Source organism: Botryllus schlosseri, unplaced genomic scaffold (genome assembly GCF_051294905.1).
Source record: "Botryllus schlosseri isolate E-star unplaced genomic scaffold, Bs_hap1 Bs17a, whole genome shotgun sequence".
NCBI classification, from domain to species: domain Eukaryota; kingdom Metazoa; phylum Chordata; class Ascidiacea; order Stolidobranchia; family Styelidae; genus Botryllus; species Botryllus schlosseri.
Window position 1 is genome coordinate 1,326,332 of NW_027648626.1, and position 121,896 is coordinate 1,448,227.

Genomic DNA, 121,896 nt, shown 5'->3' on the forward strand with positions numbered 1-121,896 from the left:
TTTTATAAATGGAATTTGACTACACCCATTGTTACTCAGCTAAACGTTTTTGATTCACCTCCATTATGTCATGTACTGTTGAGCGAGGCATATCTTTTGTCATTGGAGCGTAAATCTTCAAACATCACCCTCTCATGACACAAGGCACTGTTTTCTGCCCCCTGAAGTGCCGGGTGTAGAGTTACCTTTTTATTCTCTCGGAAAGGTGTTTATGTTTGAATACGCCTGACGGGATTTTTTAACCCTTTTAGGATACGCGGGACTTCTTTGTGGCAATGATATCAATGAATGCGAAAGCGGACCTTGCACAAACGGGTGGCATCTTGTGTTGATGACGTTAACGGGTACGCTTGCAACATTGCTTCAGGTGTGTGCATTTTCTCTTGTTTATCGGAAATGTGGTGGAGTATTTCTCCGCGATTGCATGCTTGGTAACTTTACGAGTGTCTTCTGCGTTGAAAGTGTGACTTTTTGGTGGGAATAATATAGCCAACTGCACATATTGGAATTTTGAGTCGATACTGACACCAATATCACATAGTTTCGACGATAAAACCTACATTTTTCCCAGTATGTAGAAGTGACGTATTAAAGCTAGAATTTCTAATTACTGGCCGTAATTCAAGAGCTCTATCCAATAAATACACCTATCAATTGACATTGTTGCAGGCATCTGAATGTGGCATATTTTAAGTATAACTTGAAATTATCGCCACGGTATTCATTTAAGAAATAGCCTATTTTCCATATAAACTCCTATTTAAAGACTGACAAAACTGACATCTAAATTTAACTTAGCTCAACAAGAACTTTCAATTCCTGGCAGCCATTTTTCAAATATGCCATGCCATGTATAATCCTAGTTATAAACTGATTAATCCAAAAGTTTTGTCGGCTTATTTCAGGTGAAACTTCTAATTATTGGCAGTCATTTAAGAAGTATATCCCACAAAACTCGTAACTGATATTTTTGTAGACATCAAAATATGACATACGGTATTTTAACGTCTTATTAGTGACAGTCACTTGCGAGCTATATTCCACACAGCACCTAATTTTCCGACTGTTAAATTACATTTTAGCAGCTATAAAAATGTGCCATATTCTAGCGCTATAATTCCTAATTAATGGCAGTCATTTGCGAAATATATACCTTAGCCTAAACTTTTATTCATAGACATTCATTTGAAGATTATATGATTTATATCTCATATAAAATCCTATTTGTAAACCGGTACAATAATACTACAGCTGAGTAAGAAACTAGTACTTTCGGCCCAACAGGCATACACTGCAATCAGGAAATACAGGTTTCCAAGCAATTTTACTACAAATTAAACGACTATAGTACGAAAAGGCTACATGAATTCAACGGTATAACGGTACATGATGTCACTTTGAACTGATGTAAGAGGTATGACATCATCGGACAGCCCAATAAATATCTGCCAAAGAGTCAACTGGACATCAATGTTTGTAAGAAGACAGCACAACCGGTTCACTGGTATATTTGGCAGACTTCAAGATATCAGTAATTGCTGGCCATGATTTTTCTTTCTCTTCATCGCAGGATAAATTAAAGTGGATTAAAACGCCACCCTGTAGCTTATAATTTCGCGATAAGCTATATAAATTTAACCTAATGCTCCACTTGTAACATCATAGACTCCTGACTTCCTCGCGATGCAGATGCGACCGCGATGTTTTATAGGCTCAGCGCGAGCTGCAAATTTAGAGCAGGGTGCGCAGATGCGTTGAAAACGGAACAGTCTATTTTTTCACCATATGTTTTTTCTTAATTTAGCAGCGCTCAAACGTCATCCGGTGTGGTGCAACGTAGCGTGTGGAATCAGAGTAGTTTCGCTAAGTTACGGAAGCTTCGGGGCTGCTTTTTATGACGTTTCAGGATATGTGATAGATAACTGGGGACAACTCATTTGAACTATTACAGCGCGTCACTGATGGTTGCCTATAGTTTTTAGCAGCATTTTTGACATAATACATGCTGGCTAATGAGCAGATGTTAAGTTGAATTTTTTAGTCAATAATTTCATCTATACGTTATCATAGATGTGTGCCTTTGTCGATACAGAAATGCTCGTTTCAAGTTATCAACGGACACTAGACAGCTGCAAATAGCAATCAGTGATTCTCCACATAATTTACGCAATATATTTACAACGTCGCGATCCATATATAACTTCTTTGCTCCAAGTAATTGTGTAGTTAACCTGTACAATTACATACCGTCAATTTCTATTTCTGTCTCTCTGTATTCAGTTAATTACCTTAATGCTCATAACTTCACTTCTATTGTCCGAAACTCGCGGAGCTTGACTCCATTCCTTGCTCGTTTGTAGCTTTTCGCCTCGACTTATTAGCGCGCGGTCTAGTATTTATATCGTATCCAAAGCGATCAGTTTCATCCGCGGTTGTTCAGTTAGATAGTGTTTAATTGAAATTGACGTTTCTGCTCGAAAACTGGTACGAATATTCCAGTGAATCGCGACATAGCTGTGGCTTATTAACGCGAAATGACGAGAAACCTCAACCGATTCTACTAGCAAGCTATTGATGCCAAACTTTATTGTCCAACCAACGCACCTCGCTTTGTAATTTAAACAAATTTGACACTTTTCAATTCGCAACTAACTTGTAAGCCTGTAGCAAGAGACATAATAATACACAGACATCCACATTAATTCTTCGAAAACAGCAGAAGTCAATTGTGGTTAAATTCTTAGCAGGAAACAACGCAGTGTCTATTACATCCGCCTACCCTCAATACTTCATTCTGGCCTCAAGAATTGTCAGTCACAGACTTTGAACTGTCAAGGCATAGCCTACCTCCAATTTACATTTCTCAACTATTATTGTAAATATAAATATCAGGTGCGCCGAAGAGCATCCACTGTAACCGAACGCAGATCATTAATCCCTCTGAAAACGACGAATCCAACGTAACGCGCAGTCGACCATTTTGTACTGCCCGAGAATGCATCAAGTAAGCAGATCATCTAACCACGTTACCGGAATAAAATAGCCATTTAAAAAAATAAAATCATTGATGCCGGTGGCACTTTTGTAACATATATATAATCAAACCACTGTAGATTTAGTATTTGATCGAGATGTTCCCCGCTGCCAACGATGTGTATAATATTCGGCGCCGTGGCAGCGGGTTTTCAATATGAACCACTGACTACCAAGAACGGGATTCCTGCAGATGGATACCTCGGAGATTACCGCGAATTCACACGTTACCGAAATTAGATCACATAATATTATTATCCCTAGTAAATATAAATATAGAGTATTAGGAAGCAAGGGATTCAGTTAAGCAGTGAGCACTTTCTCTTGTAATGACATACATACCAGTATTTCACAGAAAGGGTTCCGTCGAGTTCCTAAGAGCTTAACCATCCAGCTCTGATCATAAAACTTACCGCCATTTACGGGTTATTCCGAGCATAGCTGGCTCCTCAAACAGATGACAGTTTCCAAATAATAATTTGCATTGTTCTATGTACCTGCAAAAAACGGCGTTTCTCAGTTTTAAAACAAGAATTGCTGCAGACGCTCGTGCCCTTCAGGAAGTTTGAAGTTCTGACACGATTGGGATATCCGTATTTTCGGCCGGTCGAATTCGTGTTATGGCAAATCTATAGCGTTTACATTACTGGTAAACGGACGCATCTTCATACCACTATATCCAGACGCAGTGCGGTTAATTCAAACTGCCCTACCTTATCAATACTGAAAACTGGAATGTTTTGGGTGCCATTGGTAACTTCTCAGCCAAGATCTGCGTCTCACGACACTACGTATTTTTGCTGTGACATCTTAACCTTAACGCACGCAACACAGACAACAATCTATTTCCCAATCCCGCTCCTGAAATTTCTAGCGTAGTAATCAATTGACTACCGAAACAATTGTTTACCGGATAACCGACTAATAACTTTTACATCACCATCAAATTAAGCTTCAATGATGAAACTCATTTGATCGTAAAGTCATTGCGACACACAACGTATCTACTAGCTCCTCTTACGTCAGTTATTCTATCATATGGAGTGTGAAAGTCATCGAGACCGCGCGCGTGGCGTAGGCATCGTAAATTCAAAATGGGGGCGTCGTTTTCCGAACGACTGGCGTGCGAACACATGCCGATGACAACCTTATAGAAAGATGACAGCTAACGACAGGCTTTGGGAACGTTACGCGCCCGAGAATGCGATAGATTAGCATGCAGTGACACGCGTCGGCAATATTATAGATGCAGGACTCGAAGGCTTATCTGCAATGTTGAATGCGTAGACTGCATCGGCTATATTTAGGCGAAAAGTCTGCACTTTTGATTCGACATAACAATCACACCTGGTCATAGATAAGCACTTTATATAGGATAGGTATACCCCATTCTTAACAGAGTCGGGGCATATAGTGTTACTGTGGGGCAACTACAGTAAGGACGGAAAGCAGTTAAAGAACAAAGGCAAAATCTTTTCCCGGCAGCACGATTGCTGGTAGCGTCATACTTAGGCTTACCATATTTTGGGAATCTAACAAGAGGACACTTTTTCAGAACTTTGAGACAGGCAAAACCGGATAAGAATTCTCAAAAACCGGTGAATTTTTACCCACTTTGTGATCGGTTGACTAAAAAAAGGTCATCTTTCCGCTCAGATCTCAAAATACCGTTTTTCGCTCCGAAATACCCTCCGGAGCGTCACTTCTGTACTAATTTACGGCATATCACTCGCAATTTGCCCTACATCTGACCAAAATTTTCAAGAAAGAGGACAAAATCTCAAAAAAGAGGACAAAAGGCCGTCCTACGAGGACACTTTCAAAAAAGTCAAAAAAGAGGACATATCCTCTTAAAAGAGGACGTACGGTAAGCCTAGATTAGCAATTATGTTGCCGTTTCATGCTATGAAGCGACAACAAATCTGCGAATGTAGCATCACTCGCCCATGAATCACGTGATGAGCAGCTATCCGTAGGTTAGTTAGTTTACATCACTGAGCTCAGTGGTCTAGCCCCATCTGGCGACGAGATATCAACACTACTACGAATACACATTGTTTCGAACAAAGCCGGAATTAAAATAATGAATAAACCAATAAATATATGCAAATGTTATGAACTCCGTTGCAATCAAAATTTACACATCCTAATCGCGGCTTGAACTGTGAGTGGCACTATAGAGTATGACTGGAGTGACGACTCGATTGTTCTCCCATTGTTAGCCGGCAGAATGGTCACGGTCAGATGGCTGCACCCAAAACAGGATAGCTCAGTGCTTGTTTCAATGGCGTTCAAGGCGATTGGTCTGTATTTCTTGAAGTTGCGGCGGACTTAGTTAGACAGTTCAACATTTAGGTAGCGGTGGCGAGTCGTTATGACTAGTGAATATTACCGTGTAGCCTATGTTACATTTCTCACGAGATTGATGTGATATTGTGGCTTTGATCATTTATAGACTTTGCTACGTATATAAATATAATGACAGAAGGTATAATATAGAATATCTGGTTCGTGTGCAGCGGCTATTGTGAGATGAATTCATGGAAAGGACGACAGAAGAATACTACAAAGTGAACAAGTGGAAAGATCTTGAACTATATCTATATGCAGTTCACAATATCTTTGATTGAAAATATGTCCTAGATATTAACTGCAGAAATTCGAGTACGAATATAACAAATAATATCGCAACAGTCTTGTGGTCTTGTATGCCTGTGCGATTGTCTAATAACCGCAGAAACTTTAGTATGACTAGAACCAGGGCTTTGTGTAATGTTAATGTTCTGCTTGATCTCGATTCACAATAGTCAGCTCAGAGCTTACTCCTAGGAAGTATGCAAAATCGCACTTGAATGGAACTCGTTGTCTACTAGAATACCCTGAAATTCGCGTGGAAGATCTCGACATTTGTAGAAAGCCAATGCACTACGTCAAGTTTCGACTAACACATTGGTTTCTTTTTTTAGGTAGGGAATATCAATGTGGATAGGCAACATTTGCCACAGAGAGAAAAAACTACAATACTAACACGGGTCCATCTACTTCGTGAATGTCGGCAATGTCGGCGCAATGTCTACTAACACTACCAGAAAATACATTCGCTGCATCTTTTCCTGGTCACGGGTTCCTGGCAGACTTTTGTCCAAGGATTTTGATCACCATAAGCATATGTTGTATTGGCACCTATCCCTCTCTTTATAGCCTTACGCTGGCATAAAGGCATTTACTGGGTAACTGACTTGGCTAATATCTGGATTCCTGCTGCATCTCATCAAAGACCACTGTTAAAAGGCAATCATTAATTCAGGTCAACATTCTTGAATAATATTAATGAATGTCAACTGAAGTTACCAAAGATACAAATGCTGCTTCCAGAATATCTTGTGTTAAGACTCTGAAAGATACTGGTTCCATAACACCATTCAAAAGCCAAATTGCTAGCTTGACCATGTTCTTGGTCCATATTTGTATGGAACTCTGAACTTGGTGTTCACTTTTGGCCTTCTTGAAATTGGATGTAAATTTCACCTACTTGTTACTAGTGGTAACTAGAGTGGAACCACATAGTCGGGTGGTTATAATGGGGCCCATGAACATGGATGTATTTCCTGCCAAAAATCTCAACATTCGTAACAGATATGCTGGAAAATATAAGAATATTTCAATCTCAAAATTGCTTCGTGGGCCGGATGAATTCGTGTGGCGGGCCGGAGGCGGCCCGCGGGTCGTATCTTTGAAACCCCTGCTTTACATTATAGTAAACCCCACAGTGATAGCAGTAGCAATTGTCAAATTGGTAAAGAAATATCATGGCTTATACAATTCCAACAATAACAGGTAAAGAAATACCATGGCTTATACAATTCCAACAATAACAAAAAAGCGAAGACTTTCAACAGCATCATCATTGAAACAAGAGATTTGAAAGTATAGAAAATGGTGCTAAAAGAGCATATTGTTCATTATTTTAAGCTATCTCGCTAACATTTGGAAGACTTTTTTTGCTTCTCGTGCAATGCAAACTTCGCAAAATTGTGAGAACAGATGTTATTCAAGTGTTTCTTTGCCTTGTCCATGACATCCTCAACCTCATTTGGCTCTGAACCAAATTGAAGTGATACAGTGTAAATCAATTCGTTATAGAATGGATCGCATTGAATTGCCTCAAGTACCCTGAAAAAATTCATCTTTTTCAGGGGTTTGGTAATTTCTTTACTGTGGATAACATAAAAGCGGAGAACTATGCCATGAAACTGTTCAGACAGGCTCTTCAATCCACCCTCTTTCTTCTACATCACTTTAATGAGGTTTCCCGATGGCGCTGCAGTTGTTACTTGTTAGGCATGTGGCAATTGCTTCGTTGGCTTGCTTAGAAATGGCTCCCAAAAGCATTCCACCAATATATTGAAGTATGTCTAAAAACACATCAAAGTTTTTCCATAGAAAGGCCAAGTATAGGCAAAATACTCACCAGATTCCTTGCTGTTGACTCCAATGTCTGTGATTGGATGCTGCTCTTTACTCTGCCAGTCATCCCCAAATGCCAAAGTGACGCGGCCGAATGAGCCATGACACCGACTACTATGCGTGACTAATTATCATCTAATTCTGGCGAAAAATATAACAGAGGCTACACGGTATTATTCACTAGTCATAACGACTCGCCGCCGCTACCTAAATGTTCAACTGTTTAACTAAATCCGACGCAACTTCAAGAAATACACGGCGAATCGCCTTGAACGCCATTGAAACAAGCACTGAACGATCCTGTTTTGGGTGCAGCCATCTGACCGTGACCATTCTGCCGGCTAACAATGGGAGAACAATCGAGTCGTCACTCCAGTCATACTCTATAGGACTATAGCAGTGATGAGCGGACTGCAATATTTTTCGGTCCAAGTCCGATCCTGAAAATTTTCAATTCAGTCCTAGTCCATCCTGATCCAAAAATATTTTCAAAATTTACTGTCCAAGTCCAGTCCTGAAAATTTTCAATTCAGTCCAACTCCATCCTGATCCAAAAATATTTGCCAGATTTTCAGTCCAACTACATCCTGATCCAAAAAAATTTCAAAATCTAATGTCCAATTCTACAACTGAAAAAACAGGACATGTTAGGGCCGTTATAAACACTGCACACCCAATTCGATTCAATTCCAGCTTGTAGAAGCGAAGTTATAACAACACGAGAATTTTCAATATACTACAGCAGTGGTTCTCAACCTTTTTGGCTTCGCGGACCCCTTTTGACCGTCACGGACCCTCGCGGACCCCCTCAAGTTTTAGTTCAATTTTAGCTCTATTATGGCGCAACCTTCATATCTGTCTTGTGCAAATATGAACTGTAGGCTTGCGATAAACAGTAAAATAATGATTTTTATTGAAAATAACATCATACTATTTATGTAGAAATTGGTAGACTTTTATTTTTTCAAAGCTAATTTTGCTGCTGTATTTCTTGAAGTACGTGGTCGTGTCTTGAAAATCAACGTCTTCGTTTTGATATGTGATACGAGTAGTGCCGAAAACCATTTCCGCAAAGATAGATGGAGGCTAATGCAATATTAACGCACAGCGCTTCCGACGATACTTTTGGTGTGATCGTAACATTTTTGGCGCTAAAATGAAGAAACATATATTTTATGAACATATCACGTCCAGCATCTAGCGCAGCGACGGGCAACATGCGGACCGCGGGCCGGATTGAGCCCGCGACGGCATTTTGATCGGCCCGCAGAGAGTTTCTACCGTCAACGTGAAATCTTAATCAAAAAGTATAGACGAATTTTATACGCCAAATAATGGAACCAAGTATTCCAACCTGAGAAAGACTGTCATGATACGACTTGTTTTGTTCGGGTTTACATATATATTTACGAGCAAACATTTTCGACCATAAACAATTGAACATTAACAAGACAAGGTTGCATACCAATATAATTGGTGATATGAATTTCAGGGTTGGAGCGTAATGCTTTGATAGCCACGAAACACTCATTGTTCATCAAAAAACCAGCCTTGTGGATATAGGGCATCCGCAATAAAAATGAGACAAATCTGATAGCCGAGCTTTAAGAGCAGGTATATCATTGTCCGATTTATGACGAGTGTCAGCCGAAAATATTCGGGTTCATTTCAATATGAATATACAATTCAATTGTATATTGAAGTTCTGTACCTCCAAGAAGCTGTTCAAATAGTGGTTAATGTAGGACTATATCACAGGATAAAATGGATTTCGTGGCGAGGTTTCAATCCCTGCATTGGGACAAATTAGGGAAATACTTCGGAAATTTTTATTTCAAACGACTGTACGTACACTAATTTGATGAGACTGACAACATCATATCGAGAAGGTTCGCAGACATTACGAAGTCACCCTGATTGACGTTATACTATCTCTATATTTTTATTTTTTTCACAAACCCCAGCAACAAAACGTCTCCAAACAGCAATATGTTTGTATCAGCAGGTTAATGGAAAATTGGCAATGAAAATGAATTTCCACTCTACGATAGTTCATGTCAGACAATTTATTATGATGACATGAGTCATGAGGTTTTCGCAGTTGTGGTGCGAAACTGCCTCATGCTTTCTCAAATTAAAAAATAAAATAAAAATTAGGTTATCAACCATTTTAAATATTTAGAGGTCTCGCGGACCCCCTGAAATTGCTTCGCGGACCCCCGGTTGAGAACCGCTGTACTACAGTATACACATTTTGGAACTAATGCATTGTCTACCAACATTACCCGTTCATGGTGATCACCTATGTTACTCAGTCTTTTCATACGTCATCCTTTTTCTTTTATTTTTCTCTCGAATTGCCATTCCATGACTCAACTATTTTCTAGTTACAAGGTTTCACTTTTTTCAGTTTACTCCAATTATGCACAATTCGTGCTACATTTGCTATCTATTATATACGTGACTCAGCTGATTTCTAGTTACGAGGTTTCACTTTTTTTCAGTTTACGCCAATTATGCACAATTCGTGCTACATTTGCTATCTATTATATACGTGACTCAGCTGATTTCTAGTTACGAGGTTTCACTTTTTTCAGTTTACGCCAATTATGCACAATTCGTGCTACATTTGCTATCTATTATATACGTCGCAGTGCCTTTCCTATTTTTCTGTGTTACATATCATACTTACCATTACTCAGCTTATATTTAGTTAGTTACGAGGTTTCAGTTTTTCCATTTACGCCCAGTTCACTTGAAACCTATTACAAACAATGCGTCGCCGGGATTATTTTTGTACGCCTGATACCTATCACAGATTTACTTAACGATTTACCACAATTATAACATCACACTTCACTAAAATTCCTATACAAACTAAATACATCTTGTATTTACAAGTAAATTTTAAGAATCAATTCTGTTACCTTACAATTCTGTAATTCTCCGTTGTGTTCCGTAGTACTCTTATCGCCATCCCTTGCTCTGCTCCGTTTCGTCTCCTCGTGTTCCTCGTGCGACTTAAGGTTCTACGTCGACGACACTTTATATAACTTACCCATATCACAGTCAACAGAGCAATCAACCCTGTTACCGCCATTATTACAGCCACTGGTTCCAGTGTAAGTATCAGTTTCGCACCTTCCATAATCGTCCTATCGGTCAAAGATAAGCCTCCTACCTTATATCCGTCTTCCATCCTCACCATTTTGTGTAGCCGTCAAATTTGTGGTTGTCTTTCCCGCGGTGGTTCTTGATAGTCTGGGATATTCAGGTGCGGACGTTTCGAGCCCTTGGTTTTTCTGCCCAGTCTATAGCGATGCGTCATCCATCGTTGACGTCAAGATAGTAGTCATTAGTTCGACACTCTTCGTGGATGAGTCGTCGTTGTTGTCACCTGATAAATACAAAATGAATGTTTCGGTACTTGCCTTATGGTTGTGATCCGGATCTTGGTAGTCCGTTCCGATGCCAATCCCGCCGTCATCCGTGGAGTCCTGAAGAGCGTCCGTAGTGGTAACTGGAAGTACACGCGTTGCCCTAGGTGCTTCACCGCTGGTTTGCATCGTTTTCTCGGGTTGGTTACGTGCGCGAGTTTGCAACTGCTGCCTCCCATGAGCAGCAGTCACAGTTTGTATTCTTTTACATGCATCGGTTGCGATCGTGTAACTTACACCAGCGTCGTTTCCATCCGCCATACCAGAGCTATGGGTAGTAGGTGTTTCAGCGTTGTAGTGCACGAATCATGGGCTTTCGCCGCTGGAGTTATCCACGTCTAACTGTAGTAAGCGATCATGTACACGTCTTGGGAAGGGGGTTTTCTTGTTACCATCGAGTGCGGCTCGCCTTGTCTTGTAGTCATTCATTCGTTTTCTCAGGAACAACAAAAATAGCCAATTTTCATTCGGCAAAACCTTGTTCAATAATACCAAAATCAGTTATTATCTATTGCTTCCTTTAGTGCCTTCGCCTGACCCTCCCGCGTCAGTTTATAAGGGCCAGAAACGAAAGGCTTGGTCGAGGGGTTCTTACGTTCGATGTCGCATTGGTATTTCATGGATTGGGGGGCGCTGAGGTGGCCCCGCAGGTCATCAAGTTCGGAAGTAAACTGGATCATAAACGGCTGTCAAGACTCCTTCAGGAATGGCGATATTTTCTAGGCTATAGTCAAAAGTCAGGAGTTTTGTATGACAGTTTCGCCAGTGCTACCGATTGTGCACAGATACTTTTGAGTTCCGTCTTCACGCTGGGACTGGTGTCTTGTTGTAAGGTCACATAGTAATTGGGCCAGTTATTGGCCCAATGCGAATCTCGTGATGAACGGGGTTTTGGTGTTGGTGGAGAGAGGGCGAGGTTCTTCGTTTTCAGCGGGGATTCCCGACCTATTCAATCTGACCTCTGATCTCGGCGTGTGCCCACGCCTACTGTCACGCCGGCGGACTCGGTCGCCGCCGGGGGCCCGTTTCTGGGGAGACGTGCATCTTAAAATCCCCAGACTCCTTGCCGGACATGACCGGGCGTGTATCCGGTTGACCGACAATAGCTGCTTCGTTTGAACCTTTTGGTAAATTACTCATAACTGTGGCTGTCGTCATGCATCTTTGGGTCGAATTGTTACAGTTATTCGGACAAGTGCATCCACGAGAGCTTTCAGGACCAGTTTTCTCGTGCAGGTCCTTATTTACGTCAGCCGGGATTCCGCGCTCGACGTCTTCATTATTGGTGCCGTCAGGGATTCCTGACTCGACACATCTTTAGTTAGTGCCAACAGTGCTAACTGACCCGACACTTTCTCGACTAGTGCCAGCAGGGGCTACCTGACCCAACACTAGGGATTTCCCATATTTTTTGACGTTTTGGGAAAGAAGGTAAGACAGTTGCCGTCGTAAGATCGGCGTATTTATGATTGGTGCCAGCAGGGATTCCTGACTCGACACATTTCGCGCCAGTGGTGATTACCATCTCGACACTTGCGCCAGCGGCCTGCGGCGACACAGACAACGTGCCGGCTCGACGCTTATTTGATTTGCAGCTTCCATCAACCCATCATCGGTTACAGTGTCGCGAAGACTGCTTCCGACTTTGGTTCCGTCCCCTTGATCACACGAGATCCAGTCATGAAGCGTTACTAAAGACAACTCTTCGTTTGCATTAGGCGGAGATTCAAATTCAGTCGCTATGTTTGGTAATTGTTGTACCTGATCAATCCATTTTAGAACTACTATATCGAGAGGTCTCCTTTCTCGATCGTAAACGGAGCCGATAGTCCGTCGAAATTGATTATTACTAAGGAGTCAACGTGGGAGGAGTCACCCATATCACGTAGTTTTATGTCTATAGGTTGTCGCTCCTCCCAGCTTGGCGGGTATTTGGTTTCGACAACGTTTTTCAATCTGAGGACGCTTCCCGTGCCGGCGCAGAATTTCGTACCAGTTGTGACCCTTCGACGATCTTTTCTTTTCATAGATTGGCGTTCGCAGATAGTAAGGAGGTAATCGATGTGTTCGTCTTCAGACTCTCCCCCATCCACTGAAATTGCCAAGAAATGACGCTGAGCCCCGGAAGACCAGTTGGTGCCTCCATTTGATTATAGTGTAGCTTCATGGCGCTTGCCATGCAAGTATTCCACACTTGGTTCGATTTACTTCACAGAGCTCAACCCCATCTCCTGGCTTTTCCACATTTTTCCACACCCCTTATACAACCCGGTTTTGTCGACGTTGATTATAACATTGGTTGTAGATAGATTGATCGAACGAAGCAGTGACCTTGGAAGGTCCAGCGGCTCAAATTATTCATACAATAGACAAGCCCCTTGGCTTAATTCAACCAACATACTCCAATAATTATCATGCAGACAGCAATGAAGTATCTATGCAAAACTCGGTTAAGTTGGCACACGGAACATACGTCAATCACAACACGAGTCAAGATTTAACCTATTCATATTCATGCACGATTAATAACAGTTCAATACTCCAAGGTGTGTTTACACCATAAATATGACGGTATTTCCTGTCGACAATATACATGCATATAATACACAAGAAATATGCCAAACGATGCCACAAAAAAAACAATACCACACAGAGTTCAAGTTGACCAATTTGCCGACCTCCTTGTTTATAAGAGTTCCCCAATCTTCCAGATGCAGATATCAAACCGCAATTAGTCCAGGAACCGACCCCTTGTTTGAGTCGTTAGGATCATCAAGTAGCCTACTTGCGTGCTGTCGATTCGGAGATTGGGCATTCCAAGTCCAACAGAACGCGGGGTTTGTTGAGGGTTCGTTGTAACGATATTCCGAATGCAATACCTCTATGTTCTTGGCTCTTTCCATCTTTAGCTCATCGGCTTTATGGAGCGATTCCAGCAAATTTAATCGAGCTTCTTCATTTATGTATACATTGCAATTTCGGTTAGCAGTCGCTCCCATTTCATCGCACTGCTTTATTTCTGTATACTTTGCAACTGCAGCAAGCAGCCGTTCCAATCAATAACATGTCAAGATTTTTCAGAGGGACATCGGAACATCACCCTTCAATCTCAAAAGACGTCAAAGCCTTCCGCAATGCCTCCGTCAATGTCCGGTTTTCTCGATATAGTCTGCTACTGGATGCTTCGTTTGGGGCTCTGTTTCAGATTGGCGAATTTACACTGGCATAGAGTCACAAGTTCGCCGAAACTATAGCGGACGCACCGATGTCGTCTTTATATGCAATAATTGGATACTACAACTGAGTGTACAATTCATGTGGACATCATACAAGGCATAGATATGCATACATATATCAGTCATACTTCGGCTCACTGTAAAAGCTCGCATACATGAAAAAATGGTGGCGCCATATTTGGTTAAGCAAACTGATGGTATAGCTAACACTTAACATGCATACGACACAGTCCCAGATAAGCACAAAATGATACCATCTCACTTATAATAGTCATATGTGAACCAATATCCTACTTGTAATCATGCTATATTCCTTAATTTCCAGTATTGGTGTGCTTAAGCTTTTTTATTCATTCGTATATATCGTGCTTTATAGGCAATAGACTATAGGCTTATCGCGAATTTCGAACTCACATATGCTCCAATGCCTTACCCCAAGAGGTCTTTAAATACCCATGTTTCTATTGTCCTATGGTCCATTACACATCAAATTTCCAAACTTTTGTCCCGTTGGGGTGAAGGGTCCTGACACTAGTATAGGGGCGGGGTCAGTTATGACGCCTTATTAATACCTACAGTTGTAGTACTCGCTATTAAATTACTGCAGTAACAACCAACTATTCTCATATTAAATGTTCATAACTTGTACCTATATTTAAGACATGTTAGCGTCATCTTAAAGCAATATGATGGTAAATGTCAAAGATTAGGTAAATGCAGTACTTGAACAATATAAGAAAGATAGGCGTCACGTTGCAATAATACGTCATAGTAAACCCTCCCATGAAAATACCCTTTTGCAGATTCATTTTTGCCAATACCGTAAACTTCATAGTTCATACACGTCATGATTGCAATACGACAAAATGCCGCTCGTCAGGCGCATTCACTTCGTAAAGTGAATACGCGGACAAAGCGGGTTTTAGGCTAGTGTCATATTCCATCATCGACACATCAGTTTCGAAAAACGAATGTGTGGATAAGTTCAACCATGGGTTACTTTTCTAAGGTCTTTATATTAGCAGTACTGGCCTGAAGTATTCCTAATGTTATAGGCCTATTAATTCCGGTTATATAATATTTCTGTATTTATTGTAGTTGGTGCCTAAAACGTTTTGGAAAGTCTGTCGATATCTTGGTCTAAAGACCAAGGTATCGATCCATTATTTTAGTAGCCCTAATCGTTTTGGAAAGTATATCGGTCTTCTCCAGGGTCTACCACCGATGGTACCGATCTATAGTACAATAGTAGCCCTAAACTTTTGTAATCTATGTCGGTCTTCTCCAAGGCTACCACCGAGGTACCGATCTAGCAATTTGACATCTGCTGACATTGTGGTTGGCGACTAGATAGTCGGCAACTATACTGGCGCTTCAGCGCTACGACGTAAAATCGAAACAAGGCCCAATATGTGTGACAACACAAAATGGGCATAGTCGCCAACGAACTGACTCGCTGCTCCATGACCATTTACAGCGACTCCACAGGGGCATTGACGTCCTGATCATAATGGTATTGAGTGTATTGACCTTGCCGGAATAGTAGCGCTTGTGACGTTCAGATATAGGTAAATATATTTTCAGTTTGAGTCAGACCCGGACAACTAGAAAATTTTCAGCTTTTCCTAATTAGATGAGATTTAGAGCTATACAGCTTTTCCAAATTATGTTAAAATTAGAATTAGAGCTACGCAGCTTTATCCAAATTAGATTAGAATTAGATTACTTGCATTTCGTTCTAATTCAGTGAAATTAGACAACTAGAATTATTTAGTTGTGCAAGCCTGGTTCACTAAAACCACTAAACAAGAATGCTCTAAAATGCTGACAAAACCATGGAATGTACAAAGGCACCCGCCTTATTGTCGGCATGAATATGCTCAGAGAACGGCACATATTTATTGACGCACTGCGATACTACACATTTACAACGCCGCAACATACCCTACGGAAACTTTATCGCTGCTAGTGATTATTTGTCATCCTCACTAACTCTTGGTCCTAGTTCGGCCCATGTAAGCTTACACGAAATAATAGGGCGTTTTTCGGCATATTCAAATCTTGTCTGGAGTCAGGCTCACTTTCAACTAGACACTTTCATCTCGCCAAATCTGTCGCAGCCAATTACTTACGCGACAGGATAGTTAGTACGACTGCTCTGGATCGCAGTTTCGTGGTGTTTTGAAATGATGAAAATATTATTAAAACTGATTGACTAAACGCGGCATAAGCACTCGTCATTTCCTGCTTTTATATCTCTGGACATTAGTATCTCTGGACTTTAATTCAACTATACTAACTGTCCTACTCGAATTTTCGCGTAAATGAATTACATGCTTTTCGTATTGATTATTCGAGCGGGTTTCTGCAGATATGGATCAATACCGTTAAGCATGATCCGTTTTGAATACTATCGATAAAACGTATTAATATAGTGTAGCCTTCTTTGTTTCATCCATGGCGACTAGGACTATATACCGCGCATGTTTGAGAACAAACGGCAATATTCGCGAAGGATTTCATATGTCATCACCCGTTCGAATTACACAGATTATGTCTGAAAGCGAGAGGTGGTCAGTAACAAAGTACTTCTACTTTTTGGGATTACTCAAGTAGTTTACCTCTACTTCCGGCACTTATTCAAGTAGATCTGATTTCCTCTACTTCTACTTCTACTTCGTAATATTGTGTGATCTACTTACTTACTTTTCGCTATTTCCAGTTTGTCAAGTAGAAGTAGTCTAATCCCCAATACGAACGATAACTTGAGGAATTCCGCGGCTGTTTTCATGGAGTACCAACATTTAATATTCATAAAGTCAAGCAAAGCCCAGAAATTTTATTGCGCTTCGCGCATAGTAGTGAAGGAGTGACAAATATGTTTTCATGAAAGTATCAGTGAATGTAATTTACGTACCGGATTGCTTGGTTCCTCTCACACCGCATTGTCGCCCATATCAAATATTTCATCACAGTAAATAAGATCCACCACAACATTTGAAACTACCGTTTCGCAATCTAGCAATCACCTATCATATCGTAATCTAGCAGCCCATTAAGTGTCTTGATAATCTGAAAACTCCAGCTTTTTTGAACGTTACACCTGTTTTAGCAGATGACCTTTTAAGCTTTGTAGACAAAATACAGGAATTATATTCTCTGCTTTTTAGAAGTGGTATTTGTATTTCATTTTAATTAACGTATAATAATAACGCAAAGTGATGTAACCGTATCCGATACATTTTCTACGTATTGCTCTTCGCCTAAACTTGTGGCCTTATAATATGGGGTAGGGCGCCATCTCATGATATTCTCTAAAAACGGGGTGTTCCAGTAAACAAAAGATAAGTATCGCATTTTCATATCAGTACTATAATTTGCATCCCATGATGCGAAACAATACTTATTATGTTGAAAATTGATACCTCCTGGGATGCATCAATACGAATCAAACTCCCTGCACGTGCCGCATAGCTCAATTTGCAGCTTTTGACAGTCCATGCGAACGAATTGAGGCTGTTCTCAAAACTACTTACTTACTTGAGTAGATATAAAGTCAGTTAATTCTACTTCTACTTCAAGTAGTTTTAGGTGGCTTATTGAAGAAGTACTTCTACTTGTACTTGAGTAGATTTTCCGTCGCTACTTCTACTTCTACTTGAGTAGCTTTCTTGACTACTTCCTACACCTCTGCTGATATCATCCATTAGTCAAATTTTCTCTTTGCGGTGCAAGAACCAGGCGACTTGACGCGCACTATACTTCACGCGCGTATACAGCCGACCAAACCTCCAACCTTCTAGGACTGCAACTACGTTTAGCGCTGCCACACGAAATATTTCTTAAAGGTACTCAACTTCGTGCTGTGATCTTTGCCGTATAGACTCGGTGCAAGAATGTCCGCCTTGCTCCTGTGTTCTTTCTAAGCTTCAATTCCTTCTGCTCCGTGTTGCGAGTCCAGATCGGACTGAATAGACTTGTGATGTGCGGCTGATTATATGCATTTCTGATTCAAAAAATAAAATAGGACTTCCATCACTTAACAGTTGGTAATTAATTTTGGACCTAGCTCGTGACAAGTTATTCTCTCTTTATCTATTATGAATCATAGTTCGTGGACCCACCGTGCCCATTGAACAATTGTTTTTTGGCTTCATCAGCCACCAAAATGGCATGACTGCGTGCACGAGTTGATCTCCCTCATCATCATAAATGACCCATTATCACGACTTCGTGCGCGGGCAGAAATGACTAAGTGTCACGACTCGCGCTCGTCTCCTTATTTATACCGTTTCAGGTACGTGACAACGGGAGGACACAGATAATACTGCGCGAATGATCGGGTTCTTATTGTATCTCCCTTATAAAGATGAAATCATAATTCACATTTTCCTACGCGCTATGTTAAGCAATCCTGACAACGCATGCTCACAATCGCCAGCACACGGCGTTTTTTTCACCCGCGTGAATGAAGATTCAAATTGAGTGTGAATTTAGGATCACGTACAATTGTCGTTTTTTCTAACGTGAGTTTATCGAACTAATTTCAACAGTAATCCCAAATGTCATGTATTACCGTATGTATTGAGAAAAAACGCAACTACATGTCGCATTACTTTGGTAAATTAAAAGTCGGCTGCACGCCGTGATATTAAATTTGCCGCAACGATAGTTCTTCGCATCTCATTCGAGTTACCATATGGCATCCATTATGAAATTTGACTCCTTATAACTTCCTGAATTTGCACCGCACACCAAGATTTAACGGTTATTCATTCTCTCAGGCCAGGTTAAAACTGTACTTGCCGCAGCCCGCCAACTATACAGCCGGCGAGTTCATATTTCGCTCTAATTAAAATGGCCGACACATCATTCCTCTGGTCATTTTTGGTTGTTTCTAGCAATTATCCTCGGTACACGTATACCGCATTAATACCTTCAAGTTCAGATCCTTCTACACTACATTTCCACCATTTTCTTTACGCTTATACGTCAAATTTAGGTGGTATTAAATTTATTTGTTCCATATAAGTTCAAATAAACTTCAATAAATCATATGCTTCGTCATATACACTTCTTTCATAACCATTCTCTCGAATTTCAAACAGTGTTCTCCGTGTAAAGTAGGTATTAAATATGTAGGCCGATATTGTATTGATCCTGACTTCATACTTCGTGTTATCATTAACAGGTCCATAATCATAATGACACAACGACTATATTTTGTTGTTGAATTTATTAATTACGATAACCCGGCAGCTTTCGTACCAGAGACATGGGTTGTGGGAAAAAAGAGGTGCTTCTGGCCGCCCGCAAAATTGTCAAGCAAAGTTAACAACCTGCTGAAAAATTTTACGGATCCTAAAGAGACCTGGCCATCATACGCGATCAAAATTATAGCCGAAGCTAGTATGTTGTTTTCAAGTTTCGAGTAGGCTAATCTTTACGTTTTTTGTATATTTTCTAGCTTCGTTTGAAGAAGCGGAAAAGAAAAGGGACCGGTCACTGCACCAGACAGATCCAGAGATTTCAGAATCGTGTGATGGACTGCCTGCTAAACGGATGTAAGTAAATCTTTTGTTAATTGAATCGGAAGGCAATGCTTGCTACCATAGGCGCCGACTTACGAGGTGGCGGCCACCTCGTACAAAATGCTCAAACGCCCAAGTGATTTGTGACCAGTAATTAGTAATAAGGCGAATCGATGCGTCCTCGTTAGAGACGTCTTCGATTTCGATACGCGCGTGTGCCAGGCGCGTAGACACGGGGGTTTTATGGGTCGAACTTTCCCATTTGAAAAGCGAAACCACGTCATGTTGAAATGATCATTCTAACTCTATAATTCGGTTGCAATTCAATAATTGTGTAATCAGTGATTTGTAATCAGGATTTGCGAGAAACGTGTTGTCAATTAGCGAGAAGAATCTGTGATGATCTTCCGCTGAGATGGTCGCGAAATGGGGTCCTTCATTCTCGTGCGCGTGGCAATCGTCGCTAGCCTGATTTATCGCGTCTCGATCAAGCCTGGTTCAGCAGGCTTCAACAATAGCATCTGCCTTAGGCCCAGTTTACGCTATATCATCGCTTAACTGCGCAAGTGCATTAGCGGCTTCGGCCTGGTGTGCACGATATCAGCGCTGGCCTAGACAATAGCATCTGCAATAGACCTGGAGTGTAAGATATCATTGCTGGCCTATGGCCTAACTATCGCGCCTCGGGCCTAGCATGATTTGGCCCCTATCTCTGCTGGTTTCGAGACAATGCGGTAAAGTTTACGCTGATTAGTGATTGCTTTATGCCATATTGAGTAGAAAGCGACATCGCAGAAACTGAAAAACTGAATAACATCAAATCGCTGCAAACAGACTTTAACGTGCGAAATTGATTCCCGCTAATATACTTGAACGTAACGACCAGAAGATGTGTATCATGTCCCGAGTTCTGAAAATACGACAAAGGTTTGAAATAGGTGCAATAAAGTTCGGACATTTTGATTTGCGAAAACTGTAGCCGAGACTGCGTAATACGCGCACGTACTTAATTGTTCACCAGAGATAGTGACGCGCTAATTGACAGCACTCCCGGAATCTTTGGCAAGCTTATCATACGCCTAAAATCGCCGGTACGAAGAGATTATATGATCACCATTTACACATGTACTTGACCCTAATTGAATTGATGCTATATTGGTAAATTTGAAAAAAATCCAAATCGCCCTAATTTTTCGACTGGCCACGCGCCTAGCGTGTGCTGAGAAGCACCATCCTAGATCTCCTCTGTCGACCAGGCACCCAAATATACGTTCTGCTTTTTTGAAATCTAAATTATGTGCACCCATATTCATTTTTACAAAACCATTCATGAGCTAGCTAGCTTCATGATAGGTAATCGGAGCGCGAAATTGGAGGGTGTGTTGGTGTACGCCTGCAAATTGGAATTCTGCGCCGATTCGTTTTTCTAACAAGGCTTTGCCAGTGACATTAATCGGAAAATGCAGCAATACAGCTTAAACACCGATATAATGAGAAAACAATTGTCGCGACGAAAGCTACTCAATACGGTGTCACACTCAAAACTGATTCGTGGTGATACTGATTAGAATACACGCTTTCTCATTTGCCATCATCCATATTTCTTGTTATCTACTTGATACATTCGTACTACGAAATTGTCGCACAAAGTCATTTTTCGCTCATCTATTTTGTGAATGTCGCCGGTGCCGACAACTATTTTACTTGAAGGATATTATAGTTATTGCTAGACAGTATTTTCAAAATTTGATTCGTAAATTAGTATGAAGTAAAGTATTTTAGGACAGATATATTGGCACCATGAGAAAAATATGAATTTGGAATCGGTCGAAATTGGTGACGATCTAATTATAGTTCATTTTTTCTACAGTCTTGCTGTATTTTAGGTTTCTCAGTCAAAATGCCTACCAGCATAGACAGACAAAGCAATCAATCGCTCCACTCTCTCGACGACGATGAAATAAACGCTGGGGAGGACGTGCCCGACTGCTTGGATGGCGAATCAGATAAATCTCTCGATGACAGTGAAATTGACATTGGTGAGGATATAGCAACCTCCGTCAAATCCACTCCAAATCACAGTCGCGGTGTGTATGATTTTTATTTCCGCAGTATATAAAAATTAAAACTGTCATTTTTATCTTACAGGCATATCAGCTCAATTGCAAGCCAGCATGGATGTTGCATTGCGAGTCATGGATGCTAGATTGCAAGCTACATTGAAAGCTACATTGAAAGCCACATTGAAAACCATGGGTCATAAAGTCCTTAACGTTCAACAAGATATCAAGCAAATGTCAAAGAGTGTTTACAAAACAGAAAGAAACATGGACTTGATTCTGCCACACTTCAAAGTGTCTCTGCCTACAGAGCTCCCTGCCGCGTTTCCAATTAAAGATGGAGAGGAACTCAAAGAAATGGATCAGCTTGTAAAAAGTGATTCTGGAGCATTTGAACAAATTGTAAAAAATACCCCTGCCAATTAAGGTGCAGGCGCGTACTAATCTGCGCTTTCTTATAGGTGAAGGCTCTTGTCGGTGTTGGTGGAAATACTATTGACGAATTCATACGGCGGACAATGCCAAGACTAATGCAAAATGAATTTGCAAAGAGCTGCAGTGTCTTCGGAAAAAAGGATGACAAAATCCGTCTGAAAGATACAGTGATTTTTAATAGTGTTTTTGGTATGTTGCTCGATAGAATTTGAAGTTTTTTATTCAGTTATGGACTGATTTATCTTGAACAACTACAGTCAAGATGAACTTGGCCACAAAAGAATGCACCGAAAAGGACGTTGAAAGCTCCATGCGAAAATGGCTTCAGAACTGCAGAGATCGTGCCGGCGGTTCAAGGTACGGACAAAAGAAGAGACAAGAGCGCGACAATGCCACAATCTGAAGCATTGGGGTTACCTTCAACCAGAAAAGCGCGGCGTATTCGTAATATCAATCGTTTCATTTAACTGTGAGCACGCAAAGAGTGTTCCGCTTGTATGATAATCCAAGCTACCTCGGCTGTGTGGCTATTGCACTCTGGTCGTTTCTGTGTCAGGATATACCAAGACATTGAAATATTGCCGGAGGTGCTCAAGTAGGAGTTATGCATTACCAAATTTGAAGTGGAAGGAGCAATTTCCAAGACATGTAACAACTATTTCAGGTTGAAGTACAAAATAAAAATTGAGTGGTTTCAGAGAGTATACTTTTTTCAATGGATTCCATACTTAAGCAATTAATCGGGGAGGCTAATTTCGAGATATGTATCTCTGTAGGCTAATTCAAAATGACTAATTTATGCGTCCAGTCCACTATAGATAAAGAGACTTTTTCATGCTGTTGTTTAAACAAACTTATCCTGAAACTACTAGCCACCTTTCAAAATCCTAATTGTAAAGAATAAGTTGTCAGTTTTTCGTAAACTGTTCACAGTGTTCAAGTAGAAGTTGGAGTAGTCTACACCTAGTTGCTTGAGTAAGTAGTGCAAGTAGGCAAAACCTATTGTAGAATTCTGAAAGAGTAGGTAAGTGCAGTCGTGTAATTTCCTTGTCGAGTCATATCTTGATGGAAACCTCTCAAATGTACGCTGTACGAATGTTACATTGAATATATTGGATGGTTTTCTGTAGCCGATGTTGATGCTTATTTATTTGCACGGAGAAATTCCGCGTATCTGCTGTGAAACTAATAACATACGTCTATCGTTATGTTGAATTGTGGAATTTGAAGTTGGCTCGTCTTGTTAGTTTTAATATCTGCCTAGCATAGAACGACATTATCCTTCTATTAGAATGGTCCAAGTGTCAAGTTGAAAAATTTGGGAATGTGTGTGTTGCATTCAAAATTATTCGCACCCAGAAATTCCCTAGGCCTAGAACACAAATTGATAATGAACATCTGCACTGCTGAGGGTAAAGATGAATTGCCCACTACCCATTGCAAACTCTTCACATTCCAAAACTGATCTCGTACCTGCTGCCTCTTCAGATTTTAATTAATGTCATGCCTTGACGTGATCAAGTTTGACTTGCACATTGAGTGACTACGGTAACCGATTTCAATTGATCACTGCTTCGGCGGCGGGCAATGTCTAGATTTTAGAGTATGGACGCTTTGATATAATCTGACTATCGTACTTTTTTTATTGAACGTCCGCATTCAATTCGACGGTCTGAACATGCGATAGCCGGTATTTTATATTGCACAATACAACCATATGTCCCTTTTCACAGAAACCTCACACTGGAAAATTTGTGTGTTGGGTACCGGGGTGTCTCTAACGAATAGCCATAGCCTTCCGCAGTTACACATGCGTCATGCCTAAAAGAAACGACGGAGATCGCGGGGTTTCAGATCGTCTGCAAACACCAACTAACCACTGGACCAAGATGCACATCATTCGTATCAATACCGCTTCTGCTTAACAACGTGGGAATAGGGAGTCGTTTTAACCAAATGGATCGCAAAGTGCATAACGGTTGAAAGCTACAGATCACTCTATATGAGTAAATCAAATTAAAGTTGGGGTCTGACAAAAATTGGCAGAAGCCATTTTCCTCTGGAAGAATTAGGCCTGCCGCAATGTGATTTTCACGAATGGTCCTATTATTGTCTATGGTATCGAGGTCACGCACGCATCACTTCCAGATTTGCGAAATTTCTGGCACGCATTTCTTCGCTGTTGCACATTCTCGACGCGATTAAGCAGTTACCCGGACAACGAATTTTAAAGAGTGGTCAGCTCATAGTGTCCTAAAAGTTTGCACATGGTTGAGAAACGATAATGCGTGTCCACGATACCATAGAGATTTATGAACTGCAAAACGACCACCCGAGAAAACCTATCAGCTGCAGTTTGAATACGGGGGCTTTCAGATCAAAATATAGCTGGTGCCAAAAGATTTTCCACACCTTCAACTTTAATTTGGTACCACATCATATGTAGAGCGTAGTGCTGTTGAATTACACAGCCGTGGACCGTGCGTGTATCACTAACACCATGAGAACAACCATCACGAAGCTGCGATTCAGATACATCGGGCTGTGTTCTAGCAGTAGTAATCAAATATGTATTGTTCAAGCTCCTTCTAGGTATCATTTTGAAGCATTTTCGGTCACTATGGTTTCAGCTACCGAGATTTTGAGACTATATTTCAGTTATTGTTATGTTCGTGTATTTACGTTGGTATCGTTTCACTCTATTTTGTATAGGACTAGTAATTAGCGCCAATCATTATTTCCTCGTGTGCCTTGCGTTGTATTTATACCCTGCTGTTTTCTGTTGTCTCGTGGTCTTTTCATTTAACTGCACTCTGGATCGTGTCGCTGTCATAAAGTCATTCTGCTGTTTAATATACTGATTTCATATTGCAACCTCGTCGCATTGAGTTATTGTTCAACCAAGATCAAGAACATAACAATTGGTGTCAGAAGTGGGATTCGAACCCACGCCTCCAAGAACATAACAGTTATGCCATGTCCTCTAAATATCTGGCTTCACATGTCTGACCTATGAATGTTTTCAGTTTAATAACATCCATGCAACGTGAGTAAGTATTTATTCTTAGCCTTTGTCGAAAAGAGAGTTTATTCTTATTATGTTTCGCAGTTTGCACTTTGTTTTGATTTCAAAAAAACTGTTTTATTATATTTTATCCCGAAAACGATTGTCATTGGGGTTAGAGAATTCTCCAATAATGAGTAATGTCGTTCATGCATCCTTTGTTTGGAGCAAGAGGATTGTCGGCAGACTTTCTTCACTCATTTAATGGCATCGGCGTTTCGTATTTTCCTATAAATACCTTCAAAGGAATCCTAATTTATCAACAGGTGGTATTTGCAGACAATTGCGCCTCGCTATGATTTGCCAGAAACAAGATATTTTCCTGGGTCATAACTTGCGTTGAGATGAGTGCGTCACAGTAGAAACATTTTGAAAGCCTACCTGCACGACTGTATTTGAACAGTCTTCATGGTTATCAGCAACCTTGCTGGGTGAATTGGATTTGTATCCTACGAAAAATTCCCATCTCACTGGGGTAATTACTGTGCGTTAAAATAACATCCGAGCTACCAGATCAGGTACGACTTCCTGGTAGATATTTGAATGAGTAATTTCAACAACCGAGCATTGGTTAAGTTGACTGTGTTTTTTTTAGCAGAAAAGGTGCATCTTGATAGATTATTGAGTTTTCAGTTATAGGCGACATAAGTGGAAATACCTGAAAAAATCCGCAAGGGGGCGATTTGGCGGTCCAGGGGGCGAAAATGACGAAGGGGCGACGGGGGGCCAAAATAGCGAAGGGGGCGATAGGGGGGCGATGTCGCGTCAAAACGGCTGACCTTTTTTTTTAGTCAACTCACCGAAATTTAGTTACAAAACTGTGTCAAATGAGACATCGAGCTTTTTTTAGTCAGCACGCCGATGATTACAGTTTGTATACCCAATTTTCGGTAAACAAAATTTGGGGGGTGATGATCGGTGTTGACCTTGAAAAGGGGGCGATGGGTCGAAAAAGATTGGGGACCACTGCTTTACACCAATGATTCGCAACCGCGGCCCCGGGGTCCGCATTAGCCTTCTTGCGGCCCCAACAAAAATATTGAGAAATCGATTTATGACAAAAAATAAATTATAAAATACTCTTGCTTGGCTTGGAGTCTGGAGTTTTCAATTAGGATTGCAGGAAAATTGTGAGTAGACTGCTAGGATTACGTCACTGCTGTTTCAATGCAATGTGCCCTAACTTTCCAGTTAAACGAGCAGTAGATATAGATATAGGTATTGACAGGACCGTAACTGCCGCACCCCAAGCCCCCCCCCCCAATTGGGGGGAGCGAGCTCGAAGGAGGCCCAATATTATTTAGTGAATTAGCATGAATTATAGAGTATTTTATGAAATGTTTTGCAACTTTTTCGAAAATTATTCGCGCTGTGCGCGATTTCAAGTTTCCAAGTTGGGTGCTCTTCTGACAAGATAAAATACGCAAGATTTATAGAAGTGGGCATATCGGCGTTGGCCATTACCTCGCCACGACGCACGAAGACATATAAAGTTTTACGCCATGTAACATGCGACTCCAAGAAGTGTGCCAGAACGATCGGTAGCGAGAAAACCTTGGCCGAAAAGAACTGCCCTTACGCTAGGGTTACCATATTTTTGTGAAGCAAATTCCGGACACTCTTTAGCGCCCACTAGTGTATTTTAAAATGGGGTGTAGCACATTGTCCGTCATTATGACGTCACACTAGCAAAGCATTGCCCATCGACTGTATAATACACAGGAATGCAGTGGAACTAGTGGAACATAGGTCATGAATTGGGCCATCTGTAATGTGCTATCCGGTGATTGCTACTTGCTAGGGTCTGCAATCGATTTCTTCACGGGCCGGATGAAATCGTCTGGTGGGCTGTGTCTGGCCTGTCGGGATTGTGCTCGACAGCCCTGCTATACTGTTTGGTTGGTGCGGCTATCTGGTAATGTGTTATAATCAGGTCCTAAACGACATTTATCATGTCCCCTTCCACCCAAAAAAAGCACTGATCTTGGGCCCACGGGTCCATGGGTCCACGGGTCGATGTAACTTGTTAGGCACTTAGTATAGGCCTATGCATTTGGCTGTTAAATTTTATCGTCCTCATCAGTAACCAGTTTGTAAAGAAAAACACTGGCGGAACGTGTTAGTGCATGCGGTCCGCGGATCGTACTTTGCCCACCCCTGGTTTATACTGTATATTCACACCCGTATCAGGGGTGGTACACTGGTGGAAATTCACGCTCGTCTTTTCGCTCAGATTGTCGTTTCGATTGTAGCGCCATTTTCCATATTCTATGACCTCGGCAATGGGGAAACTTCGTTTTATCTTTTTCGGAAATGCCTTTTTCTCAACGGTTGACGTGAGCGCATTCTAGTACAGGGATCTTGCCAATGGATTTGGAGCGTGGAATGCATTCCACGGCGGCATGCTTCAAAGCGTCATTAAAATTTGAATTCATTGATTCTACATCAATTTAATTTTACTTGCAACGAGATATAGTTTCTTCAAGTTTATAATAATCGAAACAAACCATAAATACGTAACATTTATGTCATGTACTATAATGTCGATTAATCACCCAACGAAGATACCGATTCTTTTCGGCGTTCTCATTCTCTGGTCAGAGATTCGATGAGATTTCGATGCTTTGGAAACTTTTTCACCAAATCCTCTCTCTTGCTCATTTCGAAATCTTCGTATTCGAACCCTGGCATAACGGTACCGCCAAGAAGGGTTTATCTGCCCTTCTTGGGAAATCGCAATCTCGCGACGTAGTAATCCCCTAAAATGTGAATATAAAAAGTGGAAGCCACAAGTATACGGTGTATAGAAATACCAATGAGTCTGAGACCAGAAAAATATCGGCATTGTGACCTCGCGTAGATGGCAACATTGATCTTTAATTCATTGTTGAGCAACCTTATGATGGTTCACCCGTTAATATAGTTCGTAATGCTGGATAGAAGGGGACCTCATATTTACTGTGACTGTTTTACTGGATATCGGTATGAATAAAAATATAAATTATGAGTATGACACTGACACATTCCTGAGCAGAGAAGACAATGACGTTGCTTGTTTCCGTCAAGTCACTTTGTCGCCATGTCGCGGATAATTTGAAAACTACCGTTTGGCCCCATTACGCTATAGTCATGTATCAGATGTGTATAACTTAGTCAGGTGCGGCATATATTTTATTTTGTTGAAGAAAATCTTGGATTCCCAGAAGACTTGCACACTAGCATGTTGGCTGCTCGGGGTCATCAAAGGTTAAGAAGCACGGATCTAAACATATATACACATTTTATAAAGAGTCCTAGAAATTCAAGTATCTACCACTACCTTGATCTCCATGAAAGCACGAATGTCACCTAGCACCAACAATGGAATAAATATATCAGTATATATCAGCCTTCTTTATATGCACGGTTGCCATACCGTCATTATTTCTAAGATTTGTTCTTATTTTGAAAGGCCATGTCTTTGAAAACTCAATCGTCCATATTTTTAAGAAATGTCCTTATTTTCGACTCGCGTCCTACTTTGTCTTATTTTCAACAACTACAAAACTTCGATTGTTTTCGCCTAGTATCCGTGTTGTATAATTTCTAAATTATGCTTTTGCATCGTGATTTTATGACACCATAAATCAGTGGTTCCCAACCTTTTTCCACCCGCGTACCATTTCGAGGTGTTATGCAGTGCTCGCGTACCACCTACAAGTTACGCGCGCCGCAGACTGTAAAAAATGTTCTCACCATTTATGACGTCATAAGCACGTATTGGACCTATGCGAGGTGTAATAACAAATTCCATTAAACTAGGCATCATCGGTCAGGACTGATGGGATGCATGGAATTGTTTTTCACCACCAGTCACAAGAAGAACATCAACATAATGAATTAACAACAAACAACAAAAGTCAATTTATTTAATGCGATGGCTGCATTTGTTTATTTTCCACTAGCTCAGGGGCGGCCAATCTTTTCGAGCAAAGGGCCACATGAGATTTGCGAACTATTGCGCGGGCCACTTAAATGGTGATGACCATTTTTAGCCACCCGGTAGGAACGAACCGGATTAGGTAATGATGAAAACAAGACTTATATTACTACGCATCAAAATCGATAACAATTATGTCATCAAAAGTCAATGTGCACAGTGCACTCATGAAGTAACCGCGCCAAGCGCGAAAATTATTCAAAGTTAGTGAATGAGTTCGACCAATACCAATGTCACTTGCATATATTGCGGGTCACCTCTGTACACCACTGGACTCACTTTGCAAACACAGGATTACTCGGACATAATAATAGCGACGATTTCGGTGAACATGCGTCTATCATTTTGTGTCAAAGTTTCACCACCGATCATCTTCATCATATTATCTGAGAGTGCAGACGCGAAGTCGGATGTTGGACGGCACGTTCTCTCATAATTGCCAATATAGTCAATTAGGTAGATTGGGCATATTTTTATATTCAGGAAGGGCTACAAGAGCAAGAAATTAGTGACAATAAATCGCGCGAAGTGTCAAGAAAAATACCAAGCCAAATAAATATATCACGAAATATTCTACTTTATGATCATATAGGGAGATCTACGGAAAATGTTGCTGTCCAATGGCTACGTCAATGCGTCGGAACTGGTATTTTAATTCATAAGTCATTGGGGATGAAAATCCTTGCTCGCACTCCCACGTATAAAGGAAAATTAACAGCTTGGGGAATAGCGTGAGAAGCTAGCGTCGAATACGTGGAGGCGATGCTACAAAAAACTCAAAATCAACCCCACCTGAACTAATAACTCCCTTCGGTCGAAAAAAAACAGAATCTAATCGCGTACCACCTGGGAGACCTTCTCGTACCACTAGTGGTACGCGTACCACAGGTTGGGAACCACTGCCATAAATAAAAGGAACTCCCGTGGTGTTGGCTACAGACCACATGATTCGACTTCTAAGTGGTGAGATAGCTATGGCGATAGTGGGTGGTATAGCAGTTTCGGCTGTCCCAAGATATCGCAGCGGACGTCGTATTAGCAGAAAACAGCAGTTCCGGGTTTCTGCTGTTTAGTCTAAATCTAACAAGCTGTGGGGAAGGCAGCATTTATTACGTTGTGAAAAAGGAGCAATACAGTCGACACTTGTGCTATGAAGTAGTAAAGCTATAAATCATTGATAATTTTTTTTAATCATATTGCGCCTATAGTTTAAGGCTAAATTTGAGTTGTAATGAGGAAGCGTAAAAACGTTATTCGTAACGATTATGAGAGAGCATTCAAAGGTATCAAAATAAGCTTGACGGGCGAGTGTTTCGCACATTGCAATATCTGCAATTGTGACATTAACCTGGGAGCCATAGGAAATACTAGGGATGGTGTGAACCTCTGAAAGGTTCAGGTTCGTGTGAACGCGAACCTTTTTGAAAGGATCTGTGTGAACACGAACGTTAACCTCATGACGTCACATGACGTCATATTGCTAAAGTTCCAGTCCTATCTTTTCATGAAGTGATAGGCTTTGTACACGATAGCTAGCGACGACTATGGCCACATAATGCCACAATACTGAAGTACATATTAGCGTTTTAAACGTCGCCAAATTTATCAACCGAGGCAATTAATTATATAATAATCCCATAAATTAAATATCTTCCGACGCTTTACCGACAATTTCGACGAGGACTTGCCAGGGAATATAAGCTTACGACCTAAAAGTCTATAGGCCAGACCGGAAAATGCATTCGGTGTATGATTATTGCTATATGGATATTGAGCTCAATCTCATTTATTGGTCGGGTGAGCATCATTCGCTGACTACATGTCGTGTATTTCGCTCTTGATGTCGTGTGATTGCGGGCTAATATCGCAGCAGAGAGTCACTAAATTTTCACAACCGGAAAGCTGGATATTTCGAGCAAACTTTTGTAACAAAGCAAGTAAAGTTTTTGAGATTGTCAATGGGCAGGGCATGCTCGTTCTGTGTTGATTTTTGATGCTACCAACATACACATAGAGTGGCCCGCAGTTGAAATGCAATAAATTCGAATCAAAGATGTATTAATTAGGTGAAAATTGTAATATATGATAGAGCTTCACAGTGCAGAACCTACCAAGGTTCTGTTGTGAACGTGAACCTCTAGATTTCCGAGGTTCACATACAGAACGCGAACGTGAACCTCACGTTCACACCATCCCTAGGAAATACCGCTCTTTCAACTAGCACAGAGTATTCTAATTTTTCGAATGTCCTTATTTTTGGGTACTTGTCGATGGCAACCCTGTTTACATGCCTACCGATATAGAGTTCCCATTGTCAGCTCATTGTAAATCATAAACGGTCAAATGAAACAAATAGGTTGAGCATAACAGCATGGTATGCAAATTAGGTGTTTTCCCAAATAATGTCAAAATTGTACCCGTTATCTACATTTCCGGTTGTAACTGGCTGTCCCAACGTAGTAGTTTGGCCTGAAAAATCGCTTTTGGCTTAAAAACAGGCAACTTTGTACATATAAAAAACAATATTTTAACGAAATCTGGCTTTATGAAGAATTCCAGTGGTTGCAATACGTATTATGGTGGAAATAATTTTAAAAAATTGTAGTACAACGAGAGATACTTTCCTATATTCTTGGGTAAAAAGTCCTTACTTGCCAAGGACGTTCAACAGCAGCAGTTGTTGGCTTACAACACGCAAGTTGAGCAATGTGCATACACTACTGGTGACGCACCATGTTGCTTCATTCTGACAATGTTGTCTATTACAATTTTTCATCATGCGCTTCTCAATATAAAAATGATATGATATTGCGGTACGTTGACCATTGACCGTTGATGATTCAGTATGAGCAGACAACGCGCCGTTTACAACGGTAGGCCTATAAAGTAGACTACAAGCTGTAAAATATCAAATGATACGTTCACAAACAGTACAACATCTACGATACAAACGAAATAAAGACGTCAAAAAAATTTTGACTTTATGAACAATTTTGACAAATTTTGACCTAACGCTACAATTTTGACAAAATTTTGACAAATTTTGACATGTCAAAAAAAAACCGCCCTAGTCATGACCAGTCCGTGATTGTCGCGCATCTAAAATGTTGTGCCTATAACTGATCGGAAAATCCCAGAAATATTCAGCAGCAAACGAGTCATTGATAAACCGGTAGCCTAAAGAAGTGGAACTATAAGACGGTATAGTCGCGTCGACTTGTCTGGCAAACGGCGAGTGATCTCAATTTCACAGACATTGCTTGAGTGGAATGTGACCACTCGTGGAAATCGTCTAGCCACAGTTAGAATACGGTAACTTTCTGGCAGGGTTGAAACCAAGTCACAAGGCTCCGAGTCACAAGTCAAACTCAACCTCACTTTTATAGTTTTGACTAGAATCAAGTCGCGTCATTTTCAATTTACCTCCTAGTCAAGACCGAGTCCAAGTCACCGAGAAGATGGTCGAGTCCGAGCCATGGTCATGACTCGACTCCGAGTTTAAGTCAATTTGTTGACTGGTTAGTTTCCAGGTAAAGTTTTGGTAAACCCACTTTTTATAACGATGTCTGGTGATATCAATTGTTTCCCACTTATAATATACTAATTTCCTCAGTTTTAACAGTTTCTGGTCGCATTTTCAAGTATCAGTACCAATAGACGTAATCCCAATAGTGTGGTTACTTTACTATTCTTCAAAATTACAATGAAATGTCGGTCTTGGCAATCTGAGTCACGACGTATGTTTCAATTCACTGTCACAGATTCTGACAATAAAGTATTGCACCGGTTGTTAACCAGCAAACGGAATTGTTGTTTCATCTTTAGTCTTGGTAACTGAAACGATTACATTTGTAAAGTATTTTCTGATATCTGCGATACCCAGAGTGATTTGTATCAAGGTGGAATGATTTGTCAATCAAGAACATTTCAGACACGTATAGTTTTACAACTCAATATGTTAATAGCCATGATAGTGAAAAGTTTGTTGCTGTCATAATAACCTTCACCACATCGGCGGGTCTAATTAACACAAATAAATTAGTAATCAAGTCATGATAGACCATTACAAAATCCCATATGTCAAATCGATGTGACAATCCTTATGTTTACATCATGATAATTTTCGATATAACACCTGCGTTCGATTGTAAGAAATGAATTCTCAACTACGACGGCCAGACTTTCAAATCTTGTATACTCAAACATATTAGGTTAATCTCAAGGCGTCTGCATCGAGTAGTAATTACTTTTGTCGTACAAAATCTATCGAGTAATAATTACTTTGTCTTGCAGAATATACCACGTAGTAATTCCTCTATCTTACAGAATAGTAACGAATTTTAAAGTTGAATAAAAGAACTTTGAATCTTTCACGGCTTTTCTAACGTCCACTTACAAATGAATATAACCTTGTTTGTAACACGAGCTTTGGCGTCGCCACTCCTTCATCACGTGGGGCGGGCAACATACGACCGGCGACGAGGTCGTGAGCAGCCCGCAGACAGTTACCGGTCTCACATGATAATGTGGCCATGTCTACATTACATTTGCGAGCAAACCTTTTCGACCATGAACATTAACGAGACAAATCTGCGTTCCAATCCAACGTTGCTAAGGGTTGCTACGTACGACATGCTTCCAGAGTTCAAAGAACGTGTTGACAACTTTGATCTACCACAGATGTCTCATTGACTTCAAAAGCTCCTGAAGTACATTACGGTAATAAATTCATTGGGTGCTTTTTGGTCTCTATGAGTTAAACATGAAGTTCACAATAAATACGAGTTGTTCCTTGTATATAGATCGATAAATACGCGATTAATGTATCCATTCAATAATCCGCCCGCCAAGTAGTTAATTTTCCCATATTCGGCCTGCCGACCAGAGAAGTTGCCCGCCCCTGTGTTAAAGCGAAAGTATGGTTCTGTTAGACATTGTACGACGGCTCGTTGCTACTCGAGAGTTTCGAAATAATGCTCTTCGGGTGTGATAGCAGTCTTGTACTGCATACGCTATGAAGCATATTATACTCAAAACCTCATGTCCACTCGCTTCACGGAGCGACTATCATACTCTACCTATACGATTTCACATTAAATATCTATGTTAATAATAAAATTTGGGGTTGATAATGATAAAGTCATGGATTTCACGACGCTATACCTCAATTAGTACGAATTTTATCTACGCGTCTAAGTCGTTTGATGATTCTAAGTGAGCCGCTGCTGATTTTCGTTCTTTTTGCTCCACGTCGGACTGAATTCGTTATTGATCACTTTTATAACGAAGATTACGTTAGATCCATAGAACTGTAAGCATGGCAAGATCAATGTTGATACTGATGACTGTTTGTCTGCTGACCGTCTTGCTGAGTCAACACGGAGTCGAGTCCAATTGCACGTAAGTGTCGCTACAATATTTTTCCGCTAAGTTGACGCGATTCGACGCCTAGGAATGTAGGGTTGCTTCCGAAATTCAAAGTAGTCAGCGTTTCTAGGCAAGTGGAAGTAGAAGAAATGGCGAAATTCATACTCAAGTATCATTAAAAGTCTCCATTTACATGACAGGCGGGAAAGGAGAGGACGTAATATATTACGTCGTTGATGTGTTTGTGGCGTATGCATATTACGTGCACACGTTCGGTACATATGCATACCATGAGTGCATGATGTGCATATACCGCTGGACAAGGAAGGCATAGATGTAGTCTTGTAAGGCTTGTACCACCCCGCCATGCTACCACGGTAATGCTTAGCGCCAAGAGGGAAAGTCATGGATACCAGTGTTTCTGATCAGGTCTTTTGTCTGACCCGGACGGGGATGAAACTCACGACCAACACTGATCAAGAAGCCAGACGCTTCACCATTACGCTATCTCGTCGGTTGAAGTAGTTGAATTACATTGTTATTGACCAAGTCTGCTTGAGATTGGACAGTGTTTTCAGTCTGAAATGTATTTGCCCACTGTTCTTTTTTTTATTTAAAGAAAAATTTGGCACTTACCACCTGTTGGTCTTTTACACCACGGACAATAATGGCGTAAGTAGAAATGAAAAGCAGTCAATGATGGCGTACGTCTTGGTTAGAAAGACATAATACCGTTAAAAATCGCGTCGCGGGCCACATTTGGCGCAATCTCGGCGACGACGAACTATGTTCGCAAATCAAAATATCGAAGTGATTATATTGGAATCTGCTTTGTATATGACAGCGATTTCAAGTTTCAAGTCAGCCCTTTCTTATCTTTTGATAACTCGAGCCTTGACACACATCTTCTGAACGTTATGTCTTAGCATTAGCGGATATATCAATTAGGCTATAGGCCTACGCCAATTACGGTTTGAGGCGAACCGCGCAGATTCGATGTTATTCAGGTTCAAGATGTCACTCAACTTATTCAACGGTAGAGTTGATGGAGAGGGCAAGTGAATGACGTGTCCACGGCCGCACAAATTTCCTTCTATGGCCGCTGGTTGGCCAGCCCTGGTTTACACGAATGGAAATTTCAAATTAAGTAGGCCTACCTTCCCAAGTGAATAGCAGTGTTGGGATGACTCGAGTCATGACTTGACTCGAGTCAGACTCGAGTCACCTTTTTCGTATGACTTGACTTGACTCGAGTCACTTTGCTAAAATGACTTGATGACTTGACTCGGCGTATCAGAAATGTGGATTGACTCGTGACTCGGAGCAAAATTCACGAGTCAATTTCAAGTCATCAAGTAAAAATCACTTTATCTTGCATATGGTCGGATTGTTCGCCAAACACTTGTGTAATCCATGAGAGCGACCGATCATTCCATGATCGTGCGTCTTACTGAGCTTAAAATATTCTCTCACAAATATATTGACCACAAACGAAGTGATCGAAGCTACAGCTTACGTTGTCGTAAACTAGTAGTAAAGTAATTTAATAGCAAAATAGATATTTCTGTTCTCTGTTCTCACCTTAACCGAACCTCTTGTTTTATTGAAATTGAAATCGAATATAGTTTATATACTCCTCAACCATTGGCACGGACTCGAATTTTATCAATCGATATGTATAAATGTATTGCATCTTATCAATTCGATTCTCTCTTCTCTATCTCGGCTGATAACTATAAACTGAGGCTATGCAATTACTTAAGTAGTTTAACAGTTCTACGTATATGCGAGCGATACAGCCCCTTATTGCATGCATATTTAACTCTAAATTCGTTCATCGGTTCAGAATCAATGACCAGTCAATCTGTTATTCAGACACATAGCGAAATGCAATGACATAATCATGCTTCATACTTCGAAAAGGCAACTTGACTTGATTTATGACTTGACTCGTGACTTGACTTGACTTGACTCGACTTGACTCGAGTCACCTCCAAAAATCGAGTGACTTGACTTGACTCGAGTCACCTTCGAAAATCGATTGACTTGACTTGACTCGAGTCAAAATGTGCAATGACTCGAAATGACTCGTGACTCGAAGGTAGTGACTTGATCCCAACACTGGTGAATAGTATATTGATATTGAAATGAACCCGAATATTTTCAGCTGACACTCGTCATTTTGATAAAAGTCGGCCTCTACCGTCAATCAATCAGGTTTATTATTATTTTCATCGTTTCAAAACATCACAAGACTGCGATACAATGAAAAGTTAGGAAGGTGTCGAAACAACTTGGATTAGCCATTAAGATCAGACACCCACCTTAGCCTAGGCCAGTGGTTCCCAACCTTTTTCATCTCGTGGCTCCCTTGGCCGAAATTTAAGCCAAAATTCCCCCCTTAGGAAAAATCTGCCCGATGAATAAAAAAGGTCATTTTTACCGCACAAACACCTGTTGACTGAGAGAATAAGATGGGCGGTACCGAGTGTTTGTTTCTAGCAGTACTGTGACAACACTTTGTAGACCTCCAAAAGCAATGGTCTTGATCCCAATCAAACAAATTCTGGAAGGCTTGACTCAACAGACCCCCACACTTCCATTTGTGTTTTCGGCTTACCATGCACCAATCGCTAATATAACTGCTGTGAAAATCAGTATTCATAAATTTACTGGTCTCGCGATATTTTGCTCAAGCTTCCATATGCATTTGGCCAATACTATTGGTACTTTCATATATAGCAGGGTTGACCAGACTCGAGTCGAACTCGAGTCACCATTTTCTGATGACTCGACTTGACTAGAGTCATTTTCTCAAAATACGGAAACGACTCGACTCGACTCGAGACAATCTGGGTATTGACTCGACTTGGACTCGAGTCATTGTGCATGACTCGAACCAAGCCATATGATTCCAGACTATAAGACGGCCAAGACCGACATTTCATTGTAATTTCGAAGAACAGTAAAGTGATCACTCTATTGGAATTTCGTCCATTGATCCTGGTATTTGACAATGCGACAAGAAACTGCTCAAAGTGAGGAAAATTAGTATATCATCAATCCAAATCATTCAATATCACCAAACAGTGTTGACTGGAGTGTGACTTGAACTCGGACTCGAGACATAATACCATGACTCGGACTCGACCCTCTGCTCGGTGACTTGGACTCGGACTTGACTCAATGATGAATTGAAAATGACTCGAATTCACTCGAGTCAAAACTATGAAAACCTCGTGATTTGGATACAGCCTTGATATATAACATACAAGTGATCAGATTCGCTGCTGGAGTTCATTGAAATTTAGGACACCCATTACGTTTCGGCAACATTGCACCAAGTTTACCATGTCCTTTTTCGATCGGGTAGCTGTTCACTGAAAATAAAGCAAGGCTAGCGATCTCTTTGACTTGAATCGATGACGTTGGCATATTTTGTCACTGTCTGAAAATGTTGACTTGAAAATATAAGGTAAATACTTTCACTAGAAGCCTTGTGATAGATACGGCACGACATTTGCTCGCTTAGGATATATTTGATTGAGAGGCCGTCGCTGGCCTACAAAATTGTCTTGCCAGCTGCAGCACATCTGAACTAATTTTAAAAAATGGGGGGGGGGGATTTGTATGTGAAAAAGATACTTCAAATAGCATTTGAACATACTTTCAGCAAACAAAACAAACCATAAGGAGCATACGTTAGGATATAACTGGTTGACTACATGACAGTTCGGACATGAACAATTTAGGAAATCCAATTCTAAAGTGAAATTCCTCCCTAAAAATTGCAAAATTCCCCCCAAGGGGGGAATTCCTCCCCGGTTGGGAACCACTGCACTAGACGAAGGCTACTCTGGCTACTACGAATAAAATGCACCGCACGAAAATACCTGACAACAGCTATACCGGCCATCCTGAAAATCCTGACCGAAAAGCACTTCGTCAGTCCAACCCCAAACATGTCGGTATCGGGCCTCACACCGCGATAAGCAAAACGTCCGGGGCTTCGCCCGCAGACCCCCAGTTAGATGGATTTTTTCACTAGTACTGTTTAGAGCTCATGTACTGTTCAACTGCAGAGTGTTCATGTAGCCTAACCGGGTTAGTAGCGAAAATATTCGAGCATTCATGACCGAATCGGTCAAAAATATTGGTATTGCACATATATTGCTAAAAATTATTTATCCTCTCAGAATTGTCATATTTTGCGGTAGGGCTGAGTGAAGTGTCGTCTTGGAAGATTTAGGGCACGTAAAATATAATTAAAAATAACATGTTCGGGTGGGCCTGTTGAAATATTTACTTCGTTACATGTCATTATTTCGTGACCTACTGCCTGTTATGTAGTGAATAGATATTGAAATCGCTCAAGCGTATTGAACTAAAAGTCGCACACGATTCCAAATTAGTATTTTTTCACTGCCAAATAATTTTTCTCTGAGGCATCGCATTTGTCTTGTGGGGAACAGATTGTCAAGATGGCGAGATCCAGCGCCAGGCATTTAAGCGCCTATGGTCAATTAGACATATATATATATCGGTTCTCGGTCAACAAAGCTTAATCCTTTTCAGCCCAAGTTTTCTCGATGCCAAATTTTTGGCACCCCTTTCGGAGTCCCATGTCAGTCTGAACTGCATTGTGTGTTGGTGTGTCGTGGCGAGGTAACAGCTGACGTCGAAATGCCTATTTCTTGGAAAAGGGTACCCCTAATAAGCAAGACATTTAGTGGCTCTAAATCGCTCAAGGCGCGAAAAGAATTGAAAAAGTTTCGAAAATATTTCAAAAAGTACTTTTATAAATAATGTTCATTTGCGAAATAATTTTGGGTCCCCTTCAAGCTCGGCACCTCTCCGACTGGGGAGTTTCGGGTGCCCAAGTTAGGTAGCTACCACTCTAAATTCGAATGCGTGGAGAGGAACGCAAATTTACACGCCAAATCCGTTTTTTTTTTCAACTACCACACAACGTGCTGGTGCCGATATGAGCCTGGCTATCCTGTGTTCAGTGGTGGTGTGTTCATGCTGACTGGTGCAGAGTCGAAATTAATACCAGCCATCCATGAATTTTTAGTCAGCTTAGGCTCAAAAATGATTTTATTGCAACGAAAGATGAATACAGAACATTCATTTGCAGACGAAAATGTGTGAATTTCTAGCTTGTACAGTTGAAAAATTCAAGCTTTTCCAAATAGAAATAAGAACTACAGCTACAAAGTTATCATGAATTAGATTCTAATGAGAGCAAAGAAACGTTTCACTAATTGGTGTAGAATTAGAATTATAGTGACACAGTTGTTTTCGCAAATTAGATTCTAATTAGAGAAAAGAAGCATTTCACAAATTGGTCTAGAAATAGAATTATAGCGACACTGTTGCAACCACAAATTACATTTGAATCAGAGCAAAGAAACATTTCACAAATTGGCATAGAATTACAATCCTAGCGACACGGTTGTTTTCACAAATCAGATTCTAATTAGAGCAAAGAAGCATTTCACAAATTGGTCTAGAAATGTGAATTACAATATGATATTGCGGACTTAGCTATTATTCATTCATGTCAATGTAGCACACGAACTTATACAACGAATGCTTATTTGTCACTGAAGCTGAAACTATATGCGTAGGCGAATTTACTTGAGCGAACCGGGTTAAATCCATAAAGACTGAACAATGGAACATTGCCTAAGTCTACCCAAGAAGCCTTAAAGACACGGACAACAATAAAGTGGGCGAAAACACGCATTTTCGGTGGATAATTCAACCCCAAAGAGAATATGTCCTACACGACCTACAGCTGGACACAGCAGAGAAGTTCTCAAGTGCCCATACAATGATCAGTACAGTGATTCGACTGAATTTTTAACAAGAATGCAGACTTGCCGCACCCTTGCCTGCTTAACCAGGCTTCTGACCGACACAGACTTAAAACTTCAACAGTCAAGTTTTGTGGAAGCGGCTAGCGCGGATTGAATCCCAAACTTCATATTTGTCTGAGAAAAGGTGTAATCTTTAACAATTCACCCCAAATGCCAATGCGTGGGGTGTATATCTTATGGTATGTGTGTGTAGGGGTGTATTCGGCTTATTTCCACCAATAGCTTAGGTGTAAATCACAAAATTTAGTACCCAATAGATGTGATGACCCAAAACACACCCTACGCTAGGGTGTGAATTGCGAAAACACACCATTTTCGTTTACAGTGTGCCAGCGTTAATCATATGTTTGCATATGTTTAATTGTTGTATGATAGTCATTCAACCGACAATGTGGCATATAATTTTCGAAGTTAATAATAATAATAATGCTGGAGTCGGAGTCGGGAATCGGGAGTCGGAATCGGAGTCGGAGTCGGTACGTTTAAAGACCCATGGAGTCGGAGTCGGTATATTGAAAATGTGTGGAGTCGGAGCCGGAGTAGGTGGTAAAATTTACCGACTCCACAGCCCTGATTGCCACAGTATGACAGTATGACACTGCCGGAATACTTGGTTACTTCAGCATTAACCTCCCAGTTATTACATAATCGAAATTATATTCATTGGTGTTGGCCGTTATGATATGTGTTTATTGTATTATAAAAATCAAATCCGCGCGATTGGGGTGTGGGCTACTGTAAAACTTGTTTATGGGGTAATAGCGGCACCAAGTAAGAAAGTATAATAGAAACCCGTTTTACACTCTCCTCAATAGCAATGTAGCAGGTCCTCGTCGAAATCGTTCGTAAAGCCACGAAATGTATTGGTTTTAAGGGATTACGATAGCATTCGATTGCTCCAGTCGATATATTTGACGACGTTTAAAAAAAATCTGCATATACTTCAGAACTGTGGCCCGAGTCATCGCTATAGGTATATTTTTAATACTGCACGGAAATGTATAGGTTGGAAATAGCAATTCGACGTCACGTGACGTCATAAGTTTACGCTCAGAGCGAACATTTCAAGAGTTCGCAGTTGCACCATCCCTATAAATATGTCATGCCCGGAACCGTAACTTTGCGGCAAAGACAGCCTTCGAAGCACGTGCTTTGAGAGCTTGCATATGCAAGTCATATTGTGTTGGGCGTCGTGAGAGAGGTAATTGGCTTCAATCCGCATTAGTATTTCTATTTAATATTACACCGCAGTACCATTTAAACCAAGTAAATCTACAACTTTCTGACCAGTAGGCTATAGGCTATACTTACTACTATTCGGCAAGAGAACTCAGAGCGGCCTTTAGCCAGTCGGCTTTTGCGTACAACAGAACTGCAGCATCGATTCCAATGCTAACATCGCTGACATACAAGCTAACATCACAATGGAACCCGCCGTCGCATAATTTCAACGGAGTCACAAACCTCGTCTTATTGTTCAGAACACGTCCTCCATTACGCCTCACCTTCTCTCACCGCGTCGCTAGTCATGTATCGCAAACACAGACACCACGAATATCTTTGTAGAGGAAATGGTATCAAAATGAGCTACGCGACACAAAAAAATAGTAAAGTCAGAACCGGCCTAAGCGTACAAATTCACAGGAGACAACATCAGCAGCAAAGTGCAAAAAACGTACTGTCAGGGGTCACGGCAATAAAGAGCCCGCATTTGCTGCGCCGGCGCGAAAGGTATCGATCACTGTGTACCAGAGTCTCGTTGTACATTTGCTATTACCGCCTCCAACAGCAGGCTTGTTCTTCCGCAAGGGCCGCCTTATACTCCTTGAATTTATCTGAAACACAACGCCGAAATTGCACCAACTGTGGTCAGTTGCGATATTTCGTACTCAAACAGGAGTTGAATTAACGTCATAAAACTTTACCCAGACACAAGTAGAAGTTTAAACTCAAATTTTCATACAGGTAACATCATAAATTTCTGCTCCCCTACACGCAGAAGTCAAAATCAGTAAGTAATCTAGGGCTAGTTTTGTCTCAAAAACTGAGAAGTAGTAAACTAAAATCATAACCACTCGAGTAAGCAGTGCATGTAGGCAAAATCCACCATAATGTTCTAAAAACGCAGAGTGCTTTATTAATGAACGCATCTAGACCGGAATGGGACAACTATAGTTGTCTAATGAAGACTAATTAGCGCGAGATCAAATGTAAATATAATTTGTCAAATGTTTCTTTGCTCTAATTCTGATTCTAGTCTAATTTGCGAAAGGTTTCAGTCCTCTACTTTTATTTCTAATCTAGTTTTCCTGAAAATTCTCCAGAGAACTGTATTGTGCGAGTCGAGCCAAGCCTGGTGAACATACATTTGCTATTCTCTTGCTTGTGGCGAATTCAGAAGTTCTAATCTAATGTTGGAAAAATTGGAGCTATATTTCTAATTCTAATCTAATTTGAAAAATGTAATATATTTCAGTCGAATTTGTAAAAGTGCGTAAAATAAATTGCAAAATTATGATATAATTTTGAATTTTTTTCTAGTTATACAAGTCTACTTTTGTAGTTATACAAGTCTAGACACATGTTTATGTTATCAGCGGAGGCGATCAAAAGCAGTCGTCGTTGTAGTGCCGTAGAGGCAACGCCTACAATTTCTATTCAAGTACAAGTAGGAATAGCGATTTTCAAAGCACGCCAGAACTAGATTTTTTTTATTAATACCGGTTTTAAACAAGAGCTACTGTCGCGCTGATCCCGAAGATACAAATTATAATCCAGTCTGGGCGCTGAAACACTCTCCCGAAATCTCTCTCAAGAAGTCAGAAATCATAGCGCCGCAATAGGTCATTGTTGCGATCATTGTATTGCGACGCTCTGTTGACTGGGATAATGCCGAGTCCCGACTTCAAAGGACAATTTTGGGTAGTCGTGCATTTCCCCGACAAGATTACCATTTACAGTTTCGGAATCAGTGCGACTGCAGCTTTCGTTCAAGACGGTTTTAACAAGTCAAAAATCAGCTCGAATCTACTTAATACAGTAAATGTAGCCTTATAATTAATCATCAGCCTTTCAAGGACCCCCTAAAACTATCCCACGGACCCGCAGTGGTATAAAACAAATCTTGATCAATTTTGCGCAGGGGCGGGCGGCCAGTCTGTTAAGAAGCAGCCGGAAATTATTGACAGTATCCGGTTACCCAACCGTTCGGTTAGTTATATATACTGACACGAGTCACTTCAGCGTCAGTGGCAGCGGGTTGGAATCTGGTCGGGAGCAAATTTTACCTTGTACAGGCGACAGCGTTTCGACGTATTGATCCAACACAAGGTATCGATCCATCGCGTCCTACATCCTTACGACAAAATCTTCGTCGTTGAAATCAACTTCTTCAGTCAGTGCCAGAAGCCACTCAAATTCGTTGACGTTGGTCTGCGCCTGCCAAGATCATTGTGAAACAAATTACTTTACACAAATTACTTTTTGGCAAGAACTGCATTATCGCCAGGCCGTCGTTTTCATGAATGGGTAATATACACAAGGGCTCGGGAACCTTCTTCGACCGGACAACCATACCGGACAGCCATATCAAGTCAATAATTTCAAATGTAACTCGTAATGAGCCATAAATGTCAATTACCTGATACGTCATAATTGAACATTCTTGACGTATTGGTAGCACCAATACGTGGACTTCGTAGTGAGCGCCATATTTTATGTACTCGCATGCGTTGGTGGATACAAACATGATAAAAAAAAAGCAGTACATACATACATAGGAACCGTTATCGATGTTTATGGAATGACTAGATTTTGAATATTTTTACTTCAAAATCAAGCAAGCCGGCGCAGCCATTGCCCCCGTCACCGTGATCGTAATACGACCTAGAACCACCAAAGCAGAGAGAAAAAAATTGTCAAAGGATCGGCGCAGAAGTCGCAGGCTCACAACTCACCCATTCAGAGCCTGCAGTTCGACGTTGAGCTTCCTATTACAGGACCCGACCGGTTCTAGTATTCAGTATTCGGCTAGCAAAACGTTGCGCTACACGCCTTCATTTTAACAGCGGTACTAGAAAGTTACTTACCAATCAATAACATGCATAAGCATAGCTATGCCGTTGTTTTCAATTTGAATTGTGAATGTCACTTCCGAGGCAGTTCATTTCTCGGCGTTGATCAGAAAGTTCCGGCCATCTGTGTATTGTCAAATACCGCCGACACATATCTATCTACAGGGCCTGGCTGCCACATCGACGGTGATAATGTGGTGCGAAGAAATAGGGAAGCGACAAAAAATACAGAAAAAATAAACGCATAACTCCGAACGTCACAAGGCAGCTATCATTCGCGGGGCCCCGATTTCGCCTGGAAAACATGAATTATTATCTGTCAACCTACCACGCTTACGAAATTCTGCAGGCAATCGGCCATTTCCTCCTGCTTGTCTCGTAGCGTTGAGACGGTTTTCGTGATGTGCACCATTTCCCGCGAGACCTCGTTTTGCTGTCGACACAGAATTAACACAAGTTTCAAATGGTTAACGGAGCACAGCGATAAATGCTTGGACTGCGAGCGATTCGAGAGCCATAGTAACATCAGTTTATGTGGCGTTGAAATAGTACAAATAATGTGGAAAGTACTACCTTTTACGTGGCCACTAAGATAAAAATGCTAATAATAAATCGAATAACTGATTATTTGGCGTTCTTTCGACCATACCAGTGGTTCTCAATCTTTTTGTCTTCGCGGACCCCATTTGGACTATCACGAACCCCAACGGACCCCCATAATTCTTCGTTCAAAATTAGCTCAATTATCGTCCAACCGTCATCTGTCTTGTGCAAATATCAACTGTTGGCTGCTGTGAAACAAGCCACAAAATGACTCTTCGTGAAAATAGACTTATATCACTTCGAAGCGATTTTTACAGCTGTTTATTTACTTGAAAATACGCGTCTTCGATTTGATATGAACGATCATGAGTGCCGAAAATATTTCCAAAAAAATTGCCGCTGAGGAATATAATAATACTGCGTGACGCTTGCAAAGACACATTTTCCTGTGATCGCAACTTACATGGGACCATAATTAAGAAACAGAGTTTAAATGAACATAGGACGTCCAGCCTAGTCATTTCTATCATGCATCTCATCTCGAAGATCTTCTGGAATAGTGGTTTTGTATAGCACAGTAGAAAATACATTTCGTGCCGAGGTTTCAACCCCTTCATTGGGAGAGATCAGGGGGAAAATCAGGCGTTTCCATTTCAAACATCCCCAACAAGGTAACGAAACGTTTCTCAACAGCAATATGTTTTTATCAATAGGCTATTGGTGATTTGGCAACGAGTTTGAACTGTAGGATATGTTATCTCTGACTACCATTAATGATGCGAGTTCTGACGTTTTAGCAGTTATGAAACGAAACTGTATGATGATTTCGCGAATTTAATTGCGATTACGATTGACCGGTGATCAATCAGTTTACAAAAAGGTTTCGCGGACCCCATGGAAATGCATCGCGGACCCCCGGTCGAGAACTTCTGGCCATACCATTTCAGTGCAGTCTGTGACAATGCCGTGGGTTGATCATCACTTCACAGACAAATCATTTCGGACAGTCCAGATATGTACACGAAGAAACTAATGCCAGTTTTACACAACTTTAATAACGATAATTTGGCTTGTTTTTCGGCCATACCAGTAGGGGACTACCTATTTCATTGCACTCTGTGACAATGCCGTGGGTTGATCACTACTTCATATGTGTCATTCCCACTAACGTGGTTTGATTTTTGCCTTATGTTTGATATACGCTGCGATATGACCATTCGGGATTCCAGTCTTTCACAGTGGAAAATAGTATTGAAACTGTAATACTAGTTGATAAATTCACTCTTGGTGGATATGCGTGTGTATCATTTCAGTACTCGTAAAAATACGTCTCTCACTAGATTCAGCTTCAAGTAGCCTACTCATTGTGCCTAGCCCTAGTGATTAGATCAGACCTGGGCAAAGTGCGGCCCGCGGGCCAAATGCGGCCCGCGAAGCCATTCTGTGCGGCCCGCGAAAGGTTGCTTGGAATTCAAAACATAAACTTTCTTTTTGAATGACTAAAACCATAGGCTGTATCAAATGAACAGGAAATTCGTTTACTTTAAAGCCTGTTCATTACTATGCCACGATTAAGCTGCCTACGTACCTGCCATGCGTAATCCAGATTCATAATAAAGGCAATGTGGCAACGTACGAGTAGCAATGAAAGTGACAAGAAATCACTATTTCCATATAGTTTAGTTCAAACCTTCCTTGTTGCCATTGTCACAGTACGCATTATACGGTATGTGTTTCAATTTGTGACGTGATATGTTTCCAAATCCCTAATTCGTAAAACAGTCAGTCAGTCAATTAGTGTTCGCGATTACTATATGATTCATCATATCTATCCCCAATAAAAGATTAACGGGCATTCCTAAAAAAGAAAGCTAAAAACTGAAATTCAAAGAAGGTTTAGGTTTAGAATTTAGAGCACTAAATATTCGCATACTGGAGTCAAGGGTAAACCCATCTTTTCAGTTTTTGTCGATCATGTCGCCGAGATTAAGGATTTTAATTAAAGTCGGTCTTAGGACAAAAGCACGAAGCGTTCGGTCAAGGGAGGGCGAAGTTCAGAAAAACTGCAAGCTTCGCTCAACAAAAAGGCTATTTAACCTGCACGCTGCTCGGAAGGCAGCGACCAATAAAATAAGCTTGTTCCCATTGCATATACATTCCAGTGCAGTCGTTCTCGACGTGAAAACATCATACGGGTGGCACGAAGCCGAAGTTCATTGAAAAAATTATTCGTGCTACGCGCGATATATACGCGCAGCTCGTGGTTGTGGCTGTGGGTATTGTCCGACTTTGTTATTTCACAATTCTATCATCAACAGCCATAATCTTACATGCCATCAAACTATCCGTTGGGATTGCTAGCATTCTGGTTGCAATTTTTAATATTTTGTGATAGCATGATAAGAGGGCGCGAAATTGTTTACTATCATAGGGGAAGCGTGCCTAAAAAGTTTGAGAAACACTGTTTTGGAGTCTTGATAGAAGAACATGGATAGGGGTTTAAAGAGAGGTAATATGTATCATGTTTGACATTGTTTCGAATTATGACAGCTAAGAGATATTATTTATTAACCATCACTTTCTCATTACCTAATATCAACAAATTCACTGAACAGCATTTATTACCAATTTAATTTAGAAATAAAATTAAAATACGCTGGAGAACATAGCTAAATTTGTTCACTCGGCCCGCCGGCGTATTTATTTTTTTCATTCGGCCCGCGGAGGAAAATAATTGCCCACCCCTGGATTAGATACACAGTGACCTTTTCCATAGTAATCAAAAGAAGATTCCCTCTTTCGTGTACTTGCTACTTTAATCCAACATCTGTGTCAGAATCATTGTTCAAAGCCCTAGTCACGATATCATATTAGAGATTTTTGAAAAATGCAGCGCCGTCCCACGACACTGTTCGCTGACGCGTTGCAGAATCTCACGTACCTGAACAGAAGCAGCAAAAATAGCTTCGATTGTGTCGTGATGGCCCGGGATCTTGTCGGAGTTGTACTCCTTCACTCTGGAAAGAATAGCACAGGCCAAATCACACGTAAAATGGAGTTTACTTCATATACTGCAACGGGGCTTTGGAATTTTCAGGTTCTAATACTGGTTTATACAGTAACGGTAACCGGTAGTTTGCATGATAAAAATATTATAAATGTAACACATCAAAAACATGACAGTGCATTAATGACGTATTGCATATTCAACTAATGAGATGGTTGATTTTGTTTTTGATCTGATATGTCTCAATTGCTAGTTTCGTAGAGGGGAAGCTGAAGATGAATAAATAGCTTATTGCTGTACTAGTATTTTTATCAGTTCTTATTTCATCTCTTCTGTTATAGTGGAGTAGACTTAGGGATGCCCCCAGGTTGGGAACCACTGGTATTCACGACACTTAAAAAGGTACAGATTTGGCTGTATAAGCGACATATCGGTCGGACCGCAGAGCAGAAGTGGTCAAAGGTAAACATCTTTGGTAATCAAGCACAAGCAGTGATTTTCGAATAGAAAAATTAAGCATTCCAGACTCCCAATGTTGAATACAAAGCTGAATACTGTTGAGTAGAACACCGTGAACTGCGAATTTCACACCTCAATTGCGAAATTTTCAGCATCACGATCGCGAATATCAGCAGATGGCCATTGTCGCAAATGGGTAATTCCTCGTCAAATGAAAGAGAATGTAGGCACCAAGGTCGGCTTATTTGCATATCCACATCGACTTTACATACACACAGAGAATACAATTTATTTTCTAAAATGTTCTCGACAAACAATCATATTCCCATTCACTAGACCACTCAAACACATAGGCTACTTTTTATCGCTACTATCGGCCATCTTATCATGGGTCACAGGTTTCCAATCCGCACCACATCTGCCAAGTCGCTTGTAAAAACGTCCGATGTCTCCGCCGAAGCAATATGTTCAGGTCATCCCACAAGCTACCATATTCCGACGACTTATTGCGTTCGTTCTTGTCATTGACAGGCGCCTCATCGCCGATGGCAACCTCCCGGTAGGTAGAAAGCCACGTATCGCTACGGCTAGGATCGCAGGCAAAAGCGTGCGGTTTCAGGGCGCGTGCACGAGTAAGCATTAGGCCAACGTCCTTTCGATATTCCCTATTGTGACCCCCTCATCCTTATTAACATTCTTTCGGTATGCGAGAGTTGTCGTGTTTCGGTTAACGTGTTTCGGGGTTATTTTGTCAGATGTTCAGATTAGGATTCGATAGCAACGGTGACGGCGACGTTTAATTTAACACAGCGTCGAAGTCCGGGCTTGACGATGAAAATGCTTCGACACTGTCATGTTTAAACGATATACGTACGTGTAAACACCACATTGTTACAATCACCACAAATATAACAGAATCGAAATAACGGTGGGAGCAGAAAATCCACATGCAGTGTCGGAAAACCAATAAATTACAATTGCGTTGTAGCGAAATGACCGTGCGATAGGAACGTCAATACGCCACAAATTTACGATCACGACAACGAAAATCGAAAAGAAATAGCGGCCAGAGGGTGTAGCATCGGCAAAATACACAAGTAACAACGCAAAGTAAATCGAAACGTCGAAACATCAGCATAACAAAAACCATTCTCTCCCACCTGTTTGCATATCTCATTGTATTGAGGGTATGATGAGAGCTGCTCATGGCAGGCGATACCGTCGCTATCATGCAGGTGCGGGAGTTCTCCCCGATAAATGATTCGCGCAGCACTTGTGTCAGTGTGCTGGCCCGAAACGGCAGATGTTCTTGGTTGGTGCTTATCGCCCGTATGCACTCCTGAGAAGGCGAGGAACACAAATTAGCCCAATGAGATATCGGTGGTCGTGCCTCTGGTATAGCAAACCGAAGTCCCTGGATTCTATCGGCGCCATCTATCTCCGAAGCAGAGGTTGTCGGTAAAGAAGTACTTCTGAGTTTCCAACTCACATAAAGTAGTAATTCTATTAGTGCTTACCGTTTTTAGCGAGAAACTGGATCTAGAATATTTTTATACTTGCTTAGAAATCACTGTTTCTACTCGAGTAGGAAATTCCATCACTACTTCTACTCGAGTGCTAACGAGCCGCGAGCGAAAAAAAAAACGGTGCAATCAAGCAAAATTCACTCGAGTGCATTGAAAAAGTAAAGGTATTACGTTACCGACAACTGCCGAGTATTGAAACTATATTGACTATACCCAAATGATGGTAAAAACACCTAACAGACTTACTTTCAATGCCAGCAAGCTCTTGATAATATCGGCTCCTTCCATTCTGGTTTGACGTGAATCGCTCATCGTGTCAGCTCCACGTTCACTACCTGCAAATCCAAGGCGGGATGCGACAGCAAAATTAGTAACAGCAAATCATGCAGCTCAGAAGCGATGATCTAGTCTAGTGGAAGCTAAGAGATCGAGACCAATTTTTGCCGTTTGTACGAGGATGAAAACGAAGCCTAGCGTCAAAATGCTCACTGGGAACTTGCCGTATTGACAATAGGATGCGCTGATAACTTGATATTGGTAATTTATTCACTAAAATCTTTTTAACCGACTCCAATCAGTAGCAAACGTCAGTAATAAGATGAATGAAATTGGAAACGAAGGAAATAGCTTGTCTGCGTGATGTAATGTGCATTTCTGTGCATCGACACGCTCGTTGGCCGTCACAAATATTTTATTGAAGAGTCTAAGCCGCATCTGTTGTTCTGAGCATCGATTTACTTCAGTTTGGACAGCAGTTCCTACAAGCCTCGCAAAAGTAACTAACGCCGCTTGAAGTATACTACCTTCCCCCGCAGTAACAAAATCACAACTCACCTGCTAAATCGACGAGAGAAAATTTGCCGTGTATTTTCCCCTTGGAACGGAGAGCAATTTGAAATACGGCATGTGACCGCGACAAATGCTGATTGGCCGACGTGGCACCAGACGTTCTAAATGACGAGGCTTTACGATGAGAAAAGAGGCAGGCGCACTGTTACTGAATCACACCTGCCGCTTAATTGCATGTACATTGTACAAGCAGCAATTTCAAAGGTCAAAAACAAAGACATATCAAAATGACTTCATGTATAAGAAAAAAAGTAAGATGTGACAAGTAGCCTACTCGGTCAAGTATTTTGTCGAAGGGTCGCTCGTTTTTAGCAGTCCATCGGAGGTGGCCACTTTAGAAATTGCAGGCGCATCTTCGCGACTAACGCAGAATTACAAATGCGGGCAATCCTCGAAAATATATTTAGTTACTGAAGCGGTTCTCAAACTGTAGTGCGTGTGTACAACTAATGGCTAGCTTATGAAGTGGTGAATGTTCGGTGGGTTTAAACGGCTGGCACTGGTGGGTTGTTCCGCAAAATTGTGCTTCAATTCACTGTAAAACACGACCTTAATGGGATGCGAAACAACAAATAATATATCGTTGGATTCAGAATTGCAACGCCTACCAACTACCCCACGAAGCTAGACGAGAGTTGGCCAACCGAGCGTGTGAATAATCAATAAGATAATATAACCTTATTGTAAAAATAAACAAGTTTTAGTTACTTTCTTATAGAGCAGGGGTGGGCAACTTCTCCAGTCGGCGGTCGGATGCAGGAAAATTAAGAACTTGGCAGGCCGGGTTGCTGAATCGATACATTATTCGCCCATTTATCCACATATACAAGGAATAAATCGTATTCAGTGAATGTATTTTACCGAGAGCAATGTAACTTCAAAGCTATTTCTCGCCACTAATGACGAGGACAATGTGGATTTGAGAACAGCATTGTCATACAGGCACCACCATGTCCGCTTCTCTCTGATCAATCACCACACGGTGCAATTATTAATTAGGTTTGCAAGGCGTTCGATAAGCATTAGGGTTTAGTATATAGGTGACGAGACAGCGTGGTTGTTCAACTATGTGGCCTATTATATCTCGATATTGAATTCATGCGGCCTGCAGCCTCCACGAAATTTTGAAAGTGGCCCCGACCCGTTTCGAGTTGGCGACCCCTGGCATAAGCGGTGTCTTACAGAAGCCTAGAAGTATGCCGTGCTACAAGTCGACGGTTACGGGATCAAAAATAAGAAATATTGGCCTGGTGTAAATGACAATTGTAGTCGACAAACACCATGATTACCACAAATGACATGTAAGGGTTGAGTACATCGTAAATGCCGATAATGCAATAGGTCTTCTCGCTTCGACGAATTTACGCGTTAGCTCCACCCTCGCTCGCTGCGCATACATGTGTATATTAGGGTTGTCCAAAATTTGGAAAATCTCAAAAAGTCTCCGTGATTGGGTCTCATTTTATAGATTATTGATAAAAAACAACAATTAGCCTGAAAGAAGCTTACAGGAAAGCCGTTAAGATTTCAACCAAAGCGTTTGAAAGTAGCTGCTCAAGAATGGGCTTGCCACTGACCATAGAACGTCGAGAAGACTAGCAATCAAATAACCACGGCTCTTGATTGGCTAATCGGCTATGCTTCAATGACCACGGCAGCAGCAACTTGCTGATCAGGTGTTCAAGAAGTCTGCTACCGGCGGGGATTCTGAGTGCGCATTGTTAGTAGTTTGGCAGGTGATGATTTAAGATTAATTCAGGACATGTTGAGGTACGAAATGCATGATGAACAAACAACACCTGCTTTACAGAAGCTTTTACAGCATGACTGCTTCATTGTGAAGGAAACGGCTGAAGCCTACATGTCGTGTTTTCATTGAGAGAAAGCAAAGGCGCTTATGCAAGTGTTGAGCGAATTCACCGTTTCAGTACGGATCCACCATCAGTGAATACAAATATATATAGCTTCACAATGACACTTACTTTGTGTGATCTTATTGGATCCAAGTTCTAGTATATAGTGAAGTATTGAAGGTTCTAGGGATCGACTGAATCGGCCGGTTATGCTTGGCAGTTATACTTACAGCAAATTGAATTCACTCATAACAGTTGTCAAATTCCTTAATGATGCTGCAGAAAAGAGGTTTAAGGTAAGCACAGGCTATGCTGGATATGATATCCAAACTATGCTGGATACTATATGCAGCATAGTCTGTGCTTTTCTTTACACCTCTTTTCTGCGGGATCAATAAGGACTTTGACATACCATATCCAGCACAGTCTGTGCGAGTGTGCGTACATTACCACCTCTTTTTCTGCGTTATCATTAAGGACTTTAACAACGCCTACAACTGCATTCAATTTGTTGTAAGCATCTGATAAGGGCCAAGCATAACCGGCTGATTCCGCCTAGCCCTAGAGCATTCAAAACGTCACCTATATACTACAGCTTCAGCCCAATAAGATCACACAACGTATAGTGTCATTGTTAAGCTCTTGACGGTGGATCCGTACTGAAACGGTGAATTCGCTCAACACTTGCATAAGCGCCTTTGCTTTCTCTCGATGAAAACACTACATGTAGGCTTCAGCCGTTTCCTTCACAATGAAGCAGTCATGCTGTAAAAGCTTCTGTGAAGCAGATGTTGTTTGTTCATCATGTATTTCGTACCTCAACATGTCCTGAATTAATCTTAAATCATCACCTGCCAAACTACTAACAATGCGCACTCGGAATCCCCGCCGGTAACAGTCTTCTTGACCACCTGATCAGCAAGCTGGTGCTGCCGTGGTTATTGAAGCATAGCCGATTAGCCAATCAAGAGCCGTGGTTATTTGATTACTAGTCATCTCGCGGTTCTATGGTCAGTGGTACGCCCATTCTTGAGCAGCTACTTTCAAACGCTTTGGCCGAAATCTTAACGGCTTTTCTGTAAGCTTTTTTCAGGCTTATTGTTGTTTTTTATCAATAATCTATAGAATGAGACACAATCACGGAGACTTTTTGAGATTTTCCAAATTTTGGACAACCCTAGTGTATATTTACATACAGTCACTGAAATTGGACGTTTGTAAGCAAGTAGTGGGGAATCTCGGAAGACTGTGGCCGCGGGCCACAGTGTCATGTAAGATGAAAACTGTCCGCGGGCCGGACAAACTTGCCCGACCCTGTTATGGAGTCTACTACGTACGCTTATACCTCGTGCGAATACGTGCGTACTATTCACATCGACAGAGATGTTTTCTTTCAAACGAGCCATGAGGGACCGCTTTTGCAACTAATTCGATCGATACTATCAGAACACTGTAGAGCAGTGCTCTTCAACCGGGGTTGTCGTACACCCCAGTGTTGGGATGACTCGAGTCACTTTTTCGTATGACTTGACTTGACTCGAGTCACTTTGCTAAAATGACTTGACTTGACTTGACTCGGCGTATCAGAAATGTGGATTGACTCGTGACTCGGAGCACAATTCACGAGTCAATTTCAAGTCATCAAGTAATCGGTGTCGATAAAAATCACTATCTTGCATATGTTCAGATTGTTCGCGCAACGCTGGAGTAACCCGTGAGAGCGACCAATCATTCGATCGTGCGTTTTACTGAGCCTCCATTGTTCTTTAACAAATATATTGATCGCAAACGAAGTGATCGAAGCTTACAGCCTACGCTGTCGTAAACTATAGTATAGTAAAGAAATTTAATAGCAAAATGTCTATTTCTGTTCTGCGTTCTTAACTTGACCAAACCTCTTGTTTTGTTGAAATTGAATTCGAAAATAGTTTATATAGTCCTCAACCATTGGCGCAGGGTCGAATTGTATCATATCAATATGCAAAAGGGTAATGTATTGCATCTTATCAATTCGTTTCTTCATTTTGGCTGGTAACTATAAACTGAGGCTGTGCAATTACTTACGTAGTTTATTAGTTCTACTTATATGTGAGCGATACAGCGCCTTAGTTGGGTGTATATTCAACTCTATATTCGTTCATCGGTTCAAAATCAATGACCACTCCATCTGTATTTCAGACAGCTAGCAAAATACAATGACGTATCACGCCTCTTATACCTCGAAAATTCAATTTGACTTGAATTGTGACTTGACTCGTGACTTGACTTGACTTGACTCGACTTGACTCGAGTCACCTCCAAAAATCGACTGACTTGACTTGACTCGAGACACCTTCGAAAATCGATTGACTTGACTTGACTCGAGTCAAAATGTGCAATGACTCGAAATGACTCGTGACTCGAAGGTAGTGACTTGATCCCAACACTGGTACACCCTAGGGCAGAGGTCTCAAACTCAAATGTGCTTGCGGGCCAGTTTTCCAGTTTTGAAGACGCAGCGGGCCGCAGCATTTATAGGGGTATTCTATGTCTTTCCAAGTAGGCCTTATTTTGCGGGAATGAATTGTCCTATTGAAAGTGAGCCGATCCAACAGACTGACAGTGAACACACATCGTCAAAATGGGATTTACTCTTGTATCAATTTAGGCCTGGCACGAATATAATCATCACATTTATAACTATTTGAAAAGAATTGTTGTTGTACTTGATATATATTAATTATAAGATACAGACACCATATGGCGGATAAACGTATGATATCATCATAAAAGCTATCGGGTTATTATTTTTCAGCTACTATGAATAGTTTGAGTTTACAGATTGATAATAGAGACTGATCTGATATCAAAACATTTTTAAGTTGAGCATTGTAATTCCAATCCATGTTACGGGTATACTTCTGATAAGTAGGCTATTAATCTCATGGCCATATATCTTCAAATATAGGAGCAGAAAAAATATAAATATAATATAAATATATTAATGAATGTGTCCTAGTGATTGAAATGTCGGAACGCCGAACGGCCCATTGCTGTTACATCGTTGGAGCGTCCCACTACGGTACTCGATACCTTAAGTTTACGTGGCTTTGATAACATGGTTTAGCGAGCAAAGATGTAACTAACGGATTGCCAATGGTTGCCATAACTACTCGCTTAGTTAGCGAAATACCAAGCTGCGACCTTCTGATCTATTACTCCCCTGATACGCGATTAGTTTGTAGCGTCCATGATTCTAACAAATTCACGGCATTCCGAGTCACTCCAAGTTCACTCTAGTCATTTTCATTTTGCCATCGAGTTAGCCCGAGTCTGAGTAATTTCGGAAAGGTCGCGTCTAAGTCCAACTCACAAATTTCAGTCACGAATCGTCTAAGGGTCACGATTTGTCATCATGAATTGGAAATGTGGCGAAATAGTGAATCATCCACTGCGTGGTAGCGTTTGCAATTGATGTGATAGTGAAGTTTGATGAATAGATCGAGGCTTTCGGAGCAATTTAAGAGGGCATTTTTACTTCATAACACGAAAAGATAGATGTGACACTTATATATTGTCAAATTAATAGAAATCTAAAATGTCGCCGCGGGCCGCACAAAATGCTCTGGCGGGCCGCATGCGGCCCGCGGGCCGCGTGTTTGAGACCTCTGCCCTAGGGTGTACCAGAATTTGCAAAGGGTGTACCACTCGGATGGGGTGTACAGGGGTGTACCAGATCCGAATTACAATGAGCCGATGGCTAGCTATCACAAATGCAGGTTTATGGGCGAGTACAGGTTGACGCACAGGTTAATGAGCAAGGTACGATGTTATCTCAAGTAATACTGTACACCACTTCATTGTGATGTCATAAGCAAATATTTCTCCCAATCATTTAGCCGTCGGCAATAGACCAATGGTTCCGTTTGGTCTTGGAAAGTATGCAGTTAACAAACATGTGTTCAGCTAGTAATTTGTCTTTTAGTGATTTTTGAGGAAACCGCCGCCATAGCTCAGACTTCTTGAATCGGTACTTCCTACCCGACGTTCATAAATACCGCAATGCACATAAATGAAGTGACGTAGCCAGCCAGGGTCGAAACAGCTTCCATGTTGAAATCGAAACCCTTTTGTTTTAAAATGCCAATTTTATGTCCAATATTTCGCCATACATTTGCAATTTAGTATTTTGTTATTAGTGATGCAAATTAGCGACAATAGACTGTGTATAGCGGCATGCGATCTGAGGTTACTGACATCTCTTGGAGCCCATGTGCTACTATTGACTGTGTGTGGTGTGGGGTAGGCCTGATACGCAGTGGGCTGGTGGGCCTGCTATCATCGCTGATCTGAATTACCGCTACTGCAGAAGTAGCTTTACGTACTGTACTCTCCCCCCAATACTGTTACATCTAGGTTGATTATCGTTCGTAATGTCATGCTGTTTTTGGGCTGACACGAAACAAATTCCAATTTGCGTGGCGGGCGGCTTAACTGGCTGCGATACCTGCGAATAGACTCTGTCACCAAATACTATTTGTTTCAAATCCAAACTTTTTGACGGCAATAACTCCGCTTCTACTGGTTGGAATTGAACCAAATTTGAAGAACATCGTTTTTATAGACAACCTAATACTTTGATGGGGTGAACAGAAAAATTTCAAATTTTCCGTTATATATTTTTACATAATAAATAGAAACTCTTCTCCCGTAGCAATGCGGCTACTGGTTGGAATTGAACCAAATTTGGTGTGTAGGCTTAAGTTAGTTAGGTAACCTAACAATTTTATCGAGTAGCCAGTACGATATGAGAAAAAAAGTCATTTTTGAAGACCCCTAATGAACAGGGGTGTACGAGTTTTGAGCAAACGTTAAAAGGGTATACCACGTCGAAAAAGGTTGAAGAGCACTGCTGTAGAACGTTACCCTCTAAGACTGCATGTTTATGGTGCACTTATACTTATTCGCACTAGGTATACGCTGTGAACTCTGTAAGGATGTAACCAATATTCGTTAGATATAATACAGGATTTATTAATTACTGTTGTGCATTGTGCAACCATTTTATTTTGATAATATTGCGTCCCAGTAAATTCAAGTCAATGAAAAACGAAGCTTGTTGAGATTGGATCCCTGGATGAATTTTAACCATGTCGATGCGAAATTATAATCTAGATTACATAAATTATGTATTCATCGTAATTAAACAAGGACTAGAATATTAGCCACAGAGTGTGATTCGTACGAAACGCTTTCCAACGGGTCCACAAAGCCTTGGCCTGTCGAAACTAGACCATATTTCGAAGCCCAGGCAGATCCCATTACCAACATGTCGTTTACCTGCATTTAGAAGCGTCAGAAATGATTTGCAGGGTGCCGTCCATGTCGGTCACATGCTTTTCGGTAAGCCCGACGACTTGAAATTTTTGGTTTTTGTCTTCCAACACTCGAAGCCAAGCTTTCTTCTTCAATAGATCGAATACCTACGGTAAAAGAAATCTTTCAATGCGAGATATAGTAGCAACTGGGTAGGGAAATAACAAAAGAAAAAATAAGTAAACGACAGGTCACACACTATAGGTGATATTAAAACCCGATTTCAGAATTCGTTTCCGATTTGCCTCATAGGCTGTCATATCGAGCTAGTTCAATGGGATTTGAGTCTTTCGATAATGTAATGGGATCGCCGCCTTCAGAGCTGACCTGAGTAATGTACATAAAAGCATTCTTTTAGGACCTTTTTCCGTCATAAAACTGGATGGAGCTCTTTATTACAATGAGCAAGTCAGGACCAGGGGTGCAGGGCAAAGATGCCTTTGCCCTTTCCAATTTTCCGATTTGTAGTTGGTGAAATCTCGCGTCATTGCCGAAAAGTTGTCAACCCTAAATTTTAATCCCAGCTACACCGACGGTCAGGACCAAATGTTCCTTTTGACATTATTTTCCTTAGACATTATTTTCCTTAGAGACTAAGAAGTTTTTTGGCAAATACTTAGCAAGCTTCTCAGTCTCGTAGCGATGAACACAACTTTGGCAATTGACCATTGTCCTCAATCATATCCTACACTCCGACATATCTATCGACGACACGAAAAAAAATTATTGATCCTGACATCCAGTCATATTTCATCATAACAATAAACCATTGTCGCATACAGAGTTGAAAATGGGGGCAAGTCATTTAGAAGCACAAGTCACTTGACAAAACAATGCGCAGAGGAATTGGTAGCGGCACAGTAGTTCTGTGTCCACAAGTTTTTCAAGTCTGGTGGTGGCACTGGAAAATAATGAGAATTCTCGGTAGCGTGTCAAGCGAGCCCGCTTATCAACCTCAGGCTATTGTTTACCGCAAGATTGTCATAACTAGGGCGGTATTATTTCACGCCGAAACACTGCTTTTACCCGACTGAGTTCCACGTTTAGATAAACTACACACTAGGGTTGTTCAAAAATACCACTTTCTCCGGATCCCGAGGATTCACTGATGAAATTGATAGTTTGCATAAAAAACGCTGCACACCAGATTTGGCTCGCATATGACGACGGAGAGCCAATTGAAATTTCTGAATTCATTAAAAAAATTGAATTTTTCAAATTTTACTGTCAACCCCGTGAAAGTGCTGAGCAGTGAACAAAACGATGCAAAACAGATTTGACTCGATTCCAACCAGTAGAAGCGAAGTTATTTCGATTTTCTTTCAAAATTCTGGGATTTTCCACTTCTATGCTATTTTTGCAAATTCAAAACTTTCAACTGCAATAACTTGGCTTCTCCGGGAAAAGTTATTTTTGAGCGACCCTACTACACACACATGTCCCCGGTGTAAATAAACACAAATCTCGTGTAGTTGACATTGCATACTTTGTGGTACGCTGGAAGGGCACGGTGAAAATTTTACCTTTCCGGAATGGATCTCGAAGAAGGCACAATGAACAGTGAGGTTCAGATGTTGATAAGTCGGAGATTTTAAAAGATGAAAGACGTCCTGAGCTGTAAGCACGAAGTAACAAATCGTACTCGTGTCAAAAGCGATGATCGCGTGTAAATGACCCTACCTGCCAGAGCGTATAATCCCCTACTGAAATCTTGCACTTTGCCACAGATAATGTCACCACCCATTGTCTAAATAGCAATTAGGAAGCAGATTAGGTAACTCGTGGGAACTATTTTCAAATATGACGAATTGCGTGTCAAGATCAAGACACATGTGAAACTTCAAATTAATATATCATATCATAGGTCTGTTTGTTGGATGTGTACCAAAAGATTGATAGCACCAGCGATTCAACGTCAACATATCGATTCTTAAGTTTTGCAATTATGCCGCTGATACAACTAATGATATATAGGCTACTTTCGTTATTACGGCGATTGAAACTGTAACCGATGAAATTTCGATGTCGGCAAATTTTGGCAGGGCTCCAGTTTTCAGTAGGAGCATTTACACTCAAAATCGCTACATTTACAATGAAACTCGCACATTACTAGCCAGTCACTGGCCCAAATTGAAGTGTTGGGATGACTCGACTAGAGTCACATTCGAGTCAACTATTACGTGTTACTTGACATGACTCGATTCACTTTGCAAAAATGTAGATTGACTCGTGACTCGGAGCAAAATTTACGAGTCAATTTCAAGTCACCAATCAGTAAATGGTGTCGACAAAATCACTGTATCTTGTGTATGTTCGGATTATTCGCGATACGCCGGTGACACTTGTAAGAGCAACCAGCCATTCACTTATGTCGTAGTAGTAGTAGTAGTAGTAGTAGTAGTAGTAGTAGCAGTAGTAGTAGTAGCAGTAGCAGTAGTAGTAGTAGCAGTAGTAGTAGTAGTAGCAGTAGTAGTAGTAGTAGCAGTAGTAGTAGTAGTAGCAGTAGTAGTAGAGCAGTAGTAGTAGTAGTAGTAGTAGTAGTAGTAGTAGTAGTAGCAGTAGCAGTAGTAGTAGCAGTAGCAGTAGCAGTAGCAGTAGCAGTAGCAGTAGCAGTAGCAGTAGCAATATCTTATGACGTTTGAATCATAACTCCTACTTCTAAGATTGAATTTGAGTTGAATTGTGACTTGACTCCTGACTTGACTTGACTCGACTCGACTCGACTTGACTCGAGTCAACTCCAAAAATCGAGTGACTTGTCGAGTCCTATTCAAAAATCGATTGACTGACTTGACCCGAGTCAAAATCTGCAATGAATCGAGATGACTCGTGATTCGAAGGAAGGGACTCGATCCAAACTGCCAAATTCATGGAATTGCTAGTAAGCACAACACTCCAAGCATTTTCAAAGACAGCTAAGCTGGGCTCAACCAACACTAGTGCTGCTTACATGCGACTTTCCACTACCGGTCTGACCGTACGCAAAACACGTGGCCATGCCACCTCCGAATATACAGTGCACGAGTGGCCTTGCCGTGAATCTGCGAAGACGCGAATACATTTTGAAAGTGGACTCCCAAAAGTCACAAATCGGAAACCATCACCTGTACACGAGTTGATTGGAGAAGGTTTCGTCAAACGAGTAATCGAAACGGAACTTGTGATTCTCCAAATACATCGTCAGATCTACATTCGTCTTAGGTTCACTCACCTGACAAGGTAAATGTTTTTCTCGGCATGTTATAATTAGGAGCGGAGATGCGAGAGCTGCGTTAGAATAGGGGTCAGGGGGAGTTTTGAGGTTATTAAATCACACGTTAAATTGTGAAATGGTCAAGTGTTGCTTTCCATTGTCGCATGCTCGAATTTCGGGCAACAAAATATAGCAGCATTATGAATTGGCATTGAAGAAAAAGTACAAATTCAGTATGAGACGAAACCGACGAAACTGTAATCACCGGCCGCTGAATTGCGGCTTCTGCATTTGAAAACACCATCGCAGAGCGTCACACAGGGCTCACAAACTATCGAATTTGGAGAAGCCTCGGACAATCCTCATCAGTTGAAATTGTAAGGATTGTCAATGCGACCTTTAACGTTCAAATATCTGCAGCGATTCATAGGTAACGATACCAAAGCTCTCCATAATTTAAAGTAAAGAAGAAGTACCAGCAGATTATTTTTGCTCGGAATGGTGATGACGTCGATCTCTTTGCGAGCGGCTTCTTTTTGGTTCAAAGGTCGCTTACGAACGCAAACACAAATTCTCTGGTCGACCACTGGCTCCCCCGGCACCAGCGGATGCATTTCCTGGCTTTCCCTGTGAACATGCCCAGTTGTCTAAATACCCAGGAAGATTAAGCGAGACGGTGTTATATCTTGGCAAAAAGAGAGCCAACTTGTCGGATTTCTGCTATTTAGTCAAAACTTGTAACATTTCTGCTATTTAGTCAAAACAAGACGCATTTTATCGATGGCGATAATCCAACAAAGATGGTCAACTTGAGAGTTGGTCTCGACTTGTCAAGTAACGCTGTAAATGGCAATTACATTTAGTAACAGCAACCTTTTCAAAGATATGTCGAACACTATCTCCAGTGGAAGTAAAAGTGTGCGACTGAAAAGTGCTTCAGTGAGTAATTTCACTTTACACTTTGGGCGTAACATTTTATAGCGAGTTACTGTGATGTAAGGGCTATTGTAATAAATCGTTGGCACTGATAAAAGCGACGTAAACCAATCTCAAAACTAAAGTTGACCTTCAAATCCAAAATAGGTGCCAATACGTACTTGAATTCCTTTACCATAATCGCGAACTCACACAACGGAGCGATGTTATTGTTGCGATTGCAGTCACGCTTCATCTTCTTGCATTGGTTTTCCTCTCGCACGTTCGATATTCTCGATCCTGCAAGCAAGAATTTATGTTTTATCGTAAAAGGTAGTACTACTGATTTCGAGTCGAGCCATAAACCGCAAAGGAACAACAATCAACGCTCCCGTTATTTGTTGTAGGGATGGTGTGAACGTGAGGTTCACGTTCGCATTCTGTGTGTGAACCTCAGAAATTTACAGGTTCACGTTCACAAACGAAAGTTGCTAGGTTGTGCACTGTGAACCTTTTTAATATATTACAATTTTGCCTTCATAATAACACCTTTGGTTGGGATTTATAGCATTTCAAAAGCGGGCCACTCTATTTACGGCACTGGCAGCTTACCAGCATGACCCTGCTGTGAGCTTGACCCGCAATGACACAACATCAAGAGCGAAATACACGACATGCAGTTAGAGAATTATGCTTATACAACCAATCTATGGAATTGATATCGTTGTCTGCTGTAAAAAATTCTAGCAGGTGTACGGGGTCAATCTTGACCTCATATGTTTATTGTATCATAAAACAAGATCGGTACGATTGTGGTGTTGGCTATATAACTTGTTAATGGGGTAATGTCGGTAGCAAGTATAAAAACTGGTTTTACGCTCTGCTAGAAATCAATGCCGCAATACTCGGACGCAGAATACATTGTCCGGTCTGGTCTGGACCGTTAAGGCGTAAGCTTATATTCCCTTGGAAGTCCTCGTCGAAATTGTTGGGATTATTACATTATTTGATTGCCCCAGTTGATACATATGGTGACGTTTAAAACGTCAATATATACTCCAGCTGCGTGTGCATTAATATAGGCCAGGGCCGGGCAACATACGGCCCGCAAAGGGATTTTGTCCGGCCCGCAGACAGTTTCTCGTCTTATATGATGCTGTGGCCCGCGGCCCCAGTCTGCCGAAATTTCGCACTACTTGCTTACTAGGTCAAATTTTAGTGTCTGTATGTTATTATTAGGGCAATTTTTTTTGACCTATAAAACGGAAGATTTTGACCTAAAAATCTAAATTTTGACCTTTTTTGACCTAAAAAAACTGAAATTTGACCAAATTTTGACCTCACGTATGCAAATTAGGTGCTTTCGCATATAATGTTAAACTTGTACTACTTATCTTCATTTCTTGTTGGAACTGTCTGTCATTACAAAGTAGATTGGCCTGAAAAAACGTTTTTGGCTCAAAAACTGACAGATTTTTACATGAAAAACTAGTATTTTAACGAAATCTGGCCCTATGAAGAAATCCAGTAGTTATATAAAAAATTAAAATTTGTTGTAGTACAACGAAAGATCCTTTTCTACATTCTCGGGTAGAAAGTGTCTGTCCTTACTACGTAGCTTGCCAAGAACGGAGAAAGAACGTTCAACAGCAGCATTTGTTGGCTGACAACACTCAAGTTGTGTGCACACTGCTGGTGACAAACCGTGTTGCTTCATTCTGACACTGTACCATGCAATGTCCAAGCAGTCTTGCTTCAGCTAGGATATAGCGGTACGTTGACCATAAAACCATGTCACAATTTGTTTCATTTGACCATTTATGATTCACAATGAGCAGACGATGGTTCGTTTACAACGGTAGGCCTATAAAGTAGGCTACAAGCTGTAAAATATCAAATGATAAGTTCACCGACAGCGCAAAATCTACGATACAAACGAAATGCAGAGGTCAAAAAATGTTTGACTTTGTAAACAATTTTGACAAATTTTGTAAACAATTTTGACAAATTTTGACCTAACGCTACAATTTTGACCTCATTTTGACTTTTTTTGACATGTCAAAAAAAAATTGCCCTAGTTATTATATACGTGTATGCGCAATTGTGCATCATGTGAGAGTAGAGCTTATGAACTTCGTCGAGGCGGGACCCCAATGTCGTTTGTGGTAATCATGGTGTTTGTCGACTACAATGGTCATTTACACCAAGTTGATATTTTTTATATTTGATTCAGTATATGCCGACTTGTAGCACGGCACTCTTCTAGGATTTTGCAAGACACCAGTCATGCCAGGGGTCGCCAACTCAAAACGGGTCGCAGACCACTTTTAAAATTTCGTTGAGGACGCGGGGCACATAAATTCAATATCGAGATCAATCAGTCCACACAGTTGAACACCGACGCTATCTCTTTACCTACTCAACCCTAATGAATTGATATCTTGATAAATTTGGGGTACCGCGGTTACCGAACGCCTTCAAATTTTAATTTAACGATTGCACATAGCACCGCGTGTTAATTGATCAGAGAGAAGCAGACATGGTAGTGACTGCATGGCAATGCTATTCTCAAATCCATATTGTCTTCCTCATGATCGGCGAGAAACGGCTTTGAAGTGACATTGCTGTCGTTAAAATACCTTTGTTAAGTACGATTTTTTCCTTGTATGTGGATAAATGAGCGAATAATGTATCGATTCAGCAATCCGGCCCGCCAAGTACTTAATTTTCTTATATCCGGCCCGCCGGCTGGAGAAGTTGCCCGCTCCTGAACAGGCTATCACTTCACAAAAATGTAGGGTTGGAATTGGCAACATGACGTCACGCGACGTCATGAGGTTCACGTTCGCTTTCGCACAAAACCTTTCAAAAAGGTCCATGTCCACACGAACCTGAACCTTTCAGAGGTTCACCCCATCATTTGACACCATACCTTCGAGTTTACTGCGTTTAGTTTAGGACATTGTACCGGACGCCATATTGCTAGATTGATATCGGCACTAATCGGTGTTTCAACATCATCTTCGACCAGAGGCATTCTCTAGCAAGAGATGCCTTTCGGACTTCTGGAGGTTGTTGTAGTGATGAATATAATCCAGGCAACGTCTCAAGTAGTACTACTTTCAGAAGGTATTTGTAGCATATATTCATCCAGATCCTTCATACGACCAAACTCTCACCGCCAACTCAAAATTCATCTCAGCCATCCATGAAAGACAGAAACAATCTTACGTTTATTCGTGGGTTGGATTCCCGAGTAAAACATGCCACTTTCTTCCTTCACCCTGCTCGGGCCGGGCACCGCCTGGTCCTCCGTTTGCCTGTTCACTGAATTCTAAACGTGCGAAAATATAGATTACCTATTCGAATTGAAAAAAATCGGATCTTTGGGTTTCAAGAATTGACGAGTTACTAAAAGCGACTAGATCAGTGGTTCAGTGGTTCTCAAACCTTTTTTTAGACACATCCCCCTTTAAGAGGCACCCCTTACCGTCTTATTACAAAATGAAACCAGAATGCTGCGAATCCGAAGAAATAGCTCGATGGCATAGGACAGTGATTCCCAAGCGCGGTCCCGAGCGCCGCATGCAGCCCCCAGATGTCCTTCTTGCGGCCCACAAACCGGAGGGAAATCCTGAAATAATGGTAAATTTTTCCCTTTTCGTGGTCGCTTGAATAAAGAAGAAAAAGAGGCTCAACTCCCGGAAAATACAGTTTTTCTTTTGCATCAACAGGCGGTTGACTGAAAAAACTTTGCGGTCCAGTTCCCGAAATAGCCGCCGTAGCGTTCCTACAGTGCTGACTTGATGTATATCAGTCGAATTTGGCCCTATGTGAAACCAAAATCATCCAAAAAAAAAGAAGACATTCGGGCGTCTGAGGACACTTTAAAATAAATCCAAGAAGAGGACGTATGGTAACCCTATGATTACTAGATGTGGAACACCTGACTCACGGTTGAATACGCCGAGATACATTCGGCTTAGCCGGCATGAAGCAGCATAATTGGTACTCCTATAGTGAGGGCCGTAACTGCCGCACCATAAACCCCCCCAATTGAGTGGGCCGAGCTTGAAGAGGGCCCAAAACTGTTTCTCGAATTTGGATAAATTACAAAGTATTTTTGAAAAATTTAGCAACTTTTGCAAAACGTTTTCGCGCTATGTGCGATTTCAATTCGCCCACATATCTTGATTATTGGGTACTCTCCCCCCCCCCCAAAAAAAATACGCAAGATTTACGGAAATGGGTATATCAGCGTTAGCCATGACCGCAACACAACGTACCAAGACATAAAGTTTTAGATCATGTAACATATGACTCCAAGAAGTGTGTCAGAACGATCGGCAGCGACAAAGCCTTGGCCGTAAAGGACTGCTTTTATGCTGACCAAAAACTTCGAAATACAAACAACTCCGTTATATAAACAAATTACATATAGGTTTAATTGTCCATATAGGCGCCCAAATGACTGGCACAGAATGTTCTTGTCTTGGCAATCTGAACCTCACAAGACAAATACCATCCCGTAGAAAGAAAATTCGCAAGACAAATACCATCCCGTGGAAAGAAAATTATATGCCAGTGAAGAAATGCCAATCTGAAATCGTGTGATCTTTCAATATTAGTAGGTTTGGGCATCACGTGAAGAAGTCGTACCTAGGGGTCTGCCCGACCGAAGATGTTTAATTTTAAGGGGTCTGCAGTTTCAATCAAAGACACCTCACTCATCTTTACCGGTAAATCTGATTACGTGGGCAAAGAGGGCAACCATGCAATTCCCGATCTTATTCACCGAGTTCATGAATTATCGCAATATTCGCGCGTCGCGATGTCCCACTAAACAGTACAACTTTTATACCGCGGCAAAAGTGAACAACGTGATGCGGGGTCAGTTAATCACTCTATGGTAGCCCGGGGTCCTGATGAAGTGCTGTTACGTTCCTGTGAACGGGTATAACCCCGGATATGTTTAAATACTATTGAGGGAGCCCTATATACCTTTTCAAACACAGCTCACTCAGCTCTACCGATAAATCACATTACGTTAACAGAGACAGGATGAAAATTGATAGCAATACATGCAATTCTCGATCATATTGACCGATTCAGTCATGAAACCACAGAAATTTCTTGCGCTTCGCGCGTTTAGGCGGGAAAAGCTGATTCACGCAACGGACACCCAATGCAACAGATAAGTAGTGGTAAACAGTGTACTGTACTGAAATTCTAAATTTGGCCCTCACACCGAAAAAGTTTGGGAACCACTGGCATAGCAGGTTATGAGTGTTGCTGAGAGAATTATCAAACATGAAATTAGGACTATACACATAGCAATAACTACGAATTGAAGATAAATCGCGCGTTCAGTTGACCGCAGCTTCGCGCATATTTCAAATGCCTTCATGCTCGACTCAGAATCGACTCATCCGGCCTAAGTACGCGATGTTGCCGAACCCCAATATCGAATGTTTTTTTCTAAGAGGATAAATTTCTGCCTAACCCCGTGCCAATTAGAGACATGATCGAGTTACTATTGACCAGCCTATAGTAATTGTATGACATTCCCGTGTAGGCTTGCATCAGATGGCCAGGCAACTAAGTGCAACAGGGTAAGTTTTTTGAATATGCGACTGGTGGTACTAGGCTTGGGTATTAGTTTCAGGACTACATTTGTTGAAGTATAATTTATTCAACTCGGCGACTTTTCGTGAGCCTCTTATGAAGAGCAAACCACACATTCACATACACAGAGATTTAAATCAAAAATCAAGTGTTGATAAATATACAAATTTGTATAAAATGTATAAATTCGTATTTCATTTCATATCACATCACCTACGAAACCTTATACTGACGAGAGCATTTATTATGAATCGCAACAAACGTTGCATTTCGAACTCTAATTAGGGTACAGGTAAAAGCTAGGGCTGGGCAAAATCGAGTACCTGAGTGATTCGATTCTGAATCACGTAATATGCTTCGAGTCGAGTCGAGTAATCGAGTATCACTCATTATGACGTCATAACATAACGCGATGTGTGAAAGTTTAAATATGTAACTTTTATGCCACCGCAAAGAATATAATGCCTGTTATCCATCACATTAAAGATATTTTGGTATTTTTTCGACCATACAGATTGTATTGCACTTGGTGGCAATGTTGCGGGACGATGCTGACTTCGAAAATCTGCTAGTTCCAGCAACTTCGTAGCTTTGTACTATATGTTTCGTATGCTACGATAGGGCGAATCAGGTTTCAAGGTTGCAACAGTGAAAATTACTGTCGAAACTATAATCCTCTTTGATAAATTAACTTCCAGTGGCGAGTAGCGTATAATTCCAGTACTCGAAAATATCGTCTTTTACTACTCGACTCGAATCATCACAATTAATACTCGATTCAGATTCGAGTACTCGAATCATAATGCCCAGCCCTAGTTAAAAGCATCGGGCACGGAATTAAAAAATATGTTGACAGACCTTATATGTCCACAGCAGGCATGTCATCATTTCGAGTTTGAAGGATTTAGCAGGTTTAGGTTCGCATTCAACGGTAAGGCAAAACTGATCAAACAAGATGGTAAAATCAATTCAAGTGTCCCGATGATAAATAAATCCTAGTTTCTAAGACACGTAGCCTATTTCCCACCACATGACCGAAGCACCAAAATAGTCACTAGAAGCAGGGCACACCATAAGGATTTCACACGATTGGTAGGCTCTGCACTGTGAACCTTTTTCATATATTACAATTTTCACTTCATTATAACATATTTGGTTGAAAATTATTGCATTTCAACTGCGGGTCACTCTATGCATGGCGCTGACAGCATTAAATATCAACACTAAACGAGCATGCACCTTGACAATCTCAAAATTTTATTTTCTTTTTTACAAAAGTTTGCTCGAAATATCCAGCTTTCTGTTTATGAATATTAAGTGACTCTCTGCTGTGAGTTTAACCCGCAATCACACAACGTCACGAGCGAAATACATAGTCAGCGAATGATGCTTATTCAACCAATCGATTAGATTGATATCGTTTTCTGATGCAAAAAAATCATGCAGGCTTACGGGGTCAATCTTGACTTCATGTCTTCAATGCATCATTAAAACCAAATCCTTACGATTGAGGTGTTGTTAATGAGGTAATATTGGTAGCAATCATAGAAACCCGTTTTACACTCAGCTTAATATCAATGTAGCGATACTCAGACGCCGAATACATTGTCCGGTCTGGCCTGGACCGCTAAGGCACGAGCTAATATTCCCTGATAAGTCCTCATCGAAATTGTTGGCAAAGCGACTGAAGAAATCGATTTTACAGGAGTATCATATCCTTCGATTCCCTCAGTTGATACATCTAGGGACGTTTAAAACGCCGACATGTACTTCGGCATTGTGAAATGGTGTGACTCGAGTCGTCGCTAGGTATCGTGTACATTAATATAGGCTATCACTTTATTGAAAGATAGGGTTGGAATTAGCAATATGCCGTCACGTGACGTCATGAGGTTCACGTTCGTGCTCACACAGAACCTTGCAAAAAGGTTCGCGTTCACACGAACCTGAACCTTTCAGAGGTTCACACCATCCCTAGCGACCAGTATGAATTACGGAGCCATGCGCCTATATGAGTAGGATATTATAGCACCTCATATATTTCCACACTAGGTCTACACACACAAAGTTCGAGACCATTCTATACTGTATAGTAAACAAAATATATGCTTGTATGCTAGTCGGCTTAGTAGACGAAACACGTTGCGAACAGTGAATAAGTGATTGCTTCATAGTCCAATAGTCATTAATGGGTGAGAAATGCATATGAATCATATCATTGTCCGAATACATGGAGGTGCTGACGAGTGTTGGAATGACTCGAGTCATGACTTGACTCGAGTCAGACTCGAGTCAGCTTTTTCGTATGACATGACTTGACTCGAGTCACTTTGCAAAAATGACTTGACTTGACATGACTCGGGGCTTTAGAAATCTGCATTGACTCGTGACTCGGAACAAAATTTACGAGTCAATTTCAAGTCACTAAGTAAACAGTGTCCATTAAATCAATGTATCTTGTGTATGTTCGGATTGGTCAAGATACGCCTTTGTCACTTTGTCACTTGTGAAAGCAACCAGTCACTCACTGATTGTCCTCCATTATTAGATCACAATTAATTTGACCACAAACTAAACGATCACAGCTTATGCTGTCGTAGTAGTAGAAGATTAAACTAAATAGCAATGTGTCCATGTTTCTTAGACGGCTCAATGCTTACGTTACGCAGTGCTCAGTTTTGCGAACCCTCCTGCATGATTTAAATCGAACAAATATAAAATATAGTCTTGCGTTTATATTCTTACGGATGTGTTGATGGGTATTGTAGGCTATTATACCAAATTAATTTGTTTCAACTTCTCGGGGCTTCGTATTCGGTCCTATATTTTGGGTGATAATAACTGACTGTAGCATGTAACTGTACAGCTGCTTACGTATTTTGATAGCAGCTCTGCGTGAGCGATGCAAGGTCTTTATGCATGTTTATTTAACTTTAACATTCATTATTTGACTCAAGATAAATGGCCAGTTAATCTGTCTTTCACATACCTAGCAAAATATGATGACTTTGAATCATCACTCATACGTCGAAATTCAATTTGACTAAAATTGTTACTTGACTCGTGACTTGACTTGACTTGACTCGAATTGACTCGAGTCACCTCCAAAAAACGGGTGACTTGACTCGAGTCAAAATATGCAATGACTCGAGATGACTCGTGACTCGAAGGTAGTGACTTGATCCCAACACTGGTGCTGACTACAACAGTGGTAGAATATGGACAATTGCACTTACTTTTACGTTGGCTCTGTTTTCAGACGCATCAACTTGACGAGGTGCAAATTCTCGGTTCAACTCCATCACCATTTGTAATTCGACCTGCACCAGAGTGAATATGAACACAATTACGGAACTTAACTTCATGTAGCCAAAGGTACTTTATGTTATGATACGGAATTCAAACAACCGATTGTCTAATCATTATTTCGTGGAAATATTCCAATGATATGAACATTTTTGCCGCATTAATAATTCAATCCATACACCTTATCTTGCTATGGTTGATACATAATGGAAGCAACAGGGTATGAACCTCCATTTAATGCACTTCGAAAACTTGGCCAACTTGAATTATTTTTGGGGGGGGGTTCAATAAAGAATAATTATGCTCGGGTAGTCTAAATCCCTCTGGTTTGGTTTGGCACATGAAATGGACAACCGAGATGGGTCAGAAACGTTAAAAATATAACCAGCAAAAGCAGCCTAATTCGGATATCGAAATAGAAAAACGTGAAACAGCCTGACGTAAAATGTTTCTATAATCTGTGTAATATGCCATGAATTCGACTTAATATTTAACACGGCAACAAGCACATCCTCTGAAGAGAAAACTTAAGGGTTGGGGGAAATATTCTCAGCACTCTAGTAACATAAAAATCAGGATGGACCATTGATCAATAAAATTCAACAGATGGAGCCCAACCGTTTTTAGCCACCACGCCATTATAATCATAAGTATGGGACTTAGAGCAGGATATACATCAGTTCGAGTTACGTATTTTCGTCATCATCCGGGATTTGGTAATATCAATAATATCAATGATATCAATAATATATTAACATCAATTATATCAATAATATCAATAACAATAATATAAGTGATAGCACCGCATATATTCGCATTAAAATATGGGTGTATTTGAGCGGTTTCCCAGTGACTGGTGACATAGCGAAGGCCAGTTGTCACATCTCACTACAATCAAAACTAGTATTGTTCTAAACTTTTCCTAGCATGAAGTTTTCATCCTATTCAAGTATACGAAAAGTTGGAAATGTCGTAAAAACCGAGTTCGAAATAAAATTCGTTTTAATCTGCACTATCGAGGTGCCTGGACAATGGAAATGCAAAGGAACCACAAGGTTATGGATTCAACTCGTTTGTCCGACGGTTCATGGAAACATGGAATGCTGAACGGCTCGCTGGGATGCCTGGATACAATTGGATTGACCTGACTGGGCCGTAACCGGACATTTCAACAATATATCGCTGTCAGGGCTGGTGTGAACCTCTGCAAGCTTCAGGTTCGTGTGAACGTGAACCTTTTTGAAAGGTTCTGTGTGAACACGAACGTGAACCTCGTGACGTCATATTGCTAATTCCAACCCTTTCTTCCAATGAAGTGATAGCCTAGCGAAGATTCGGCCCACATAATGCCACAATGCTGAAGTACATATCGGCAATTTTAACGTCGCTAAATGTATCAACCGCGGTAATCAAAGGATATAATAATTGCATAAAATCAGTACATTCCGTCGCTTTGCCAACAATTTCGACGAGGACTTACCAAGGAACACAAGCTTACGCCTTAATGGTCTTAGCCAGACCGGACAATGTGTTCGGAGTCTGAGTATTGCTACATTGATATTGAGCAGAGTGTACAACGGGTTTCTATACTAGCTACCGATACCACAAACAACAAGTTATGCAGCAGTAGCACGCACCTTAATCGCACGGATGTTGTTTTTATGATACAGTAAAGATATGAAGTCAAGATTGACCCAGTACGACCGTTCGATTTTTTACATCAGAAGACAATATCAATGTCATTGATTGGTTGGCTATAAGCATCATTCCCTGACTATGTGTATCGATTGCGGGTCAAGCTCACAGCAGAGAGTCACTAAATATTCACAAACGGAAAGCTGGATATTCCGCGAAAATTTTTGCAATAAAGCATGTACAAATTTCAAGGATGTCGAGGTGCATGGTGCATGCTCATTTAGTGTTGATTTTTTTGCTGTCACTGCCAGCACCATGCATGGAGTGGCCCGCAGTTCAAATGCAATAAATTTGAGCCAAAAATCTTATAATGGAGTGAAAATTACAATTTACCAAAAGGTTCACAGTGCAGAGCCTACCAAGGTTCTGTTGTGAACGCGAACCTCTAAATTTACGAGGTTCACACAACGAATGCGAACATGAACCTCGCGTTCACACCATCCCTACTGTCAATGAATGTGAGATATGGGTATCATAGATTTATAGAAACCGAATGAATGCCATGTTGTATTTACTGCAATTAATATGGATTTAGTCAGAACCAGAGGTGGTCAAAGTGGTCAACAAAGCTGCTCAAGTAGAAGTAGATGTAGCGACGAAAAAATATAATCAAGTACGGGAGTAGAAGTACTTCTTCCATAAGCCACCTATAACTACTTGAAGTAGAAGTTGAATGGACCGACTTTAAATCTACTCAAGTAAGTAGTTTCAAAAACTCGTTCGCATGGACCGACAAAAGCTGCATATTGAGCTATGCGCACGGTGTAGAGAGCTTGATTCGTATTGATGCATTCCAGCTCCAGGAGTTTTAAATACACGATAGAAAAAGCATTCTGTCGCATCATGGGGTGAAAATAATGGTATTGATACGAAAATGCAATACTAACCCTTTGTTTACTGGAAGACTCCGTTTTAGAGAATATAATGGCCTGACTCCCTACCCTATATTACAAGGCCTCAAGTCTAGGCAAAGAGCAGTACGGAGAAGTTGTATCGGATACGGTTTCAACACTTTACGCGATTAGTATACGCTAATAGCAAATATTGTGGATCGTAAAAGTTATATTTAGTGCAGACAAAAGAACTGAAAGTAATTAGAACTCAAAGTATGATACGGTACTCGGAATTGAAAGTGAAATATAAATACCACTTTTAAAAAGCGGAAAATATATAATATATTTCATGTCTTTTGTCCATAAAGCTTCCAAGGTGATTCGTTAAAACAGGTGTAACGTTCAAATAGTCGTATTTTCCAGATTAGCAGGACACGTCATGGGCTGCTAGATTACGAAAGGATAATTAATTGCTAGATTGGGAAACGGTAGTTTCAACCGATATGGAGGGCCATATTTACTGTGATGAAATAATTGATATGAGCGATAATCCAGTGTGAGCGGTACCAAGCAATCTGGTACCCAAATTATATTCACTGATACTTTCGTGAAAACATATTCTTCACGCCATAATTACTGTGCGCGAAGCGCAACAAAATTCTGGGCTTTTACTTGACTTTTATGAATATTAAATGTGGGTACTACGTGAAAAGAGCCCCGAGATTCCTCAGACTATCTTTCTTAAACTAATTCTACTTGACAAACTGAAAATATAGCGAGAAGATAGTAAGTATATCCCAAAATATTACGAAGTAGAACTACAGGAAATCAGATCTACTTGCGTAAGTACCAGAAGTAGAGGAAACAACTCGATTACTGCCAAAAAGTAGAAGTACTTTGTTTCTGACCACCTTTTGCAACAATATCAAATATATATTGATCAGGGTTGTAACCAAGTCACAAGGCTCCGAGTCACAAGTCAATCTCACTTTTATAGTTTTGACTCGAGTCAAGGCGAGTCATTTTCAATTCGTCACCGAGTCAAGTCCAAGTCCAAGTCATCGACCAGAGGTTCGAGTCCGAGTCCAAGTCATCGACCAGAGGTTCGAGTCCGAGTCATGGGATAATGACTCGAGTACAAGTCCAAGTCATTGTGTTGACTGCTCAGTCTCCAATTGAAGTCTTGTTAAAACCACTGTTATAAATCTGTTTGGTGATATCAAATGGTTTGCATTGATAATATACTACTGTTCCTGACCTTTAGTAGTATCTGGTCCCATTTTTGAAATGTGGGTTTTGGCCGTCCTAGTCTCGAATCATATGACTTGGTCGAGTCTTGCGTAATGACCCGAGTATGACTCTGATATTGATCACATCAAATGATAAACATATATTACATCAGTAGCAGCTACGGATTTAAATAGCATTCAGGCCTAATCCTGAGCTCATCATTGTGAAACATCTGACAGTACAAGTAAGCGACCATTGGCATTGGCAGTAGAGTAGCAAACGGCAAAGTCGTATTTCTTTCAAAGGATAGCAAGCAGTCACAATCAAACTGGTGGTTTTAAGAGGACTTCGTGAGTTTCGCTTATGAAAAACTTTTATAGAATCTCGCGTAAATATATAATATCAAATGGGAACATTAAATGAAGTTTTCGAAACTACATTTGAGTTGCATACATTTGCCTTAGTCACCATGTTTGATGTTGATGTTTATTTTCAAAGTTTGGCCGGTCCGTATCATATATAGACTATAGCATACAAATTTTACCGGCGCGCGACCTCAGAAAGGTTGACAACCACTGACCTAGACTAAATAATACACTATAATATTTACAGAGATTGATCCTTGATTGAATGAATAACCAATTAGTGTCTAGTCCAATGGGGCCTGCTAACATTTTGTACTTCATACACAGGTCTGAGGGTAGTGAGAGAGAGGTTGCGATCTCTGAGGCAAGGGATAAATCACATAAATAAGGTACCTGTCTAGGGTGTGAAGCAAAGACGACGACACACCTCAGTCGGCCACGTCTCATTAATCAATAAACCTGAACGCTAACCCTAATAGCTCGAGTCACCGATACACACCGACCGAATTTCATCATGTTTTGTATTGCCGGCTGGTGGTCGTGGCAAGAGGGAAACACATTTTGCATGTGGTTTCACGTATGTAACCTAATATTTTACCTCTTCTCTTGTAGTTGGTCCCCTCTCAAACCATTCCACGGTGACATATCCGGGAGGATCCAGCTTCGTGATGACAGCTTTATGAACTTTTCCTGTAGGTACAAATAATTCATTGATACTACTGCACTGCCAAGAGTACAACTATACGATGAGTTCGATTTAATTACCATCACTCCTTCGGAAGTTTATGTTGGCGCCTTTCACCAACTGCCCGTAATCGTATACTTCTTCCCCCGTGCCACTTTGTTGTAGTGTCATTTTAAGCAGTTGGTTAGTATTTTTTTTAATACAAAATAACTGAAGAACAAAAATACACGGTCTTATAAACTCAGGAGGAATGTGAGCAGCACAAAACATCCTAAAGTAATTTTGTCGAATCTGCCATAGAGTTTCTATACAACTGCTCATTCTCAAAATACCGTGACAGTCAAGTACTCCATTTGCCAGCATTAAACGGGACGAGTTTGATTTGGAAATATAATTAACTTTGATGGCGCAAGTGCGCTCCATCTCATAATCTCATCACAGTGCTATCTAACCCATGATCGCTAACAGGGGCCCGTGTAATCGATAAGATCTCGATCAATTTCAACTTCTTCGCGTTTGGTGATGTCCTTATCTGACCTACTGACCATATGCACGCTTCAGTATCCCCAAGACAACTTCAATGCCCGGTCGTTGCCGTTTTCATCGATGCGCGATTCATCACTCTTTTCACTACCAGGTTTCAGCAAATCTTTTACCAATTTCGCTTGTTTGATCGACGTTGTGATATCGACCACTCCACCATACTCGCTTCCATCATGGACCGCGATAGCTTATGCGAAGTTTATTACTAAGATTAAAACATAACTTGCCGCGAGGGCACACCAGCAACACGACAACAAAAAGTTGACCTAACTATTCACCTTTCCATCAGATCTGCCGGCCAGATGTGCACGTCCCTCCACATCGACTCCAATCAACACGTAAGCAATCAATCAACGCTTGAGTATCGCATGTGAGATTGCTTGCTTACGTATCGATAGGAGTCTATGCTGAGGGATGAGAGAGAGAGAGAGAAATAGAGATCTATTTCTTCGTCAACCGGAATAATCAGAATGAGTATGCAAAGAAAAAATACTCATAACAAAGCAAAAAACACACAGTAATAATAGCATGTAACTGGCTCTATAACGGTATAGACGGGTGTCGGCGATTTATGGTCCTTACGATGTTCATGTGAAGACGGAAACTAGAAAATTAGTATCACGTATATAGAATAGATACATACATACACTCATGCTTACTAGTTATGGTGGTTTGTAAAAAAAAAACGAAAATAGAAAACAACGACGAAATGCACAGTGGATGCCTTGATGCAATAGTAAATGGGGAATAACTCCGATAGCGATTAGTACCTATTAGTACTTACTTACTTGCTGAGGAAATAACCTGGGTATTTCAGGCAGCAGTACATACAAATGCAAGTTGATGCTAATGCTCAGGTCATAAAGCGTGATGCAAATAGCGAAACGTTACGAAGGTTTTACATAAAATACCATAGACGTACACACTATACAATGATGAAGATTACAAAATCATTTCCTAACCTTTCAATGAATAAGATGCCATAGAATGTTGCTCACAATTGCATAAATCATCTAATTTGTACAATCCTTCCAGCGATCAATCTTAACGAGTACTCCTTGTTACTTTTCAAGGTTTACAGGCTATTCATGGGGAACACTTCACTTTATATCGAAGGAGTGCCAAAACGTTTACCAGGTATATTTTGAACATATTATTTTCGGACAACCCGGTGTGAAAGATTCAACTATTGAGGAGAGTACGACAGATCACGCCAGGTCGATGTGAACAATACCAACTATGGAGTGATTATCAGTGCATTGTTTTGCCGATTGAATATTGTTTTGTACAATGCCGATTCTCATCATTGATGTGGATTCAACGACCTGACCCGGTAAAAAGTTATATATGTTAGCATTTTAGCAATCAGTGCAATAATAGTTTTCGGTTAGTTCCGATTTTATATTATGAATGTACAATCAATATAGGCCTATTGATATTATGGTTGCCAGTGAACTCGGCCCTTGAAGAATTCGGCCCTAAAATATTACAATATATACTATTTAAAACAGAGGTCTCAAACTCAAATGTACTCGCCGGCCAATTTCCAGTTTTTGATGACGCTGCGGGCCGCAGCATCAATATTAGGGATATTCAATGTATAATTTCCCAGCAGGCCGTATTTGACGGAAGCTTGCGGACAGGCATTCCACAAACATCATGAAAATGTAATTTACTATCGTACTATTCACGCTTGACACGGGAAAATCACCTTTTCAAATATTTAAATAAAATTACTTTGTGCTGGGCATAATTTGTTAAAATAATGAGTTATAGACATCATGTGAGAGGATGCATCATGACATTGTCAAACTGTCGGGTTATAATATTGCAGCTAGTGGACCTTTGACGTGCCACAATTTTATGTAGAATATTTTAAAATCTACTGAAGATTGATTTGATACCAGAGCATTTGAGCGGTGTAACCTAAACCTGGTTTTGATGTAGTCGTGATAAGTATGCTATTGTTACTGGCATTGCCAAAGTCAAATTAAATCCGCATTAGATTTCTCCTTCGATTATTATTGGAACATGTCAATAACAACTTAAACATAATCATTATTAAGCCATAGTAATAGCCTTGTTTCTTAACTTTACCGATCGTATCCCTCGTGCTTCCAATAAGATTTCTCGTAGCCCCTGTTCATTTTCAACACAATTTCTAATGGTGGGGCCTATACATAAATACCCATATCGAAATCAGAAAGCACATTGAAATGAAATTGGTGTTACAGATGTGGAGCGTACTACTTACTTACTCGTCAGTCGTCACCAATTATAACATGGATAAAGAGAACAAACAACACCCAGCAGCATGTTTGGTTTGGTTTGGTTTATTGAACACATACGACAGTGGTGTTTATCGCCTATTAAGGTCATGTACACCACGACAATGATATCAGTAATGTTCAGGGTCTTTGCTTTCGTATTCTTCAGTCTCTCTCTCTTTCATGCATCCGGAGTCGTTCTTTACTGCCGACTTGTCACTGGCGCGGCTCACCATCATACTGGGCTTTTAGAGACACTGCTATAGCAGTGAGGTTAGCGATGAGGAGCCCAGATAAACCTCCGACACATAGAAGTTGGTCCGAACCGAGATTCGAACCACTGCCATTGGTGTCGTGACGCTGGCGCTTAACCAACTGCGCCACTCGCTTCCCCCAGCAGCATGTTGCAACTATACGTTACGGACAATGTTTCCTCTAAGCTGCGCACGTGCGCAAATGGGCAGTGCTGAAACGGTCTCTGCGCACAGAAAATCTACGCTGCGCACAAGAAATTAGAGATGAGGGACCACGCAGACGCGCAGATTCGTGAAAAGATAGAACATTGCCAGGGCCAAATAGTGTTATCACTGAAGTCTGGAACCGAGGTACAAGTGCGCCCTGCAAAGATAACTATTGCGCTCCGTGAAGAAATGAGAATTCACAATCACGTGGGACTCACGGAAGATATTTTTTAGTGTGGCCTCGTACGCGTGAGTGATACTAATATCATTTCAATAGCGCATTATTTTCTGGGCATGGCGAAATAACATGGTTTAACAAAGTAATAAATAACAATGGGCTAGCTCGAAGTTAATTTGCGAGGAACTAACGAATATAGCATTCTCCGCGTGGCATGAGCATTGCGTAAGATTTACTCAGGACCGTAACTTTCGCACCCCAAACCACCCAATTAGAGGGGCCGAGCTCGAAGGGGGTCCAAAATTATTTCGAGAATTATCATAAATCATGGTGTATTTTTTGGAATTTTTCGGGAATTTTTCTTCGCGCTACGCGCGAGTCATTATTGTCAGATATCTGATTATTCGGTACCATTTCCCAACAAAAATTGTGCATGACTTATAAAAATGGGCAGTTGGGCGTCGGCCATTACCGCACCATGACGTGCCAAGACATATGAAGCTAAAGGCTATGTAACATGCGACTCCAAGAAGTGCGCCAGAACGATCAGCAGCGAGAAAACCTTGGGCGAAAAAGACTGCCCCGGTGCTGGCCAAAAACTTCGATATCTACAATTAATACAAATGTCTGTGTAGTTGTCCATGTCCATACTCGCCTAAATGGCAGGTGCCGAATGTTCCTGTCCTGGCGATCCGAGTCCCACAACAAGACAAATGCCATATCGAGGGAACATTATTTTTCAGTTAAGAAATACCAATTGGAAATCGTGTACGTCTTTTACTTTAGTAGTTTGACGATTTCAATATCTTTTGACATAGCAGATAGGGGGTCAGGAAATAGCATCATGTAGCGAAGTCATTATATTAACGGGTACGCCCGAAGATTTTTTATTATTATTTAGAGGGCCAATCTATTCCAACACACCTCACTGGATCAGCTCTACCAGTATATCTGATTATGTGAGCATTATTGATAGCAATATATAGGCAATTCCCGATCATATTGGACAATATGCAATCATGAATTATACAATTTTTTCGCGCTTCGCGTGTTTAGCGACGCTACTACCAATTGGGCACCCAATATAGATGATAAGTACCGAACAAAAAGCCTAGAGCCCTAGGGGGGTCTGCTCGGCGAAGCCCCCAGTAGATAGTTTTATCACCCTGTTGGAGGGTGGTTTCGCACTGTTGTCCGAGGGCCTGCGCTGTGAATTGGCGTGTTTGAGCAGACTCTTGAAAAATTAGAGGGAACATTGGACTCGAGTCATTTGGAGTCAAACTCAAGTCAAGTCACTAGTCAAGTCAAGTTGAAATTTCAAAGTATCAGACATGTTATACTCCTACAGGGGGCGACTGTGTACTAAGGCCTTGCGGCCCCTCGTCGTTATCCTGGTCCGTACCGGATTTTCACTGGTGTGACAAAATAAATGATTCATTGATTGATTCAAAGTCATTACATCTGGCCAACTGTTTTAAATACAGATGAAGTACCCATTTATTCTGAATCGAGGAACGAATAAAGAGTTGGTTATGCGCGGGAAGGCGGCGTATCGCTCACGCATACGTAGATCTGTTCAACTACACCAGTATAGCAGTATAGCTATCAGCCAAAATACAGGTTAACATAGGAAATCGCAGAAAGTTTAAAAATGATATAGTTCTATACTCTACCAGTGTTGGGATCAAGTCACTACCTTCGAGTAACGAGTCATTTCGAGTCATTGCACATTTTGACTCGAGTCAAGTCAAGTCAATCGATTTTCGAAGGTGACTCGAGTCAAGTCAAGTCAGTCGATTTTTGGAGGTGACTCGAGTCAAGTCGAGTCAAGTCAAGTCAAGTCACGAGTCAAGTCACAATTCAAGTCAAATTGAATTTTCGAGGTATAAGAGGCGTGATTACGTCATTGTATTTTGCTAGCTGTCTGAAATACAGATTGAGTGGTCATTGATTTTGAACCGATGAACGAATATAGAGTTGAATATACACCCAACTAAGGCGCTGTATCGCTCACATATAAGTAGAACTAATAAACTACGTAAGTAATTGCACAGCCTCAGTTTATAGTTACCAGCCAAAATAAAGAAACGAATTGATAGGATGCAATACATTACCCTTTTGCATATTGATATGATACAATTCGACCCTGCGCCAATTGTTGAGGACTATGTAAACTATTTTCGAATTCAGAGGTTTGGTCAATAAGTTAAGAACGCAGAACAGGAATAGACATTTTGCTATTAAATTTCTTTACTATACTATAGTTTACGACAGCGTATGCTGTAAGCTTCGATCACTTCGTTTGCGATCAATATATTTGTTAAAGAACAATGGAGGCTCATTAAAACGCACGATCATTGAATGATTGGTCGCTCTCACGGGTTACACCAGCGTTGCGCGAACAATTTGAACATATGCAAGATAGTGATTTTTATCGACACCGATTACTTGATGACTTGAAATTAACTCGTGAATTTTGCTCCGAGTCACGAGTCAATCCACATTTCTGATACGCCGAGTCAAGTCAAGTCAAGTCATTTTAGCAAAGTGACTCGAGGCAAGTCAAGTCATATGAAAAAGTGACTCGAGTCTGACTCGAGTCAAGTCATGACTCGAGTCATCCCAACACTGTACTCTACCTACCTACATATCCGTGATATACAATAAAAACGAATGAGCTATATTAGTTTGATTTAAATAATATACAATAGGGTTGGCTAAGGTGAGCAAGTTCACGAGAACGTAAGCTGTTGTATAAGCTCCGATCACTGCGTTTGCGATCAATTTATTTGTGATAAGCAAGCAGTAAGCAAGCACCTTGACAATCCAAAACATTTTACTTGCTTTCTTACAAAAGTTTGCTCGAAATATCCAGCTTTCCGTTGTTGACTCCCTGTTGTGAGCTTGACGCATAATCATAAAACATCAAGAGCGAAATACAGTACATGTAAGTAGTCAGCGAATGATGCTCACAATAAAATTGATATCGGGGTATGATGTAAAAAAATCTAGCAGGCGTACGTGGCAGTGTTGGGATCAAGTCACCACCTTCGAGTCACGAGTCATTTCGAGTCATTACACATTTTGACTCGAGTCAAGTCAAGTCAATCGAATTTCGATGGTGACTCGAGTCAAGTCAAGTCATTCGATTTTTGGAGGTGACTCGAGTCAAGTCAAGTCAAGTCAAGTCACGAGTCAAGTCACAAATCAAGTCAAGTTGCCTTTTCGAAGTATGAGACATGATTACGTCATTGCATTTTGCTAGCTGTCTGAAATACAGCTTGAGTGGCCATTGATTCTGAAGCGATAAACGAATATAGAGTTAAATATACACGCAAGAAGGCGCGGTATCGCTCACATATACGTAGAACTGAAAAACAGCGCAAGTAATTATATAGCCGCAATTCGAGCCTGCGCCAATGGTTGAGAACTTGAGGAGCATATAGCCTATAGGCGAATTCAATTTCAATAAAACTCAAGGTTTGGCTAAGGTAAGAACAGAGAAAAGAAGTGGACATTTTGCTATTAAATTACTTTACTACTATAGTTTACGACAACATAAGCTGTAAGCTTCGATCACTTCGCTTGTGGTCAATTTGTTAGCGAGAGAACAATGAAGGCTCAGTAAAACATCATCATTTGTAGCTCTCACGGGTTACACCAGCGCTTCGCGAATAATTCAAACACATGGAAGATACAGTGATATTTATCGACACCTATTACTTGATGACTTGAAATTGACTCGTGAATTTTGCTCCGAGTCACGAGTCAATCCACATTTTTGATACGCCGAGTCAAGTCAAGTCAAGTCATTTTAGCAAAGTGACTCGAGTCAAGTCAAGTCATACGAAAAAGGTGACTCGAGTCATCCCAACACTGGTATACGTGGCAATCTTGATTTCATATGCCGTAGGATTTTAGTGTTGGATACTGCTGTTCAACTTGTTAAATGGGTAATATCGGTAGCAAGTACAGAAACCCGTTTCACTCTCTGCTCATTATCAACGTAGAAATACTCAGACGCCTAATACATTGTCCCAGTCTAGCCTAGACCGTTGAGGCGTGACCTTATATTCCCTTGCCAGTGCTCGTCGAAATTGTTGGCAAATCGACGGAAGATTTTGATTTTATGAGAATAATATCAGGGTTGGATCAACTACTATATTTTAATTCAATTACAATTATAATTACAATTACTTCCTTGCATGTTTCAATTACATTACAATTACAATTACTCAATGCTGAAAATATCAAATTACAATTACAATTACTGTTAAACATGTAATAAATTACAATTCTAATTACAATTACATTGGTTCGAATTTACATTTTCACTTTCTCGGAAACTGTTGGATTGCAATTGATGAACATTGGGTCGCGAAAAGTTTCTGGCCCCAGTGAATTTGGTCAAGAGTTAAGATTAGCATAAAATCTCTACAAATGCGTGATCAAGTTTGATGAAGCCTTGGTTGGAAACTTGATTTTTTATTACTATTATTGCAGCAAGCCTGGTCAGATATTAAGAAAAACTTTGACCGTTGTGTAGGAAATGGTTCAGCACAGGTTTCAGAAGAGTTTATTTGCTGTTCATCCATATCTGAAATAAAAATATTTAGTTTAGACCATCACTGGTTCTCTAACTTTTCTAAACACGCCCCCCTTCATGATAGTGAATATTTCATGTCGACCCATTCGTCATAGCCAACAATGAAATCAAAGTTAGCAATCCTTACATATAGTTTGATGGTATGGAAGGTTATGACTGTTGATGAGAGAATTCTCCAATGCAAAATTCAGACTATAAACCGGTTTGTTTGTTTTTGGGGTATTCCTGGAGTTTGTCGACTACTATGGTCATTTACACCAGGCCGATAGTTTTCTTATTTTCAGTAATTGCCGACTTGTAGCACGGCGCACCTCTAGGCATTTGTAAGACACCGCTGACGCGGATGAGGTGGCGAAGAGGAGCCTAGGAAAACCTCCAACACTTGGGTATCGGAATTCAGAAGTCGACCTCGGTCGGACTCGAAACCGCACCCATCGGTGTTGCAGCCGCGGATTATACCACTAAGCTATCTCCCCACATAAAACAGAGGTGAATCGGGCCAAGAGCCTTAAGTGCAGTAGTGCTGCCGGATCTATAAATACACCAGTATGCGGTACATGTCTTTCGGCAATATGTGTGACGTTAGTGTAGGTTGGATAGGTTAATTAGCGATAGAGGTCGTAAAGCGACGCCTCATATATCATTATGCTGTTGTAGAATACACATTTATAATGATATGATACAGGGTTGAATGACTTGACTCGAGCCCAACTCTGATCGCGATTTTTTTGGGTCTCGACTTGACTCTAGTCATATTATGAAATGCGTAAAATCACTCGACTCGTTACGTTTTTACTGCCGATTCAATCACGAAACGCAGAGTCATCCAATGTTGAGTACATAAAATCCGCACCCAACCCTTTGGGGCTATACAGAGTACTGCCGTGTCTTGCAATACCTTACTATCCCGTGACACAGTTGAGCGCTCCAAATGAAAACTCACGGAGCCGCAGCAGCCAAGCTGAGAACCGCTGATATGGAATACGTATATGCTCAATGCTCATGCGCTCAAGAGTCCATGCACTGGCTGGCGATAGTATATTTGGAATATCGTATATTCCATTTACCAACTGCCACAAGGACGTCCCAATTTAATACATAGCCTACTTAAAATGCCACTTATACGCAATCCAATTCATTTTGACTGATATATTGAATATTGGAACCACCACATCGCATCGAGGAACGTGGCTATTAGGATATACATTTGCATCGAAGTCGACATGAATTAGCACCCATCATCATCATCATCATTGGTTTATTAGCAATTTTATCAGTTCAATACACCACAAAAATGCGATACAATGAAAAGGCAGGAAGATGTCGAAGCGACAAGGAGTAGCCTAGTCTATGGAATCTGACACCCACCTTGGCCTAGGCGATGTAAAGAGGAGGCATGCACACTGAATGAAGGTAAAGAAGACAGTATAGAAAAAGAATGCGACAAGAAATAGGGCGGCATGTCATGGGAAGCGAGATCGATAGGTCAGTCGTGGTCCGGTAATCTTGAGGATGGACTGTATTTATTTAGTAGTAATTGCTTGTATTTCGACTTGAATGTGGACATGCTCGTCGACTGTCGGATGGCCGGAGGAATACTGTTCCACACAAAGAGATCATTTTGGATCACTATTCAGGAAATCGAGCATTCAGTCACTAGCTTCGCTCATGCACTGCGGCATTTGGTTTCAAATATAAAAATGGTATTTGGCTATCATCACAATAACTGATTCATTTTCGCGAAGTGCTACTCGACATGTAATTACGCACATAAATCAGTTGAATTCATACAAATTCACCAATATGTGACTCGTACCCACCCCCATCATGCTTGAGCTCGACCTAAAGTCGGAGTGAAACACACCCGTTCGGTAAATACGCTCGTCATGAGCCTATCGTCACGCGTCTATCGCGTAAGGCGATCATACGTAAACTCCGCACGTTAGCCTTGCGACAACCAACCGGTCGTATAATCACAGAGTCCAGTTCGTTCAACCACAGTAGGAGACGATTTATTAGTGGCTCAAAGACTTATTCTATTCCAGCTATCTATGTATCCTTTTCACAATATTGTTAGATCAGGCATATCAGAGGTGGCCACATTTCGGCGTAATCAAGCTGGTTTGCCAAATCAAATGGTCATTTCTAGACTATATCCACTAACGTTTTTTGACTAGACTACTTACTTCGTGCAATTTAAATGTTGTGAAGTAGAAAGTAGTTTAAGGATATGCTTTGAATTTTGTAAAGTAGAAAGTAGTTTTTTTCACTTTTATGAGTGAAATTGTCATGTAAACGGGGTGAAAGAGCAACTGCATCATGGTACGTGAAAATAGTTGAATGTATTTTCGAAAATTGCACCGCTTTGTAATTTCATTGGTGATTTTGTATTATAACGTGAAGTGGCATCCTGGAATAGGAAAATCGGCCACCTCTTATCAGGGCTGTGGAGTCGGAGTCGGAGTCTGGGTAATTTTCGCTTGATGGAGTCGGAGTCGGAGTCGGAGTCGTGAAAACTATAATAGCTGGAGTCGGAGTCGGAGTCGGAGTCGGTGGGAAAATACTGACTGGAGTCGGCGTCGGAGTTTGTGAGAATGACTATGACTTCGACTCCGACTCCGACTCCGACTTCAACTTCTCTATCATGAAAACATTTGCTTTCAAATAATTTTCAACCGAATTTTTATGTACCACCAATCACTGTTATTAATAACCATACAGATCAGGTGCGGCCAGCCCGTGGCACGCAGGCCAAATTTGGCATACGAGACGGTTAGGTGTGGCCTGCGAGGTAATTCTCGAAATTATTTACGACATCAGGTACAATTGCAAGGCCAACCAAAATTTGATTAGCATGACCGCGAAATTTGATTATGACTAAAACAACAGTTCTGATACATTGGCGTATCCAGGGGCCTGCCACATTTATCCCAGATCTGCGTATATGACCATAAAGTAGAATATTTCATAGCAGATTTATTTGACTTGAAATTTTTCTCGGTACTTCGCATGATTCATTGTCACTAGATTTCTTGCATTCAGTATTTGAGCCCCCTTCTGAAAATTATAAATTCATATTATTCACAGAATTGAGGCTAACTATATTCGCAATTAGGAGATAACGTGTCGTCCAACATGCGGCTTCGCTTGTGCACTCGCAGCGAGATCGTTGACAAAACATTTGCACAAAATGATAGGGGCATGTTCACTGATACCGTCGATTTTGCTATGTCCAAACGTCAAATAATCATGTCCTTGCCAAATGAGCTCATAAGTGGTATACAGATGCGACCCCCAATGTATGTTAGCAACATATTTATTGATATAATTCAGTCATTATCTTGCAAAAAAATTTCGCGCTTCGCGCTACCAGGGCCTGTTTGCACACTGCACAGTTGCATGGCATATTATTGTTATCAATTTTAGAGCGTATTAATATAAGTATTGTTTGCAATGTTACCTAATTCGGTTCGCACCTACCGGACGACTAAAAAAAGGTTATCAACATTCCAGTTGCCCGCGCAATGGTTCGTAAATCTCATGTGTCCCTTTGGCCGAAAAAGTTGCCCACCCCTGATATAGATAAAATTATTCATTACTTGCAAATTACAACTCAGTTGCACAGGGAATTTTCGCGATGCAGTCAAAATTGATGCAATTTTTGGAATTATACCATGATACTGTGACAGCGAAAATGCATCGGCTGGTTGTAAAAATGATGTAAATATGATCAAACGATGCTTCCCACTTGACCAAATTAAAAATATTTGTTGTGTAGCGTAGCTGTTTCGGTCGAACAAATGATTAAGAAAGACTGCAAGTCCCAATCCTTGAATACTTGATTAAGTACATGTAGACTAGACATAGGCTATGGTCTTTAACTACTTAACTAAATTCCATTTATGACCAATGTCTGTAAGTAGTAACAGTGCATGTGCGTGGTAATCAGGATAGTGTGCAATGACAAAATTAATAAGTTCAATCTTTTAGTTGCCTACTCATACACAAGAGCTACACTTGGATTTTTTATCTACATTTTTATTATACAGGATTGGATATCTGCCATATTTGAATGATTCATACATTTCAGGATATTAGAGAGTCCATGTTATAAAAATTTGAAAAAGGATATATCAAATCATTCTTTCATGTTAATTGCATAGTGGATAATTCCAGCTGTTTCACAATGAAACAATTTAGCATGCCACCGTTAATCATATGTTTGCATGTGTTTAATGGTTGTATTATAGTCATTCAACCGACAATGTGGCATATAATTTTCGAAGTAAATTGTTAATAGTGCTGGAGTCGGAGTCGGGAGTCGGAGTCGGAGTCGGTACGTTTAAAGACCCAGGAGTCGGAGTCGGAGTCGGATTCGGTACGTTTAAAGACCCAGGAGTCGGAGTCGGAGTCGGAGTCGGTATATTGAAAATGTGTGGAGTCGGAGTCGGAGCCGGAGTCGGTGGTAAAATTTACCGACTCCACAGCCCTGCGCTCTTATCCACCACTAACAGTTTGTGACCCATATACCTACTGTTTGAAACTACTTCGGAACATTTCATATATTGATTTTCCACTTTAAGTTGTTTTGAGTCTTTTAAATTACTACTTCGTCTCGTTGAGTTGAAATTTCCGGCGTTCCCTCAACCATCTCGACACCTGGGATGCCATCTTACTGAATAAGATTTTGAATATAGGTATAGGCTTGAGGATATTTCAAGTCGAAAAGAAATCGTGTACTTCACGCCAACTGTTGTCAGATCGATAATTGCAAATATGCAATTTTCACATCGCATCTTAAATCTAAAGACACGGAACGTATTTGGTGTACTTTTGTGATGCTATTAGCAAATACCTTTCAAACCGATTGTAATTAAAGTGTCTTCACTCTGATGTCAATCGGACGTCGTTGAAACGTAAAATTTGATCCCAATGTTAGTCGAGTTGCCTCCACCTACAAAAATCACGATTTAATCTGTGCCATGTCGTATACATTTTAGCGCGAAATACAATGTGCACGCAACTCCTATATAGCATATATATAATTCTGTCATCAGTCTTTTTCAGATGAAATACCAGACATTATAGTGAGTTGGGAAGGTGTAGAATATGAATATTACGTTCGAGAAGTTTTCATTATACATTGTTCACAAATCGGCATGAATTTCATGAAGTTTTGATAGTCGGCTATAGAGACTTCACAGACTTCACAGTCAACATGGTGATGTCTGAGGCTACTACGGTTGACAGATTGTCCCGGCGATGAAATAAATGCATGGATTATTATCGGATACGTCTCAATTTCACGACCGTCGACTATTTTCCAGTTTAATGCAAAAATATTAAACTAATTTTCGTTCAGGAAAATCTCTCGGCAATTGATACATTTCTATTATTAAACAGTTTCCGAAATTGACAGTATTAGACCGTACCATGCCGCCCGACACGTATTCTGCCCTTGCGGCTGTCGTCAAATCATCCAAATGCACATACGTGTACCTTGGGAATTTCGATTTCTCAAAAGAGAAGTTGGAATGTTTTGGGATGGGATGCAAGGACAACCAAGTTTCAGTGAGTAGAGAAATGTTCTTATCTATGCACGCTTGTCCACGTTTCTACGTAAACGCGCAAGATGCAATCAGTAGCATTTGCGTCCTAAGGGCGAACACATGTTAAAACAGTATAAATATCCTGACTTCCTGGCCACTGAAATTCCATGTCGGTATCGACGCCACATCGTACTAATACGACTAGGTTGGCATTTAAGACGAAAATTAGTTAAATCAAACATATTAAAAACATGGCCGTAGTTTGAAATTTTTTTTTTCAAACCATGAGAGTAGTAAGGGAAAGCAATTTTGGTACCGTCCAATCAGAGAGCGCTACGTCATCCTAATTGCCACGCCCATTTTCATACCCTAAGGGTACATTCATCTGCTGCTTCATCTGTGCCACATCATCAAGCGCCACGCCTATAGTGCCACATCATCCATCAATTGCTATATCATCGCTGCATTGATTGCCGCATCTTGATACTTTTCTCGGATATTGTATTATGTGTATTTAGGACTAATATCATCCATCCATAATTTTTAAACTTGATTTTATGTGTACAAGTTATTGTTTCTGCAGTTTCAACATTTTACGACTTATGATTGCCGCGTCAAAACTTACATTGGTACTTTACTCAGTCTCCTTGAAATAGCATTGTATAGTGTACGAGTTCATTTTATTTCGAAAAAAGAGCATATCAATGATATCATTGATCGTTATTGCGTCGATTCACTAGCTGAAATCCTCCAGATCGGTTGATGTTTCGAGGTACACCGCTTTGCTGCCGTCCGACACTGCGATCCGAGTTCTTGCGTTCGATCTGACCGTTTTGTTTGATGTAGCGATCACTGGCTTGTAGTATATACGATACGAGCGGAAGGTCGGGATTATGAACAACTACGCTAGGCGAATAGATGACGAATTCATCAGCTCGCAGTATAACCGCTACCTGTATAATGTTTGCATGTCGAGTATAAGGGTATTTAACTCGGTGCTAAAATGCCAACGGAATAGCCGCAGGGAGCCGGTTCTCGTTGCTATAATTAAACTGACACCTTCGCCGCAGGTACGTGATCACCGACGTTATAATGACAGGGACAAATTAGCCGCATGAAAGCGAGTCTAATGAATATAACGACAGACAACAAGTTAGTTGAAAAGTAAAACTAATCGTGACCGGGGAAATTAGAGTCGCTGCACCATTTTACAGGCAGTCTCACACACTTTGCTGCATCTGAGCTTCGTACTAATACATGCATAATTTTGGCATGACGAGAATACGGGTAATACGGTCAATTAACGCCGGAGGCAGGTCATTTAAACCTTGTTGCTAGATAATACCGCTTTCGGCTACAAAAAAGTTGCCCTGCAAGAAAAAATAGAAGCCCTATGCAAAAGTCGATATTGCTTTGTGATGATTTTGATGTTGTTCCATACCGATTGAGAAGATAGCACACCTAATTTCGTAACTAACTATAAAATCTCTAGTAACGTAGTAAGACGCATAATGGAATTTACGCAAAATCGGTATTGCTATGCGATAATTTTGATCACTATGTTTTGATAATGACTTGCTTCCGAGAAATAAATAACATTCATTATACGTTAGATGATACTTTTCCTTGATATTCTATCATGTGTATTTAGGACTAATGCGACATCACTATGTTTACGACAGGTCTGATTTGAACACACACTAATTTTGCGTATCACACCACAAACTGCGCAAGCCTTCAAAGTTGATAAGTAAACAAGTATTTGCACTCCATCAGAATACTAAAGTAGCTTTTCGCGTATATATACCTAATACTAATGTGTTTATGATTTCAGATTGCTTCAACTTCATGAAATTTTCAGTATTAAACAGAAATATAGACCTAGATTACTAACTTTTATTCGTAAATAGCTACTTCTACCTTAATTTAATGGATTTATCTGAGATCATTGCTTTACTTAATCTCTCCAAGATGTGCATTATACATGTACGTCACCATCGAGACCCTCTGGCTATAACTATCTGGCAGTATAATTGCAGCAAATACTCAGGCACTAATTTTAAAGTAGCGTAGGTATCTAAATGAGCTCTGAGTCGCTGTTATTTTGAATCTGACCATGGAGTCAACACCACTATTACCTTCGCTCACTGATGAAAAAGATGAAAGTTATTAAAGAAAGCAGTGCTTCAGAGTGGCTCGATATTTCTGAATGCTCCCGCTTGTGGAATGTACAAAGAGTTGGTCCGAGGTCAATTCTGCTCCATTCGAGGCTTCGAAACGTAATTTTGTGATGTCATTAAAAAGATACAAGACTTTTCTATAGGACCCCAGGGGGAGATAATTAATTCATAATATTGTAACCACACTGCGCGAAACGAGTAATAAGCGGGGCTAGAGGGTCTACCCTTAACAGGGAACTTGCATATACATACGAATTTATCCGAATTCGACCATATCCTCGGCTAACATTATAGCCGTGCACAGAACTCATTATTACGTTATTAGCTATTTAAAATGACGCGACATAGGGGAAGTCTCGTGTGTAGAAATTTCGATGTTGCGCAAATCTTGCTTTATGTCTACACGCACCAACAACTCAAGTAGTTATGACACAGGAATGATTCATTAAGTATATCGCAAGCAGACCAAACCTATAATTGAGTACCCCAAAATGTACAAGTACTTCGCTATGTACTCCCTCCACGAAAAAAGTGACTAGGTTTTAGACTACTTTATCGATTTTCAATGTTGCGCAAATACCACAAACTTTGCTTGCTTTCAGAGCTGGCAACTAAATGCAAGACAGACTTTAAGCGCTCCGGGATAAAATGTAATTTTTTTCGCTCTTTTTTATTTTTTCAATAAAATTAGTATTCATTTTACAAAAAACGGCGTGTAAAGATAAAGTACTTGTACATTTCGTAGTGCTCAAGTATAAGTTTTCAAACCATCACCTTAACAAAATTTTCAGAATAGCAACTTTTGAGATATCAACTCTGAATCGACAAACCAATGAACAATATTCAAACATGTTACACCCCCGTGTTTCCATGAAAATAACAAGACATTACACATTCAGTATACTTCACGATTGTTCATAGATACCAAGTATTCGCGTAAACGAGGTGTGTGACATTACATACATCATGGATAACATCATGGCCGGCACTACAAGCATCATGGATTACAAATTCATGTTCTGATTGAAAGTATCTGACAACTGTGAACTAATTCTTCAAGTTTGTTCATTGTGGCGTAACGACCATTTTTACGAATCCATAACTGTATCATTTGATATCGTTGCTCGGTTAAGTTATAGCAATCCATGTATTGACACTCGGCAATTTCATTGTCAGATAGCTCAAGTTTTTCGCGTGCAAACCTATACCAGTTCATCAGGTCAATTCGATCCATTATGACGTATATATCATTAGCAGTAATCTTTGACATATTCAATCTACAGCGTACAGCGAATAATCATGTAATAAATATTATACGTTGTATATTGCCTTGCACTTACTTCAACTGCAATGTTGACGTAATCATATCTCAGTGTTACTGGAACTAAGCAAAGTCGCTCTCGTAATATATAAAGTAATCGCATGTGACGTAATCATGAACATGGTGCAATACGCAATTGAAAGTAATCAACTTACGCAATGACGTATTAAATATCTCAGCGTTACTGGACTGGAACTATGTCATCTCTCACACAACCAAAACCTCTCTCGTATTGGAACCACACCCACATCAGTCAAATACGCGAACCATGCACAACCATATACCCAGACTTTCGTTGAATATTCACGACACCAACAAATCTGTACATCTCCTTTCCCTCGACATCAATGATAGAATGCTCATCCCAATGCGCAGTACGAATGGTGGGTTCATCGGGTGTAAAATCCAAATCAAATGACACCAAGGTCTGCTTTCTCATTTTCAATATTTCCACCACCGCGTCTTGTCTGTGTCTTAGCACTACCGTGTGAGGATGGCGAAATCTATGGGTGCTAACACGGATGGACATGATATTCTTCGATATGATCAACTGAAACCACGAATGTGGTGGGTTAGAGTCTTGTCGTGATGGTCCGTTTCGAAATGCAAGCGGATGAACTAGACCAAAAGTTTCGAAGATGTGTTTTATAATTGCTCTAGGTGTGAAATAGACATCGCACTCTTGCGGGGAAACAACACGAATTCAGTGTTCACACCGCAGAAACACAGCCGCTTGGTTAACATCACAAAACCGCAATTGAGCTCAAGATTGCCATACACGGAATCGCTGTTAACGATGTCTGACTGCGGCGTTTCGACGAGTAACGAATTCTCGTATTTGGTATTGATTGTGACACATAGTCAAAACAGCGACAGTTTTCACAACCCGATACATACATTGAACCAACTGATGTAAGGTGAAACACTACGTTCGCAGCAAAAAAGTTTGCAGGGTATGACCACCACCAACATATAGAGTAGTGAGTGAGTAATTATCCTACATACCCCGATTTTACTATATTCCGAGATCCGGATCACGATTCAAGTCTACCTGAGAATCCGAACCACCCTGTGAAGTTGATATATCAAGTTGTGAACCGTGAAAGGGTTGTAATCTCGGTGAAATAGTGTGCGATACATTTTTCCACAAGTCGAATGCATGTCGCTTCATACTAAGACCATGTCACGGTCAAATATGTGTGTTTTTCTGTCTCCAAGTCAGCTACCCCCACATTGAATGTACAGAGTCGGTGCATGTATGAGACTTCAGAACATGAATTTGTAATCCATGATGCTTGTAGTGCCGACCATGATGTTATCCATGATGTATGTCAGTGGTTCTTAACCTTTTTTCATCCAGCGCCCCCTTTCAAAAATTATCGTGCTCCAGCGCCCCCCTCAACTTCATATTGTAAGGAATGTAATAAAGACAATGAGTAAGAGGGAGGGCCGTAACAGCACTTCGTCAACCCCCCTAAAAACGATTGCCTTGCGCACCCATAGCGTGATAAACCGATCTTCTGAGGGCTTCGCCCCCACGAACCCCATATCGTGATTTTGATGGTCAGCAAAGTTTGTGTGGCCTGGTCGCCCTAGGTACCAAAATTTGCTATAATGCATGGTAATTGCATATTTTCTATAATGCATGGTAATTACATTTATAAGTCGCTATAAACTTTTTATCCTCTCAGCCCACGTAATCAGATTTACCAGTAGCACTGAGTGAGCTGTTGTATAGGAAAATAAGGGGCACGTAATTAGTAATTAAACATATTCGGGCGTTCCCGCAGGTACAATTATTCGTTCCCAGGGCCGTAACAGCACTTCGTCAGCCCCCCTCCCCAAACATAAAACGTTGGTCCTGGGCCCCCATCGGGTGATAAACCAAACTTCCGGGGGACTTCGCTCCCAGACCCCCATTAGGCTGTCCGCTATTTGCTGATAGCCTATTAGGTATCTACATTGGGTGTACATTTACTGAGGGAGCTATTCTCGCCTAGTCGCGAGAAGTGCGAAAAATTTCACTAATTAATGATTGAATTGGTCAATATCATCGGGAATTGCATGTAAATTGAGATCAATTTTTATCCTCTCTCTGCTCACGTAAACACATTTACCGGTAGAGCTGAGTTAGGTGCAATGTTCCCTCTAAGCTGCGCACGTGCGCAGTGCTGACACGATCTCTGCGCACAGAAAATCTACGTTGCGCACAACAAATCCGGAGTTATTACCTTTTTTTAGTCGTTACGCACTGTTGTCCAAGGGTCAGCGCAGTGAGTTCTTGAGTGTGCGCAGACTCATCAAAACTTAAAGCGAACATTGTGAGGTTTCTTGGAAACTGTAGGGCCCGTTACCAATAATTAAACATATTCGGGCAGGCAAACCCGTTGGTATGACCTCGTTGCATGATGTTATTTCGTGACCCCCTGTCTGCAATATCAAAAAATATAGAATCGCTCAACGGGGATATCGCCCAACAGGAATGTCCCTGACGCCCAATCGTACTAAACTAAAAGACGCACACGATTTCAGATTGGTATTTCTTCACTGACATATAATTTTTCCCTGCCAGATGGAATTCGTCTTCTGGGGTTCAGAATGCCAAGACAGGAACATTCGGTGTCAGTCATTTAGGCGCCCATGGACAATTAAACCTATATGTAATTTGAAGGCTATATGTAACGAAGTTTTCGGTGTTAATTTGCTCTGAATACTCATTAAGGATATGTCCTATCACCACATCATCTGCTACGAACCCATTTTTCTCCAGCGCCCCCCATACCGCCCCCCTGAGCCCAGCGCCCCCCATATCGCCCCCTGAGCGTTTCCGCCCCCCTTCAACATCGCCAGCGCCCCCTGGGGGGCGCTGGGGGCAAGGTTAAGAACCACTGATGTATGTAATGTCACACACCTCGTTTACGTGAATACTTGGTATCTATGAACAATCGTGAAGTATACTGGATGTGTAATGTCTTGTTATTTTCATGGAAACATGGGGGTGTAACATGTTTTAATATTGTTCATTGGTTTGTCGATTCAGAGTTGATATCCGGATCCGGGTCCTAGTTTAAGTTTTAGAAAATATGATACCGACATCCCGACATCTTTCGAAAACAAAACCGTGATCAATGCTTAAGAGACCATTTTTCATCGCCATAAGTCATTCTGGACCGCGAAAACGCATTGTACGATATAGATGAAACTTATGCAAATCCTAGGATACTCATTTTCAAAGTAGCTTAGATCTCGAAATAAGCTCTGACTCGCTATTCTCCTCAAAGCATGGAATTATCACGAGTATCACCTTCGGTCACTGAAGAAAAGTATGAAATTATATCCGAAGCATATTCCTTGACCAGGAATTTTATCATGTACGAGCTCGACGGCTCATGCGTTAAGGTAAATACGAAAGCAGAGAGAACCTTACGTCGAGTTGGGTATGAAATGTTCGAGCGACATCGAACTGTCCTAAACGCAGTCTCCAAACGTCTCCGCTATGGTGATGTCGAAGTCAATGAAAAATATAAAGAATATTTACCCGATGAGCGAATGTTCCTGATGATAGCTGATGAAATTTACAAAGATACCAAAGAAAATTGGGGTAGGATTGTCTCCCTTTTTGTGGTCGGTAGCATTCTTGCTCGCAAGAACGAGGATGAACATCACGGGGACCATATAGAAGCTATCATACAGACAGTCGGAAATTACATTGCTAGCAGAAGACTAAAGTGGATTATGAAAAATGGAGGATGGGTAGGTGATTTACATGCTTTGCTTGGGAATTATAAATTATCTTTTAGCATGGATATATAGTGTATCTGCTCTCCAGAGCCCATATCATCTCTCGATGATGAAACTCAGCTTTACCCTCCAATTCGGTTCCCGACACGATAACTTTCCTCCGTACGATCGTTAGGGCTTCTATTTTTGTTGCAGGATGGCTTTGTAGGATTCTTTGATAATACCGCTCTCGACTACAATAAAGTTTGGAAGGGACTCGTGTTTGTCGGAATCGGACTGACATCTATAGCAATGGCATTATCAAGATAATGGATGTTCGTATGTTTTGTCTCATGTAATATTTTAAGAATAAAATTCTTCATCGTTTAATCGCATCCATTTTACTGTAGGATGTATACAGTTTCTTCTGAGAATACTCGAAGGATTGCGCCATATGGAAACCTTCTTTATAATTTTTTCAAATTTCTACAGATAACGCAGTCGAATACCGACTTTTACGCAAATCTGTTTTGCGAGAACATAACAGAGACCTACACATAGTCAATTTTATTTAAATGCATTGCGACGCTGTCACTTGGCTCTTAATTGGGTTGTTTCATCTGAAAGAACTAATTTTGTCTGTTATAATACTTTATTAGACTTGTATGGCGAGGCGTCTGGTATCGAGAAGTGAGATCGCAAGCAATCATTGAGTCAGTCGTGATGTCTGATTGGGAGTGTCGACCTCTTATATCCAGCAAGTGTAATGTACCATATTAGGCCATAAGTATCGTAGGCCCCGCGTGAAGTGTACAAATTTCGATGTTGCGCAAATACCACAAACTTTGCTTGCTTTCAGAGCCGGCAACTAAATGCAAGACAGACTATACGCAAAAGTTGCTATTCTGAAAATTTTGTCAAGGTAATGGTTTGAAAACTTATACTTGAGCACTCGTACTTCTTGAGAATACCCAAGTAGGTTTTTTGCCTAGATGCAGCACATAGTCTCAAGTCCTTACGATATTGGAGTACATCAACTTCATGATAGCTAGAGTATTAAACAGTAATATACCTAGAGTACTAACGTTTTACTTACTCGGAAATGACTACTTCTACCTTATTTTAAAGGATACCTCGTTCGAAGCGAAATTGTATGTGGTTTTGGATAACATCCAAGATGTAGGCTCACTTTGAAGGTTACTTCGTAAAACTCAAATATTGCGCAGTGAGAGTTCGCAAATTCTCGAAGTATTTTTGTTATTTTTATTGCGATAAGTCATTCTGCAGCGCGAAAATGCGTCGTAGGATATAGATGAAACTAGCACCACTCATCAAGACCGCTGAAAACAGTACGTTTCAACATTTAGTAGCAGTAAATTTCTAGTAAAGTACAAGACGTGATGATTTCTGAGTGAGTTAAAAAGTATTGCAGGTATAGTTTAGCTGAAAACCGAATACTCTGAAATAGAAGTAGATGCAGTGTAAATAGTTAATCACTTGATTAAGTTTAGCGCAAGCAGATAAAACCTATACTTGAGTAGTACAAAATGCACGAGTACTTCGCTATCGCCTCCCTGCACGTAATAAGTGCTTTTACCGATACTCGTCGGTTTCAGTTTAGATAGAATTCAGAAACCAAATAATTTCATAATCATAAGCTAATTTAATGAATTTACTCGAATGTACTATGCCGCGCTGATAAGATTAATTATAATATACTTATCATGTTACAGCGATTTTTCTAGCGTAGAAAATCTTTAAAATGTAGTAAGCAGGCCAAATGAAGATATTCGTTGAGTTGAATAAACATAAAAAATACTCTAGACCACTTTATCAGTACTTTACAGTTTCAGTTTCAGATAAAATTTGTCCCTTTCACCTATAATTACAACTCCTCGCTATCTAAACATGTTTAGAATATATTATTTGCGATGATACGAACCCCTGAAGTACTCAAGTAGCTTTTCGTAGGATATAGATGAAACTGACAACACTCACCAAGACCGCTGGTCCACTGAAAAAAGTACATTGTAGCAGTAAAGTCCTACTAAAGTACAAGAAGTAATCATTTCCCAGTTAGTTGAAAAGTAAGTATTGAAGGTATAGTTTGCTGGAAAAAGCGAAAAACTCTGAAATCGAAGTAGATGCAGTGTAAATAGGTAATCACTTCATTAAGTATAGCGCAAGCAGGCCAAACCTATACTTGAGTAGGCCTACTGCAACATGTACAAGTACTTCGCTATGTTCTCCCTCCACGTAAAAAGTGACTAGGTTTTAGACTACTTTATCGGTACTCGACAGTTTTAGATAAAATTTGGTAAGACTTTAAATTTTAAAGTAGTTTGAGCTTACGATTGTATCACCTTAACAAGTAACATTATCAGACATGAAAATGATACTATCACCTAATATAGAAGTTAACACGCGTCAATGTACTTCGGAATTCACGAGAAATTGCTTACTAAGAGAAGTATATTCTTGTATACACAATACTGAAGAGAATCTTTAAAATGTAGTAAGCAGGACGATGGGTATTCGTTTAGTTGTATAGTCATAAAAAACATTCCCGCGCGCGCTCTTAAACAAAACACTTCCTAACCCTACCACCTAATACTAAGGCGCGCGGGAATGTTTTTTATGCCTATACAACTAAACGAATACCCATCGGCCTGCTTACTACATTTTAAAGATTCTCTTCAGTATTGTGTATACAAGAATATACTTCTCTTAGTAAGCAATTTCTCGTGAATTCCGAAGTACATTGACGCGTGTTAACTTCTATATTAGGTGATAGTATCATTTTCATGTCTGATAATGTTACTTGTTAAGGTGATACAATCGTAAGCTCAAACTACTTTAAAATTTAAAGTCTTACCAAATTTTATCTAAAACTGTCGAGTACCGATAAAGTAGTCTAAAACCTAGTCACTTTTTACGTGGAGGGAGAACATAGCGAAGTACTTGTACATGTTGCAGTAGGCCTACTCAAGTATAGGTTTGGCCTGCTTGCGCTATACTTAATGAAGTGATTACCTATTTACACTGCATCTACTTCGATTTCAGAGTTTTTCGCTTTTTCCAGCAAACTATACCTTCAAAACTTACTTTTCAACTAACTGGGAAATGATTACTTCTTGTACTTTAGTAGGACTTTACTGCTACAATGTACTTTTTTCAGTGGACCAGCGGTCTTGGTGAGTGTTGTCAGTTTCATCTATATCCTACGAAAAGCTACTTGAGTACTTCAGGGGTTCGTATCATCGCAAATAATATATTCTAAACATGTTTAGATAGCGAGGAGTTGTAATTATAGGTGAAAGGGACAAATTTTATCTGAAACTGAAACTGTAAAGTACTGATAAAGTGGTCTAGAGTATTTTTTATGTTTATTCAACTCAACGAATATCTTCATTTGGCCTGCTTACTACATTTTAAAGATTTTCTACGCTAGAAAAATCGCTGTAACATGATAAGTATATTATAATTAATCTTATCAGCGCGGCATAGTACATTCGAGTAAATTCATTAAATTAGCTTATGATTATGAAATTATTTGGTTTCTGAATTCTATCTAAACTGAAACCGACGAGTATCGGTAAAAGCACTTATTACGTGCAGGGAGGCGATAGCGAAGTACTCGTGCATTTTGTACTACTCAAGTATAGGTTTTATCTGCTTGCGCTAAACTTAATCAAGTGATTAACTATTTACACTGCATCTACTTCTATTTCAGAGTATTCGGTTTTCAGCTAAACTATACCTGCAATACTTTTTAACTCACTCAGAAATCATCACGTCTTGTACTTTACTAGAAATTTACTGCTACTAAATGTTGAAACGTACTGTTTTCAGCGGTCTTGATGAGTGGTGCTAGTTTCATCTATATCCTACGACGCATTTTCGCGCTGCAGAATGACTTATCGCAATAAAAATAACAAAAATACTTCGAGAATTTGCGAACTCTCACTGCGCAATATTTGAGTTTTACGAAGTAACCTTCAAAGTGAGCCTACATCTTGGATGTTATCCAAAACCACATACAATTTCGCTTCGAACGAGGTATCCTTTAAAATAAGGTAGAAGTAGTCATTTCCGAGTAAGTAAAACGTTAGTACTCTAGGTATATTACTGTTTAATACTCTAGCTATCATGAAGTTGATGTACTCCAATATCGTAAGGACTTGAGACTATGTGCTGCATCTAGGCAAAAAACCTACTTGGGTATTCTCAAGAAGTACGAGTGCTCAAGTATAAGTTTTCAAACCATTACCTTGACAAAATTTTCAGAATAGCAACTTTTGCGTATAGTCTGTCTTGCATTTAGTTGCCGGCTCTGAAAGCAAGCAAAGTTTGTGGTATTTGCGCAACATCGAAATTTGTACACTTCACGCGGGGCCTACGATACTTATGGCCTAATATGGTACATTACACTTGCTGGATATAAGAGGTCGACACTCCCAATCAGACATCACGACTGACTCAATGATTGCTTGCGATCTCACTTCTCGATACCAGACGCCTCGCCATACAAGTCTAATAAAGTATTATAACAGACAAAATTAGTTCTTTCAGATGAAACAACCCAATTAAGAGCCAAGTGACAGCGTCGCAATGCATTTAAATAAAATTGACTATGTGTAGGTCTCTGTTATGTTCTCGCAAAACAGATTTGCGTAAAAGTCGGTATTCGACTGCGTTATCTGTAGAAATTTGAAAAAATTATAAAGAAGGTTTCCATATGGCGCAATCCTTCGAGTATTCTCAGAAGAAACTGTATACATCCTACAGTAAAATGGATGCGATTAAACGATGAAGAATTTTATTCTTAAAATATTACATGAGACAAAACATACGAACATCCATTATCTTGATAATGCCATTGCTATAGATGTCAGTCCGATTCCGACAAACACGAGTCCCTTCCAAACTTTATTGTAGTCGAGAGCGGTATTATCAAAGAATCCTACAAAGCCATCCTGCAACAAAAATAGAAGCCCTAACGATCGTACGGAGGAAAGTTATCGTGTCGGGAACCGAATTGGAGGGTAAAGCTGAGTTTCATCATCGAGAGATGATATGGGCTCTGGAGAGCAGATACACTATATATCCATGCTAAAAGATAATTTATAATTCCTAAGCAAAGCATGTAAATCACCTACCCATCCTCCATTTTTCATAATCCACTTTAGTCTTCTGCTAGCAATGTAATTTCCGACTGTCTGTATGATAGCTTCTATATGGTCCCCGTGATGTTCATCCTCGTTCTTGCGAGCAAGAATGCTACCGACCACAAAAAGGGAGACAATCCTACCCCAATTTTCTTTGGTATCTTTGTAAATTTCATCAGCTATCATCAGGAACATTCGCTCATCGGGTAAATATTCTTTATATTTTTCATTGACTTCGACATCACCATAGCGGAGACGTTTGGAGACTGCGTTTAGGACAGTTCGATGTCGCTCGAACATTTCATACCCAACTCGACGTAAGGTTCTCTCTGCTTTCGTATTTACCTTAACGCATGAGCCGTCGAGCTCGTACATGATAAAATTCCTGGTCAAGGAATATGCTTCGGATATAATTTCATACTTTTCTTCAGTGACCGAAGGTGATACTCGTGATAATTCCATGCTTTGAGGAGAATAGCGAGTCAGAGCTTATTTCGAGATCTAAGCTACTTTGAAAATGAGTATCCTAGGATTTGCATAAGTTTCATCTATATCGTACAATGCGCTTTCGCGGTCCAGAATGACTTATGGCGATGAAAAATGGTCTCTTAAGCATTGATCCAGGTTTTGTTTTCGAAAGATGTCGGGATGTCGGTATCATATTTTCTAAAACTTAAACTAGGACCCGGAACCGGATATCAACTCTGAATCGACAAACCAATGAACAATATTAAAACATGTTACACCCCCATGTTTCCATGAAAATAACAAGACATTACACATCCAGTATACTTCACGATTGTTCATAGATACCAAGTATTCGCGTAAACGAGGTGTGTGACATTACATACATCATGGATAACATCATGGTCGGCACTACAAGCATCATGGATTACAAATTCATGTTCTGAAGTCTCATACATGCACCGACTCTGTACATTCAATGTGGGGGTAGCTGACTTGGAGACAGAAAAACACACATATTTGACCGTGACATGGTCTTAGTATGAAGCGACATGCATTCGACTTGTGGAAAAATGTATCGCACACTATTTCACCGAGATTACAACCCTTTCACGGTTCACAACTTGATATATTAACTTCACAGGGTGGTTCGGATTCTCAGGTAGACTTGAATCGTGATCCGGATCTCGGAATATAGTAAAATCGGGGTATGTAGGATAATTACTCACTCACTACTCTATATGTTGGTGGTGGTCATACCCTGCAAACTTTTTTGCTGCGAACGTAGTGTTTCACCTTACATCAGTTGGTTCAATGTATGTATCGGGTTGTGAAAACTGTCGCTGTTTTGACTATGTGTCACAATCAATACCAAATACGAGAATTCGTTACTCGTCGAAACGCCGCAGTCAGACATCGTTAACAGCGATTCCGTGTATGGCAATCTTGAGCTCAATTGCGGTTTTGTGATGTTAACCAAGCGGCTGTGTTTCTGCGGTGTGAACACTGAATTCGTGTTGTTTCCCCGCAAGAGTGCGATGTCTATTTCACACCTAGAGCAATTATAAAACACATCTTCGAAACTTTTGGTCTAGTTCATCCGCTTGCATTTCGAAACGGACCATCACGACAAGACTCTAACCCACCACATTCGTGGTTTCAGTTGATCATATCGAAGAATATCATGTCCATCCGTGTTAGCACCCATAGATTTCGCCATCCTCACACGGTAGTGCTAAGACACAGACAAGACGCGGTGGTGGAAATATTGAAAATGAGAAAGCAGACCTTGGTGTCATTTGATTTGGATTTTACACCCGATGAACCCACCATTCGTACTGCGCATTGGGATGAGCATTCTATCATTGATGTCGAGGGAAAGGAGATGTACAGATTTGTTGGTGTCGTGAATATTCAACGAAAGTCTGGGTATATGGTAGTGCATGGTTCGCGTATTTGACTGATGTGGGTGTGGTTCCAATACGAGAGAGGTTTTGGTTGTGTGAGAGATGACATAGTTCCAGTCCAGTAACGCTGAGATATTTATTACGTCATTGCGTAAGTTGATTACTTTCAATTGCGTATTGCACCATGTTCATGATTACGTCACATGCGATTACTTTATATATTACGAGAGCGACTTTGCTTAGTTCCAGTAACACTGAGATATGATTACGTCAACATTGCAGTTGAAGTAAGTGCAAGGCAATATACAACGTATAATATTTATTACATGATTATTCGCTGTACGCTGTAGATTGAATATGTCAAAGATTACTGCTAATGATATATACGTCATAATGGATCGAATTGACCTGATGAACTGGTATAGGTTTGCACGCGAAAAACTTGAGCTATCTGACAATGAAATTGCCGAGTGTCAATACATGGATTGCTATAACTTAACCGAGCAACGATATCAAATGATACAGTTATGGATTCGTAAAAATGGTCGTTACGCCACAATGAACAAACTTGAAGAATTAGTTCACAGTTGTCAGATACTTTCAATCAGAACATGAATTTGTAATCCATGATGCTTGTAGTGCCGGCCATGATGTTATCCATGATGTATGTAATGTCACACACCTCGTTTACGCGAATACTTGGTATCTATGAACAATCGTGAAGTATACTGAATGTGTAATGTCTTGTTATTTTCATGGAAACACGGGGGTGTAACATGTTTGAATATTGTTCATTGGTTTGTCGATTCAGAGTTGATATCTCAAAAGTTGCTATTCTGAAAATTTTGTTAAGGTGATGGTTTGAAAACTTATACTTGAGCACTACGAAATGTACAAGTACTTTATCTTTACACGCCGTTTTTTGTAAAATGAATACTAATTTTATTGAAAAAATAAAAAAGAGCGAAAAAAATTACATTTTATCCCGGAGCGCTTAAAGTCTGTCTTGCATTTAGTTGCCAGCTCTGAAAGCAAGCAAAGTTTGTGGTATTTGCGCAACATTGAAAATCGATAAAGTAGTCTAAAACCTAGTCACTTTTTTCGTGGAGGGAGTACATAGCGAAGTACTTGTACATTTTGGGGTACTCAATTATAGGTTTGGTCTGCTTGCGATTTACTTAATGAATCATTCCTGTGTCATAACTACTTGAGTTGTTGGTGCGTGTAGACATAAAGCAAGATTTGCGCAACATCGAAATTTCTACACACGAGACTTCCCCTATGTCGCGTCATTTTAAATAGCTAATAACGTAATAATGAGTTCTGTGCACGGCTATAATGTTAGCCGAGGATATGGTCGAATTCGGATAAATTCGTATGTATATGCAAGTTCCCTGTTAAGGGTAGACCCTCTAGCCCCGCTTATTACTCGTTTCGCGCAGTGTGGTTACAATATTATGAATTAATTATCTCCCCCTGGGGTCCTATAGAAAAGTCTTGTATCTTTTTAATGACATCACAAAATTACGTTTCGAAGCCTCGAATGGAGCAGAATTGACCTCGGACCAACTCTTTGTACATTCCACAAGCGGGAGCATTCAGAAATATCGAGCCACTCTGAAGCACTGCTTTCTTTAATAACTTTCATCTTTTTCATCAGTGAGCGAAGGTAATAGTGGTGTTGACTCCATGGTCAGATTCAAAATAACAGCGACTCAGAGCTCATTTAGATACCTACGCTACTTTAAAATTAGTGCCTGAGTATTTGCTGCAATTATACTGCCAGATAGTTATAGCCAGAGGGTCTCGATGGTGACGTACATGTATAATGCACATCTTGGAGAGATTAAGTAAAGCAATGATCTCAGATAAATCCATTAAATTAAGGTAGAAGTAGCTATTTACGAATAAAAGTTAGTAATCTAGGTCTATATTTCTGTTTAATACTGAAAATTTCATGAAGTTGAAGCAATCTGAAATCATAAACACATTAGTATTAGGTATATATACGCGAAAAGCTACTTTAGTATTCTGATGGAGTGCAAATACTTGTTTACTTATCAACTTTGAAGGCTTGCGCAGTTTGTGGTGTGATACGCAAAATTAGTGTGTGTTCAAATCAGACCTGTCGTAAACATAGTGATGTCGCATTAGTCCTAAATACACATGATAGAATATCAAGGAAAAGTATCATCTAACGTATAATGAATGTTATTTATTTCTCGGAAGCAAGTCATTATCAAAACATAGTGATCAAAATTATCGCATAGCAATACCGATTTTGCGTAAATTCCATTATGCGTCTTACTACGTTACTAGAGATTTTATAGTTAGTTACGAAATTAGGTGTGCTATCTTCTCAATCGGTATGGAACAACATCAAAATCATCACAAAGCAATATCGACTTTTGCATAGGGCTTCTATTTTTTCTTGCAGGGCAACTTTTTTGTAGCCGAAAGCGGTATTATCTAGCAACAAGGTTTAAATGACCTGCCTCCGGCGTTAATTGACCGTATTACCCGTATTCTCGTCATGCCAAAATTATGCATGTATTAGTACGAAGCTCAGATGCAGCAAAGTGTGTGAGACTGCCTGTAAAATGGTGCAGCGACTCTAATTTCCCCGGTCACGATTAGTTTTACTTTTCAACTAACTTGTTGTCTGTCGTTATATTCATTAGACTCGCTTTCATGCGGCTAATTTGTCCCTGTCATTATACCGTCGGTGATCACGTACCTGCGGCGAAGGTGTTAGTTTAATTATAGCAACGAGAACCGGCTCCCTGCGGCTATTCCGTTGGCATTTTAGCACCGAGTTAAATACCCTTATACTCGACATGCAAACATTATACAGGTAGCGGTTATACTGCGAGCTGATGAATTCGTCATCTATTCGCCTAGCGTAGTTGTTCATAATCCCGACCTTCCGCTCGTATCGTATATACTACAAGCCAGTGATCGCTACATCAAACAAAACGGTCAGATCGAACGCAAGAACTCGGATCGCAGTGTCGGACGGCAGCAAAGCGGTGTACCTCGAAACATCAACCGATCTGGAGGATTTCAGCTAGTGAATCGACGCAATAACGATCAATGATATCATTGATATGCTCTTTTTTCGAAATAAAATGAACTCGTACACTATACAATGCTATTTCAAGGAGACTGAGTAAAGTACCAATGTAAGTTTTGACGCGGCAATCATAAGTCGTAAAATGTTGAAACTGCAGAAACCGTAACTTGTACACATAAAATCAAGTTTAAAAAATATGGATGGATGATATTAGTCCTAAATACACATAATACAATATCCGAGAAAAGTATCAAGATGCGGCAATCAATGCAGCGATGATATAGCAATTGATGGATGATGTGGCACTATAGGCGTGGCGCTTGATGATGTGGCACAGATGAAGTAGCAGATGAATGTACCCTTAGGGTATGAAAATGGGCGTGGCAATTAGGATGACGTGGCGCTCTCTGATTGGACGGTACCAAAATTGCTTTCCCTTACTACTCATGAGGTCACGAATCTTTAATTGTGACATCATAGCGGATTGACATTGACAATTGAAAATATAGAGTTGTTCTTGTTAATTCTTTTTTGATTGGCGATTACAACGCCAGTGGTTTTGTTCGCCATATGCAAAAATCCTTATAATATCTTGGGGTGTGCATCACATTACACAATGTAAGCTCGTATGTATGAGAGTACAAATTACACAACGTGTGGAAAAATCTGCGCGTCAATCTAAAGTTCATCACGGTGATAACGATATTCTCCCTCCGACACGTGTCCATGAAAACTCTTCTCTGGTGTCTATAATCGCGACATGTCAATAAATTATAGCTTACACTCTCTTCTTGACGAGACGTTGAACAATTTGGTGAATCTGTTATTTCCAATTTCAATAGGTGCGCTTGTAGGTCGCATTGTCCGGTTTCTAGTCAGAACAAAATCACTTTATACCTTTTCGGCAGTCCATTCACATCTACTCTGTGGTAAACGATTGGAGAACATTACCCGTATTGATGAGACTTGTCCGATTGTGAATAGCGGTTATTCCAAATTCAACCTACGCAAGACTCGTTTGACAAAAAAAGGCTTGTGACTCCAGTCATAAGCGGACCAAAAAACAAGGTTGTAACCGTTTTTGTGATTTTTATTCATTTATGTATACATAAAATATCAATAATTTCATAGCTGCAATTCTTCCGGTTTGGTTCGTCCCCATCATCGGGTCATCTCATCGCGGTCGTTGATGAAAGCAAATTCGCAGTTGAAGTCTTAGTAGAAACCACCGCTAATTGGTGTTCGTATGCGTGTATTGTTCATATTGAGTCTTTGTAGTCGTAATTTTATCGTTTATGATATTTGGTGGATAATTTGGTGGTTATTGGTGGCGGAGTGATATGGGTTGACGATGCTTGGGATAGGTTGTGGGTGAAATGGGATGGATAGGTTGTGGGCGAAATGGTTGGGTTTTGTGGGTCGATAAATACAATTTATCGCGCACTATCGGATAGCTTTCATTATCGTCGGAGCTTGTGGTCCGTCATATACGTTGCGCATGATTTCGTCGGGTGTAGCATCGACAGCCATTTGCAGGTCTGTATATATTGTTCCAGATCTCGTATTCTATTTGATAATCCATTCACGTTAATCGACGTTAGTTTCAATAGATTCGCCGTCGATTCTGTTAGGAGAATTGTTGCGTTTGTTGTAAACAAGGCACAAGGTTACGAGTCACAAGTCCATCTCACTTGTATAGTTTTGACTCGAGTCAAGTCGAGTCATTTTCATTTCACCACCGAGTCAATTCCAAGTTCAAGTCAGTGCGTAGATGTTAGAGTCCGGGTCATGGTGTTATGACTGGAGTCCGAGTTCTGGTCGTTGTTCTGAATGTTCAGATTTGAGCTCAATACGGTTTAAGGCACTTTTTCAACCCTACTCGAGTGATATAGAATGGCTCATATTAATAATATCGTCATTTTCCTCAGTCCTAACCAGGGCTGTGGAGTCGGATTCGGAGTCGGTGGAGTCGGAGTCGTGAAAACTGTAGTGGCTGGAGTCGGAGTCGGAGTCGTGGAAAAATACTGACTGGAGTCGGAGTCGTAGTTTGTGAAAATGACCCTGACTTGGACTCTAGCTCCAACTTTCTTATCATGAAATCAATTGCTTACAAATATATCATTAAATTACTAATAATAACTATAATACTTAGATATTACTAGTAACGATACAGATCAGGGGCAGCCAAACCGTGCCCCGCAGCCCAAATGTGGCCCACGAGAAGGTTTTGTGTGGCCTGCGAGGTAATTCTCGAAATTAGATATAACATCAGGTAAAATTGCAAGGCCCGTTTCGTGATGTTTATTTTTATGCTTCTAGCGCCATGCTTAGAATGGTGCGAAGTGGAAATGCAAAGAATTTCAAAGAAAGATGATATAATGACATGAAAAATGGTTCACAGTTCAGAACCTACTAAGGTTCGTTTGTGAACGCGAACCTCTAAATTCCTGAGGTTCACACACAGAACGCGAACGTGAACCTCACGTTCACCACACCATCCTTACTGGCTAGTATATGTTGGGATTACCGTGGCGTATATCGTCTCTAAAATATATTTGACCTGTGCAGCTTGTAGCAAGTATAGCGACGAAACCGTACACACTGCATGCATGCACTCTTAGCGAAAATATTGTGCAATGTGCATTCACACCCAAAGAGTGGTACATGCAAACAGAACCTAACTCAGAATTATACCGCGGTTATAAATGTTGGATTCATACGCGCATACCTTCCTGCGTGGTAGCATAATTTGGATTAAAATGTTGTATTTGATTTATACCGGAGTGAAAGTCCAAGTCTCTTCTGGTTTCGTGTACCACGCGTGTATACACACCCATAGACATAGAACGCAATAAACCATACAGTCTTTAGCTTTCTGATATCTTCTCCAAGTTCAACGCACCAAATCTAACTTCGAACTTTATGGTTTGAATTTCGTAACATGCTCAGCCTAGCCCACCTTGTCAGAATTGCTTTTGGGACTGATGTCTGTTGGTCGATCTTTTCTGTACACAATTCAGTTTCATCCAACACTTCAATCTGGCACGTAATCCATATCAGAAAAAAGCCAATGCAGAAAATGATTGCGATCCCCCCCCGATCATATAGAATTCTTGAAAGTAAAGCACTCCGGGAATCGCCAGAAAAACGCCAATGATCGCGAACATTACTGAAAGTCCAAGAAGCCAGCGATAACGACGCCATCTTACTATGGTTACGCTGACTTGCATCGCATAATTTGCGAACAAGGCGCGCTCGCTTTGTCGAAAGTTTATATAGTTACCGACTGGAGCTGACGTTGTGAATTTTCTGCATCCATAATTTATCGCGTTAAGTTCGCCAGCATAGCTAATCAATGACTTGACAATGTCGTGCATAATATGAATACACGAACCATCTAATAAAGCGGAAACTGCTAAGTAATAAGCACCCTCAGTGATTGCCATACTTCTAGATTTCCGACACGCAGTTTGAACGTTCGGCTGTCATTTGCCACTTGCCAGCCACGCAAACACAACCTTTCATTTTGCAATGATCCGAAAATTAAATGAACAATACATCAGCCATAAAGTAATATTCAGTTTTTGCCCGTATGAAATTTGAACATGTTTCGGTAGATTGTTGTTCAGTTTACTGAAATTTTTATCGTTTCAAAACACCAAAAGATTGCGATATAACGAAAAGATAGGAGGGTACCGAAACGACTATGATTAGGCTTTAAAATCAGACATCCACCTTGGCATAGAACAGTGGTTCCCAAACGGTGAGGAATTCAATGGTTTGCGGTGGGGAATAGACGTATTTCTTCAAAATTATATACAGGACAGTCTACATATTCACGGAGACACATGCGCAATTACCGTTACCAGTTAACTGCTCTGGAATGTATGTATCGAAAATTATATTGCGTGTTGTTCACAAAACCTCATTTTCAACTCTGGATGGCCAATGATGGCGTCACAAACGTATCCAGCACGTCTAGTTTGACGTGAAATAACGCTTTCGCGAAAGTTTGAGCGTTACTGGTATCGGTTCACAATACGTTTTATGTTGCAGTTGCAGTTATAGGCGATTGTCTTGCGTACTGGTGTGGTTGTGTGTCTTGCGTAGTCAAACCAGCAAACAGCTGCTCTGTGATGACAAAAGTGCTGTGTACTCAGACATGGGGCAATCGCGATTAGTAATCGTAATCGATTACGACGATTACAGCATTTTCAAGTAATCGTAATCGCAATCGATTACATTCGAAAAAATTCCGAAGTAATCGTAATCGTAATCGACTACTTCGCATATCTAATCGATTTATTAGTGAAAGAACGATCACTTTTTATTTGTACAAGAACTATGACATAAACTGAACATTCGTGAACAAGGAACATACATTATACCAGGTTGGCTAGGCTTACCATACGTCCTCTTTTGAGAGGATTTGTCCTCTTTTTTGACTTTTTTGAAAGTGTCCTCGGAGGACGCCCTTTTGTCCTCTTTTTTGAGATTTTGTCCTCTTTTTTAGGATTTAGAGCAGATTTAGAGCAAATTGCGAGTGATATGCCACATAATAGCACAGAAATGAAGCTCCGACGGGTGAAAAACGGTGATTTTAGCTCTGAGCGAAAAAATGACCTTTTTTTTTAGTCATCCACCTGACGATGTGGAGTAAAAAACGTTATTTTGGGATCTGAGCGGAAAAGATGACCTAATTAATCTCCATTCTGCCTATAGTTTAAAATAGTAACTTATGTAATGATGTTTGGCTATGCTTAGTTAATGCAGTTTGACCGTTGCTTCTTTTGGCGAGCAGTAGGCCTATGTACTACGTACATACACCGGACAAAGATTTGAAATTTTGTACTTGCCAAATAAAACATTACGGTTTCCACAAGGAAGCAGTAAAAATCAACAGCTAATGAGTAGGGCCATTTTTATATGACCTTAAAAAATCAATTATATGACTTTATTTTATGGAAAATATGACTTTATATGACTTTATGTCAAAATAGTGTATTTTTACATGTAACCAACGTCACTTATGGAACTGACGAGTGAAACATACACAACATAACAGTAATACGCATCCATTTTTATTTTAAACCTCTGTTGTAGCTTGTAGTACAGTTTCATGTAGTGTGGAATGTTGGAGTCTTTAAAGTGACAATTTGGTCGTAAAATGACTTTAGTAAAGAAAATGAGCGCTCCACAGACGCTGATGTGGGTTGACACTTCTGCAGTTTTGCATACAGCGCCGGTGAAATGTCTTGCCTTTGTAGCTCCATAATTTGTTTCACATCGTTTTTGTCCAATCGCTGTGTAATTTTTGAGTGTAATTTTTGAGCTCAAGCGGATCTTTTCTGAAATCAAGGGCATTTAGATCAGCATTAGCCTCTCTGATGGTGCACGTACAACTTTCCATTTTCAGTATCAAGCTTGAAATGTTGTTGTATTGGAGGCATATTTCGGTGACCAATTCTTCAAATATTTATCATAGTGGTGCCCACCGTAAATACTATTTTATTCAAATCCAAATGTATTTGTATATAATTAGATCAATCTAGACCTATTTAGCCTGCCTACCCACTGAGTGAACTTCAAATGACGTCCTACTTCTGCGCACAGAAGTAAAACAGATTGTGTAGCAACAAAATGCAATGTGTGACCTCATAATGCAATGTGTGGCCTCCTAGGTCTGTGACTGTAATGTTATGTAGGTTAACCTTACAGCTTGCCTTCGCTCATTCAGAAACTGCCTTACTTTCTTATTGCTTAATTGCTTCACCGCTTAAATTTGCACTTTTTATTTAAAGTATACAACAATATGACTTTATAACTGAAATATGACCTAACCAGGAAAATATGACTTTATATGACTTTATAACTTTCTTAATATACCCCATAGGGACGTGGTTTTCGCGTTAAAATTGATTTCACGACTTACTGATGCATAGAAAAAAATATGACTCTAATGACTTTAAATGGCCCTACTAATGAGTAATGATATATATCATAACGAAAACGTCTTTGCCGTTTCACGTAACGGCAGCTTGCATTACATTATCCGTATGAAGTTGAAGGCAGAATTTTATGTTCGCTTCATCGGGCCCCGGCTTCATCTTATTCTCATATTGAGTCTACTTGAAACGGGCGTCAATCGTTATTTCACAATTCTTTACTCAACATTGGGACCTGCCACCTTGGCCATGGGCTTCTATACCATGTTAGCGTGGGTTGTAGCTAGAATCTGGACCTGAACAGCAATTCGTCCCCCAGTCCAAACGTTGGTCTTTGGCCCCATATGGTGGTATTTTCAAGTTGAAGACTGAATTTCGTCAATATTATCAGTAATTGCATTATATTACTAATAATTTTTAATCCTCTCTCAGCCCCGATGGTCAGATTTGCCTGTGGAGCTGGGAGCACGTAATTCATAATTATAACGTCCGGTGTCTTGTTATAATAACTTTAGTTCATGTTGTTAATTCGTGACCTCCGGTCTGTTATACAATCAAAAGATATTGAAGTGGTGCAAGAACTTTGGTGAGACGCACACACAAATTGTCATGTCTTTAAAACTCTGTGAGTGACGCGGGTGGCATTTGCATTATGAGTAGGGCCATTTAAAGTCATTTAAGTCATATTTTCCATAAAATAAAGTCATATAATTGATTTTTTAAGGTCATATAAAAATGGCCTTAATTATGAGTTAAGATTGGAAGGACCGGACTATTAGTCACGTCCACCCAGGATGGCTATTGACATTGGGCATATACCCGAAGTTTCGACCAAGGTTTTTCATTAGTAGCACACTTCGTGACGTCGCATGTTGGTGGAAACTGCGTATATCTTTTGGTGTGTCGTTGCATGGTATTCCCCGGCACCTAAATGCCTATTACTATTAATTAGGGTTGCATTTAAAACAAAAATCAATTTAAAACAGAAATGTTTGAAACAAGGCTCTTGTTTAAAAAAGTTTTTTTTTTATAAAACCACGACGTCACGAATATAAAATTGTGTCGTCCTAGTGGACTGAGATTGGCAATTGAAAATATAGTGTAAATATAACTCATTCGACGAAATATCTGGACTATAACCAGGCCGTGTTATTTTTGGCACATGCCAAAACTGCCAAAAATAACTTATTTTTGGCATTTTTCGATTTTTATTTTTGGCAGTTTTGGCATCGTCCTCTAAATAGATAGTTTCAGCCTCGAATTAGTCATAAAAACGCTTTATTTGGGCTAATTTGTCAAAAGACAGCACAAAATGTGCAACATCCACGTATAATCAGTGCCAATAAACAATAAGAAGAAAAAACCTAACGATTTCATAGGTTAATAATATCAAACGAAACCACAAAATGTGCAGTATCCATCGGAATCGGTGCCAATAAGCAAAAAAAGCCTAACAAACACGCTGAACAGCTGATTGTTACAGCTGTTGAATAGACTTAAATCGTTTTCACTGTAACAGTGCTTCCAGACTCAGGTCAGCTAAGTTTCTCCTAAATTCATTTCTCGCCCAGAGAATCTGGGAAATATCGGCTTCAACAGTAGCCGTTGAGGGAAAGAATGTTGCCAGTCATCCACAAAAGGTTTTCAGAGCTTCAAAATCTTTGGAGGGTCGAACCGGCTTCCATGCATCATGAAAAGAGATCACTTCGCCAGTGCCATTGATCTCATCGCGGAAAGAATATACTTCCCGATCCTTTTCTAGGAGTTTCCTGTGTTGTCTCTTAACAGATTTTATTTAGTAGCCCGACTATCATTTCTCCTCCAGTCTACCGATATATTTTCAGAGGACTTTTGTCACTTCAGGTGGCTTTAATATTACCAACTCACATGGAAGAGTCCTGGGAAGGTTAGCTTGTTTAAGAACATTGGCGCAACAAGACTGTCTGGCAAAACGAGACCATGCAGCTCATAAATAGCCAGACAGTTTGTTGCGTCACAATGTTCAACTCGATCACAATGTAAAAATCGTGGTTGATTTTGAGGGTTCCAGTTCCATGAGCAGAATATAATTTATATTTTAATAATCAGTACTGCGGCAGCTTCTCATTGATACCCGTTTTGTCAAAATAAGCGCTCGACAAGCCGGTCAAAAATGGTCGTAAAATTGCCTTTGGACAAATGGAAAGGATGACGTGAACCAAATGCAGTCAGCCGTCCAATCTCGCTGTGCATTTAGGACACCATGCTTACACCCCTAATGGGTGGGTTGGACCCAGATTAAGAAACCTGCCTTTCACAAACGCTCTTCTCGCTTGTAACGCGGTCCTGTTAACACAACTCCATGAACGAAATACACTATTTGGCAGGCCGTGTTATTTTTGGCATATGCCAAAAATTGCTTAAATTTGGCATTTTCAAATTTTTATTTTTGGCAGTTTTGGCATCTGGCTCCTGAAATGCCAAAAATAACACGGCCTGGCAATGCGGTAACACTTTCGCAAACCGACGGTGTACTATGAATCGTGTGGTGGCGGCCGCCAAGCTGTATTGCAGAGCAAATTCATTCATTTACTAACGTAGCTCTTATGTATTTTCAATCCATAGCTATACATATACAATTGAACAGCTTCTTTGAGGTACAGAACTTCAATATACAATTGAATAGCATATTCATATTAAAATGAACCCGAATATTTTCGGCTGACACTCGTCAGGGGTAATCGTCAGCAACTAGTAGAGAATTCGAAAGAACAGCGTATATCAACAATCGTAGCACAAAATATGACGTCACCAGCACGAAATGTCGAATACGAGAGCGTTCAATGTACTATTTTTAGATGATACACGAACTCTTTTTGTTGACACAGCCTTGGCTGGTGTATTTTGATAAAAGTCGACTCCAAGGCGCACAAATGAAAGTGTGAGCGACCCTTTCCGAGTATGCGAAATCTGTCGTCTCGATAATTTTTCGCACAGGCGGGATTATCCAACAAGTGTTTGCCAATTGCAGAATTTATGGCCTTTGATTGGTCCGCATCAATCTTGAGCGGGTGAGTTAAGGGTGAGCTTTTCATCGAGCGTGTTCTAATGAATCTAGGGACATGCTGATTTATGCGTTCCTGCAAGCGCTTTGACGTTCTTCCCACGTAGCCACAATCACAGTGGCACTTAAATTCATAAACTACATTGCTTTGCTGAAGTGCGGGTAGCACGTCTTTACGTGTTGCGGGGAGCAGTTGCGTTGCACAATTATGGATATGTGTAGTAGCTTCTTACGTAGCCTGCGTGTGGAGAGTTCTAATCATCTAATGTGGTACCATGTGGTACCATGGTGCGGCCCGCGAGTGATCTGAATATTTTAATTCGACCCGCGACGTCAGTTGAGTTTGACAACTCTGAGCTACATGCTACATTCTCTTATTATCAGCCAAATATAGGATCCAATACGAGGCCTCGAGAAGATGAAAGAAATTGATATCGTACAATACACTAGCCCTCTATACACATACGTGAGGCTATAAATGCATAAAATATATTTGTTCGATTTAAATCATACAAGATGGTTGGTAAAGGTGAGCGCTGTGCAATGTAAGGACAGAGCCGTCCAATAAACAGCGATACGTTGCTATTAAATTAATCTGCTACAACGACAACGCAAGCTGTGATCATTTCGTTTGCGGTCAGTGTATTTGTGATGTAACAATGTAAGATCAGTGAAACGTACAATCAGTGAATGACTGGTTGCTCTCACAAGTTACAACGGCGTATCGTGAATAATGCGAACAAGCACAAAATACATTGATTTAGTCGACACCGTTTACTTGCTGACTTGAAATTGACTCGTAAATTTTGCTCCGAGTCACGAGTCAATCCACATTTTTGAAGCGCCGAGTCAAGTCAAGTCAAGTCATTTTTGCAAAGTGACTCGAGTCAAGTCAAGTCATTCGAAAAAGTTGACTCGAGTCTGACTCGAGTCAAGTCATGACTCGAGTCATCCCAACACTGCTACCTGGCGGTTGTAAAATGAAGCACTCCTTTAAGTTCCGATAAAAAATTGTATTGATCGTACCGTTTGCGCCATTTATTGATAAAACTCGTGTGTTTAAGTTCGTTTGTACTCCAAATTTGTGACGAATTTGTTTTTCTGGTAATAATAATTGATTTTAGCACAAGTCAATCATTGCGACTCGGCCCTCGGTGAATTCCGCCCTCGGGAAATTTTGAAATTAAGTGTATTAACAAATATTAATATGAATTATCAAACTAATAATGTTATTATCAACTGATTTGTCGATCTTGTAAGGTGGTCAGGGCATGCGTAGATCACGCAGTCACGGCGTGATCAGATCACGTGATAACGATTGCGTGGTTGGCTCAGTGTTGAATTGACTGCTCGAGGGGCGGACGTGCGACAGATATATGTCGTCCTAATTTTTACAGGCATGCTTGCTCCTTGGTATATTACGGATATTCAATTAATGCAGTAAAGCATACAAGAATTTACAGTTCAAACATAAGATTACGCCATACTCTTTTCAATTACCGTGCCTCATCTCCAATCTAATCTTTGGAGTGCAAAATAAGTAAGTCAAGAAATACGAAATACAATGCATTACAGGCTATATACATTAAAATTAGTATTTCACCATATAGGCGAATATACGATTCATAAGTGTTTACAAAGTGCGAATAATGATACACGACGAGTGGCCACTATTGATCGACACAAATGGACACTATTGCTTTAAAATGTTCATATAAAGACACCATAAAACAGAGCTTAATAACTCGGTTCACAAGCATTATGTTATTTCGATATCTCAGCTCAACGTGGATTTTTTCTAACAAATGACATTCGAACTTTAATACAAAGCGTCAAGACTGCTGACTACAACTTACACACTTTCGGTAAATATCATCTTCGATAATATCTGGATACCCGATCCTTATCCATAATGAGCTATAAAGACATATTTTATTCATTTCCAAATATGCTCAGTTTCAAATCTTCCATTTATTACGACATTCTGACACTGGTCAACAACATCTTAACAATTATTACAACTAATCTCGTTCGCATGATGCTTCTACTGGCAAAACACGGTTCATTTGTTATCATTACATTTGCATTTTAAGCTCCGACTATAGACTTCTGATATCCCCTAACACTATCCTATTTCTCGATTCCAAAAAGATCTGGAATTACCGTCCTATATGTCTAGATCCGCGCTAATACAATAATGACGGCGACTAACGTATTATCCTATATCTAATGTGTGACGATCAACATCTGGCCATATGTCCAAGCTTCCGGTATTTAAATTCAGCTAACTTCCTCATCGCATCACTCGGGCATTTAACTTGGTGATGTATTTTCTAGTTTATGATGTCATGGTCATCAACCTCAATTTAATTTCAATTTGGGTTTCAACAAATAAAAAAAATTCATATAAACCTTTTGGGTTGCATCGTTATTCAACATTTTGATCAGTCCGTAGATTTTGATAATAATCCGTGATATCTCAAAACATACACAACAGTCCGTATTTTATATAGCGCCAGTTAGCCATAGTTGTTAATTGTTATGCATTCATCAGCGCACCCAAATCCTAGAATTACGGGTCCCCAAGCGATAATCGTTTGGTTATAATAACATACCTGCGACGCCACGGTTTTTCCCGCTTCTATACCGACTCGTATATCAAATATCAATCCTTTCCTAATTGTGCCACATTATAGTTCGCCTACAAACATATTTATATGTTATATATCAGTATTTGTGATCAATTACATCGGTATTTACAATAAATTACATAACTTCACGGGGCATGACTTTATAGAACTACTAAAGTAGCATTATTACCTTTATTTCCCATTTCTACCTCAGAAGCTAACAGGTTATTATAATTTCCAACCGGTAAAAAGCAGTGTGCCCATTGATGATTTTCCGTTTATGATACGGTAGATTTTGCTTAAGCTCCGGGACGGACCCTACGGTGCTCGCTGCACTTTCACCGTATCCTGTATGCAGTTCCAATATCCTTTGCCAGATGAGTCAGATAATTCACAATCTTCGGAACGACTGCATCAAAAATGTAGAAATTGTGAAGAAAATGATTCCCCGAATCCAAACCACCATTATCAGATGTTGAATGCGGTGAAAGCTCCAATCTTTCTCAAAATATTGTTCAGTTCAGCTGTTCAGGAACCATTGGTATACCTTTCTACCACGGTTTTATCTTTTACTATCACCAAATGCATTCGTAGTGTATGTCTTTGTCCCACTGGTCAATTAAACCATTAGCTATCAAAATATACCAATGAAATCTTGAAAAATACACAATATGATAAACAACATTCATAATATTGACAGCTTTCAGCTATCCCCAGGTGGACTAGCATCGAACAGGCGGCCTTGGAAGCAAAATCTGTATCTCATTTCCCAAATTCATCGAGTTTAACGCTTGTCCATTAATTAAAGAAATAACACCTCGATGTCGTCATAGTCAATTCATGGTCTTCTTTGGACGTACGTCACAAAGATGTGAACTATCGGACAGATAATATGAAGTTTGCACAGCTGTTCTCAGATTAGTTGATATCATTATTGATGTAGTGGAATAATTGGCTACTATATAATTTATTTGCTGTTCACCAATATAATTGGCTACCTTCGTTGCGAGTTACTTTCAAAGAGTAAGCTAAAACTCGTTTCGCTATTATAAAATGCACCAGCAGGTTGCACATCCGGCGATTTCCAACCTTTTATGCTCGCGACCTCGTTTCCCACTTGAAAATGTTCCGTGGCAAAGCTCAAAACTTGTGAAGCTGATTACTGAAAAAAATTCAGCTTGCGCACACTTACTCAGGGCCTAGGAAGCTGATTACGTCCAACATCATCGCGATCTCCAGATGGACGGACGTAGTTTATTTTTGTCCTTGATGTTTTTGCGGCATATACACCGACTCATGATACACACACACACGATCTGTGCATATGCATACCGTGAGTGCATGATGTGCATATGCCGCTGGACAAGGAAGTGCTGATATAGGGTGGAGCCCAATTCTTCTCCTCAACTAAGCACTGCTTAAGTGCGAATCTCCACTCAACTAAAAATCGATTGGTACTCAGCGTTGAGTGCGCGCCAATTCTCTCTGCTCAGTTAAGTCTCGATTTCCACACGTCGTTTTCCGAGATGGAGTTGCCAGATTTTTTTCGCCTTCGACCGGACACGCGTGAACGATTTTGTCATGACAACACGGCGCTGTCGTCATTGTTTCGTCACTGACCTACAAACTAGACGCAGTTCTCACTTCTCACTTCTCACGTGACTAGCGCTTCTCTGCGCGTCATAGTCCACAACAATTTCGAATTTTACATTCACTGAAGATCGTGATTTTGCTGGTCAGCAAAGTTTACGTGGTTTGTTCGGCGTGCGTGTGACGCTTAAATGGAAAGGTGGTGATTACAGATATAGCTTCTATTTTCTTTGTTAAGCATGAGATTCTCCACTTCTAAATATAGCAGTTGTAGGTTCTTGACCAACATTTGCAGCTTCATGATATTTGCATTGAAATCTTGAGTCATCATGGGTTCTTTTTGCAAATTCATTGCACTTGTATTGGCAGCATGTGCCATCATGGGTTCTGGTTGCAAATTCATTGCACTTGCATTGACATCATGTGCCATCATGGGTTGTTGTTGCAAATTCATTGCACTTATATTGGCAGCATGTGTCATTATGTATTCTTCTTGGTCGAAAGTTGTTATTGTTAACTTTAATGTAACAGTTACTTTAGACGATTGGAGTCGATTGTAGACTGCTACATTATTGTAAGGCTGCTCAGCGGTCTTGATGCTAACACGTGTCTCTTGGCATCTTTATATCAGTCATTAAACGGTTTATGATATTTATTGGAAACGGTTAACAATAATTTAACTCGCTCTAAACGAATAGAATATAAACAAATTAAAAGACGATCCTTCGGGAACCACACATTTCCTGGGCCCCGACACCGAAAACATGTGCGGGGAAAGCCCCGGCACGTGACTGCAGTTATTCACCCGTTACAGACGTAACCAACAGGGTCCGTGGACATATGAGCATGCGACATTACAGCATGCGACACTTCGGCATGCGACAATTTGGCATGCGACACATGAGCATGTGGGTTAAATTACGGGTTAGGGGTAGATTAGGTTAGGTTTATGGTTGGGTTAGGGTTAGGGTTTAGGTTAGGTTAGGCTAGGTTAGGTTAGGTTAGGCTATGCTTCGGGTTAGGGTAAGTTTTTGGGTTATAAAGTCACATGCTGAAGTGACGCATGCTGATGTGTTCCATGCTGAACTGTCGTTTTCCATTGTGTCGCATGCTCATATGTCGGGCAACCAACCAACAGAGCTGAATTCAGTAACCGCAGCTCGAGCGAAGATTGTTCTGGTGGACAGCTCTCTAACGAAGACGCCACGGTTCGTGATGCGGCCATTGCCACTAGCATCGACGAAGGAAACAACGAAAGTTCGCAACCGAACATTGATCGTGAAATATCACCGCTTCGTCGTTCAACGCGTGTTCGGAAAGCCGTAGATCGATATGGCGCAGTACCCTATTATTGACAATGTATCACAAACTTTGTTTCGCTAATATTTTACGGGGGGAGAATGTACTATTCCTTATCTGTACTTTCCATCATTAGTTGATTGATTCACGTTGATTACACTCACTCTCTGTACCTAGTGCTGTGAGTAGGTAATCCGTTGTCAGTTGTTCTAGGTGTTGGTCTTGTGTTATCGTATTTGAACTGTTCCTATACTGTGTATCTCATTTGTCGTCTGTTGCAGAATAAGTTTAATAAAGCCTATCTCTAGGTCAGAACAGGGAATTTGTTATTTACCTGCATAGTCTGATCGTCCGTCTCGACGGCGAACACGCTACTTGTCAGTTTTCAGACTAGTTCCTGCTAAAGTCGAAACGGTACATCTTATGATCTGGGATCGCATCACAACACA

The 121,896-nt window shown here is 40.5% G+C and overlaps 5 protein-coding genes across 6 annotated transcripts in view; 2 read left to right on the forward strand and 3 right to left on the reverse strand.

The window, feature by feature from the left end:
* The window catches only part of LOC145459639 (uncharacterized), a 97,279-nt gene extending 75,034 nt beyond the window's left edge, over positions 1 to 22,245 (forward strand). Inside the window, exons 2-5 of one of the 2 annotated variants that reach the window (XM_080338220.1) lie at positions 19,365 to 19,582; positions 19,641 to 19,737; positions 21,575 to 21,791; positions 21,853 to 22,245. In XM_080338220.1, the coding sequence (XP_080194346.1) occupies positions 21,605 to 21,791; positions 21,853 to 22,190 (525 nt within the window). In that variant the 5' untranslated portion in view covers positions 19,365 to 19,582; positions 19,641 to 19,737; positions 21,575 to 21,604 and the 3' untranslated portion in view covers positions 22,191 to 22,245. The remainder of the gene's footprint in view (positions 1 to 19,364; positions 19,583 to 19,640; positions 19,738 to 21,574; positions 21,792 to 21,852) is intronic. The other variant, XM_080338219.1, reaches the window with a different exon arrangement.
* A 26,713-nt stretch (positions 22,246 to 48,958) lies between these two features.
* LOC145459743 (kinesin-like protein KIF2A) lies at positions 48,959 to 71,254 on the reverse strand. The gene is made up of 13 exons (XM_080338294.1): positions 71,126 to 71,254; positions 65,496 to 65,598; positions 62,447 to 62,564; positions 61,826 to 61,976; positions 61,261 to 61,367; positions 61,107 to 61,197; positions 59,837 to 59,903; positions 59,680 to 59,771; positions 58,121 to 58,263; positions 50,934 to 51,049; positions 50,346 to 50,434; positions 49,704 to 49,912; positions 48,959 to 49,160 (listed from the first exon to the last, which is right to left on the reverse strand). Exons 1-13 carry the CDS (start codon positions 71,252 to 71,254, stop codon positions 48,959 to 48,961), a joined length of 1,617 nt encoding a protein of 538 aa, XP_080194420.1.
* Positions 71,255 to 75,904: 4,650 nt separating this feature from the next.
* LOC145459744 (kinesin-like protein KIF2A) lies at positions 75,905 to 76,180 on the reverse strand. The gene is made up of 2 exons (XM_080338295.1): positions 76,084 to 76,180; positions 75,905 to 76,008 (listed from the first exon to the last, which is right to left on the reverse strand). Exons 1-2 carry the CDS (start codon positions 76,172 to 76,174, stop codon positions 75,905 to 75,907), a joined length of 195 nt encoding a protein of 64 aa, XP_080194421.1. The 5' UTR covers positions 76,175 to 76,180.
* Positions 76,181 to 96,083: 19,903 nt separating this feature from the next.
* Positions 96,084 to 97,294, forward strand: LOC145459598 (induced myeloid leukemia cell differentiation protein Mcl-1 homolog). The gene is made up of 2 exons (XM_080338183.1): positions 96,084 to 96,861; positions 97,045 to 97,294. Exons 1-2 carry the CDS (start codon positions 96,391 to 96,393, stop codon positions 97,156 to 97,158), a joined length of 585 nt encoding a protein of 194 aa, XP_080194309.1. The 5' UTR covers positions 96,084 to 96,390; the 3' UTR covers positions 97,159 to 97,294.
* A 4,336-nt stretch (positions 97,295 to 101,630) lies between these two features.
* LOC145459602 (induced myeloid leukemia cell differentiation protein Mcl-1 homolog) lies at positions 101,631 to 102,554 on the reverse strand. The gene is made up of 2 exons (XM_080338184.1): positions 101,988 to 102,554; positions 101,631 to 101,804 (listed from the first exon to the last, which is right to left on the reverse strand). The coding sequence occupies exons 1-2, from the start codon at positions 102,456 to 102,458 to the stop codon at positions 101,691 to 101,693; spliced, it is 585 nt and encodes a 194-aa protein (XP_080194310.1). The 5' UTR covers positions 102,459 to 102,554; the 3' UTR covers positions 101,631 to 101,690.
* Between the last annotated feature and the right edge of the window lie 19,342 nt (positions 102,555 to 121,896).

Excerpts from the sequence above, each read along its gene's own strand:
- LOC145459743 (XM_080338294.1), bottom strand. The coding sequence starts at position 71,254 with ATGAAGTTAAGTTCCGTAATTGTGTTCATATTCACTCTGGTGCAGGTC. Across the intron at positions 59,904-61,106 it reads CCGGTAGTGGAAAGTCGCAT|ACAATGGGTGGTGACATTAT; the intron begins GTAAGCAGCACT and ends ATTGCTATTTAG. Across the intron at positions 58,264-59,679 it reads TCGAGATCCATTCCGGAAAG|GTATTCGATCTATTGAAGAA; the intron begins GTAAAATTTTCA and ends CTTTTACCGTAG.
- LOC145459744 (XM_080338295.1), bottom strand. The coding sequence starts at position 76,174 with ATGACACTACAACAAAGTGGCACGGGGGAAGAAGTATACGATTACGGG. Across the intron at positions 76,009-76,083 it reads AAACTTCCGAAGGAGTGATG|GAAAAGTTCATAAAGCTGTC; the intron begins GTAATTAAATCG and ends TTGTACCTACAG.
- LOC145459598 (XM_080338183.1), top strand. The coding sequence starts at position 96,391 with ATGGAATTATCACGAGTATCACCTTCGGTCACTGAAGAAAAGTATGAA. Across the intron at positions 96,862-97,044 it reads TTATGAAAAATGGAGGATGG|GATGGCTTTGTAGGATTCTT; the intron begins GTAGGTGATTTA and ends TTTTTGTTGCAG.
- LOC145459602 (XM_080338184.1), bottom strand. The coding sequence starts at position 102,458 with ATGGAATTATCACGAGTATCACCTTCGGTCACTGAAGAAAAGTATGAA. Across the intron at positions 101,805-101,987 it reads TTATGAAAAATGGAGGATGG|GATGGCTTTGTAGGATTCTT; the intron begins GTAGGTGATTTA and ends TTTTTGTTGCAG.